This window comes from Cavia porcellus, unplaced genomic scaffold, assembly GCF_034190915.1.
Source record: "Cavia porcellus strain 051 isolate PalLab524CR breed Dunkin Hartley unplaced genomic scaffold, mCavPor4.1 scaffold_18, whole genome shotgun sequence".
NCBI classification, from domain to species: domain Eukaryota; kingdom Metazoa; phylum Chordata; class Mammalia; order Rodentia; family Caviidae; genus Cavia; species Cavia porcellus.
The window spans coordinates 23,040,141-23,184,319 of record NW_026947501.1 but is presented as its reverse complement, the minus strand read 5'-3'; the positions used below and the strand labels follow the sequence as shown (position 1 = coordinate 23,184,319).

The following is a 144,179-nucleotide window of genomic DNA, read 5'->3' as shown; positions in this document are numbered from 1 at the left end:
GATGTGCTGCAAGTTATTTTGGAGAGTAGCTTGTTTGCAAAGTAAGAGAAAAATTTATGATCAAAGCTCTTAGTACATATTTAGTAATATGTTTCTAGTTCTACGAGTGCTCCCACTATGAGTCAATTTTTGTAGCGTTGTGGGAAACAGTGGCAAGAGACTTGCATGTGACTCGAGGCACATGGATAAGAGCCCACTTTTGCAGAGAAGTGACTATTTGTAAATAAGGGGCCTATTTGGAGAAGGTGAGAGCTTGTTAACTTGGGTGGTTATAAATGGATTATGTGATTATCTTGGACTCACTCTCCCAAACTGTCAGCTTACAAGAACCAGTTCCTGCCTCCTCTCAACCTTTCTCAGACCATTCACAGGGCTTTAAAGAAGCTCATCCCAAAAGTCCCTGAAACGCAAGGACAACTCAAGCTGTTTTACTTTAAAATGTGACTCTGAGAATTTTAGGAAACATTCAGGATGCTTAATAGAAATTCAGATTTTTGAGGGAGGCATGGAAACCCCATTGTCAAACCAAGAGTCACTACAAAAATTTCATGCATGTGGGCCAATAATCTTGCACAGCATGAGAATGAAGTAGAAAATCTAGCTTTAAACCTTTATTAATTTTTCTGCCTGAAATGCGTAAGTTAATCTCATGGTCAGGATAACACAAATGAAGCCATTTGGAGAATGGTTTACAAAATGGGTGGCAGTCTTTAAATTAAAAAGTTGATAAAAGGCAAAGTCAGATTGGGTTACTGCTGGAGACTGAAAGAGACTAGTTTGGTGCTTGTGTGACTGAAATGGCATTCAAATAGGACCTGTGATCCTATAGTGGCTCCTAGATCTTCCAAAAGCTGCTAAAAAAGGGCATTATCTTTTTGCTGAGCTCAGTTGGTAGTATGTCCAACTTAATCAGTTGTAAACTCCCAGATCATATTCATTTTAAAAAGTCTTATTCATTTTTTTTTTTAAGTTGTGAGAATGTCTCTAGGAGGAGCCTCCAGACATTTGCTCAATGCATTGCCTAAGAAGCAAACAGGAAGCATTAAAAAAATCTTACCCCAGTTTGCAAACTTAACAAAAAGGATAGAGACAAGGGCAAAGTATCTTTCAGTGTGGCAAACTGATGCTACACCACGTTTTCTTGAAATAACCAAGTTCGACCCTCCATTCCCTGAAAGGAAGCCTGCTTTTCAGGCAATAAACCATCTGCTTCAAGTGTTTAGAAAAGGGATCTCCAATCGCTGGTAATTTAAACTTCCTTATACCCCAGTTCAATGTTTGATAAGGGAAGAGTGCTAACAGGATGGGAACTGAGTTACTATATTAAGAAACCCAGCCAGAACAGAAACCAGCCTCCTGCAGTTATTTTGTTTATTCTCTAGATCTATGTTTTAATTAACATAATATTTACAGGAGACCAGCTTCTCTTACGTCTTTTGCTGCAGCTGTCACATGTTTTGTTCTTTGTTGTCCTCTTTTTAAAAGTTCTTATAAAAATATATTTGTAAAATAAGTGTATGCAGTGAGCCACACCATCGCATTTTAGCTCCTGTCTTTTTGGTGCATTGTGAGGCCACATATTAGGTTCCTAAATAAATGCAGATGATTTGTTAGATTTGTATGTAAGATAAACAGTGAATAATTTGTTTAGTATAGGTAGGTCTCAGATATTGCGTACGACACATTTATATTGAAAACGTGGTCATTGTCTATCTGAAATTTAAATATAATTGGATGTTTCTGTTTGTTACCTATAGAAGGTGTTTCGCAGAAGGTTACTCTATGAAAGATCCAGAGAAAGATGAAGAAGTTTTCATCTCCATTTCTCCATGTGCTTTTCAGACGACCCCAAATCTGGCCCAGAAAGATTCATTGTCGAAGAGCAGCTTTGAGATTTGAGGCTGAAACTCCACTTGATTATAGTATTGGTTAATACTGCAAATAGCAGTAATTCCTGACACATCAGGCTTATCATTTCATATGTGAAGAGCTGAGTCACAGTGGGAGTAGGCCCATATCAGAAGTCACACAGTCAAGCAAGCCACCAACTAGGATTTGAACAGTGCGTCATGCTGCCCTCTGCTAAAAATACTCATTAGGTTTCCAAATCCCAATGGGTCATCTATTCTGTTTCTTCCTAGGATTATTATGGCCAATCTCACACCGTTTGGGTCTGGAAGAAGTTTAAAGATTCACTTTCCTGTGTGAGCTCTTTGACAACCTGCAGATCCTGTGACCTTAGGGTTTGTCACTTACTCCAGTATCCAGGGAACAGAGATCTAGCTTTTGTGCTTTTGTGCCATTGTGACTCTAGAGATCTTATTGGATAATATCTCATTACTGCCACATATGACTGTGCAACACGCATGCCCAAACTGTGCTTTGAACAATAACTATTCTGTCTTTTACACATGAGTCTCAGGTTGATTTGGCTCAGGAACAAGCTTTATCTCTGGAGTTGACATGAATCGGGTCATGCTGGGGCATCCTCTTGTGAAAGCACCTGGGTTGGGTCCTTTGGTCTCTCCACATGGCCACCTCAAAATAAGCGGGCATCTCATATGGCGGCAGAAAAATCCCAAGGTGTGTTTTGAGAGACAGAAGCAGAAACTATCACACTTCACCTCGAAGGCCACACAGCATCACTTCTTTCACAGTGAGTCTGCAGAAGCCAACTTGGAAACAGGGAGGGAAATTGAACACTCTCCTGCTAGGAGAGAGGTTGATGAATTTTCAGATGCCTTTAAACAGTTCCACAGATGGGATCTGAGAAACCTCTCAGTGGGTTGTCTGTTACCTGTATACTGTATCGTGATTAACCTTGAAGATGTGATCCAGTCCCTACTTAGCCCTAATGTCTCTTTTCCCTCTGCTAGACCAGGTCATCCACCTCTCTTTCGACCTCAAATTTCCCAGATGGGGCTCAGATTCAAATTCTTCACATCTCCCTTGCTTGAAAACATAAGAAATACAAATGAAGTTTTCTAATTAGAAACAACTCTCACTACATTTAAAATGAAAGGCAGCTACTCTTTCTTTCCCTTAATTACAACAATCAGAACTTACCTAAGTAAATTAAGATACATTAAAAATTGAGTAAATTATCACTGAGGTCAAGTTATGGAGAATACTTTTAGGTGTGACAAATATTTCCTGATGGAGTGACAATTTTTCTTAAGTCGAATCATGATAGCTTTTTTTTTGAAACCTGGCAACGTAAGATGGCTAAATAATGTAGCTAGAACTATAGATTATTTTCAGTTCTTTTTATTAGAATATTAAAAGTTATATTTAGCATTCTGCAGTTTAGAAAAAGAATCAGTCTGTGGAAGGCTGCATCATAAGATGTAAATTGCCCATCTTTCAATGTCAGGATTCAATGTCAATCAACCAAGATATTTTTAGTGAAGTTTTACCAAAGGTATGCCTCAATACTTTCTATTTTTATAAGATATAAAATCAGTAAGTAAATCTAGATTTTCTGATACCATATTCTTCATTTCCCAAACTTTCATGAGTGTACTTGAATAAAAAAGCCAGATTTTAACAAATAAATCCTGGCAGGCAGAGTTATTTAATAAGTAGGGATCCACATGGTGTGGTCGGCTGGCATAAGCTTGAAGAGTTGCAAAGTGAGAAGCAAAGTGCTTTTGAGACAACCCAGGACATGGTGTTGAAAAGCTGCGTGTGGAATAAAAAAGGTTGGAGGGCGGTGTGGATCCACACAGCAAGTACAGTAACCCAGTCCCATGATCTCTCACCTTCGGGTTTGTTGTGTGTTGCCATGACAACTGCTTATCTTTGGTAGATGTTTGCGGATCCACAGCTGACACTTGAGGAAGTGACTTTCCTTAACTGGCTTGACAAATGAAGACCAAATATGAAAGTTTAGCAACAGATCAGGTGATTTCTGTGTGGAAGATATTATGGAGCTTATTGTAACTGCTCTTCTTTATAATCACATAAGGGATATAAAAAAGACCCTGAATGGAAAATACTGGTTACTCCAACTCCTGATACTGCCAGTAAGAGATAATTGATCAACCACTTAGTGCTAATTAAAATGCTTTAAAGTTATTGTTATTATTACTCATACAATAACTTAAAATCAGTGCTGAGAAAGTGGAACCATTTGCCCCTAACCGTCACACCCTTAGTGAAATAGACCAACCTGATGTTTCCATGCCTAATCACAGACTCTTCTGAATCACTCTGAGCCTACAAGGTCATTTTTGTGTCCACTGATGTAGCCCGAGTCCCTTCTTGTTGGACTATTAAACCATCTCAGTGTTTTTTGAGCTCCCTAAATGAGGGACGGCGATCTGAGGGCTAGGTCAGTGCACAGAGAGTGAGATGGCCTGGGATGTGGACCGCTGAAGTGCAGGTCCCAGTTGTTGACAGCAGGGACTGCACAATTCTGGATAAATCTTGCCAGAGTGAACCTCAGAACATGTGCCCCGCATCTCTCAACCTTAACAATAAACTATGGAATTTGAAAGTGTTTTAAATTTTTCTGTGAGTCCAGAAAAAATTTCCACTCTGCAAAGTATAAATAATACATATCGCTGAGCTAAATATGGTCCGGAAGCTACCTCTTTGCCATGACCAGCTGGAAATTAATATGACTACCGGGAGAATTACATTACTCCTGATTGAGACCATGACTGTTCCCACTAAGCCCATCATTCTGATCAAACTCCTTCCTCCATCACACTCTTAGTTGCCAAGCAGTAGCTGGCTCAGGTACTTCCTTGCCCTATAGTTTGGGGGCAGTTAGTCTCTGTTCTTTGTTAATGCAGAGCCAATATCAGCCTTTGAATTCCCAATAAGCCTTTGAAGAGTTACCCTAGATCCTAGCATCACCCCTACAATTTAACATTAGGATGGGATTTCCTAAAGCCAAGAGCATTCTGCTTCATTGGTTTTCAAGCTATTCTATGCAATCTGCTGTTTTGATTGAGGTATACAAGAAAAAAAATTTGGCCTTGTAAAATTTGAAAAGAGGAAGCATATTTTAATAGCTTGTTCAGATAATTGTGGATCTTTTTCGATGCTACACTAAAATTCAATGAATGATAGTCTCGTTAGTTGCAAGTAATCTTAATGCATATCAGTGAATCAATGAATTACCGAGATACTTTAAAATCCATTCATCTTCTTGTATTCTTGATTGCAAAACATTATATATCTGTCATTTGCAAAATGGTCTGCTCATTCTTTCTAAACGCTGACACATTTTATTACACGGTATCATTACATATCACCTATGGAAAGCACCATTCTATACTCTATAGTGAGTAAGGCAAATAACACCTTGCATTATCATGTAAGTAATTTTTGACCTCTGTGGACCTTCTGCTGCAGCCAAGATCCCTTTCACAGAAATTACGTGGATCTGGATGCAGCATCAGGCTGTGTTACTAACTAGCTAAGGGACCTTGAGAAAGATTTTCCATTTTTCTGTAATTCAATTTCCAACCATAAAATGGAAAATTTGAACTTCAATTAGCATTGATTTAATTCATAGGATTAGCATTTGAGGTGGAAACAGTTGTTGTGAGGACTGTTTGTCATCTTGCATTATATCTCATCTCCCTGGCCGCCTTCTCTAAATAAAAATAGCACCCCATCCCAGCTATTGTAAAAGCCTAGAGCCCTAGAAAGAACCCTCTAAGGGTGCCATTGGCACCAGGAAAGATTTTACACAAAACGAATTCTATATTTTTTTCAATTCTGCAGCTAATTCTATTTAAAAAGTGTGAAAATAACCACATTTGAAAACTTTAAATGTATTTTGACTTTTTGCTCCCCTTTTTTTAGTCTATTTAAGTATTGTGAACATTCTTAAATATGTTTTATTTCAATAGATGTTTATGAATACATGAAGAGCTAGAGATAGCTAAAAGAAGGAGAAAATAAGATTTCCTCCTGGTCACGTATTTACAAACTAAGGATTTGTGACACCTTTAGGAACTGGCATTATTTTGTCCACACTCTTGTTCAGCTGACCAAAGTAGTAGACAGGAAGAGTTAAGTTCCCCCTAGACCACTGTGCCTCAGAGAACCTGTAGACATCACTAATCACCCTTTACTCAGCCCTCCACAGAAACCCTGGGTCGTCTTTGATATCATGATTACCTTTCCATGCTACATTTTTTCATGCTTTTCATGTGAGGCCAAGCACAAAGCTGCTTGTCTCATGTTTTTGTATGTATCTTATACCTGGCTAAGGTAGGGGGAAGCACCATTGTATAACCCTGGATGATTTTAGCAAAGAGCTGCCAGGGAATCCTCCTGCTATCCATTCTCAGTGAAGGCAAAGGCATTTCTCAAGGTGTGTGCAGCTGCACACCAGAAATTTGGGGGATTGGTTTGAGTCTTTCTCCTTTGACCATGAAAGTCCCTCAGCCAAAATGAAGCACCCAGTATTCTCAATTTCCAGTGATCACTGGGAAGAAAATTCTAGTATCCTTTTTGCAAAACAAGACATCTTAGCATTTGAAAAGCTTTGGAGGTGGCTCTTGAGAGTGCTGCTCCTTCTGATATTGGCAGTTCACCCAAAGGGCGTCTCTTTTTTCTTGTATTCCTCCATAAAAAAAGTTTGGTTCACATTTGTATCCTGTTAATTATAGAATCTCTTCCTGGGCTCCAAAGAAATTTCAGGCTACACACACAGCCTGACAAATGAGGGTGGTTGAAAGATAAGAAGACAAAGCCAGCTGCTTCCAGGCTTCAGTGTGGACTTTCTCGTGGCCGGGCTTCCAGCGGATTCACAGATGCTGAGGGCGGGGTCCTGACACGTGTGGATTCCATCAGCACTGCACAGATAGGGGAAGGGACCCCACAGCAGAGCTTCTGCATGCTTGTGTTGTGAACATTCTTAAATATGTTTTATTTCTTAAATTTATTTTATTTATTTGCCCAGAGAGAGCATCTCTGCTCGGATGCTCTCCAGAGGGGCTTCTTGGTTTGTATTTCTCAGTTTTCCTCCTAAGTGGTTCGACGCTTGCTACTCTTTGCACTAATGACCAACTTAAGTGTTTCTGAGTAATTGGCAAGATGATTTTAAGGTCTTTTCTGACCTTAGAAGTGTACGCATTTACAGAGTTGAGAGGTAAAAATGATTTCACCATTCATCTTGTTCAACCCTCTTACTTTCCACATGAAAGGCAGAGCTAGAGATGCTAAATGAATGTCCAAACTCAGAAAGTGTTTTGATAGCAAGACTAGGCAAGAATTCCAATCATAAATCAACCTCCTACTTGCTCCAGGGTTGGTAAAATTGAGGTCCATATGTTGCCTGGAATTGGCTGTGTATATAGCCTGAACAATTTACAGGATGCAACTCAGACATCTTTCCAGAGCTTTGGGGCCAGTACTTAGAATCATTTTCATATCTCATGTATCACTGTATCCTCAGCTTCCAGAAAAATACCCAGAAGAACAGAAATGAAAAAGTATCTAGTGAGTGAATGAAAAAATGAATGTTAAAATTACAATATAATACTTCACCAAAAACCTTGTGTACAATGGACTCTTCTGTCATAAAAATATGCCAGTGAAAACACTAGGGAAAAATATAGCGGTGTTGAAACCGGTGATCTCAAAAACCTGTTCAGCTGTGTCCATTTGAAAATCTTTTTATTCATTTATAAATTTTGTGTTTCAGAATTGGATGAACAAAGAAATTGTATCTTTTGTTCTTCTGTCTGAAACACCATTCCTGCCCTTTCCATCTAGTGGAGGTATTTCCAGTCTGTATAATCTTTTCTTATTATTTTGCCAGGGACAATTCCCCTGAACAGCTAGACTACATTAAATCCTCAAGGAGGTGCTCTACCACAGGGCACTCTGCTTTTCTAGCACTTTCTAGCTTTTTCTAGCACTTTCTAGCTTTTTCTAACACTCTAGCGCTTTATTAATGTCTACTTTTCCCAGACAGAGTATAAGTTTCCTTCATGAGACATGACCCATGTTGACTCTTGCCTTGCCCAAACACTACACCATGCTAGGAACTTAATAACTAGTGTTTAACGGAAGAATTCAATTTCCTGAGCTAATCATAGAGTGATTGGAGGTGCCTGACTGATCCTGCTCCAGTGGAGAAGCTCAGCCTACCTGAGTATCAGCAGCTCACTTCATACCAGATACCGGACAGTGTTGTTTGCTGCCCGACTTCCCAGAGCTGAACCAGCTGCAGACCCTCAGTCTTCACAGCCAGGGGCCATTCACCATGACTGAGGTTTTTGTCTGTCTCTTTCCATCAGAATCGCTATTTCCCAGAGTCATCTTATTTCCTTGTTGAGAGCTACAGCAGATGAGAAGTCCATCAATGATATTGAAAATAAGATCTGTCCAGCAGCGGTGTTAATTTCTTGAGCTAAGGGGAGAGTGGATGCAAGAGCTAGTTTCAGAAACTAAATTGCCTGAGCTTCGGGAGGGAATGGATGATGGGGAGTGAGGACAGGGTGTAGTGCAGTTCAGAGGATTCTGTGCTTTCTAGCATGGGTGACTGCTTACATGATGACCCTGTTAATTAAGAACGGGAACGGTGATGTATTAACTAAGAGTGATGAAAGAGAAGGGCTGTCTGAATGGGAAAACCAAGAGTTCCAGATTGAAAACACTGAGTGTGAGGCATTCACCCTATAATGGATGTGTCCAGTGAATAGAAATGGATATGGAGAAGGAAGAAATGTCAGAGATGGAGACCCATGCGGGGAAACTGGTGGCTTTGAACTACCAGTCACAGCCAGAAGGATGTCCTGTTCACAATCAACAACGTATCTCTCTACCCAAGACCCTACTGTATTCACACTTTCTCAACAAATGACCACATGCCCATGGCCTTGGGTCACCCAGACAAAGTGTCAGTGGCCGTGGCAGCCTCAGTGAAGACCTAGGTCAAGGCACTAGAATTGTCCAGTGCCATGCTTTTTCAGGAAGAGGCGGGAGTCCCAGCACTCTGAATCATGGGCCTGCTATGGATGCTTCCAAACGTAGAAAGCATCAGTAAAAATGTAATAGAAATGCGTGGTGTCATGATTCATATCCAAGTTTCCCCCCAAAACCTCATGCTGTCATCGGTGTGGCTTTGAAAGTGACTGTATCATGAGTGAGTGATGCTTGTCAGTAGATTATCCACTGATGAGCTTACAGCTAAAGTGACTGTGGGAGGTAAAGCCTGGTTGGAGCACTGGGAACATGGATGCTGAGAAGCGTCTATCTCCTTTCCTCTTCTGTTGATCTCTCTCTCTACTTTCTGCTTCCTGCCATGAACTGTTTCTCCTCCGCCATGTCCCTTGCAGCCATGATGCACTGAAACCTCTACAAACTGTTAGCCAAAATAAACCTCTCTTTTAACTTGGAGGTGGCGGGCATTTTGTCTTAGCAATGAGAAACTAGCTAATACATGTGGAAATTAGTAAATATTGATTGAAGAACAGAAACCTGTGAACAGTTTTATAGAAATGCAAATGCAAATAAGGTAGACCTGCAGTATGTGGCACAGAAAGAGAGAAACAGACTTCAGTCCTCATTTTGTGAGGGATGCGGCTCCCAGGAGCCTCTCTCTGGACATCTGGCCAGGTGACTACAATCTTGGCTCTTTCTCATCGTCACTGACTGTATAGGTCCTTGGACTTAATGTACCCCAGTTCCCTTAAACCCCTCTTCATTTTATTCTGACTTATCAGCTCCATGCCTGTCAAGTAATTGGTGTCATGCTCCAGAATTCATGTGAATTCACCACTCATCAATCCATCCAGTTCTTGAACTTAGGTCCCTCACGTGAGCTTGTCTTCTTGTTCGTTCAGCTCATCTACAAGCCAAAGCTCCCGAGATCAGACGAGATCGAGCGTATTCAGAGTGGTAAGGCTATAGACAACAAGCCAAAGCTCAACCCTGGATTTAAATTCCTTCCTTCCTCCAGCATTCCTGTTCTTGGGCTGCTAAGGAGGAAGCCAGGCTCTCAGCAGGTGGATACAGACTATCTGTAGTTTCATAGTCTGCAGACCATGAGTCTGTCCAAAGGTCCTGAGGTTACCAGCGGTCTCCATGTTCCATTTGGTTACAGTATTCCAAACCCTTAGCTCTTCCACACTCTGGAAGCTTCGTCCTTCCTCCAGATCTCATGTACCACTGCAGCTTTGCCCATAAAACCAGGTCTCTTCGCCTGTGCCTCACAGAGTACAGATAGGCACACTTGAGAATGAACATGAAATGAAACTCCAGGCTGTTATAGCAAGAGGCAATGAGGCAGGATCGAAAGTGGTTAAGGTTAAAATTTTAAAATGAGAATTAACTCTTTTAAGCTACTGCTAAGCACAGGGGTCCATGGCAAGGTAAAGACTCCAGGATTAAACACACAGATTGACAGAACATCTACGGTGAGGGTAGGGAAAGTGATTTTTGAGTCTCCAGGGAGGGTGGAATATACAGGATTGGGATAAAGAAACTGTCAACTGAGGATGTTTCCAAAGATAGAAGACACAGGAATTCCTTTAAAGAAAGGAATTCTTTTCTTTAACAACAACCACAGAAAGGCAACCTGTGCATACTCTTTTGAATACTGTATGGACCTCAGCTCATATGAACACAGAGATTTGGATTATTATGTGACAGTAAAGATCCCCAGTGCTTCAGTTCAGCTGATGAAACTTTTTAATGTAGTAACCTATTCGCTAGATTCCTCAGTCTGACTATGTAATTACTTCCGGCTGGAGTGAAATGAGGTGGAGCAGCAATGGAATCACAGAAAGAAATAGATGAGACATGGCTCGCACCAAGCGAGTCTGCAGAATATTTATTAAAATAAAGGTTTTAAAGTCCAGAGGTGCGCCAGTCTCTCCAGCAGATTTTTGTCTCAATGGGAATTAAGAAGGTAACTGTTAAAGACATTATTCAGAGATGTGATCTTGGAATAATTAGTATAAAAACCTGCTGCCTTGATTTCAATCCAGTTTTTCTAGCTGCTTCTGGGATCTGCAAACACATTGGGGTTTCTGGAGTGATTGGTGGCCCTGCTTTGCAGATCCCATCTCTTTTCTCTGAACCCCCTCTGCACTACAAGTCGTTCCTTAACTACTTTCTACTCTGGTACTGTGTGGGTGCCAACATTTCCAAGTAGCTCCCCACAGCCGGCACTGGGGTCCCTAACGGTGCACGTTCCACCAGCAACACGCATGCGCCTCACTGCCATCGCTGCTTCTGTTACTCTGTAAATATCTGCACACTGGGACTGTGCTTTAATATGATACAATCTTTAGCCTTACTGAAGCATTGTTTCTGCCATTCCCGCTGCTACAATGCTCTTCCCAGGCCTCTCTCTCTATCTGCGTTTCTCTTTCTCCCTCTCTCTGCCTTTATCCTTTTCCCTCTCCCTCCATCCTCTCTTATTCTCTAGCAGAGCACCTTATTAATATCACTGATCGCAATCTGCAGGTCTTTGCTTTCTTGCATCTTTTCTCTCACCCTTTTTAGAATTGTGTGAAATCAAGGGCCTACCAGGCTTCTTGTCTCTAACACAGAGCCTAGCGTTTATTAGGTACTCTAAAATATTAGGTAGAATAAGCAAAATATAGCTGTCAGATACCAGTAAAAGCTAGAATCTAAAATTCAATTTTACATTTTTCAAAATTCAATTTTATATTTTTGAAAAAATAATTGTTTGTATTTGTTTTATTTTTATTTCATTGTTCATTTCATTTTGTTAATTTTTATCTCATTGATGGTGTAACACTCATGAAACTCAGAATGTATGGGTAGAATCACGCAGAAGGTTTTTGGTTTTTGTTTTGTGTTTTTGTTTTTCGGGAGGAGATGATGCCTACTTGTAGCCAGGACTACACACTTCTCTGGAGGGTTTTGGTTCTTCAAGGGCTTTGAGTCAAAGCATATTCTCTTTCAAAACTCTTTTTAAAACTCTTGGTTGTACCAGTAGGCGTTTCCTGGTGGCTCTCAACAGCCCGTCCTATGTGAGTGCTGGATGTATGCTGTACCAATGCCAGTCTAACCCTACGGTGTCTGTGAATTAATGGTTCCAGCTCAACTTACCTATGCAGGTAAGGCGAACACTCAGAAACTATTGCTTTCTCAATAATGTTGTTACTGTTTTTCACAAGAAAAGACCGAAAGTTTCACAATGTTTTTCTTGGCTTCCCTGGCCTGCAGCACACACGGCTAGAAGAGGGTAGAAGAGAAGGCGAGATGGGGGAGGCGTGAAGGGTGCCCAGCTCCCTGTCACCCTAACACAAGCTGCCCCAAATTACATCTGTACTTAGAATAAGCAGCCTAGCTCCGAAAGGGCCTCCCGCTCCTGGAGGGTTACACGACTTCTTTAAAAAGAGACACCATGGAGGGGGGAGAATTCATATTTCTTGAAATTTTCAGCTTACTCAGAACTGTAACACAGAGCTACACAAAAACATACTGGAACTTAGGGAACCTCACTTCTCTCCCCCGAGCTGTGGTACACAGTAGCTATAATTGTCTGTCATTTCCCTGTCCAGTAACAAAGTTTGTCTCAACATTTCCTCCTATTCTGCCAGTATCATTAGCATGCAACACAGTCAGTCTGAATCCAAAATCTGGGAAGCTTTGGGTTGGTCAAACATCTCACCGCACCCCCTTTATTTATTTGATGAAGTGGAAATCATTTTCCTTATAAAACCTACCTCTTAAGTTATATTATTATTCAATGGAATAATCTATGTAAAATGCTTCCATAATATCTGGTATCTTGTTAAAGCTTAAAAATTTAAAAATAGAAAAGCATAGCTAGTTAAAAGTTTACCTGCTCATGATAAATTATCAAAACTTATCATTGTTATCATGAAGAGAACAAGTGTCCACACGGAGCCAAGCTGCCTTGTGTACTGTGTCTCACTGCCTCATCCTACCCTCCGATAGAAACATGAACAGCTATCTGCTTCAGAATGTTGTCAGGAGGGTTAAGTGAGGCTGTGTTACAGATAAATAAGTAAAATCTTAGAGCCCAGCTAATGTAAGTGTTTAAAACATAGTAAGTGCGTAGAAAGAGACATCAATGCAGAGGTCTCTGTAAGGAAAAACAACTTCTAGTAATGCTTTTTCTCTAAAGATTTCTCTCTGCTCCTTTGAGTTATTTTGTGAGAACAGCGATCAGGCACACACTTAAAGCATCTGGTCCTGAGTCTACAAGTCAACTAATAAATATTGAATGTCAGAGATTTCCAAACTTTCTCAGTTTCCTCAGTTTCTTAGCATTTCATGGTGCCTCTAGCGCTCCCAAAATAGTTACCTGTGTTGTTTGTTAGATACAGTTCAACAATTTAATAAGCATTTATATCTTAACAACTTAGTAGCTACTTTAAAAATACACACACAAATTAAAAGACAAACAGTGCTTTAGAAGTCATATTTGTAAATACTATAACCATAGTACAGTGTGGGATACGGACCCTGGCTAGGTACCACATGGTTTCCTAGACCTTGGAATCAGACTGGACACTACCTCCTTATCTTGTTCAATGTTGATTTGTGTGGGGTGCTTGCTTTTTATCACCTTGCCAACAAAAACCCCAGTTTCAGAAGATTTGATGTGTTGAAAGGAGTGCAGAAAATCTAGGGGTGTTATGGTTTGGATCTGAAGTGTCCCTCAGAAGTCTCACATGTTGGAAGCGGTGCCTCACTAGGAGTGTTTCCTTCCTGGATCCTCCCTTCTTTCTCTCCCTCCACCAGTTGAGCTACTTTCCTGTTATGCTATTTTGTTATGGTGTTTCTGTCTTGGAGCCAGCCAACCACGGACTGAGTCCACTGAAACTGACCCAGAATAATCCTCTTCTCCTTTAAATCCTGGGTGTCAAGTATTTTGTCCCAGCAATGGAAAAAGCACCTGATACAAGTGTTGAAGTTGGAGACTACCCCAGGCTGTTAGTCAGCTCGAGGTTCCCATAGGTACCACAGGTCACCGTGCTCCTCCCAGAAATGGAACCATCTGGGTGCCATTGCAAGTTTGCTGCCGCTGCTGCTGTGGGGTGCATCGGCACACAGTTTGGGAACTGCTAGTGTAGTCAGTCTTCTGTGTACCAAGAACTCTGGTGCAGTGACGCAGACAGACAGTCTGTGCTCCAAGAGCCTTACAGGTTCATAAATGTGACCGACATTCATAAAACAATCTTGCCAGTAAATTCATTATAAAAAATGATGGTAGATGCCGTGAAGTAAGAACAGTGTGCTATCAACTGGATCGTATTTTCTCAGGTCCAAGAGAAGAAGCTATTCTCGTTTGGTTTTCAACAGGTGTTTCCTTTGGCAGAAGCAACCCTACAATTATACTCAGCACCACCATCCTTTATAAAACAATAACTTGGATGCAGAAGTCAACTCCTAGGTCCCAACTTGTGGAATTAAAAATAACAATGTCCACCTTAACGGGAGGCATCTCTCTGGGGCACAGGAGGTCTATACAAGCTTGGTTTCTTCAAGAAAGATCACTTCATTGTTTGGATAAAAATTTTGCTATAAAATTTAAGAGTGGGTCACAGCTGGATATATGGGACTAAAATGCATGGATACCTTTTGTCCAGGTCCCAAAGAGACCGAAACTTCTCAGTTGGAAACAGAATGCCTGGCTTTTTGGGTATCTGTACCCGAGGCTACCTTCTTCACATCCAGATCCCTGTTCTTCAAACCTTGCGATAGTTAAGATATTGAGCAAGTAGGCACAGGCCCCGGGCCTCTCTTGTCAAACTGAAGAATGGGGCCACAGGTCCAAAAGGTAATTTTGTAGGGGAGAGTTTAAGCAGCATCCTCTCAGCTTCCAGGTCCAAGTCCCATGAAATACTCTCTCCACTGGCCTTCTTGTAGTCATCCTTGGGTTGAGCAGGCATGAACCTAGAGCTCCCACTAGTGGTCAGAGTGAAACACCAGCATCGCTCTGGCATCTATTTCTTCTTGCCTCGCGGTAAAGCTAGACCTGTAGTCTTCAGGAAGCACCACAAATGCCATCTTTACTACTTGGGGGACATTTCTCCTTATGCTGGAAGCTTTTCATAGACCTCAGTGACCGATGGATACCTCCAAGTTTTGTGAAAGTCTCCTTGTTGTTGACCCCAAAGCCTCAGACAGCTAGGAGGGACTCCTGAAGTCAGTTCATTTCTACCACCACCTTCTCCAATTCACCCATTTTTTTTTCAGAGAGTTGTTCAGAAGTAAGAGGATTGAATTTTTCATGCATATATACATTCCTTGTGCACCCACAAACTCGCACATATACACATGGATTTATTTTCCCCTTCCTTTGCTGTCCTGGCGTCAGGAAGGGTGGTGGGGTTAGATCAGGAGTGAGTAGCCCAGCTCTGTAGCAGGGATTAAGAAAAAACCCTCCTCCCTGCCTTTCCTCCGTGATGCTTCTCTCCAGATCTCCTTCCCTGGGCATTTGAATGGAAAGTTGGGAGAGCCTGGCAGGAAGGGACAAAGGAGGTGTTTCGGCCTTCCTGGAGTGTAGGATACAGATCCTCCTAGAGCCCAGAGCACTGCCTCAAGGTCTAGTCCAGATTCTTGGGGGAGCAAACTCTTGTTCAGGGAAAACTCCTGTGATTAACAAGAATGCGCCTCAATGGCCAAGCTGTGGCAACAGCCTGAATGTACATCAGCACATGAATGGATAAAGAAAATGTGGAATCTATGCACAACAGAATATAAAGAAGCCAGAAAGAAGAATGGAAACATGTCACCTGCAGAAAAATGAATGAAACTGTGAGACTCTCATGTTAAGAGAAATAAGGCAAAAAGCCAGATATCACATGATCTTTTTATTAGAAGCCATATAAACTAATTAATTAATTGATTAAAGTAGCAATGACAGGAAACTAGAGGGGTAGACTTTTGGAGAGGAGAAGAGGGTCAATGGAAGGAGAGTAATAGGAGAGAGTAATGAGCTTGAAATGATCAAGACATGTTAAGAGCATGTATAGATTTCCTCAATGAATCTCACACTGTGGTACTAACATGCTGTAAACGAACACTCCATCACAGCAAAAGCTGGATGAGTATAGGGCCACACATTCTGTGTTCCTGGGTCAAGTTAAATACTGCCTCATCACACCAAATGGACGGAAACATTATTAATCATATTTTAAAAAGAATGTCCCAATAAAAAATGCTGGACATGATACTTAAAAGCTTTCTGACCCTGACCCAGGGTCCGTCTCGCCCCATGTATGAGCCAACAAGGCTTCAGAGTTCTGATCTTATTCATCACCTGTGATAGAAAATGAAAACTAAAATGTAGCAACCATTTATGGTTTCTAATAATACAGAAATGGAGGCTATTACTGATTTGCAGAGGAGATTCTGAAACATGAAGAGCCTTTTCCACCAAAGAACCAAGCAACAGTACTGAAACGGTTCCTGAGGGCAGTGGGCTAGGTGTGACCCCTAACATTCAACATTCAGTGATGAAGTCCTCCCAAGGAACTCAGAAGAATGTGACTGTATTTTCAGATGGCCTCTCTCTCTCTCTCTCTCTCTCTCTCTCTCTCTCTCTCTCTCTCTCTCTCTCTGGAAAGTCAGCTCTCTGTGAGCAGAGAGAGGCCTCAGAAGAAACCCACCTCTCAGGCACCTGGTTTTCAGCTTTTAACCTTGAGAAATTGAGAGACTAAACCTGTTCTTCCAGCCCCTCAGCCTGTAAGGCTTTACTCTGGCAGTGCTAAAAAATGTTCAAAGTTGGGAGTTTTTCAGACAGTTTTAATGAAGGTGATGCAGAATTCAAATTGATACTAGTGACCATAGTAAAAATGGGATTTCAGCTTAGGTGATTCTTACTCTGGAATCTTCATGTAAGAGGGAAATATTAATTATTCATAGCTTGCAAAAGGCTTTAAAAGAACATTTTGGGAAAAAAGTATTGTAGGGAAGACTGCTTTCTACACATAATTCAGGTCATTCCTGCTGCAGCCTGGCTTCACATCTCCCAGGTGTTTCCTCCAGCTCAAGAGCTCTGGTGTGAACCCAGGTCCTGGGAGGGAAATGGAGGCTCTGGGTCTCCTGGGCGCCAGGCGCTGGGGTAGTGTATTGTTTTACCAGAAGATTGTCATGCGTGCACGGAGCCAAAGACATGAAGCCTCCTGCAGGAGGTTTTTGTGCCAAAAATCCCATTTTCTCAAGCTTCCTCAGACATCCAGATGCTTTCACTGTGGGGCAGAGCCTCATCTTGAATTCCAGGTCTCAGAGCAGCTGGGAAGAATTTCTGCCCTACAGGGAGATATCTTTGCATGTTTGGCAGGGCTCACTGTGTGCACAGTGTGACAGAAGAGCAATGTGACATGCAGTCTGCTCTAAAGACCATTCCTTACCCCTGAGGCCTTGAAATGTAATATAACTGACTCCTGCAAATAGCTCAACTCCTACAGCCTATTTGTCATAAAAACTGTTTTGTGTGGTGAACAGACCAGATATTGCCAATATTTCAGTTTTACTGGTATCTGTGTGTGGTGGCACACACCTGCAATCTCAGTGCTTGGGAGGTACAGGTGTGAGGATTGTTGCGAGTTCGAGACCAGCCTGAGCTATAAAGTGAGCTCAAGGCCAGCCTGAACTGCATAGCAAGACCCTGTCTCAAAAAGACAAACAGAAAGAAAAAGAAAGAAAGAAAGAAAGAAAGAAAGAAAGAAAACAAAAAGAAGAAGAAAAGAAAATGTCAGTTTTCCTGGTGAGGAATGTGATGTCCCACAAGGTGACTGTGACTAACGCCTACACTGTCATCAGCTAATGGTAGGAAATGTGCACCAAAGAGAGGCTCTTACAGCAGCCCAAGGATGATTCCTGCAACAGCAGTGTCTTAACATTTGTCCTAGGACCCCAAAGGAAGAAAACTAAATGGGCTAACGAACGCGTTGAGCTAAGCTGGCAGATACCCTGGTCTGGGGACAGAGGAAGCGTATATAAATGTACAGGTTCTACAAAAGGGCCCCTGGACTGAACATTCGGGAAATATCTGGAACAATGAAGGAAGGTATTCGAATTTGTGCAGCTGACAGGCAAAGGTTATGAGGCACAGCGGTGTGACTGCTCAATTCGATGGGCAGTGCATCCTGAAGGAGGCTAACTCATCAAAACACAACAATTTTCCTGAGGTAGCACCTGTGTTTACATCAGGTATCACCTGGGTGAGGATAAGGAAGTCATTTTCACATCAAAGTGTGTAATTCTAAACTTGCAGCCTAATGATTTCATTCCCAAATCTTTTGGATCAATATGTAAATAGATATTGTAATAATGAAAGGGAAAGAAAGTGCTCCAAAGGAGTGAACAATTTGTAAGTAGACAAACAGAACTGTGTGTAGGTTTGAGTGTGCAAGATAGTGAACCATACTACTAAGTTTTTGTTGGTTCACTGAAAAGGATGGTTTGTGCTGTCATTGTTTGATTGTCTGTTCATTTTTTATTCTTTGATTTTATAACTTGAATAACTACTTCTAAGATAACAATATGTAATATATTAACTAGTGATGCTCTCTTACTGTTTTTTTTTTAAATTCTGTATCATTTCTACATTTTTCTGTTTTGATTTTTAAAAAATCTTTTGGATCTTGGCTTCTTTGTCTACAGAAGTTTTTCCATCTACTATGAGTAATGATAGTAGCTTAAGAGCTGTCTTAAGATGGATTTCTTGGAAAAATCTCTTGAGATCTAAAAATCCAGAAACACCTTTGAGCCCGCGTGTTTCTCTAATTCCTATAGACGCTGTGACACTTGTGTTACTTGTACCCTTTGCCATTTCTGTTCCACTGAGACCACCTGTGGAGAGTCATTCAGGACCCCACAGAACTCCTCTGTGAACTGAAGACTGCCTGCTCCCAGCTGATGCAGCCCTACAAGCCCTGGGCGTGGTGAGCCCACACCCTTGGCATGGAGAAGACCACTTTCCTGAGTGAGCAGATGGCTCGGGGTGTGGACAGCACACTGCAGGATGCACTGACCTTACACTTTCCCTGGCCCTGTATTGCTGTACCTGTCCCTAAGGCACTTACCCCTCTCCACTCACCCCATTCCAAATGGCAGTGCCCTCTGCTTGCAGCCTCCCTCCCCTCTCTCCCTGGGTTTTTAACTGCCAGATTCCCCGTCTCACTGTGCTCTTTAGTTCAGCAGCTCAGGAAGTGGCTCTGTCCTGCCTATATACCTCTCTTCCTGTCAGGTGGGAACTTTAGTGATGCAGTTTCTTATGGTTTCCTGTCAATCTGGATTTCAAGTTGGCCAAAGTTGGTTATTCATATGTAAAAGAGGACTTATTTGTCAAAAAGCCAGTTTGTCAAACAAGAAATATACCCAATTACTGAGACTTTCTGAAGTATTAAATTTCCTCTATACCTCGCTTAGCTCCATCTCGTGCCAGAAATTGCCAGAAAACCATTTTCACCTGGATGCAGAGAGTGTGCAGAGTCACTGGATTGCCAAGGGAAGAGCAAAGTAGAAGCAAGTCACTTTGCTGTGAGGAAATACTTGTATTGAGGCCTTGGAGGTTTTGTTCAGATTAAAACAGCTACCATAAATAAAGTACTTAGAACTGTTTGGCAGGCAGAAGACAGCATCCAATAAATGTTAGTGACTATTACTGTTATTTCTATTATAATAGTTATCAACTTTAATTTTGCAAAGACATAGAAAGAAATGGAGATAGCAATCACTAAGGCCAGTTCAGTGACCCACATTCTTGGTTTCACCATTTACTTAGTTTATTATTATATCTTAGTGGACAGGACTTTGAACCTTGTAAGTGATGCTGGGGGATTTTCCAAAGTAATTTTGGCAACGGAAGATTGTTAGTGATAGGTTTAAGAATTGGACTTTGACTACAATGAAGCTGTCCTGCCTTGTGAGTCTTAGGGTCTTGGAAGGCCACAAGGTTTCACAAAACTATGTGGCAATGGAATCTATTCTTCAAAGAGATTTTCCTTACAGAGAGAAGATTTCCAAGAGCAAGCTTCAGGAAACACTTCTCTATGTAATTACCAGATCTTTGATGGATACAAACTTAATCAGAGCTAGAGACGTGGACTGAAAACATGAGTGTGTTCTCCCTAGGCAGAGGAGAGCTCTTAACTGGGCTGCTGCCCCCTTGCCAGAGCAGTAGAAGCTGTAGCCCTGCATGCTGACTCAAGCTCCAGCGAGCTCAGGCCTTCTGTGTGCAATGCACTGAGATCTGGACTCCTAATGACGAAATATGCCTTGAAAAAATTCTCTCTGAAGAAGGAGAAAGCCTGAGTCTTCCTCAACGGTATAAACACACACAACACAACAAGTCTGATCATTCTTCACAATGAATAAATATACAATTTAATTGAGTTGACCAAACTGGACATTTGTTCTAGAAATGAGTGCAAAGTACTCAAAAATTGTACCTTTTAAAAAAACAGCCCTCGTGTAGCTCTTCTAACTTGTCATTAACTCCAGGAGCAAGAATCATTGTTGTGACAGTTTACTATACCTTGGGTGCAATTTTTTTTTGCACAAAGGAAAAAAGAATAATTGGCACTACCCACATTATCTCTGCACAGAGAGCTACTATTTCAAGACTGGCATAGCAATAGCTGAACACTGTATGATTTCCACATATTTCATTTCTCCAGTTGCCCTCAAACATTTTGGGGAATGTATTCTGATTCCTTCAGAAAAGCAATGGAAATGTCAAAAGAGAGCCATGCCATGATATTCACAGAATCAGGTCCCATGATACGAAATCCTGCAAGAGATTTTAAAAGCAATAGCTCCAATCCTGAGGGTTGCTTTTGCATCATGACAGCATGGTGTAGCCATTTACTGGATACAGTTGCTTTTTCATTGAAGGTAATATAGTTTAGTCCTCTGTAGGCAGGTTCTGATTTCATAGGTCCAACCAGCCACAGATAGAAAATACTAGAAAAATATTGTGTCCATAACCGAATATGTGCACTTTTTCTTATTACCTCTTAACACAACGTAACAACTGCTTATTAGAGGTGATTTAAAGTATATTGAAGGATGTTTGCAGATTATGTACAAATACTAGGGCATTTTAAACAAGGGAGACATGGTATCCATGATGTTGGAAGCATGATGTTGGTATGTTGCAAACATACCAACCAGGGGAACACCAGGGGAAGACTGTTCAGCTCTAAAATAGAAATAGTACCTCACTCAGATCACTTGCTTCCTGTGATCAGGTTGAAGTTCCTACAGAATGTGTCTATTGTTCTGCCAGAGACCAGCTGGGCTGGGCCATGAGCTCACTGGGGTCGTTTCCTAAGAGTGGGGTGGCACGTAAACCAAGCTCTCTTCCACAGCTTGGGAAGGAGTGGCTGCTGAGAAAAGTAAGGTCTTTGTATCCTCTGCAGAAAGTCAGGAATGATACAAGCACGAGAAGCAGAGAGAGGGCAAGTCCACGTCAGGGCAACATCAGATGGGCTTGCAATAGATGGGCGTCATGTGGAAATGCTTCCTGGGATTGCTTATCCACCAGGAGTGTTTTGAAAACATCTAGATTGTGTGAAGTAGGCTGAAGACATCCCAGTGCACTACTCTGGAAACTTCACGCCTTCAATTGGGACAGATGCTGTAAACTTCTTCTTAAGGACAGAGCCTATATTGAACTCGACACATCTCCAAATGAAGAAGGGATGGACAAGTGTGATCCCACCACCTCCAACAGTGTAACACCAATCGCACCAGGAACATGAAGTGTTTCTTTCCCTTAAAGGTCTCCCTGGAAATGCATCTTTCAGGTACACTTCACTCCAGGGCCCTCTAGTCATACGGACACAGAGAACATTTCTAAGTGGAAAGGAGACTTGAGAATAACTGAGGGAGGTTGACATGGGGATCCTGGCCCACAGGAACCAGAGACTCCAATGAGACCCCATCCCAGAGCATCCCCAAGGGGCCTTCTACAGGTGGTGCTGATGCACGGGATGATGAATGCCCAGGAGACACGAGGGCCTGTAGCCACCCAGGGCAAGTAGTGTGACTGACTCAAGGCAGTGGAAAAGGCTTCTGCCTGTAGGTGCGTCTCCATCTTGGTGTTGAGTTAGAGAAGGCACAAGTAGTGGTTCTTTTCTGCACTCCTGTCAGGCTTCTGTATAAAAAGTGAGTGTCCTGATATCTTAGTTTTGTGTTACTATAACAAAATACCTGAGATCCTTAACTTAAAAAGAGAAATGTTTTATTATGGGTCACAGCTTTGAATGTCTCCATCAGTGGTTATTTGGTCATGTTGCTTTGGGCCTGTGGTAAGACTATTTATTATAATGGGGTGCATGGTAAAAGGAAGCTTCTCATCTCATGGTAGCTGAGAAGCAAAATCAGAGAAAGAAAGAGGAGGGGTCATGGTTCCAATATTCCCTGCAAAGGCATGCCTCCAATGACCTGAGTTCCTTCTATGCAGGTCCCCTTGTTAAATGTTCCATCGCTCTCCAGTAGTGAGTGCCATAGGCTAGAGATGAGGCCTTCAACACACGGGCTTTTGGGGGACATTCAAGATACAAGTAGTATGCGTTGGGAGTGGTGGCACATGCTTGTAACCTCACCACTCAGGAGCCCGAGGGAGGAGGATCTCTGTGAGTTCCAGGTCAGCCTAGGCTATATAGTGAGTTCAAGGGCAGCCTGGACTACACAGTGAGATCTTTTCTAAAAAATAAACCCCAGTAGCTGCATGCAGAAATTTCACCTCGCTTCTTCGTCCTTAACATACTTATGATGTTGTGCTTCTTCCCTACATGAAAGCATGACCAACATCACCTCACACGGATTGGACAGGCTCATTTCAGTTTTTGGCTCTGCTGCATTAAAACTTCAGCAAAATAAGGTTGGTGGCAGTAAAAAACAAAACAAAACAAAACAAAAAGTTGGGTTTGAGAGTTAAAATGGATAATGCTCAGCACAGATTTTAGTGGGAAGCAAAAGATACCCGCTGCTCTTTATGGTAGTTTTTGTTATGTTGGCCCTGGCATCAAAGGAATCCAGGATGCTTTAACACAGTGAATTTTGGCAAGATTGAGAAATCATCAGTCAGAGAAGAGAGGGCAGAAGGGAAGTCAAAGTGCCAACTTCAACCAAATACCAGGCATGCTTGGGAGCAAGCCAGCTTCTCTACCCTGCAGTCTGAATTCCGCTTTTAACTGTCACTGATTCTACACCCATCTGAGGAGGTCACGGCCCCCCATGGAGGTATTCCCTGTCATACCTATATCTTTGATCTATTCCTTTAGTCATAACACACCGTACTCAGCCAGACACACGTTTCTTCATTACTCAGCTCTCTGCTAGGAATGAGACAACCAATATAGAGATAATATTAATGATTGAGGGGGCCCCACCATTGTCTCCCAGTAAATTCATATTTGTGGTTAATATTCTAAAGGTCACTAGTAGGGATTTCTTGATCTAAGTCAGAAAGGGAGATGGTTTTAATCAGAGACATTCTCAAGAGTTTTAAAATCAAACCCTCAAGGTGCTTGGCTTCTTTGCCTAGGTAGAAAGTCAACCTTTCAAGTGAGTTGAGAGAATCTCAAAATCCTTGGATTTGTCCAGGATTAAGTTACTATTATAGAAAGATTCTTTTCAAATTTCTTTGGGATGAGTTTTCACCATCTGCAAAATGGGTACATAATAAATCTACTCTATCTCTTAGGCATGCTTTATCCTAAAAGAATGAGCCTGTGATAAACCATCATGAAGGAGAACCAGAGAATAAAATTGAAGGGAAGCAGGTAGATTAGTATAATTAGTATTAGATAAACTTGAGCCAAATAATTAGTATTAGTTAAACTTGAGCCAAATAATAGTTTTAGAACAGAGTGTAACAATTCTGGTTGCATATTAGTATCAATTGAAATTTTTTTTAAAAAAATCAGTTCTTAGGGCCCACCTGCAAAGATTCTGATTCAATTGATATGGGTAGAAACTAAACATCAGAATTCTTAAAAAATTCTTAAGATGATCATACCACATGGCCAAGACTGACAGCACTGTTTTAGAGCAGGGTTGGTAAGAGAAAGCCAGTGAACAATGGCATTTTCTTAGGTAGATCTAGGTTGTGAACATAAGCAGATGCCAGCTTTAAATCTGTCAGCAGTAAGCAACTGAGAGTTTTGCACTGTGATTGCAATTCTGGGGGGAAGGCCCTTGGAAAGAAGCTAAAAATCACAGACATCTCTGAAATGTGAGCTAGAGGACCCCTTGAAAATCATCTCCTTGAATCTTCTTTATGGCTGTGGAAAACACCAGCTACTCATTTTGTGTCTTTGGCCTCAATTTCTCTATCCATTAAATAACTGTTTTGCATTACATACACTTAAAGATGTCTTCTAGTTCTATCATTCTAACGATTCTCGGACAGACTTTCAGCATCGGGAAAGATAGAATAGTTACACGCTTCGTGAGTGTTCTGTTCATTCTTTATCTGAATTTACTCTGGAAAATCTGAGCCACAAGCCCTGCAGCTCCAGTTTGTCCTGCTGCTGGCCAAATGCGACCTGGGCTGATGCAGCTGCAGCTCTGTTCTGGAGGCCTCCTTCTGCCCAGCCTCCTGGGGCAGGATGCAGGATTCCATATGATTCTTGCAAAAGGAGCGTGCTTTAATTGCAGGAGCGTCCTCTCTGCTCCCCAGCAAGCACGTGACTGGCTCGCTGCTGGTATCTGCACAGGAAGTGGTGGAATGTGAAAGTTCACCCGATGTCAATGCACACGCGTTCCCAGCCTGTGGAGGCCAGCCAGCAGTTGTTGTGGCAGTCCTTGTCCTGTCCCTCTCAGGAGCCTGTGGCTGCTTCAGTTTCCTGTTTCTTGCTTTTTTGAACAGAGCATAAGGAAACTGGTTAAAGAAGAAAACACCAACAATGTTTATTACATCCTATGCAGCCGGCTCTGGGTGGCAGTGCCACACTTGGTCTCTTCAGGCCTCAAAAAATCTGTTGGGAGGGAATCACCCCAGACGATTCCCAAGCACGAAGTTACTGGACAGCACCAGGTCTGTCTCAAACCTCAGAGAGATGAGTCCTGATATGCGCCATTTCCAGACAGTGCGGGGAAAGAAAGACGTGCAGCAGGAAAATGGGCGTGCACGCTGGAGGCCTTGGCACCTGAGTGGGCAGAGCAGAAGACGAAAGGAGACGAGAGGCAGATTTAGTGCAGTCTTGTCCACGCAACGGTTTTGGAAATAAAGCTGAGAATTTCGGGGTCCAACAGAGCACCTGACGTCTTCAGTACCAACTTCCAGAAACTGGACCTCAGCTCAGGCAAGGCCTAGAGCTACCCTGTCATGTATCTTAAGCTTATGTTTTTGAGGCACTGAGTACGGTGGTATCCAATAAGCCAGAAGTGGTGATGCACCTCTGTAATCCCACCATCCAGGAGGCGGAAGCCGGAAGATCACCATGAGTGGTGAGTTTGGGCAAGTGAGTTCAAAGCCAGTCTGAACTACACAGTAAAATCTGTCTCAAAAAAAAAAAAAAAAGAGAGAGAGAGAGTGAAAGAAAAAAAAAAGAAAAAGAAAAGAAAAAATAGGTGTCTAATTAAAGAACAAGAAGATCTGAGGAAATCAAATATTTTATTTATATTCCTAATAATGTCCCAAATCGCCCCTTTACCCTGCCACCACATCTTCTGCACACTGACCATCTGCTGGAAAATTCATCTCCCAGATGTTGTCCAGTGCCCAGTGTAGCTTTACAAGGTAGAATCACTTGCACTTTGCAAGTGGAAAAAATATTATTCTCATAACTTTTACTAAATAAAATCACAAGTGTCTAAGGTCACATCGGAGCAGGAAGGCATTCGTCTTGGGCCTCCACACACAGTTGAGGCCATTTGAAAGGCAAAAGAGTGTTTGTTCTGATCAGCAAACCATGGGCCCCCAAGAGAGGTACATCTCCTCAGAGAAAAGGGTGTCATTTACTAATTCTTACAAAGGTGTTGTGTGCACTAGCAACAGCCTTGCTCTTTCTTTTTTGTTTTTAAAGTTACTTTATTTGAATACAATTTTGTCTTCAATTTTGCATTTATAAATATAGTTTATTGCTTGATTTGTTTTAATCTAACCTTGGGTCTGAGAACCCCTGGAGCAGAATGGGGTTCCCACCGCAGCAGGAGCAGCCTCCCAATCACACAGTCCTCCATGAGGAGCTCTGAAGAGCTGAATACCATTTTCTGCCCGTGCCCCAGAGATATTTTGAAGCCATCTGACTGGGTGAGCTATTTCACGCAGAAACAAACAACTAATGTCTCTTCCCAGTTTGAGATTAGGGCCAGCTTTCCATGTGGGTCCTGAGATATCACTGTCTCGTGCAGCTCTGTTGGAACTAGTTATCCACCATGGAAGGTTTCATTCACTCTTCCCGAGGCCACAAAGGAATAATACAATCCCTTCAAGTTCAACAACAAGTGGTCACAGGTGTCCACACGTGTCCCTCCTCATTCTCATCCATCTGCGAGCTCCACTGATTAACTTACTGGGCAAAGTAACATTTCCCTACAATGTCCTTTCCCTCTGAGGGAGTTAAATTACCTCTCCAGCTGTTATGCACCACTGAGAATAGGAGCAGAGTCAAACTTCTGTTGGGTCATCCTTGTGGTCCTTGCAGGACCCTCAAGGATCAGTCTTGGGCTCCTTCATGGATTTAACAAACTCCTTGACTTCTTCTTCCAAAACCCTGTTCCTCCTCTCCACGTCCTCCCGGGAGCGCTCCACATTGCGAAGGCTAATTTCCAGAGCTGCAAATTTCTTCTTTTCCTTCTCTAACTCTTCGTTGAGCTTTACCACTTTAGCCCAGACGTCATAATTTTCCTTCTCAAGACTGTGAGGAAGGAAAGAAAAGAATGAAAGAGTAGGGCATTAATGTTAAACTCTTTAAATCACATTCCCTCACTCAGAACACCACTATTCCTTCTCCTTTGCAAAACTCACCAGTGAAGTCCCTCCCACGCTTCTCATTTATGTTTTTCTCCTGTGCCTTCCAAGAAACTCCAGTACGGAGTATGACTGAGCCCTTTCTTTGTCATTCAACACCATCTTGTGATATCACTTGTGATACTGTCTCTCATATTTTTTATACGTTTTATATCCTCAACCAGATAGCAAAATCTTTGAAAGAAGAGTTTGCTCTAATATGCAGATGCCACTCTATGGCACCTAGTCTCTGGCTTCTGGCCCAGTGTGTATTCTGTGTGCCCAACATTCCTGGGCCTATGATGCCTCCTCACCCTGTTCCAAAGCATGAATCAGAACCTTTCTTTATTAAAATCTCCTTGGGATCAAGATTTGGAGGAGCAAAAGAGCAGTGTGGCCTCCAGGCCACTCTCCTGTCAGCTCCAAGCCAAAGATCTATAGGTTTTCTTGCGTCCCAGGATTTTTATTGCAACTCAACAAAATCTTAATATAGTCCCAAGTGCGTCTTCTCAGACTATCAAGCCTTAGGGATGGGTGTATTCATCCCATTTTTAACAGACCTTGGCCCATTCTGCACGTCACAGTCCTTCAGAATCTTGCCTACCTCTGCCTTTACTGTCTTACAGAGAAATTGGTCTCATTCATTTTGACCCTTTCCTTACAAATTTCATTTTCTTCTCAAAGTTCTCCGTAGCCTATAACTTAGAGAAAGTCCAAGTGAGACACTGTACTCCTGACCACTGATTCTAGTGGACAGGTAGAATCTGAGCAGGCTCAGGAGCCTGGCCTGCAATCCCACTCCACCAGTGATCAGTCATATGAGCTGCTGGCATATTTCCTGAGCTCCCATTTCTTCTCCTGTTTCACAGGCTTACTGTAGGGGTTCCATTAGATGTGTCCAAAGCACAAAGTTTAGCTCCTTCCAGCAGTTCATCATTCTCTCCCTGCTATGGATGGCAGTCCCTTGGTAGGTGGACTCACAGGACTCTGTTTTATTTAGAAGGATCAGCCACTGCTGTGGCAGCTGGGTCTCTACCAGTGACACCCATACTAAAGTGTGTGTAGTTAAACTGCATTGTCAACTTGATTGTCTTCAAAGCTGCTCAGGGGATTAGTGAAGCACACTTTGGTTGTGTCTGGATGGGTTATGGAGGTGTGAGTTGGGGTATTCCATACAGTCCCTGGCTCTTTCCTCTCTGGCATGTTCCTATGCCTTGCTTTCCAGCTGCCAAGAATTTAACAATTTTGCTCCACCACATCTTTCTGCCATGTTGTTTCTGTGCCATCCAAGCACAGACTAAAACTTCTGAACCTAAGAGCCAAATTAAACCTCTCCCCCTATAAACTGTAGATGTCAGGTAGTTTGTCCAACAAAGCTGACCGGTACACAGCACAATCAGCCTTCTCTGGGCTGCTTTGGTCACTGCCAAGATGTCAACTGGCAATGACCAATTGGTGGCTTATAATCCTACAAGGGATAAATTTCAGATTCTTAGCTAAAAGCATTACATTTTGCTTCTATATAGACAGCTCCATGCAGGGTACATGGATGAGGGCCCATAGCTTTCTTTCTTCCCGTATCCTAATGGATAAAGAAGTGACCATAAATATGAAAACCCATTAGTGCACATTTGCCAATCTTATGACTAATGTTCATGTGAGCTAACATAGAATGAGGTTATGGCTCATAAAAAAGAATTTCCAGGCCAATCAGCAGTATGAAAAGACTCCAAGAGAATTCTTCATCGACCCGAGAGAACACTTCCTATGCACTTGGCCTAGGCATTAGATTGTGCTGTCTGCCTGTAGCTTTGCTCAGGGAGAAGTCAGTGACTGGATGATGCACAAATCTGTTGGAAGCCTGCACCACTGTCAGGTTTCCCAGGGGCTGGCAAAACCTCCTGTATCTGTGTCTCCTACAACTTGCTCTCCCCCTGAGCCAGGCCCTTCCATTCCTCCTGAGCACCAGTGTACCGAGTCTGCACTTCTCACAGCCTCCACCATGGCTTCTCTGTTCCTGGCACACTTCTCTCCATCTGTACATCTGGCTCATCCCCTCATCTCCTCCAGGCATCTCCTTAGATGCCACTTTCTTGGTGAGGCTTTCCCCAAACACTCTATTTAATACTAACATTTCTAATAAATGTTTGTACTCTCCAACCTCTTGACCTATTTGTTTTCCCCAAAGCGTTTTCCAGCATTTGACATAATGTGTTTTATTCCATAGTTTTATTATTTGTTGCCCCCAGTAGAAGAGGGGACTGTAGGTATATAGTTTTTATGGTGCTGTCTTGCTCCGTGCTCTTCCCCAAAACCTCAAAGAGAGCCTGGCAGGAAGTGGGTACTCAAAAAGTATTTGCAGAAATTGAAGAATGCTGTTCATGTGAAATATTTTCTCTTAATTCAGTAAATATGATGATCTATAAAGAACCACTACTAGGAAATTGTTAGGTTAGCTACTTAAACTAGGTATTTAAGTTTTCCTAATTCTATTAAAGCATTAGGTTTTCATTAACTTCATCAGCCCATCACCACATTTACCCTTTTCCTTAGAAAAACTCAGCACATATATTACTACTTCTGCTATGTAGAAAATCTATAATGTGACCTCTTCAGCAGATGAGAACAATCCAGATGGCTTCGAAGGATGGAAGCCTAGTGCTTCTCCATGGTTTTCTGTACGTAACTTACTTTTTAATCTGTTCCTCATAAGTTTTCTTCTGTGTTTCTATTTGCATCCGTAGGTCCTGGACCGTCTTCTGCAAAGAATCAAGTACCTCTTCTGCAGGCCCCGTTTCAGAGTCTGTGCTTGCAAAAGCATCTCTCTTGGAGTCAGAGGTAGGGGAAGAGAGGGTACCCCCTTCACACCCATGAGACCCTGGCTGGGTAGGGACATTATCATAGGTTGAAGTTCTCTGGGAGTCAGAAAGATGGTGCAAGTCTTGAGACATAGTTCTCCTGTGCCCTTCCCCGGCCTTAGCCTCTGATGAAGGTGACCAAAACTCATTTTTAAAGATCTCCACTCTGTTGCTGTTGGTATTTGGAAAAGCTGATGTCAAGAAACATTTCCGGTTAGGGAGTGTTTGAGTCCTTTTTCGAGACTGCAGCTTCCAATCGCCTGGCTTTTCTCGGGAGGCATTGCTGCTGTCATCCTGAGGCCTGTCACTTGGCTGTGATCCTGAGGGGCTGGTGGCATTGGAGTCACTTGTCTAGAAAAAAAAGTCATGGTTGTTACATGAGTTTTCTCACCTATGTGCCAGGCCCCCCAAAGAAGGATTAGAGACCTGGATGAAAATGTTCCCCTGATTGCACACCTGTGACACTGAATTAGAAGACTATCTCTTAGCTTATTAACTTGGCCGATTAGCTGCCTGGTAATTTTTCAAAAGAGTGTTGCAGTGAAGGACCTAATTCATGCTGTAGAGATAAAGTGATGACCAAAATAATTGCCTGTTTGTGGCTAAATAATCTTAAACTAAGATTCTTTTATAAGCTTAGGATGAATGATCTTTTAAACTATCCCTAAAAGTCCAGAAGCCATAAAGAAAAGTACAAAGAATTTAACTGATGTGGATTTCTGTGACCTTCAAAATTAAAATGAACAGAAGAAGCAAATTACTACATACTATACAAATACCAAAAGATAAACTGACAAATATTTACAATGTATATATAGGCAATTCTCCTTTATACACAAAGGGGACACTCCTGTTAGCTATGATTATGTAAAGTTTATAAAAATTGAGAAAAAATGACCAACAATCAATGTAAATATGGTCAATGGACAAAATTAAACAGTTCATACAGGTTAAAAAATTACAACTTGTCTGCACACATTAAAAATATGTTTAAAGGGGCTGGGGATTTAGCTCAGCGGCATAAGCACCTGCCTTGCAAGCAGGCAGTCATGAGTTCGATCCCCGGTACGGATAAAAGGAAAAAAAAAAAAAAAAAAAAAAAGAAAATAGGAGAAACTCAAGATTTAGATTACTAACCAGTACAGTAATCTCAGTTACCCCAGAGGCTGAAGTAAGGAGATCACAAGTTCAAAGTTGCCCTGCACAATTTAGTGGGACTGTGTCTCAAAATAAAATTTAATAAAGATTGCTGATGTACCTCGATAGTAGAGCATTTCCTCAGGGTTAACACTGGCAAAAAATTACAATTGCTACGATGTTACTTCTCGCCTATCAGATGGGCAGCTTTCAATAACACCACATTAGAAAACATATTCTATTGCTGAAACCCTGGGAGATAAGAGAGTTCTTAAGCATTGCTTGCATAAGTATAAAATAGCACAAATGCTAATATCTTTTGTCAAAATCATATATTTAAGTCTATTTACATTCTGACCCACCTATTCCACTTCTGGGAATGTATTCCAGAAATAAACTTGCCTGGGTACAAAAGGAGATATGGTCAAAGTTATTCAATATTGCCTTGCTTTTGTGCAAAAGACTGAAAATAACTGTCCTAAGTGTTCTGTTCAGTATATTATGATATGTGCACAGAATGGAACACTATACACCTGCTAAAAGCATAAGATTATGTGAGAGAACTGCTCAGGTATTGATGTGAAAAAGTTGCCAGGTTACGCTATTAGCTTAAAAAATTCAACACACAGAGTAGTGTGTGTGTGTGTGTGTGTGTAGAGAGAGAGAGAAATTAAATTATATTTTATGTAAACATGGAAGTAAGGTAATAATTTACATTCATGTATTATGCTGCAATTACATAAAGGAACAACCACCAGAGAAACTATTAAAGGCAGGGAGACATAAATTGCATGGGTCTAAGAGGGGAGGGAGCAGGACTTCTCCATGTATAACTTTTTTATCCTTTTAACTTTTCGAATCATGTGCATATATCATAAATTTTTAAATGAGAGAGGGGAAGAAGGAGATGGACTGGGAGAAGAAGGGGGAGAGGGGACTCAAAGCACAAAAAACAGGAACATGAGAGTTCAAGCTTTTTGTGCCTTCTAGATGTTCGCCTGCACCTCACTCTGGATTCAAAAGCACCCGAGAATGAAGCAGGAACTACACTGAGTCCAACCCTGAGACACACTGGAGCGTCTACCTTGGGCGAGCTGGTCAACCTCTGTGGCCTCAGTTTCTCACTTAAAGGACGCACATGATAACTTCCGCCCTGCAGAGTTATGGAGAAGACTCCAAAGGTGATATATTTAAATGTCTTGGCCCAGTGGCTGCCCATAGCAAATGGAGAATTCTGAAAACCTTGTAAATGAGCATAGTAATGGCTCTGCTCAGGGACTGCTGAGATGGTTTTATTACATAAAATAAGCATTTTGAATTTTAATTTATTTTTAAGATGGTCACAAGATGCTTATTTCCAGACAAACCTCATCTAAGAAAGAACACAATCACCAGAATTACTATTTTTATTTTTTAACTGCAGGGTTAATAGTATTATAGGTAATTTAAATTATGTGGCCAATCAGAAGTCTTAAATTCATTACTTGGCCACACATAAAGAAAGCTGCATATAAAGTTCATATGTTCTTTTTAAAAATATTTGTTTCTATAAACACATAAAAATATTTGACCTTTACAAATTAATGCCCCCAAATAGTCCACGTCGTGGAATCTGCAGAGTTTTGGGATGCTGAGAACGTGAGTTTCAACCGCTCAGTACAAATGAGGGGGGTGACACTGTGAGCAGGCTTATCAGGGAATGAGAAATATTACACGAAATAGCACACGCTCTGAGCGAGGAATCACGTTTCAGAGTTAGCAGGAAACCAGTTCTCTCTGGACTTTCACACAGACTTTTCAACAAATCTCACTAAAACATTTACAATATGGTGCCTATTTTTTTCCCTTTAATTGGCCTGGACATTCGGTATTTGAAAAGGTCTCTCTTTCAGAGAGGTTTCCTAGAGGATCCATTGCCCACCCATTGGGACACAGGTGCACAGTTACAACCCACCCCCAAGACACTGACAGAGAATGGGCCTCGAAAGAGGCAAGGATTTCAAGATGCTCACGTGGTCTGCACCAGCTGTAGACAGCCCCAAACTCACCCCAGAGCAGCTCTTACATGACATGCTTTGGCACAAAGGAAGAGTCAAAGGAGGCGGAAAGCAGACTGTGTCTTACCACATTACTGAAGTTGTCTGTCTTAGAAATGGAGGGGTCTTCAGTGGCATCCCAGCCCACAGAGCTTCGGGGCACTGGAGGTTTCTTGGGGTCATTTTTCTGGGCAGGAGGTGATAAGGGTATATCCTTGGACTTGGGGAAGAGGACTTCATGATCTCTGATCATCATGGTCATCACTCTTTGGATCTGAGGAGTCCCTGGGAAAATAAAGAGGGTCACAGCGCTGGACCGTGGGACAGAGGGCAGGAAGCCCTCAAAATTTCCTACCAACACTACATATCCAAATGTGGCTCAGAAGCTCATTTTGCTCCTCACAGGTCCTTTTTAAAGTCCTTTGAATGGGAGATTATGGTGAAAACGATGGAATAGAAGAAAATGTGAGAATACAGCCAAAGAGGAGACTTTTTAAAGATCTTTTCAGCCTACATTGCACAAGGTCACTTAATCAGAAAAGCAGGCCATATAACAGGAGGGAAAAGGAAAGCATCTTTCTTCTGGGCTGTGGCCCTCAGCATGGCATCTGATTTCTCACTGGACACATGGCAAACATGAGTCACGCATATTCTGCCTCCTCACACACAGTAGATGTCAGTACTCAATGCCAAGACTTTTGCTTATTGAGCGAACACCCTCAGAACTTTCTGACCCCAGCACTCCAGCAGCCTTTTAATGAGATAGATTATAAAATGAAACCTTGTTTTCTTTGTCTGGCTAAGGGTATAGAAAAGTAATAGAAAACTAGGAAACATTCTTTTCATGGTAGCCTATTGTACTGAATAACTATTGAGAATATTCCTGACCTCTTTTCCTCTCTCTTGTGATCTGGAAAATTGATCAAATTCTAGCTCTGCCTACCTCATAGCACTTTTAATATAATTCAGATATGATAATCAGTTGAACATGCTTTGTAAACTGCAGATCAGGACACAAACATTAGTAACAGTGTTACTGTCCCTTACTGCATGCATGCCTTTGTTGCAGGACCAGCCTTATGTACCTCTCATGATCACAGCGGGGTCCTCCACCTTTGACTTGATGAGATTCACACCAATGACTGTAGCCAGGTTGTCCACACTCATCTTGTTCACAGCACAGTTCAGCTGGATTTCATGCAGAAACCTGCAGGCAGCCAAGAAATCCCATAGTAGAAATCAGCAAGTTGCCAAGAAAGGTACTTCAAGGTACCAGTGAGGCCCTGGTAGGATGCCAACTCTTTCCTCTTATGTCAGGAATAAAACTGCTTTGTTCTTCTCACAAGAGTTGAGCTTTGACCTGAAGGATCTAGGATCCTTACGGAAGGAGAAACCATGAGGGACAATGTGCCCAAGCTGCCAGGGAAAGGGTGGGACCTGGGGAGGAGAATCGCACAAGTGGGTGACAGGCTCCAGCTTTTTAATTCTTAGTTTTTTGTCTTTTTTTGAGACAGGGTCTCCCTATTTGGTTCAGGCGGGCCTTGGGCTTCCTTCCTAGCCCAGTCTGGTCTTGAACTTGGAACGATCTGCCTTCCTCTAACTCCTTTACAACATAAGAGAAGCACATTATAATTGCAAGCCAAAAAAAGTGAGATAAAACCATATGTGTATCTGGGTAAATATAATATGTATAGTAAAATTTCAATTAGCTATAAAAATATCAAGAAACACTTGGAAAGATATAAGCCCAGGTATTGTTTGACAAGGAGTTGTGAGTAATTTTTATTTCTTATTTACAGGTCACTGTATCTTATTTTGTTCTAAAGCAAGAAACTATCGCTCGTATAATATGGAAGCTACATTGTGAAAATATAAAAGTCAAAATTAAGGTCGGTGTGTAACAGAGATTCAAGTTTCTGACCCAGCAGATCTGGATCTATCCACAAACTAGAAACAGCAGCTGGCGGGTCCCTAGAAAGGACTGAAGGACAGCAGAGGGGTGCCCCAGAATGAATGTCTCTGGGTCATTAAACTGTGGTCCAGAGTCAGGAAGCTAGAGACAATGCTAGAAACGTAAGGGTTCAGGGCTCTGCTCCACGGCCAGGACTCTGGGCAGTGGCCCAGCAGATGTAGGACCATGCTTATTTTGTAGTTTTAGGGGTCTTGGACATTATCTTGTGGGAACATGCATCTCTCTCTTCTCTGTGTCTCTCTCTGTCTCTCTGCCTCTGTCTGTCTGTCTCTCTCTCTCTCTCTCTCTGTCTCATTCTTTCTCTTTGTCTCTCCCCACCCTTCTGCTGTGTGAACACAGCTGACTCCCCCGAGTTCCTCCTCTTCTAAGCAGGAGCTGCTTTCTGATGTGGCTCAAAAGTGTAGAGCTGATATCAGGAGCTCACCGGCAGATGTAGCTCAGGAGGCTGTAGTTGTTCCGAGGAAGGAGGGAGAGCTGTTTCATCAACTCCTGCTGAGCCTAGGAAAAACATTTTAACACGTCAGCCAGGCTTCCCACTGACCAGCAGGGCGCTGGCAACATCACTGATGTACCTGCACCGAAACACCACTTGAGCAATCACTCCCGATCTTAGATCTTAGGGTTTTGCAAGTAGTTTAAAGGATTACTTGGAACTTGTAGGGAGCCGAGTGACAGGCATTGCTGCCTAGATGTCTCTCTCTCTCTCTCCTATGGGCACTGCGTCTGACTACATTAACCATAATCCTCTTCTGCTTACGTCACTTATCCGGATGTGATGGTAACCCTGTTGTATTCATCTGTTTAACCTCTTCCTGTCCCAGCTCCCGCCCTTAGCCTATAAAAGGTGTGATTATTTTCTCAATAAACCGGAGGCTTGATTGGGTTAACATCAACTTGCCTTCGTCTCTTTTTGTCTCCCCCATGTCTTTTATTTAATCCCCGTTTCCCCTCCAGGAGCTCTGAACTTGTTGATCTGCAGGCCGGATCAAGTGGCGCCCAACGTGGGGCCCCTGGCACGGAGAAGTTAACGAGGGAGCCGTTCGAGAGACAGCCGGCTTAAACCGAAAGTGAAAGCAAATTGAACCAGAGACCTCGGCCGAGGAATGAGTAAACTGAATCAAGGATTAAAGCTTAAAGCAACAGGACATTAAATCAAGTGCCGAGACCTGCGCAGACGACTACCCGACGTCCTGCCCGAGTCACGGTGAGTGAACGACAACCCCATTTCCCTTTCCCGACATGGGTCAAGTATTGAGCGAACACAAAGTGTTCGTCGGAGGCCTTATAAAGGCATTAAAGACAAGAGAGATAAGGGTTGAAAAAAAAAAAGAATTATTACAGTATTTTCAGTTTATTCATAAGGTTTGCCCTTGGTTCCCCCTAGAGGGTTCTATAGATACCAAGAGGTGGAATACAGTAAGAGATGTTTTAAAAGATTATTATAGAGTTTTCGGTCCAAAAAAGGTTCCTGTGACCACCTTTACATATTGGAATTTAATTTCTGAGCTGCTTGCCCAGAGGCATGCAGACCCTCAGGTTGAGGAGACAGTTACACTAGGTGAGGCTGCCTTGCGCAACTCCTTGTGCCTCCATGGCCAACTGGGGATTCATATAAGCCTTTAAAAACAACCTTAACTCTGAAAAGCTTGCAACCGCACAACAGCTGGTGCAGGACCAGTTAGATGCAGGCCACATTGTTCCTAGTAATTCCCCTTGAAACACACCTATCTTTGTTATCCGGAAAAGGTCAGAAAAGTGGAGGCTGCTACAAGACCTTAGGGCGATAAATAAGACAATGGTCTTAATGGGGCCCCTACAGCCAGGCCTCCCCTCACCCAGTGCCATTCCTTTAGGATTTTTTAAAATTGTCATAGATCTTAAAGATTGCTTTTTCTCTATTCCTTTACATCCAAAGGACCAAAAGCGTTTTGCCTTCAGTCTCCCATCAATTAATTTTAAAGCCCCTATGCAGAGATTTCAATGGAGGGTTTTGCCACAAGGTATGGCCAACTCCCCAACACTATGCCAGTCTTTTGTAGCCACTGCAATACAGTCAGTCAGAGATCATTGGCCACATATCTATATTATTCATTACATGGACGATATCTTCTTGACAGGAGATGATCAAAACCAAACCCTAAGGTGCTACCAGGACTTACAGGTTGCCTTACAAGAGGCTGGACTTCAAATAGCCCCTGATAAAGTACAGCTTACTGATCCATATACTTACTTGGGTTTTCAATTATGTGGCACTCAAATACTCTCTGTAAGGCCCCAACTGAGGCTTGATGGCCTCAGAACACTTCATGACTTCCAAAAACTATTGGGAGATATTAATTGGCTCATACCATTTTTAAAACTAACTAAACATGATTTACAGCCCCTTTATGCACTGCTTCGGGGAGACATAGATCCAACTTCCCCCCGAGAGCTTACACCTGATGCCAGGAGAGCGCTCAGTAAAGTAGAAGAGGCTATTGCTCAACAAACTGTTTCCTTTATGGACTACAATGAGCCTTTACAGTTTCTCATTTTTAATACAAAGCTTTGCCCTACAGCAGTGTTCTGGCAACAAGCTCCCCTCATGTGGGTCCATTTACCAGTCTCTCCAAAAAGAACACTTTTGCCTTATTTCCAAGCTGTCTCAGACCTAATAATCCAGGGTAGAAAACAGGAAAAATGTTACTTTGACAAAGAACCAGACATTATCATTCAACCTTTTACAAAAGACCAAATAGATTGGCTACTTCAGAGTACTGAAGTGTGGCCTATTGCCTTAGCTTCCTATTCAGGGACTATTGACAATCATTACCCTCCAAATAAGCTAGTTGACTTTGCTAATCGTCACTCATTTATATTCCCTAAAGTCACAGCTTCACAACCCCTTCCGGGTGCCCTGGTTTTATTCACTGATGGCTCATCCTCTGGAAGAGCTGCTTATGTATCTCAAGACAATGTTTCTACCCTCCAGGCAGATACTTCCTCTACACAATTAGCAGAGTTAGAAGCTATTCTTGCAGCTTTTGCTGCTTACTCTGACCAACCATTTAATTTGTATACTGACAGTGCTTACCTTGCTCAGTCTGTTCCATTATTAGAGACTGTTGCTATTATATGTCATGCTTCCCCAGCTACAAATCTGTTCAAACAATTACAATGCTTCATACGGCTTTGCCGTCATAAGTTCTTTATCGGTCATCTGCGAGCTCATTCCAACCTCCCAGGGCCTCTTGCCCAAGAAAATCATTTGGCTGATGTTGCTGTACGAACACAGGTTTTTATGGCTCAGGACTCCAAGGTGTCTGAGGCCCAACAAGCCCACCAGCTACATCACCTCAATGCTCACACCCTCCGCCTTCTCTACAAAATTACCCGTGAACAAGCCAGACAAATTGTAAAAAATTGCCCATCTTGTGCTATCCACTCACCTGTTCAACACCTAGGAGTCAACCCTAGAGGTTTAATTCCTAATGCCTTATGGCAAATGGATGTTACCCATTTCAATAAGTTTGGCAATCTAAAATATGTACATGTCATTATTGACACTTATAGTGGCTTCATTTTTGTCACTCTCCAGACTGGAGAAGCTGCTAAACACATTATAGCCCATATGCTGTCAGCCTTCTCAGTTCTGGGATGTCCTCAACAGCTCAAGACCGATAATGGCCCTGGCTATACCAGCACCTCCTTTGCTCAATTTTGTAAAAGCCTTAATATCCTCCACACTACAGGTATACCTTATAATCCTCAGGGACAAGGCATTGTTGAACGTGCGCATCGTTCTCTTAAATTCACCATAGATAAAATAAAAAGGGAGACATGGTACCCCACCCAGGGGTCCCCTAGAAATGTCCTTTCACATGCTCTTTTTATTTTAAATTTTCTGACCCTGGATGCTTCAGGCTGCTCCGCAGCATCTCGGTTTTAACATACTCCGACTCAAACACGGTTTACATCTGTTTTATGGAGAGACCCACTAACCAATGTGTGAAATGGCCCTGATCCAGTCCTTATCTGGGGACGAGGTTCAGTGTGTGTTTACTCTCAACAAGATAGAGAAGCTAGATGGCTACCTGAACGCCTCGTAAAACAAGTAGACAGTTCTTCAAAAACCCCATGTAACGCCCAGAAATAATGTTATTTCCTGAGGCACAATCCCCTGTGTTCTCTTACAGGTGACACATCTCCCTGGAGCCTTATGCTGCTTAACCAGCCTTCTTGAGCCACACCACACCCATGGTGGATTTTGACCCCTGCCAAACAGACTACAACTGCTGACAGCCATACACAAAACCCCATGACTGTGGAAGAGGCTCTTCTCGGTCTGGAGGACCATACGCCAGCCAAATAGACTGCATCCAGTGTTATACAAGACATGCTCTAAAACACAAGAAAATGACTTCATACAGAGACACCAACAAATGGCTGTCAACCCCTTCTCCTTGATTTTGGGGGGGGGAGTTTTTCCCTTACCTAGTCCCACTTTTGGGTCCCCTAGCTGACCTATTGTTTCTCATTTCTGTGAGTCTTGTATTTTTCAGAGGATTATGATGTTCATTAATAACCGGATAGACACATTTATGGCAAAGCCCATTCAGGTACACTACCATCAGCTAGAGATGACAGATCAACAAACCTACAGGGAAGAAATTCCCACGAGTGGCCCATATGATGATGCGGCCTGACTGCCCTGGGGCAATGGACAGGCAGTCAGAGACGGGCAACTAGGACATACATGTTAATTCCAACGGCCACCTAAGACAGGCACAGGACCAACTGCTGTTCTGCAAGCCCATGACGGGTAAGGCCTGGTTGGGTTCATACAATGAGGTCCTTGACCTAAGACAGACGCTGTCCTCACAGGGCCTGCCATACTCTTAATTAAATAATATAAAAAGGGAGGAGATGTAGGGAGCCGAGTGACAGGCATTGCTGCCTAGATGTCTCTCTCTCTCTCTCCTATGGGCACTGCGTCTGACTACATTAACCATAATCCTCTTCTGCTTACGTCACTTATCCGGATGTGATGGTAACCCTGTTGTATTCATCTGTTTAACCTCTTCCTGTCCCAGCTCCCGCCCTTAGCCTATAAAAGGTGTGATTATTTTCTCAATAAACCGGAGGCTTGATTGGGTTAACATCAACTTGCCTTCGTCTCTTTTTGTCTCCCCCATGTCTTTTATTTAATCCCCGTTTCCCCTCCAGGAGCTCTGAACTTGTTGATCTGCAGGCCGGATCAGGAACTCTACAAATCCTCAGAAAGTTTCAAGCAATAATGTAGAAGAAGGCCATAGTTTGAGTGTAATTTTTATATTTGGCTGTAATTATGTCACCCCATCTCACCCTGATCATCTTCATTACTACAGGCATTGACTATTTGACAACTCACACTCACACTAGTTATTTGCTTAATGGATGCCTGAGATGTAATGATCCACCAAAGAAAGAACTGGGCCACAATCAGATTCTCAGAATCACTTCTAAAGCTGTGAAGCAGGGGAGACACTTGTGTGAAGACTTTCAAATGTCTTGTTCTGTACTGTTGTGATCAATTCTATTGTACCTCATGATATAGGCAACTCAATTTAAAAATAGCAAGAGGCACAATGGTAACCACTTTTGATCACCTGGTATTCTATTTTTGCATCATGTACTATGCCCATCCTTTTGTTCTAACTGACTCTGTTTTGCTTAGTCATGTTTGGTTTTATTCTCTTCAAAAAAAGTAATAAGAACTGTGTGAGTAATAAAACCCAAAAAGTGTAATTGTCATTGTAAAAAAGAGAGGAAAGGAAGGTGGTCTAAGGGATATAACTGCATGTATGTTTGAGCGTGTAGGATGGAAAACCATATTACTGAGCTTTTGCTGGATCATTGAACGGAACTGTCTGCAATCTCACTGAATGAATGTCTACTTTATATGCTTTAATTTTATAATTTGGACAACTGTTTCTAAGAAGACAATATGTGACCTATTAACTAGTGATTTCTTATTGTATATATTTTTTTCTTGATATTCTATATTACTTGTACCCTTTTACTGCTTAGTTTTTTTAATGTCCTTTCTTTTTTCTCTTTAAATTAAAAAAAACAACAACATTGTGGTCCTGCTGATACCTGATTAAGTCACAAGACTGCCGGGAAGGTGTGAGGTTGGGTTTTTCCAGCTCTGTGGTGGTGATGGATGTCGGGCGTGTCACTCAAAGAACGTGTTTGCTAGCAAGAGGGGAGAGAGGGAGTGCTTTGCTGTTTTCATTCACAGTTATGACTCTTCTTGTGGTGGTGCACAGTTCATGTAAGGGCCTTGGTCCTTCTCAGGCCTGGGAACCCTTCATTACCGACTTGGAGAAAGCACCCTGAACGGCCCTCATACAGTGCCATGGTACAAGCCCTTCAGTCCGGAGTGCCTGCTCCTCATGAGATCACTCTTCTTTAGCTGAGCTGAGTGATTGCTTTGCTATCTACTCACCTCTCTCAGCGATCACCTCTGCTATATTTTCATCAGTGAGAAAGATCATGGTCCCTTTCTCCTGCCAGGTTTGTTCTAGACATAGAAACTCTCAAGCATGCCAAGATTGCAAGCATTTGGGAGAAAAGGTTCTAATGTGGGGAAACTTAGGGGTGAGTCATGTCAGGACTAAGTGACCCCTTCACTCTCCCCAGGACTGAGAGGCAACTCAGATGCCACTTAAATGGCTGTCTTGTCAGCCAAAATTCAAAGTTTATTTCGTAACATTTTATTACTTTCATAAAGCTGAACTGATATCCCAACGTAAGTTAATTGTTTTTCCATCCTCTTCTCTGTCTCTCCCCCAAATTCATAAATTATGATTGAAAAACTTACATCTGATCATACGATCTAATACTTTTCCATTTTTGTTTGGAAAACTGCTATCATAAACACAGGACGATGGCTATGTCATTATCGTTTTTTTCTTGCCTGATTTTGAAAAAGTAAAACAGTCCTTTTTTTGCACAGAATTTACTAAAATTATGGTTTCCCACTTCAGTCAAGATGGAAACGCTCACATTTGTGTTTTCACAGGGTTAAGGCAGTCATCCTTTATTCATGTTAAGAGATATATTCTGTTAAGCAGACTGCATAACAAATTCTGAAGTAGAGCAGAGTTTAACCCTCACCCTAAACCAACATTAAAAAAAAAATCACTCGCTTGTATTACTTCCCTTGATCCTCAAACAATCTTGGGTATAGTTATTATCAAAATTGCCTAAATTTGTGATGTTCACAGGAACTTCTTGCTAATTGTAGGCATTTAAATTTAAATAAACTAAAATTAAGAATTTGATTCCCCATGTACACTAGCCATATTTTGAGTGCCTAATAGATACATGTAGCTAATGGTTAGTATATTGGACAGTGCAGATACATAACAGTTCCATCATCTAGAAAGTTCTAATGGGTCAAAGGGAATAAACTGAATCTCATAAAAGCTATGTAATTTGCTTAATGAAAAAAATCTAAGTTAAATCCCGGTCATCGTAGTGTTTTTATGAGCTGCTTTGCCAGAGAGAATTTTTACTGTAAGTCTCCTAAAAGGGAGAGCTAGACTCCCCATATTAATAGTACAGCACAAATATATTCAAGAGCCATTTGGTATTAAATATGTTGGCTAAAAACAATGACAGTTTTATTGCTGTTAGTTGGCTTTTATCAGATTCTTTGGTTGGTTCTTTTGGCCCAGTGGTTTATTAATATGAATCTAGTGTATGATGTTGTCTGTCTGGCATCTCTGGAAATAATTTATGTAGGGTCAGCAATCCTGCGGGTGGGCTTGTACACCCTCACAGGCATGCTACAGTAGATGATGGTTACAGAGCCGACGGGCAGCTGTGGCTGAAAAGATCAAAAGAAGCCTCCTTGTCCTTCTTCACACTAGCAAACGTACTCTTTGAATGATCCACTTGTCATCTCCTAGCTGTCACAGAGCTCGAACAGCTCCACCCCACATCTGCCTTCCAGCTTGCTTGGTTAGCTGTCCTAGTGTTCCATCCACCACGTCTCGGGATGTTCACAGGATACTCCTTAGAAGTATCCTGAAATTCTCATTGTAAGTGATTCTGAGACATCTGATTGGGATCCATTTGCTTATTAGATTACAAGATCCCATGAAATCACTATGATGGGTATTATCTTCCCTCTATGGCTGAGAAAGTCCCAGCTTGACAAAGTACTTCACAAAGAGTGTGGAGGACCCTGCCCCGCTGTCCCTTACCACAAGACTGTTTAGGAAACCCATCATTGTATTGTAAAGTGAGACAACTAACCAAGGAGACACCAACCTTTGCCTCATCTGCATTCATGAGCTGCCCACAAAGCAGGAACCCTTCGTACTGGCTCCAGGGAACCACAGGCTCTGGGAGGTCTCGGAGGTAGAGCTTTAACAGGGAGGCCACGGTGTGCACATCTGTGTCTCTGGAAGAAAATAAGCAATGCCTTTTGATGGGCAAACCCCAGATCTCCTCTCACCCCTCCATCACTCGGTAAACCCATGAGCCCCAGAGGTAGAACTGCACAGGAGCAGAGGGTGGGAGAGAAGATCAGACCTAAACACTCTGGCTAAATCCTTCACTCTAGAATAACCACCCTGAACACCTTTTCCTTTACTTATTTCATCCCTCTGCCTCCACGGGAAGTTCAAAGCCCATTTTTTTCATTAAACCTTCTTTATTTTATCTTCACTGTTTTCTTCTTTCTTCGGGTCATTTAGTACCCCACAGTATCACCTAACTAGTTTCTGAGTTTTCATGTGCCAACTTCTTTATATTCTTGGTCCACTGATCTACTTAATCTCCCACGGTGCTGCAAATACTTTGAGGATTCATTCATATATTTCCTCAATAATTCATTCAATCAATAAGCCCTAAAATAGCTTCAGTTTTGTTTTGTTGTTTTAAACTTATCAAGCACTGGGATTCACTAATAAATCCAGAGGACCCTGGCCTCCTCGGGCCACAAAGCTGGAGGGGAAGGAGGGATCCCAGTGTCACCAGTCCTTATAACAGTGTGTGGATAGTACCATGATACAGAAAGTGTGAGGGTCAGAAAATATCTGGACTCAGGAAGGACATGATGAATGAGAGTGTAAAGGGTCAGGGGAGCCGGAGTTCAGCCTTGGTGGCTCCTCAGATGAGGTAGCACCTCAGTCGTGATCCAGAAAGTGAGAGGAACAGCAGCCCTAGGCAGGGAACACATCTGTCAGACTAGAGAGTGGGGAGGGTGATTCGAGACAGTGTTCAGAGGATTCTCTCCGCTGTACCAAGGCTTGGCAGACCACGGCCAGGGGCAAATCTGGCCCCGCAGCTGCATTTGTATAACCTACACTCTGAAAATGATTTTTACATTTTTAGGTGTTGGGGGAAGACTCAGGAGGAAACGATCTCATGATATATGAAAATAATATGAAATTCAAATTTCAGTATCCATAAGTAGAGTTTCAGAAGAATGCAGCAAAACCCATTCATCTATGGGTGCCTTTGCTTTCAAACTCTAAGAGAACAGTATAAAAGAACTGGCAATGACCCTCTGTCCTGGAAAGCCCCAGTATTGCATAGGTGACCCACTAAGACAAGTTCGCTCATGCCTGACTTGTCAGGGCTATTTTATCTATCTGCAGTATTGCAAGAGAAAATAAACAGATTTTACCATAAGCAGTCATACATTGCTTAACAAGTATCATTTTATCCCTGGGATATCGCGGACAGCCGTGAGGTGGCCAGAGGCACAGACGGTCTGAGCATGCCCTTGGCTTCAGAAATGGGGAATCACAGAACAGGACGGGTGGATGTGGCCTTAGAGCAGGGATGGAGGGATGGGTTTGGAGAGGAGAGGGGAAGGCAGGTGTGTGGGACGATGGAAACAAGACCTGGAAAGCTCTCTTGGAACTTTGTGTACGTTTTTTCCACTTCTGTTTTTGTGTTTGATAGCCAGTTCTTGGTACTATCTTCCAAAATCTTCCGCTTTGCAAAGTGTGTGTGAACTTCCTACCTCCAAAGAACACAGAGCTGGCACACAAGGCTGTCTGTGCTGTGCTGCCCTGCAGGAAATCTGGGGCTGGGATTATTTTCTTTACATGGGGATTCTGAAAAATTCTACCCTGCTGAGTCACTGTCTAAAAAATACTCCTGGGCAAAGCCAGACTTGGAAAAGTGCTTTTGTCAAAACATGGTGAGAAGTTCTGAAAAGAGAGGAGACAGCCGCTGGCAATCTGCGGAGCTGCGTTTTGCAAGGCCCTGAAGTCCCATTCTCCTGAGGTCCCTAAGTTGCAGCCTGCCTGGGTCTTCATCACGCCTAGGGCCCCTGACTGGGGCTGTCCTTCACCCCACAGCCAGCAGAGCTCTCACACCTGCTTCTGCTACCCTGTGAATCCTCTAACCCCCTCTGCTCCCTGTCACCTCCCTATTTCAGAAGGCTACTGTCCTTCCCCAGGATTCTGCCCTGTATGCTGGCTGGGGCTCTGCCTCCAACATCCTAGTCATGGAGGTGCCCTTCACTGTCGGGCGTAGTTTTGAGTACGTAAAACATGCCCACAGAATGAGTGAAGAAAACGAAGAATTGGAAATGAGAAAAACAGTATTTATTTGTTTACTAGCGTGTGAGGTATTTAGATATGACTATGAGCCAATCTGAGAGCCAGGTGGAATAGCCATGGGGAAAATCTAGGAGACAGACTTGAGCAGAGCTTAGATAAAGTTTCCAGAAAAGGGTTGAGGCCCTGAGGATTGCAGCACTGCGGGGATTACCATCAAGAATGATGCAGCTCTTTCTTCTACTAAAAGAGGAAGAAATGCGTGGATTGGATGTAGGGAATCACTATGTGAGGGATGTTGGGTCATTTTAGAAGCCATTAAAGTTATTACTTCTACTAACTGCTATTAGTTCATCTAAAGGAAAGGTTTGATCAGGTTTGATCGGTGTTTCATGCCTATATCCTGTAATGTGAGCAGTGGTTTTGAAGATAACAATATGCAATATACTACTAACCATTGTTACTCTCCTACAATCTTGTTTTGAAATTTTGTACCATTGTTTTTTCTCTTTAAAGTAGACAAAGTTAGTGCTTTAAAATTGTGAAAAAAAAATGGAACCTGTTGAAGATTCAACAATAAAAAGACAATTTGATCAGGAGAAACTAAAGAGAACAAAAATATTCAGATTAAAGATAAAAGATTACAGCCAGATATAATATGGAGAGCTGAAAGTTATGACTGAGGATACAGCCACCTGTATTTATCATCTTAGGACTCCGAAACCTTCAGAAAACCCAATTCACTGTGCCACACAAAGATGATGCTGATAAATCATGTCCACTGCTTGGCCTGGCTAATTCCTCATTTTACTTTATAAGGTTTCAGCATAAATGTAATTTTCTTGGGACCTCACTAAATCCATCACACTGTTCAGAAATCCCCCATTCTATGTTTTCATGGTAATCACTAATTTTCACATTTTATCACTTAAAGCAATGGAACTTACACAGCTATTTCTAAACTTTTTTGCTTTAATGCCTGTCTCATCATATTATTCTTATACGGCCTAAGTTTCCAACATCATGTTTCCTGCCTTGACTCTTCCTCCAATCCAGTGCCACAACCTTGATTCTGTTTTTCTTAATCAAGGACTAGAATCCAGTAGGAGCCTGGGGCCTTCTGAGTTCAACAGGTGATGCACCAGAGATTCCCAGGAGCCCTTGATGGCTCTGCCAGCCCTTGCCTTGGCTCACTGTGTTTATAATGTGGCAGGACTGCTCATCCACTGTGCATGGGATGGAAACGATATTAACCTCCCCATCAGGCAATGTTTAACCTGGTGGGAAGAAAATTTACAGTTTACATTTCAGTGTTTAACGACACCCAACCACACCTGTGCTGCAGCCTCACCGACAAGCACTCCTGATTGCTTTCGTTGTAGTGAGGTGAGAGGGAGTAGGGTGGCTCTTACAATGGAAATGAGCTAAGACCAGTACGGAGGATGTAGTCATGTGGTGGATGCTATGAAGGAGCTCCCTGCCCTCCCAATCCCCTGCTGCCATTCACACATATCCGAGAAAAAGGAGGCTGCAGGGAGGAAGAAGCTGCCACCACGGTAAAGTCTCACAAAGTCAACTGAAGAGAGAACAAGAAAATTGGCAAGGGACCTTGAAAGTGCAAGTGACCAGTCTAGGATGATCTCCTGAGAGAGAGTCTGCCATAGCGTGGGAGAGGAAGAGATCATCCCTGGGACTGCGTTACCTGAACTCTACACGTGCAGTGAGGGTGGAGACAGGTGTGGGGGTCGGGGCTGGAACAGAGGAGCAGAAAGGGGAAGGGAATGTGGGAGGATCCTGGGTGGCCCAGGGTTAGTAGACCCTCATAGTCTAGGAACAACAAGCTGCCTGACCCTCGGATTCTATGCCTACTCCCCACTTGTAGAGTTTTAGTAGCCTTGTTTGTCCCTGGGTTTATCTTGAGGATTGTCATGGTTTATGTCAGTGGCTCCCAGGCCGCATGCATTTGCACTGTGCATTTGTGATTAGCTCATTGTCTAGCACTGGCTTGGGGGTATGAATGTTACACTGGCCTAGAGGTGGAGCCAGGAAGTAATGTAATGGCAGGAAGAAGGTGTGTCTTGCTCTTTTGCTGGTTTCTGCCTTGCTGTTTGCAGCCGCCATGAACCGCGGCCCCACCATGCCACCCCGCTTTGGAGCCAACTGAGTATGGACTGAAACCTCCAAAAGCTGTAAGAAATAAACCTTTCCTTTCTCAACTTTGGGCTTCAGGTATTTTGTCTCAGTAATGAATAAAAAGTAATTAAGGCAGAATTTGGTACCAAGGATTGGGGTCGTTTGCTGTGACTGTACCTGACCATGATTTTCCAGAGGCTTTGGAAATGGCTTGTGGGCAGAGTTTGGAAAGGTTTGGACATGTCACCTGGATGCATAGAGCTGGAGCAGCCTAGGCTGCTCTGTAGAGGAGATTCTGGTCAGAGCTCAGGAGACCACAATGCTGATGGAAAGTCTGATGGTAAAAACCAGGCTTGGGAGGTTTCTGCTGAAAAGGAATGCACTGGTTGTTGGACTCCCCATGATGTATGTTATGGCTTGGCAGAAAGTTTGTCTGCATTTTGCTTATGCCCAGAGACTTTGCCTGAGACTGAGACAAAGGGCAATGGACTGATTGATCTGGAAAAGGAGATTACAAGGCAGTTGAATGTTGAGGCTGTGGCATGGCTATTTTAGCCAGCTTTATGTTGCAAATCAAGAGCAAAGAGCCCAGCAGGATAATTTACAACTCTGTGAATTTGGCCAGAAGGAAAATTCCAGGAAGGCTGTGGATTGTAAAGAGGGGTTGAGACTTTGCTGAGGAGAAACAGAGATAAGAGAGATGGCCCTGGGGCATCCCAGGAAGCATTGGGTGCCAACCCTTCCCAGCCTGAAAACTGCAAAAGTGAAAGAATTTGCTCAGAGGAGAAAGCTGCAGAGCACCATGCACCAGAATGGGACAGAGGCCACATGAGTTTCCAGAATGGCTGCAACATAGAGAAGCTTTTGTTCACATCAGGTTCACAGAGCCCAACGATCCAGGCAAGTGATGCCTACAGCCAAGAGAGAAAAAAGCCTGGCTACTGCTCCAGATGGCAGCAAACCATGGCAGCATCTGTATGGTGCTGATTTTAGGTGCAAGGAAAATACACAAATTCTGAGGGTAAGATGGCTTCCACCTCGATTGCAAAAGGTCTGGGAGGCCAAGTAGTGTGCCCCTGAGAGGACAATTTGTAAAGATGTAAAGATGAAACCGAAGGTGCAGTGGAGACCCCAGAAGTTTGGAAAGGCCAGGAACATGGATGATCCAAGGAAAGCTGCAAAAAGCGAGCAGAGAGGATTTAAGAGAAAAGCTGCAGGAGCTGATATCCCTGGAAGTGCCCTGGGGGTAGAATCAATCAAGCCTTTTGGAGCTTGCAACCAGATTGCTTCAAACGTTGAGCATGGAACTCTAGGGCTCAATGTTCACCCTGCTGGATGTTGGACTTGCTTTGTTTCCAATGCTTTATATTCCCCTGCTTGTAACTTTTGGAATGGTAATGTTTATCTTGTGCCTCTGCATTTCAGAAATGTTTAACCTTGTTTCATTTGTACAGGGGGTTACAGGTAAGTTTGCCATAGACCTTGGAGGAGAGGGGACTTGGACTTTTCAGCAATGTTGAAACTGTTAGGACTTTGGCAACTCTTGGAGATGGACTAAATGTCTTTTGTATAAAGAATGTACATGAGTCCTGGGAGCCAGGGGTGGAATGTCATAGTTTTTGTTGGTGGCCCCAAGCCTTATGCATTTGCATTATGATTTGTGATTGGTTCATTGTCTAGGGCTTAGATTGGGGGTGTGAGTGCTACACTGGCCTAGGGGTGGAGCCAGGATGTGATGTAATGGCAGGAAGTAGGTGTGTCTTGCTCTTTTGCTGGTTTCTGCCTTGCTGTTTGCAGCTGCCATGAACTGCGGCCCAGCCATGTCCATCTGCCTTGGAGCCAACTGAGTATGGACTGAAACCTCCAAAAACTGTAAGAAATAAACCTTTCCCTTCTCAACTTTGGGCTTCAGGTATTTTGTCTCAGTAATGAGTAAAAAGTAACTAAGACAGGGGTCTAATCTGAAAATGTGTATAAAAGTGATCTTAAAACTCTTGCAGTTCAATGTGATATTAGGCATTCATGGCACATCCCAGAGGGCAACGAAATGGAAAGATGGGCTTGAGATGAATTCTGCTGACTCCACAGCCATGCGCATGGACCAAGGTATTCTACACCCTGAATCTATAGCTGGAAAAGAAATTCTCTTAATCTAGGACATGCTCTTAGGTATGTTGGAATGTAGTTAAATGACAATAGTAAAAAAAAGAACCAATCACTCCTTCCCAAGTTTGACTTGCTTTTTTGTCACAGGACACACAAGGTAGCCAGGGAAGACCTGAAGAGCCCAGGTGATCCTTCCTCCTTGTGGCTGTGTTAACTTTCCTCTCAGTTCTAAGAGCAGAACTGTCATGATGAAGAGTGGCAGCTTTCCCCCAAGAATCTTTGGAGAATCTACCACCCATGTTGACTTGATGGAGTTCATGCTAATGCCAAAGGCAAATATCAGCAACCACCTCTTACCTTTTGGCTTACCATTTGGATTGTTCTAGAAACAATCCACCTGTATCTTTTTGATCAACTCAAAGTTCCTTAAAAACTTGAAAAGAAAATTGAATGTAAAGGTGGTGGACCCGTGGAATGGGTGGCTGCACATGAAATCCAATTTATTGTGCTGAATGGTCTCCAAACTTGATGCCCACACCCGCGGTGGTTCCAATAACTACTGCACCTATTGCTTCCCAAGCAGATCCCAGTGCAGTGATGGTGAGCCTTTTAGAGCTTTCAGTGATACTCACAGTCCACTGTGGCACGTGTGCCATAGGTTCGCCACCACTGCCCCACATGTTAATATACAACAGCCCCTTGGTAAATTAAGCTTTTCCATGTTAAAGACAGGAAAGATAGATGTATGCTGGTTCAATCACAGATTGAGGCTGTGAGGTTGGACAGAAACAGATGGACCTCAGAGACGCTTCGGAGGGTGGACAGGCAGATTGGAGGCCAGGGTGTGGAATGAAGAGAAGCAATGAGACTGTCCACATGAGCCTGATCCCCGAGTCTTCACAACCTTCCCAGGATCAGCCCCATCCTTCTGTCCTAAATAAGCTCTAGGGAAAACCACATAGAGTTCAGGAGCCTCTTAGTAAGTCTTAGTTTATGGGCTAATGGTTTAGAAAGAATGATCAACCTTATACCAGCAGGACAAGTATGTGGAGGTAACTTGGGTGAACTCTGCACAATAGACCTGGGATGTGCAGTGTTGGGGCGGGAGCGTGGCAGGGAAGCCTGCTAGCTGGCTGGAGGGGGTCAGAGGAGAGAGATGACAGGAAGAAATATCACTGTATCTGATATGTCCCGAACAGGGAAGAGCAATCTCCGCACAGGAGACCTGACAGAGCACCAGGCTCCTGTCACACAACGTACTCTCTCTGAAAAGCTCAGGATCGTGCAGTGCTGTGGCCTTGGAAACACATAAGGAATCCTGTTCCTGCGCACTTCTGGGGATCTGGGAAGGACCACCAGCGCCCTGGACACAGACATGGCCAGTCTGCCTCACGCCATGCGTTTGTGCAGCTAGCTCAGCTCTTCCTAGTCTCTCCCCTGCACAGAAGGTAGTCCTGGAGCTGGGTTCCAGCTTTCTCCCCACTCTGCACGTATCCTTCTGCTACATCCTAAGCAGCACCAAAGCCCAGTAACACTTTGCTTTTGGCTCACATCGTCTTTCTCATACACATCAGCCTACTCTCCTAACTGAGCTCCGGGTCTCAAATTGTGCCAATCCCACTGGCTCGACAGGAACAGAGCGGTCCTCTCCAGTGAGCCAGGTGGAGGCAAAGGCAGGCCAGGACTCTGTGGTGAGAACAGCATACCTGTCAAAAGAGGGCCTTTCCCCCGCATCAAAGGCATCTCTCAGCTGCTTCACAAGGTTGTCCTGCCCTGGCAGGCGGAAGATGCCCTCTTCATTCATGCCATGCTCCAGGATGAACTCCGCACACTTCTCCACCAGGATGGGTACCAAGTGGGGGCCGAACTTCTGTTCATAGGCCACAGTCTCATCTAAGCGCTGGCCAAACACGGCTGGGAAGAGATAATACAGGGGCTCATCAGTCTGCCTCTCCTTGAATTAACCGGTGGAGTAATGTGCTTTACCTATTTCTTGGTTTTTCAGTTTCACTTATGATGCTAAACATTTTAGCACAATGATACAAACAGAACATGAAACACTAATCACTCACCCTGTTTCCTGGGCTACAAATGTGGGGCTATAAATTTAAGGCACTCCCTGTCAATCATTTTGTTGTTGTCCATCTTGTAATATACAATATTTAAAATAACAGTTGACTTCTGCTGAGTCCTTGTGTGCTAGGAGCCCTGTCACATTCTTTGCACACCTGCTGTCATTTCATCTGGACAGCAAGCCCGTGGGTTGGTGGCACCGCCATGCCCGCATCACGGTGAAAGATTCTGAGTTGTACAGGTGCCAGAGAACTTGTCACATCAGGCAGCGCAGGGCCAGGCGCAGTCAGAATTCAAGCCCAGACGGTACACTCATAAGAACATGTGCTAACCCACAGCAGCAAGCAGGCTGTTCTGAGCTCTGAGTGTGTCCAGAGAATTAAAGCATAACAGCCTATTGCATGATTGTCTCAAGACTGTATTAAGCCATTGTGGGGCTTAAAATAATTCAGGTTATTTACTATGTCTGACTATTGTAAACATGGCCACGCTAGACACGTACTCACAAAGTTCCTGGAATGTATGTAGGACAAATGCATAATGTCTAATTAATTGCTTAATATATTAACATTTGGATGGGTAAACACAAACATCTCATCCTTTTGAACTATTTCCCTGGGGCAAATTCCCACGTGTGGAATTACAAGGTCAAATGGTTTGAACATTTCTGTGACCTGATGGTATGCAAATTGCTTTCCAAAAATATTTTTCCAAATTGCACAGCCTCCAACAAAGCAAGCTTGGGTCAGCTCCACTCTGGCCCTGTCAGCACTTAGCTCCATGATTTCCCCACCCCTGCAAGGAGCAAGATTAGTTTCCAACCAAGGACAATCAATCATCGCCTCATTATCCCACGATGCCTCCAGGCTCTGCGTTGTGCTGGGGTTCAGAAGGCAGGTCCTGGCTGCCCTTCTGTCCTGCCTCATCCTCTGTCTGTCATAACTGGGGTGCTGCCACTACCAGCACTAGGATTCCTAAGACATCAGTCTGCAGAGTCCCTTGGTTCTCCCCATTACGTGCTCTCTCTGGCTGGCACCTTTTCTCCAGGCCCTGATTATTAGGGACTTCACCTGTTCCAGCAGTGCCAGGCTCTTGAATCCTTTGGTCCTCCCAGCCTTCTCTCCAGCCTATCTGGAGACTGTCTCTCCTTCCTACCATTTAAAAAAACCCTCCCACCACTTACCTTCTAAGCACTGGTCTCCTTGAGCACTAAGCTCTGGTTTTGAACACTATCCCTTGCCTCTGTGTCCTTGGGCAGTCTCTTCTCCCTGCACAGTCTGTCCACCCCCTTCCTGGTTGCTGGAATCCTATGTGTCTTCCCTGACCTCTCTCACGTACCCTTCTCTGTGCCAGGGCTACCCCGAGTCCCACATGGAGACACTGCTTCCTGCCCTGTGCACCCCTAGCCCATCTTGCACATCCCCACCCCTTGCCACACTGTTTTCCTGTAGTGTAGGCACCAGTGTGTTCAGCAGGGCCTCAGTTCCCCTGAGGCCAGGAGCATCAGTGGCTGGGGCTGTCTTTTCATCCCAAGTGTTTAGTGGCACAAGACAGACATTTTGCTGAATGAGTTAATAAATTCTTTTGTCTTAGGCAAGTATTTTCCATGGCTGATGATGATTTTAGTATTTCTCTACTTGAAACACTAGTGAGTGTCTCCTCAGAAAATGGCTCCAGTTCACACTAGCAGTTGCCAAGGATCCTACGATATGCTCTGCTTTGTTCCAGGATCATAGAAGGATCTACACGTACAGGAGACATGGAAGACCTGGGTCTTTGGCTTTGCTTATCACCCGGTATGGAAGGGAAAGGACCACACATTAAGTGGTGAGAAACAATTAGGGACTGCCAGTAACTAAATAGGGTTAGGTTACTATTTGCCTGTGAGAGGAACTGGATGCATATTTCCACCAAATGATTGATTTATAAGCGAGGTGTGGTGGCACACAGCTCTAATCTCAGAACTCTAGAAGGCCAAGGAAGATCCCAAGTTTGAGCCCAGTCTGGGAAATTTAGCAATTTAGTAAGACTCTGTCTTCAAATAAGAAATTAAAGCCAGGCATGGTGGTGCCCACCTGTAACCCAGCACTTGGGAGGCTGAGGCAGGAGAATTGTTGAGAGTTCAAAACCAGCCTGAGCTACAAAGTGAGCTCAAGGTCAGCCTGAACTACAGAGTGAGACCCTGTCTCAAAAAGACAAAAAAAAAAAAAAAAAAAGAGAAAAGAAATTAATAATGATAGCAGATATGGCGTAGGATGAAGGTGGTGGTTTTAATTACCAGTATGGAAAAACAAACAAACAAACAACTGAAGTAAACAAGCAAACAAAAAAACCTATGTGACATCTGAGAAATTGTTTTGAGGAGGCCCTCAGAGAAACGGACAGTCAGCGTTGGGAGTGGCTGCAGCTTGAGCTCCAGGGGCCCACTGGCTTTGGGGAAACAGAGCCCAAATGCCAAGTAAGGTGAGCACAGAGAAACGGGGTTCTTCTCACTCCTGTCCCTCAGCCCTGTCCTGTGTTTGGCCGCAGTCACTCCCGCGTCACGGTCATGAATACGTTCATTTTGCTACATCCCTTCCCAACACGTCGCTGGTCTCCTACGCCAGGCCACTGAGAGCTATGAGGGATCAAGGCGCTGTCACCAATGGACATTTGTCGTTCCAATCTTTGTAAGACCTTGCTTTCGAATCCTCACACCCCCGGGCTCCCCAGCCCTGTCTGTCTCAGCGGGGACCTTGGCTTGCCTCCTCTTGCCTCCCAAGGACTCGCTCACGCCAGCTCCCCCTCTCTGTCCTTCCTCCTCTGACTGGGTCCCTGCCTGTCTCAGGGAGGGCAGAGGCTCTGCCTCTCCTCTAGGTGTTGAGTTCTTAAAGTGTCAGCGCCACCCCTTCCGGGTTTCAGGGTGCGCTCTCTCTTAGCACAATAATTTTTTCTTTCCATCGATAGAGCCCACGGGGGCCTAGGCCTCTGCCAATTTAGGAACGAGCAATTGCCATCCCAGCTTTCAGGCTTTGCTTCCCTGCACCAATTACTCATCAACAAACACGTTTCCTTCCAGAGGACTGGTCTCCCTGCCCGCCTCGCCTGACTTCAGATTTGCCTCTCAGCTCAGCAGTACAATCTGGTTTCATGGACCCGCATCTCTCCATCAATGACCTTCTAAGATTTCTGGTGCCTTCTAATGGCTGCATCCAGCCTCAGTGATTCCCCCCTTACTGGCCTTCTCTGGGTCTGATGACGTTGGCTCTCTCTCTCTCTCTAACAACCTTTCTCTGAGTGCTGTGACACTGCCCATCTCTTTCCCATCCCCTTGACGGCTCTGTCGGGTCTCCTTTACTGCACTCTGTCTTTTTACTGCCTACTTCTTTATCGAGCCATTACTTGGGATCCCAGCTCAGTTTTCCTTTATTCTCATGGAGGACACTTCCCTTGGGGAAGTATGAATATCAATCGTAAACTGAAAACTTACACATCTGTGTGTCTGGTCCAGGAATACCCATCTACCTGTATCTGTCTGTCTGTCTCTCTCTCCTGCAAGTCCAGGGGGACGTGGCTTCTGCTGTCTGCTTCAGCCTCCCTCCCCCCAGCGCTGAACACTTGCTTCTCCTGTAGCCCTGCCCGATTGTCCACGGCATGCAGGGGGTGCACTCCCCCCGGCACGGGGAGGACAGTGACAGTGACGGAAGGTGTGGGCGGCACCCGGCCACCCAGTGAGCACAACTGCGAGCTTTAGAACAGCCTGTAATACTCTCAGTCCACGTGTATCAGCGGATTCTAAGTAAACTTTAAGTGTCTCTCTTTCCTGCTGCTGCTGCTTGGATTACTGCAGAGTGTGTGTGTGTGTGTGTGTGTGCACATGTGTGCATGCACGTTTGTTTCATGTAACTCAGTCTCTCACAAAGTTCTACCAGAAATCACAAAATCACTGTGTAACTGTGACCTGTGCCTCTGCTGTGAGCTAAGCTCTTTGGTAGCTGAGCATTAAGATGAAAAGGATGAAAAGCGGTTTTTACTCTTAAAAACCTGCATGAGGCTCGACGCCCCGCCGGAACCCACCTTTCCGAGCTTAGCTGTCGTCTTAGAGGGAACTGGTCACTCCCTCCTTTGGCGCGTGGGGCTCTCTATGTGCTCCCCATCTATCACCTCTCGTGGAGTTTCACGGTGACTTATTAAACATCTCTCTCTTCCGCTGGACTGTGGGCTCCTCGAAGGCAGACAGCCTGTCTGGCTTCCCATCTATTTTTGTCTGCTGGCACAGAGATGGCACATGATGGCCCGGTCCTCCAGGAGCCACTGCTACCTACGGTTGGCTCCCAGGCTTCCTGAACTCCACCTCTGTGCTCCGCTCAGCACTTTTTCCAGCCCGGGCCGTCAAGGAGGCAATGGCCTTTACATTTTTAAATCGGGGCTTAAGTTCTTGTTCACCCCAGCTGTGCGGTCAGCATCATGTGGCCCAGAAAGTGCCGGCCTGCTCTGGAGACACCGGCTGCCGTGGTGTTTGGTACACTGCCCTCTCAGTTCCTCATCTGTCCCCTGGCTGCCTCCACTCAATCCCCTTAAATAATGCTCCTTTTTTCTCTCCCTCCTCTAAATGCAAATGTCCCAGACTTGTCTCCCCATCTTCACACACTTCTTCATACTCCATGATGAAACCTGGAATTCTGGGAGAGCTGGTCCCTCGCACAAGAACTCATCGCCCCAAGCTCTGGAGGACCGACAGTGACCCCCGTTACATGACCGGAAGAGCACCCTTGTTCTCTGTGGCTCGTCTGAGTCACGTTTGGTTATTTTTCCTCGCAGATCTACAAGTGCAGACATCCCTGGAGCTCCAGACACCCAATCCGAAGTGCATTCATCTCTGATCTCTGGATCCTGGTCTCTACCTTTGGTTCTCCACAGACACACGCCTGAGGTGGGGGGAAATAGATGACCACAGGAAACCCACAGGAAGAGGCCGTGGCAGAGGCCAGCGGGGCGGGAGAGTTTTAAACAGCATTCTCCACCAAAGGGACAGCAGGGGACAGAAGCCAGGCTCCTCTGCGGGGCTGCCCAGGGTGTGTCCACTCCTGCATGGCGGTTTCTGCCCTCTGGCAGCAGCACACTCACTCTGAACTCACCATCTCTTTGAATCAGCCGCCAAAAGCAGAGGCACTTGCATCTTAACAGTTATACTGTGTAATTAATCAGTTATAATTATGATATATTATATAATTATTATAACTTGAAAGTGCAACGTAATAACTGGCCAATTTAATCAAGTTACTTTTATGCTGGGAACTACCTTAGGTGCTTTCAAGAATGCTGTCTTGTTCAGTCATCACAAAAGCCCTATGAAGTAGATGTTCCATTTTACAGGTCATAAAACTGAGGCTCCCATACAGAATTTGCTGGAAGGCATATTGCCCTGTGATTCTGTATTCAGTATTTTAGTGCCTTTTGTGCAAAGTCAGTGGAATAAAAGTTCAGACACCATCAAATTTCAAGGGGAGAGACTCTGGTTGAGACTGCTGGCACTTTCTGTGCAGTTCACTACAGTAGCAGCCAGTGCATCTGCCCCATCTCAGGTCGCGCATACCTTGCTCCTCCCTAGCGCCCAGACCCAAAACTTTAGACAGACATTCTAAGCAAACACAAAAGAGGAGCAGCCCTTCACACCCCTTTCTCCCCACCCAGCCTCAGAGACCCTGCTTAGATGGGCTAGAAACCCCAGGACACTGCCTTGCTTTGGGGAAGCAAAAGTGGACAGATACCTGTCACCCCCAACTCGGTCCTGTTTTCCCTCTGTGGTCACTCAAATACCCTCGAGTTGAAGAGCGAGCCCCCTGGCACCGCCCTGGCTCCCAGGGGCCCAGTTCCAGGCCGCCCCCCACCCGGCCAGGCGCATGCATGCAGGGCACCCCAGAAGAGAGTCTTCTGCAAAGAGGCAGAGCTGAACCCCGAGACGAGGCGGGGAAGAAATACCTTTCTTCCGGAGCTTGGGAGTTTTCTTCCTGAAATCCCAGCAGAAGAGCAGCGCCAGGGCAGGAAGGGCACAGCCCAGGCCCCAGCGCGGCGTCCTGGGGACCCGAGGCATGGCAGCGCCCCAAGGGCCGCCTGCGAGAGCCGTCCTGGCCTCCGGGTCAGCACATGCCGACTGCACCGGGATCTGTCCGCACCTGCTCGGCGCTCCTGGCCTCCCACGCACCCACGCACAGCTTTTACAGGGTGAACATAAAGCTGTCAAGGCCACCAGAAAAATACTGGCTCCTTTTACCGGGCAGCTAATTGTCAAATGCCATTCAGGGGCTCTCTCGGTGGGTTAAAATAAATAAAGGAATCAAGGATCCGTGCACGCAAGCCTGGCAGCCCTGCCCCATACATCAACGTGTCTGGCAGGAACACAGAATTTCACTTAGCGTTTATGAAGCCGGCCCACCTTTCCCGGGAAATGCTTTCAGAGCTGCGCTGGGCTGGGCCAGGCCCGCATGGATAATGGTGCTGGGGGCGGGCTGCTGGGCAGACAGGGTCCTCCTCCTCCGCCTCCCCCTGGAAGACTGAGCCCAGGACCGCAACCAGCGCCCAGGCACCCAGGGACTGGGACTGCTCCCTTGGCACTGCAGAGGGACGGTTAGCAGGAGGCAGCCGGGGCAGGGTCTGGCTGCAGGACCGGATTGGAGACTGCATCTGAGAATCACCTTCTCCGCGGTGTGGATTCACTCCCACGTCCTGGCAATGCTGCCTGTGCACGGCTGTGCAAACCTGCTCCTCTGTCTTCACGTCCACTGCCACCACCTGTGTTTAAGCCACCATCTGTGTGCCCGCTTGCCTGGATGACAGTTTGAGCTTCACACTTAGTCTTCAGTCTGATCTGCCTCCAGTCCAAACCATTCACTACGGGGTAACTAGAATGATCCTATATAAGCTAATTTTGTAGGCATCTTGCTTGAGCACCTCCAGCCACTACCTGAGGATGAAGATGAGCATCCTCTGTAAATCTCTACTGTTACCACTTTCTCCTACCACCACAGCCTGTTCTCTTTTCTGCCACAGGACCTTTGCACTTGCTGTGCCCTCTGCTTCGGACACCATTCCTTTCCCCCCTTTTCTGTCTGACAAACCTACACTGACCCTTCAGAGTTAAGCTTAATTGTCATTAAGTCAGCAAATCTTTCCTTGACAAAGATTTGGTTTTTTCCCTACATGGCACCATGTGATTTTCCTTCCTGTCACTTGTCAAAGTGGTAACATGGTATTTCTTGGCTTTTCAAACACTAATGTCTTGTGAGCTCATTAAGAGAAGGAGCTCTGCCTTTGTTTTTGTCTCCTCCTGGCTCTCTTTCTCACTGTTGTACCCGCAGTGCTGACATGGCACATGTGATATACTCAGGTAATTACTATCAATCTAGTGGACAGACAAGAATCTGTCTTGTCATAAGAGTTGAGGGACAAGGAGATGAAGAAATGAATAAAGTAAGTTAAAATGCAGCCCTGTTAGCCGGGCAAGAAGGTGCGCATTTGTAATCGCAGCACTCTGAGAGGCCGAAGCAGGAGAATCTTAAGTTTGAGCCCCGTATGGACAACTTAGCAAATTAGGGAGGTCCTGACTCAAAATTTAAAAGTGGGCTGAGGGTGTAGCTGAGTACAAAGACCCTGAGTTCAACCCCAACACTACAAAAAATTATATATACATATATATCATTGAGCATTCACTATTCAATCTAGTTAGAGAGAAAGGGCCTGATCATAAAGACAACAATGAATCACCGACATGGCAGCCTCTACAGGCTAACCTTTGCTGTGATTGTAAATCACAGTCTGAAGGATGCGGAGAACTTAAAAGAATTAGAGGAAGCCAAGGCACTCCAGGTTTACGGCAGCGCAGTATTTACACGCTAGTTTCCTTCTGATGGCAAATGCACGAAGGCATTGGAAACACAGACCCGCCCCGGGCCTTCTAACTGGACGAGACAGAAGAAAACATGAACAGCTTAATGCACTGCTATTGTTCCCAGCAGTGCTCTGAGCCAACAATCAGATGCCGAGGCTCGGGAAGGGGCGACAAACGGCTGGGCTGAGTCACAGCGTGCAACCTGGACCTGCTGCTCCCGGGGAGACAGAAACCGGGCTCCCATGTGGACTCGAGGGCCTGGCGGTCTTACTAAGAGGGAGTGTCATCCGGAGAAGAGGTGCGGCAGTGAGCTGGGAAGGAGTCATCAGGAGCCCAGCCCTGGTGGCCTCTGCTGCCTTCCTCCTGCCTGAATCAGGAAAATCTAGAATTGCACCGGGACTCCTCAGGCAGAGTGGGTCTAAATTTCCAGCCAGGCCCTAGCAGGCTGCGAGAGCTCAGTGCCCAGGAGTTGCGCTCCGAAGTGTGCAGAGCTGCAGGCCAGGCGGGAGCTGAGGGAGCTGAGCAGGCAGGAAGCAGCACCCTGGAGACCAGCGGCGTCTCTCAAAATCGAAATCGAGGCAGAAAGGAGTGGATGGGCCATCGGGGCAGGAGGAGGCCTTAACTCTGCAGCACTGTCACAGCCTGGGCTGCACTGATGGGCTACAGGCGTCTGAAAATATCCTGCTGCTAAAAGCAAAATTGTGAATGACACTGGGGAAATTCCCAGAGCTTTTCTAGATTCTCTAAGGAAATCTTAGAGCCTTAAAGAGCTTTGTCACCGTTGACAAGCGTGGAGGCAGATAATTCTGGAGAGAGCAGCTCTTGTACTGAGCCACTTCTCAGACGAGCGTGCAGCGGAGAGGAGAAGCTGGAGGAGTGGGACGGGACACTGCTGTGGGATGAGGTGCCTGTCCTTCACCCTGTCACCTCACACACATTTACTGAGCATCTACTATGTCAGGCACTGTTTAGAATCTGGGATGCAATGTGAGGGAAAACCAGAGAACAGTCAATTTCTGACAAGTAGATTGAAGTTTTCATCACAGTCAAGGGAGATTATGACCAAAATCGGGAGTAAAATTTTTAGTATGTTACAGAAGTGTACATGTTAAGTGTTCAATAACCAATCAGGAGAAGGTGATAATCTTACTGAGATGATTTTTGAGCCACATGATAAAGAACAAGAGGATTCTGGGACAGAAGAAAGTGCAAAGGCCCTGAGGCAGGAGCAGGCCTTTGAGTTTTGAAGGGGCTGGTGAAACTAGCATTAGAAAGAGGTTCTAGAAAACAAGGATAGATAGGTAAATGGGTTAGACTGCCTCGTATAAGTCCATAGAAGGCTTTTGATTTTTACACTAAGACAGAAAGCTATCAGGTATTGAAGATTGTTCTGGGTGACGGCTTAACAGACTCATCTTGATTGACTGAAAAACTGTAAGCAGAGGTGAAAATGTTGGGGGGGGGAGCTTGGGGGCCATGGCTATGATTTGAACAAGAAAGGATTTCTTCTCAACTGCGGTTGTAGTTGTGAAGTTAGTGAGAATTTGGCAGATTCAAAGTAGAAGTGTGATAGGAAATTGCACGGAAGGCCAAAAAGACACAGCTGCAGGATCTCTGTGACTTTATAGTATCCGGGGGCATTCCCTACTGATCTAGGGGTGCTTTACAGGCGCTGTGACGCAGAAATGTCTCTAGTCCCCTTAGATGGGTCCTCTGGTCTTTTAAGACAGAAGCTCCCTGACTTACAAACAGGAAGAACAAATATCTGATTTGCCCAGTGACCATCGATGGCACACTGCTGTGTTAAAATGTCTTCTGATTCTGGGACCTGTGACGCTGGTTCAAAGAGTAACTTTAAAAACACTCAAGAGGCCACATCAGAGCCAAGGCTGCTCTTTGCATAAGTAAGTAGCACCATGTTCTAATTTCCCTGTCACGGACTTTCCACCACCTACAGGACTTATGCTTGATTTACTTCTGGGGTGGTGGCCTTGGGGCAGCGTGCGAGAGAAATCCCCTGCGCAGCGGGACAGGGTAAAGCAGTTCACCGCGGCAGACTCAGCCGAGCATTGCAGAAGGCCCAGCTCCTACTGAAAGCACACGGAAACATTTTGACTCAGAACAGGTGCATAATAGGTGACATCTGCTACTCCTGTCATGCAGACTACCAGTCTAATGCCCATCACGGGGAAGTAACAGAGCCACAATCTCATAATCCGGGATGATAGAGAAGGTCACAGCCAACTTTATCCAGGCTGTAATAACATACAGTCAAGCTTTAACACATAAAGCCACAATAGCAGTATTTTTTTTTTAAGTGAGGAGTGTAGTTAGGGTTTGGGAAATGGTTACTAAAACTGTATTTGTCTGCTTGTAATGGAACTGTCTTAGTTACTTTTCTCCTTGCTGAGACAAAACACCCGACACCCAAAGTTAGAGGAGGAAAAGTTCATTTAGCTCAGTTTGTAGAGTTAATTTCACGGTCAGCTGGCTCCAAAGCACAGCAGAAGGGATTGCAGCGGAGAAACAGTCCATGGCAGGCAGAAGGCGACAAGGCAGGACAGCAGGGAAGTGGAGAGGAAGCCAGCGGCCAGCAACAGCAGCCCCGTTTCTGTCCCTTGTATTCCACACGCACTCACACCGGGGGGACCCTCCCATCATCCACACCCAGAACTATGCCAAGCCAATCAGCAGACTGAGTTAGTAATCACACACCCTTAACCCCATGCTCTAGATCCAGCCACCTCTAAAAACAAACAAGAAGCCCCATCTATGACCACATGAGGCTTTGGGGGACATTTAGACACAAGCTGTAGCACAGACACAGGTTTTAGGGGTGGCCTGGCAAGCACTCCTGAGTGTGGAGGGCCCAGTCAAATCATTTCTTTTCTCAAAACTTTCCGCGGTGGGTCACAGGCCGCAGCTGCCTGCTGCTCCGTGTCCTGGTCTGCTGCTGGACTCCTGACTTAAACTGAGCCGGGGAGAATTGCTTCCTCAGAGGTTATAATGGGGCTGCAGGGACTGAGCTGGTGGCTGGGGGAAGGCATAGGCAGGCTGGGGCTCGCACAGCAGCATTCGGGACGGGGATACTGAGGGGGCTGCTGGCTGGACAAAAGCAGCCAGGATAGAGGAAAAGAAATAGAATGAGAAAAGGCGTGGTCCCAGAGACACTGGCTGGGTAAACTCAGTGTCGACGATCAGTGCCCTGGCCCTGTTCCTTGTGAGGCCTCCTGGCACTGCTTCCCTGTAGTTTCTTTGAGTAGCTCCTGGATCCACCCCGTAAAGCCTTCTTTGTGGCTTTACATCAATTATGTTACATCCCTGGGTGACATCAATTATGGTTCTATAGCAACGTGGAGAAATTCTGAAGTTATAAAATAAAAAGGCATTAAGTGGCATATAGTCTATGTTTATGATCCCAGAAAATGTATAAGCGTATGAACACTGGCTGGGAAAATAACCATAAAAATGTTTCTCATAGTTTAAAGCTTTTTATATTTTTCTATCAAAGCCTTGTGTATACTTATAATGTTTGAAAGAAATTGTTGGGAAATCAAATCAACTCGGTATTTAATCCACAAAAGCAGCCATAAACGGTTTCTAAAATAAGAGACAACAAAGTCGGTAAGTGATTATGTGTTTAGACTGTTACCCTGAAACTGACACAAGGAGGTGTGCTCCTAAAAAGCTGAAGGAAAGCGGGGTCTTGTGCATGCGTGCACCGCAGTCTTTTATGTTTATGGAAAACGAGGAAAGCATAAAATATGTTTATGCATTTCAAAGTTGTTCTGCGTTAGTTCATTGTTATTGTGTTTTGAGGATTTGTGTGCAGTCAGGATGCTTCTCTGCCATGGAAATATCACTAATGTTCCTAGAGAACTCACACGCTTCAGTCATGCAACCCAGAAATGTGTTCAAGCAGAATTCCCTGCACAATGTAACACTTTCCTAGTCCAACCGTCCAACTTCAGGACAGCAGCTTTTTTTTTCCTGTGCAGATCAGCCTAAGTTACAGATCTTACTGTCAGCCTCTCAGGTCCCTCAGGTCCCCCAACTGAACAAATCCCCAGAGTGGCATCAATCAGTGTGCTGGGAACCTGGGGAATCCAACCTATGCATTTCACAGGTGAGAGTGCTCTGGCCCACAAAGGAGAAATGATGGCTCTGGGTTTCACACGCATTTGCTGATCACTGTGGATAACTTGCCACTTGTAGTTGATCTGAAGTTTTTAGTTGACTTTTTCGATAACCCAGTAGAAAAGCTAGACTCGTTGAACCCTCTTTTGTTCCCACTCAACAGAGGACCTGACCATGATCATGACCATGACCGTGGCCATGACCATGACTATGGCCATGGTTTAGAGCTGTTCTCTGGTCTTCCTTGAGATCTTTCAAGGAGTGATCACGCCAATCATTCCTGATATGCCACAGACACCTGCGCAGGAAAGCCTGCAAGGTCCTTACCTCCGGATGGTGTGCCAGCGACTCTCCTGAGGAATTTAACCCATTCTTCCATCTCTGCCTGGGAGCTGGCCATGAGGACATAGGAGTCTTGTGCTGTGCGACTCAGGTCCCATGAGGCTGGAGGAAAAAGTGGCACATACGAAAGCCTTATACTGATGGAGTTGGGGGCAGAGAAGAGGAAGAGAAGGGAGGCTGAATCGGAACTGATACCTTGGTTTGATGAAGCACTGCCAGTCAAATATCACAAAGCCATCATGCAGTGATTCTCGGGGGAACTAGGTATCCACGTTTAGGTATAACAGTTTTTGCAAAAGCTCTAATTCTACCAATAAAGCATTTAACACAATGGTTTAAACTGAGATAACTTTCATCAAGAGTTGCTTCTGTGGACACAAGCCATTTCCTACCCAAAGGAGCAGGAAGTTCAGGCCTGCAGTAGAGGTGACAGGATCAGCCCATAGAATTCTAAAGACGCCCGGCAGCAGACCAATCACAGATACTATGCTAAACCAGCCCTGAGCTCAGTTGCAGGTATTCAGAAAGAGTCAGTTATAATTAGGAAGATTATCAAGCTTAGGTCTTAGATAACATAGTTAGTAGCAGATCAGGGACTAGAACCTTAGCATCTTCCATGAGCATCTTTGCAAGTATAAACCTGCAAGTTTAGAATTTTCTTTAGCTGGCTAAAAAAAGTCTTAGGAAGGGTAAAAAAATAGTATGGTCCTTTTTGATTATAGGATTGTGTTGCATCTCAAAATGCCTTTGAAAACCTCAAGCCATCCTTCTCAGGACATCAGGCTTCCTCAGAGCACCTGTACGAACTTCTATATTTGCCCAAACCTGTGTTTTCCTCAAGACAGCAAAAGACATGGAAATTGCTCTTAGTTCTGATCTCTTGAACTTGACTCAATATCAGTGAGTTTCCCTTTATTTTGCTCCTTGGGAAAAGCTAATTATAAATCCACCTTGCCATTCAGTAATCAGCTCTTGTGACAGGAGGTTTAGTCCACAGCAGCCCGGGCCATTCAGCACAATCCTGAGAGCTGTGTTTCCAGACATAAAATGGGAAGTAAAAAAATGCTTGGAGGAGAGATAAAAGATGCCCTAGAAAACATACTACCACTTTGAAATATACTGGGGAGGGGCATTATTTCCATTTGTCAGGTTTTAGAGCCGAAGTCCGTGATGTGATTATCTTGTCACGTGATCTGCAGCAGCCCTGGAAGTCCTTTCACGAGGATCTTTTCATGGCCGTCTGGATGTGCTGAATCAGCTCAAAACATTCACAGCAACTTGTGTCAAATGACACGTTATGGTGCACCCTCCTCCCCCTGTTCACCAGGCCTGGCACTGTGAGACTTCTGCCTTCATCCCCAAATAACAATGACCATGAAAGTATGTTGAAAGGGTATCAACATAGCCATCACGGAGCAATTAAATACATGAAAGAGGATTTTCAGAGCTGCTTCAAAGCATGCAAGGATGATGGGAGAGGTGCATTTGAGGGTAATAAGTGGTGATGCGTCTTTTACAGTAATAATTTTTAATTTAAACATTTGCTGTATTTCTTTTATCACACCTCATACATGACAAATAGTACCCAGAACATGCCCAGGGCATAGAAAGAGGAAACTATCATTTTTTATTAAATTCTGTTGAGCCATATATGACTGCTGACTTTCCACCATTTTCAACTCATCCAAATGACAGTTTTACATGGTTAAATATATATTTTAATGCTCCACTCACCATCTAGACTGAGCTCGCTTGGATTAATCAGAGATGATAAACTTTTCACACAGTGTCTCAGTCCTGGTACAGAGCCTGGCTCCAAGCTCACACTCCTGAAATGCCTTTAGATTTGAAGTGAATGTGCACCTGCTCAGTTCCTGGACATTACTGAGGTCCTTGGTACTAGTTAATCAACTAGGATGGGTCCATTAACTATATTTGAACCAACACTTGATCCTAACAATTGGTTAGTTGGTTGAAAAACTCACTGAAACTTTGACTTCCAAGATCCAGAAATAACATGTGAATGCAATACACCTGTTTCCCACCTCTCAGAATTAATCTGGAATCCACCTACCTGGAATGACTTCAAAGACAAACTTTCCAGCCTCTTCTGGGTTTGTAGCAATCTCTTTTATGGTACTTCCTGGTAGATACATGGAGCCCTGGAAAATTTGAAGGCAGGCTTTTAAGAGAAGCAGCACTGTATCACCTACGGACTCAAATTTAGAGAACAGGTGAGTAGTAAGGATGTGATGAAGAGGAGGATAGGTGGAGAGGGACATGGAAACCTGGCCGCTCAGCTTGAATGGGACTCTTCTGCTGATGTTCAGGCATTAGTTAAATTAAGTGGCAGCCATTCATGAGCAAGCTAGGAACCCAGCGAGGACAAGGTCCTGACAGGAGGATGACTGAGGGTGTCTTCACCAGCGCTTGCCCCATCCCATCATTCCAAGACCCAACTTCATGGCCAAACTAGACTCTTGATCTCCTTGAAGACAATGTTGAGAGCATCCTACATCCCAGGGGGCACTTTAGACTGCATCCCGGGTACCCATTAAAGAGGACAGAATAACTTAGCAGCAGCAAGAGCCACTGAGAAGCACTGTCCAGGTGCTTGCATTTTCTCACACACTCTTTTTGTGGTTCTAGACACTGAATCTACAGCCTCCGAATTGAGCTACGTACCCAGCCCCTTTCTTCTTACTTTGAGATGGTGTCTCACTAAGTTGTTACATTGCCCACCGAGGGCTAGAACTTGCAATCTTCCTGCCTCAGCCTCCCAGAATGCTGAGGTTACAGACCTGTATCACTATGCCCAGCTTTAAGTGTCTGTCTTTCTATAAAGCACCTTGAATGTGTTAATCATTTAATTCTTCTAGCAATACTTTGAGCAGCGTTATCGTTATGCACATTTTGTAAGTGAAAAAAGCTGAGCCCCAGAAAGTTTCTGTCATTTGCCCATCAGAGCTAGTAGGTTGTAGAACAGTTATTTGTCCCAGGAGTGGGTTCAGAGCTCCTCACCATCACAGATGAGGTGATAGGGAAGACTCAGCCTAAGCCTTCTCCCCTACCTCTGGATGCAAGCCTGGAGGGAGGGCTCAGTAAGACACGTGGTGTTGTATAACCCCACATGTTATCAGAAAAACACATGCCTTCCACCATGTGTGTGCACGCTGCTTGGTCATTTGCAGTGGACTGGAACACACAGTACCCTTTAGACCTCCACGACAGCTCCATATCAGGGAACATGGGAGGGTTTATTGCTTCTACTTTGTAGGCAAGGAGTTGGTACTTGAAAATTATCAAGTTTATTGCAGTTAGTCATTCATAATTTACATCTCACTGGATGGGGAAGCTACTGAAGAGACCCATGTGTCTTTACTCTGAACTAAATATGAATGAAGAAGGTTGGTAACAGAGAAAGCCTTCAGGGCAGAGGAGTCTTAAAATCTCCCATAAAAGACTGATTCACGATGCTGAAGAATAAACGTTCTTTAAGATTTTAGAAATAAAGAAGTCCAAAATCAAGTGAGAAAGAGGGGAAGAGAAGGAGGAAGAGTAGACTAAGTGGAAAAGAAACGAGAGAAAGAAAAAAGAAAAATCCATCTATAAACTGGAATTCTGCAGTTCCTCAGCATCCCCTAATTTTATTACATAAAAATTATCTCAGCAAGATGTGGCGGTACACACCTGTAACCTCAATACTCAGGAAACCGAGGCAGGCGTATCATGACTTCAAGATCACCATGGGCTACATAGTGAGTTCAGCATCAGCCTCAAATATACAGTGAAACCCAGTCTCAACAAAACAAAACAAAAAAATCAAAACACAAAAACTCTCCCCATACGAAACCCTCACTGGTTCCCTAAATGATCAGTGCTTTCCAATTGTGTTGATGCTGGTCTACTTTGCATGAGTTACTTAGGATGAATTGCAGCACCGGAATTAAAGGTCATGTTACTTCTAGATAGGAAGGGATATTGCTAGGAACCAAAGCAAGGCAAATTCAGAAGTCCTGCCTTCCCTGTGTCATTTGGTACACGAAATCATTTCATCCTGTATATATATATACATATATATATATATATATATATATGCAGTTAGATAGATAGATATAGATAGATAGATAGATAAATGGATAGATAGATAGATAGATAGATAGATACATAGTTACAAGGTCCGCTGATTGCTCTGAATATATATGTATTGGGACATCTGATCTTCATAGAAAATCTGGGAGGGAAGATGATTATTTTCCCCCACTGGAGACATGAGGAAATAAGGTTTACAAAAGTTAATTAGCCAACCCAAGATCGGAATTAATTAACAGGAAAGACATGTTTCAAGCCTTGGTCTGTATGATTCAGAAGTAAAAAGGATACAAACAAGGTGTTCCTTACAAGTCTCACTTGCTTGAATAAATAACAGCTGGAGCTAAACTCACTCACACCAAGATACAGCAGTGCAGGCCCTTCCCTCCGGCTATGCATGCGACCCCGGAACATCATCGACAGAGAGAGGAAGATGGGCGAGAGGAAGGACACTGAGGAGGGAGGAACTGTCACAGACAGGGAAGGACCCAAGTGGCCTTTCAGTGTTTTTACTGACTTTGCAAGTTGACAAGGTTGGACCCCGTGTAGAGCCTGGGGAGGGTTACGCTGAAGGCCACATGTCCTGCAGACGTGGCAATGATGTGCTACAGCCAGCTCACACGGGCTCATGAAGACAGACTGTCTCATTTTCAGGAACTCTGTGAGCTGGCTGCTAACTAAGCACCGCCATTCTCCAGCTGTGTAAACCCATGACATGATATTTTACAGCAAAAAAAGAAAATAGTCCTTAAAATTTATCACCTCTTTGTTGTTTTCTATATTTATTTCTGTTGTGTGGTTGATTACATTTATTTCCTTGATGTGGTGGAAATTTCCATTTAGTGTGTATCTCAGTTCTGAATGCAGTAATATCACATTGATACATTGAGTTTGTCCTGTTGAGAATATCTGTACAAGACACAGATGTTTCTGTACCACAAAAATTGGCAAATACTGTACTCAAATCAGTTTCCCAGCAGGGAGTCTGTTTTTAGAAGCATTTACCACCACACCACTGACAGAAAACCTGCTCAACTAACAGAAAAACTATAGGCTAAATCCCACAATTAGAAATGTAGGTCAAAGGTCTGTATTTTTTAAAAATATAATAGCTTCCAGAAAGTTTATACAGTTTTTCATTTCTATGAACTTTGCATAACAATTTCTGTTTCTTAGTTCCCCTTTACTAAAATTTCTAGAAAACTTTCCCCAGTTTGCTAAGAGGGCACTGGGGTCCCGTTAGTTCACATCGTGTGTTATTGTTCATTACTGAGCTTGAACTTTTGATATGTTTACTGGGTATTACATTTCTTGAACTGCACATGTGTGCCATTGTTCACTTTTCTATTGAGCAAGTTTTTCTGATGACTCTTGAAAAATACTTTAAATGTTAAGGACATTTGTTTACCATACATAGTACACATTTTTTTCGCGTTAGCCACTTGAACTGACTTTATCATGCTGATTTTTAAGATACATTTTTATTTGTGAAATTAGTCTTTTCCTGGTGAAGCCTTCATTGTGCTTTTGAGAATCAGTTTCCCATCTCTAAGAGATGCAAAGGGTATCTGAGGATGAGGGGAAACAGGAGATGAGGAAGAGAAAGAGGACCAATGTGTGGACAGTTTCCTACAACAAATGCAATCAATTATCATGCATTGAAGCTATATACTAATACCGAAGAAACTAAAAAATAAGTTACATAGGCAACTATATCTTCTTCTGGCATTTTTATGAATTCACTCTTTCCTTTTAATTTTCTAACTTTTCAGAATCACGAATGGTGTGAAATCCAATGTGGAAAGTACCTTTGCCTTTTTTCAAAACTGTAGCTCAATTCTGTAGCTTTCATTTCATTTGTATGTATTTTCAGTGTCTTGGAAACAAATGTTAAATGATAGTATAGTTAACATTATTTTAAATAGACTTAGAGTTTTTTCTTTACCTTAATGAGATAATAATGAATTCTATAACTCTATAGAGTTACTCTATAATGAAACTGTTCTATAATGAAATAATAACTATGAATTCTATAAGGATAGCCTCTTAATTCTGATTTGTGATAATAATACATGAATATCAAGCCATGTTTCCAATGATAAGAAATACGTGGTTTTTGTTCCTACTGTTAATTACATTGTAGAATAATATTTAATATTAAGGGACAGGACAGGACATGTTGCTTTATTTTACTTAAGTAATATTAAACTAATTTTGCATATATAATAGATGATCTTATAAATGTGTATAAGAAAGGCTGGATTCATGTGGCTATTTCTTGCTGAGGGGATTGTGAATAATTTTTATTTTACTTTGTGCATTTCTGCATTCTCCAAATTTACTACCGTGTTCATGTATATCCTTTGCAATTAAAGTATGCCCACCAGCACACAGTAAAATACACTTATGCTTTCTCAGGAAATATTGTATTCTTAACAGTTGATTTTGTGTACCTGAAAAGATTTTATTTTTTGCCTTTTTCCAACTACTTTTTGAGAGCTCATGTGGTTTTTCCTCACTTGGACTACTGATCTGATGTATTATATTGATAGATTTCTTAAATCATCCTTGCCATCTTAGAAAAAGCTTCCTCTAATCATCCCAGGCTACTTTAATCGTTAGAAGGCTTGGGGGTTCCTCTTCCTAGAAGTGGAACAAGAAGCAAGACCCTTCAAATACTTATTTTACCATCTGGCATTAATTAATGTGTTTATAAATTGACTTTTTACACAGGCTTCCTTTCATTGAATCATGCAACAAACGCAGAGGAGGTGGGATTGTCTCATTTGATCAAAGAAGAAAAAAGGATACAGAAAAATTATACAGCCAGACAGGGGTGGAGCTAGGAAGCATTAAAGCCCTGTCATCCTCTACATTGTGAGAACCAACACCAGCGACGGCCTTGTCATTTGATTTGTGATGGCCAAAGCGTTGCTCTCAGCAAGTGGAAAGCTTCCTACGTCATCCTCCCGCAGCCTCCACCACTGTCTCAGTTGGGAATTGCTCGGCCCTAATAAGGTCTGTGTTGTTCATAAAGGGAAGGAAGTTTGGTTACCACACAGGGCATTAACAAGAGTCCGGCCTGTGGCAGGGTCTCTCAGGCCTTCTCTGGTCTCTGCAGGGACAGCGACAGTGAGCCCAGGGCCTCCAGGGGGACGCATGGCTGTGCTAGGTGTCTGCAAGCCTGCCCTGAAGAGACCTGCGCTCTGCAGACAGACGACTGCTCCATTTGTATTCCATCGCCTGCTCACCCACCCCTAAGACCCACATATTTCTTAGCCTCACCATTCTTGAGTTTTTTTTCCAGAAGGTTCTAGAGTCTGTCTGCCCTAATACATTTTTTCTGGCCGGTCCTATCCTTCTGAAGCCCCACAGACAGAGTCCCTGGGTGCTGTTCAGTCATCCTGGCTCTCCACAACATCCAGCTTATACTTAGGACTCCAGGGCTATTGCCAACAACACCCTCTCTCACTCCCGCAGCCCACAGTGGGCACGAAGAACCCACGAGGCCGAGAGAAGAGTCGTAGGCCCAAGATTAAATCAGGGCCCACTCTCCCAGCCTCATGACTCTCTCAGGAAGTCCTATTTGCTCTGTTTTCAAGTTTATCTAGAATCTATTTGCCACTAGCTCACAACTCTACTGAGGTCCTAAACGTGGTAACCTCTTACCTAAATTATCTCTGTGTCCCTGCCCAGTTCCTTGTTTATTTTAGAGCACAGTAATGAGGGTTATTTTTTTTTAGAACTTAAGCTAAAGAATGCCACCACTCTACTTGAAACTCTGTAACGCCTCCCGGGTTGCTGTAGATGTTTAAGTCAGAGTTTCCTACAGTGCCCGTCACAATCTGTGCCCCTGCCCCTGCTCTCACTTCTCTGAGCTGGGCCTCTCTGCTTCTGGTTCTCCAGCTCTGGGCTGCACACTGACCTGCCATCCTCCACCACGCTCCCTCTCGGGCCTTTGCTCCAGCTGCTCCCTCTCCTTGGAAAGCTCTTTCCCAGAAACCCACCTAGATAACTCCCCCTCCTCCTTAGTATTTGCATAAATATCTGCTTAGGAGGTCACGCTAACCATCCTATTTAAAAATTACCAATACTTTCTCCAAAGTCTTGGCCTCCCCTACACCATTCTGCTTATTTCCTTAGAGAGCTAATCTGTTTTCTAAAAAGCGACATATTTTCTGCCTTTATTATATCTATTTTCTATCTCTCGTCCATATTCTACATTTTATATGGCAGAGATGGTTCACCTGTTTTTCCCACTGATTTATTTTAAGTACCTAGAACAGACTCTATCATCGGAACATTTATGCATGAGCTCATCATGGGCAGCCAACAACTGAATGCTTCACATGCATTTATTGAGAAAAAAATCAAAAGCACCAAGTCCTTTTTCTGGAACCCACATGCACTCTCTCTGACTCTGAGTCCCCACCACTTGTAAGCCTGAACTTAGCGACACCCCTAGGAAACTCCACAGCACTTACGCTGAGGTCTCTCTGTCTGTCATCTTTGCAACTCAGTTTGTGAGTCTAGACAACTGTGAAAAGATGAAAGCATCCCTTTTACAAATGAATGTGCCTAGTTCTCTTGAACTACAGCCCGCCTGCTCCAAGAAGGAGAGCCATGTTAGTGGAGATAAACATCCAGCCGGTACCTGTGGCTTGGAGTCCTCTTCATCCTTGTAATAGTAGAGCTGCCGTGTCTTCAACACAAAGTACCTCTGCTGCCAGTTTTTCACGATGGATCGCTGCTTCTTCAGCCAGCCCATCTTGATGGGCCTTTCCAGAGGGTTGGGGGTGGACGAAGAGTGAAGGTTCGCCATCTGCTCTCCGGTCATCACGCTCCTGGACCGAGCTATGGAGAGGAACAGACCGGCCGACCGACTGAGAGACATAAAGCAGTGAGCAAAAAGTGGGCAGGAGATGAGAGAGGAAGCCCCAAGGGGGCCTGGGCAGCAAGGAGGGCCACAGGCAAGTCCAGTTTAGGGGTCCACATCTGCATCACAGAAAATCCCCGCAGACTCAGACAGGAGCTGAGGGGCCTTCCAGCTCCTGAGCAGTGACAGACTCAGACGGCCAATGTAGAGGCCAGCAGCTGCTGCCAGCCCCCGCTCTGCAAAGTGAGAGATTGGCTGGAGCCCTCTGAAGAGGAAGTGGCCACGGCATCTGACAAAAGGTGCTTCCTTTTCCTGCGTGGGAGTTAGTATCTGACAAGAGAGAGAAGAAAATAATGCCTCATTTTCTAAGAGTGAGTCCCACACAGCTGCAGAGGCCACCGGAAGCCGCCTGGGCGTCTGTCCACAGCAGCCCATTCGGAGGAGGCGCCAGCGTGCTTGCTTGGACTCCCTGTCCAATGGAAGCCTTCTCCAACAGACCCCTTCTCCACGAGGCCAGGCTGCAGGGAGCTGGCACCTCCTGAGCTTTCCTGCCACGCATCGAGCGCCCTTTTGCCCTCTTGCCAGTGAGAGTTGACACTGAACCGAGAGCCTCTGGATAATGCCTCCGACCTTTCCAGTCAGGGTGTCAAGGCACTAGACCTTTGCAGCAGGACTTAAAGCCAGACCCTTCCACCCACTATGTGACACAACTGGCTTTGTTTTCCCACAGTTTCACCCGTCACTTGAATTCTGACCTGTGCCCCCACATTCTGTCTCCATAGTGACCCCTACCTAGAATAACTCCCTCTTACCCATGAACCCACCCTAGTTCCCACTCAACATTTCCTCCAGATACCCATCTTCTTTCTTTCCCAGTTAGTTCACTAAGGACTCCAAAACTACATTAGAGGTCTCTGGCTCCTTGATTTTGAGCTGATCACCACGCTTGCTAATGCTCAGAGCTGACATCTCTCCCCTTCTGCTAGAAATCCCTCTATTGGACTTTCATTGATCTTAAGGACATTCATAACATAGCTGAACTAAACATTAACTCCACTCTGAATCCATCCATTTTTCCCATCTGATTATGCCAGTTCCTCTCGTTTTTTTCTCCTTTACCATGAATAAAGTATATTCTTTGGTTTCTTTACTAGTTAAACTAGGATAATCGTAGTCCCTACTATATGGGATTGTGGCGATTAAATAAACACGAATCATTTACCACAGTCTCTGCTCAAAGGTGAGCGTACTCTACTTTCAATTTTACCAACAAGTAATTTTACTTCATACTACAAGGAAGAAATTGTCTTCAAGGGCTTCTTCAACTTCTACTTCTAAGTATCCTTCATCAACTTTCCTTTCCTCATTTCTGTCTTTAATTTATTGAATTCCTGACTCTTCCCCACTGCTTTTAATTCTTCTCTTTTTATTTCCTTGTAGGCTTGTGGCTTTCAGTCTTTATTCATGTCAGGGCATACCTTGAATGCTAGAATTTTATATAAAATGATAGCTTTTCTCGTACTGACTCCAGCTGAATGCAGAATTAGATTTAATGTTCCACTTTTCTACAGCGCTGTCTGAAGAAAACTCTGCCCTACTGGGCTCCCTTGACCTTATAAAGTCCCTGTAATAGTCTTACACCTGGGTTCCAGCTGCTAGTCACTCTTTCCTTCTCATCAGGGACCTTGGAGAGCTTGCAAAATATACTTGGTGCAATGCTTTGTTGAGTGAACATTGTCACAAAAGCACATCTGCTTGATTATCGTTTTAAAAGATTTTGATATTTTAATGACAAATTGGTAGCACAATTAAAAAGGATTTGCTTTATATCCGTATATCTGGCCCTCCAATTGAGAACTTTATTTTAGGTCTTGCTCCTTGGTTAGAAACCATCTTCAAGGCCTTTCCCTGGGTTGATCACTTACTCCAAGACTATACAAATGATCCAAAGGCACCACAGAAGGGTTAGGGCAGGGGTAAAGTGGGAAGGGAGGGTATGTGAAGGACCATATGACCTCCGTATCCCCATAGGTCACAGAACGGTTAGTGCAAGCATTCTTATCTCTTCTAGATAAACAGCTGATGTGAACAGCATTGAGAAATGTGGTTCACATGCAGAACCTTTGGGGGCTGTGGAAGAGTAAGGCAGTGGATATTTCTGCCCCCCACTATAGTAGCCTCAGTGTGGCCCATCCAAGTAAGATTTTGTGACCATCCACCCAAAGCAACGTGAGACATGGGGCTGCGTGAGACATAGGGCCAGGGCTCCTTGCAAGAGTGTAAAAAGGAACCTTCATGTGGCTCTGGGTTAATGCCACCAAATGATGACAACACTGGAGAAGTGCACATATAGCCACAGGGTGGCTGTGAGAACCCAGGCCCCCTGGTTACTCCCAGAATCCCAAAGAGCTTGCTAGGACAACGATGGGAGGCCAGAGAAATGGAGTCTTCAGAGCGTGGAAGAAGGGCAGAGGTTAGGAGGAGCCAGTAAGACATAACAGACTAAAGATAATTCACTCAAAACAGAACTCAGTTGCTGGGGTATTGTTTTGTGCTTATTTCTGGGAAATTTTTCATGCTTTGTCATGACGAAAACAAAAATAACAACAAAAAAATCTCCCCTAGAAGTACCTCCTCATTGCAGAATGCCTTGTCAGAAGCAGACAAGAAGACTCTGTGTTCTTAGACCTGAAGAAGAGGGGGCTGGATGGCTTTGAGACAGGAATCAAGCACCTGTCTGTCTACATGTGACTAGCTTTATTGCATAGTCAGAAGTGATGTCACTCAGCATACATCCACCAGTGTTTCTTGAGTGGTTGTTGCCTTCTCAATAGCTGGTGTGACCATCGGTCCTGGGCTATGCTTCAAGTTCGAAGATGTGAATGTGTCAGTACAAACCTCTACAGGGCTGGAATTTAACCCACGCATGGGGCATATGGGTTGACAACGGGGAGCTCACTGAGCCAGTGAGTAAGCAGGGGAGTTTTCTGTCTCATGTTCAGAGTGATGTCCCGTCCTAAAGCTCAGCATGGCTTAACAGCCAGGCCTTTCAGAGAAGAAAGCTTGGTCGTTCTTGGTTTTGACTAACTTTGTTAGCTTCTTAGAACAATTGCTCTTCTTTTTGGGTGTGACCTGTTCTCAGATGAAATAAACAAAGAGACCTGTTACTATTAATGGAGGAGTTTCTCATAAAGGAAATAAGAGCCGTGATAAGTTTTGCCTGTGAGCCAGTATCTGTGCTCATAGTGCACGCTCTCAGCACCCCCAGGAGGGTCTGAGCTAGACGTGGGCTGCAGAGAGGGATGCAGGGGGACCAGGGAGGCAATTTGAGAAAACGATTGCTCAGTGTTTACGAAACACTCTAAAACTAGTGGGAAATGAAAGTTCCAAGAGGCCAGAAACCCATTATTATGCTAGCAAAGAGAAAGCACAAGCCCCTAGCTAGCACTGTGCTGTCTAGGACACCAGCCACCATAAATGGTTACATACAGCGAAATGAATTAAAAGAAATTTGGTTAAATTCATTTCCTCAGTCACACCAGCCACCTTTCAAGTGTCATGGTTGGCTTCTGTCTTGAATATCAGAGAGGACATTTCCATCATCCCAGAAGGTTCTGTTGGTCAGCACATGAAATAAGCCATGCAGGCAGGACAGCATTTGGCCAAATACACTGGAAGGCACAGAAATCAAGCGGCCTTAGGTGAGGCCTCAATCTTGATCTGAGAGACTGCAGAGAACCAGTTCATGTTTTTGAGCAAGAGAGGACCACAGTACAACACAGCTGTGTTCTGTAGTTGCACTGTTGATGCTGACAATGAGGAAGGGTACCGGAAAGGAGACAAGTTGAGAAAGCATCACATTCTCAGGGACAGTATTTTTGCAATAGAAGTTAGCTGTTTTGCACCCCAAGTTAGAGCAAGAGAAAATTAAAGAGGGAAGTGTGAACGGAGAAGTCAGCTGGAAACGCCATCACTTCCTTTCATCATCTTCTACCCTCCGACACTCTGGCGCCAAAAATAGTTGCAAAGCCTCATAATCTCTGCCTCGGAGGCACGTCGCCTATCTGCTCCCAACCCTACCTGAGTCTGTCTTCTATGGTACTTGAGAGAGCTGTGACTCTGTGGCTGAGGTGTGAGCGGCTCCTTCACAGCTAGGGGTGGAGGTCTAGTGAAGGTTTCTCTCAGTGTGCCGACAGGAGCTGTGTGTGTTTGGCAGCCACATCTGAACGAATTTGAAAGGGAGTAAAATTCAAGTGGCTTCAACCCAGACCTCTCTCCAGAGCTGTGCACCCCCCTATCTGGCTGCTCTCATGGACCCCAGGGAGCTTCTCAGGCTCGCCACATTCTTCACCAAGCTGACCACAGTGCTGCCTCTCATCTCCTACCATCCCCTCGCCTGTGTTGACAAACACCCCACCCTGCTTCTCACTCGGTGTGCCCCAGTCTCTGTGATGTGCTACGAGCCACATCTTCCCTGCTGAACCCCGCCCCTCCTGTCAGCACCGAAGTCGTTTACAGTGCAATTCCTTTGGAGTACAAACTCAAGTTCCTCTCCTGCCTGCGAGCCTCTGATGACTCCACCACGGCCCTCATAAAAAGCAAAGTCTAACCTCCCTGCTGTAGAGTCTGGATTCTTATGAATTTCCCATAGTTATTCATTTATTTATTGAATGATTGCAAATGCCAGCCACATTGCCAGCAATTTTATATGTAGTTTCACTGAATGCTCTAATTTATATGATACCATATTGTCGACTCTCTTTTAAAGTTGAGAAACTGTAGTTCAGATAAGTAAAATGATTTGTTCTGGTTAACGGCTAGAATTCTGATTTCAAAGCCAGATACTTGAGCCACACAACCCAGAGAAGAGCATGTACGCTGGTGGTAAAGAGACAGTGAAGCCTCTGTGTTGCAAAGGAAAGTACTTACAGAATAAAATTGTGCAGAAAACAGAACCACGATTCCTAACCTACCACATGAAGCATCTTATCCTAGTCTGTTTTCTGCTGCTATAACGGAATGCTTGAGACTGGGTCACCTGTATAGAACAGAGATCTACTGGCTCACAGTTCTGGAGGCTGAGACGTCAAGAGCATGACACCAGCATCTGGTGAGGGCCTTTGTGCTGCATCATGCCATAGTGAGAAGGCAAGAGAGAGTGAGAGGGAGGAGCAAGAAAGTAAGGTGGGCCCAACTCGCTTTTATAATTACCCACTGTAATGATAACGGGCTCACTCTCCACTTAGGAAGGCAGAGCCCTTGAGACCTGTCTGGTCAGGTCCTACTTCTGTTGCATAGGTGATTACATTTCCATGATCTTTGGAGATGCATTAGCTATAGCATGTGTGCCTCGGCCCAGTCTTACTGCTTTAATACTAAGTATAAACAAGTTGACACCACTGTTTCATCCTGTGTATCTTCTGCAAGGTTCAGCTTGAAATAAACAATGACAGAGAAACTGTACTGAAACCTCAGGCCCACTACCAGGGCTGCACTGACACCAACAGGAAAATGAGCATATTAGGTAATCAGCCAGGTCTTAAGCAGCTCTCTGCTCAAGCTCCTTGGAAGATTCTGGACAAAGCCCAGGGTGACCAAGACATGGGAAGGAGGAAGACTAACTCCATTGGACCAAGTATCAGGGCACCAGAGCAGCAGCCTGTCCGATGAGGACGCTGCTGGGAGCCATTGCCTCTGCCTCCTGAAAATGATCAACATAGATTCATCCATCCCTGCCCATATCTTCCACGCTGCTTGTACATATGTGTGCTGCCCTCTTGCACACACGCCCTCCACTGCCCTGTGATCAGACTGTGCAATGAAGGGGGCTCCTTTCCCACTCAGGAGAAAATGACAACAGGATTATTTTTTAAAAATCCCTTTTCTGTCCCCAAAGCAAACTGTTCTTCATTTAAAAATACCCACCCTTTAGGAGGGCCCTTTAAATTTCTCCAATTTAAAACTTATCCTTTGGACTTTGTGATAAATTTGTCCTCTGACTATTTCTCTGTGCTTTTTATTTTTAATTTCAAATTTCATTTTTTGATATGAAAACTGTCACCCTTTATAAAATGCAACAAGCTGTGAAACTGATGACAATGAAAGTGCTTTCTCCACCCATTTCAAAATTAAACACAGTGCTCCCCAGGGTATCCACCCTTGAGACAAATTAAATTCAAATTCTTTGAAATATATAACCATTGTTCCCTGAATGCCTACCTCAGTGTCCCAGATCAGAGAGGATTTAATTTTCCCATGGACTATAACTTATTGAAATGGTCTTCATTGTTTGACAAGTGAGCATTGCAAACTAAAAAAGGAAATTCTACTTTGGAAAGAACTTTAGCACATACAGCCATGTCCTCTTGCCAGAAAAGATAAAAATGCTCTCTGGGTAACAATATGAAGTATGTAACAAAGAGAGACAACTCTGTGCATGTGTGTGTGTGTGTGTGTGTGCGTGTGTGTGTGTGTGTGTGTGTGTGTGTGTGTGTGTGTGTGTTGGAGATTGAGGGAGAAGGAGGATGGACTGTATCTTTTTTCTAGCAACTCTAAAAATCCAAGATAGGAACCGAAGGTTGAAGGTTTCATGCCCTGACGCCAAGTTCCTGGGTCCAAATTACCCCTTTGGACATTCCTGCCATGTGCCACTTGGGTCCTTGTAAGTCGTCTCATTTTGACATTCTGGGCCTTTGGTGTCTCTTAACTGGTTAGAGTACAGTTGCCTCGTGTGGGTCTGTGTGTCTCCATCAGTTGCAACACCTCAGCCGGCTTTCTCTGCCTATCTCTGCATAACAGGAAGTCAAATGTAATAACAAGAAACTTGCAGAATTGTGAACACTTCCTACTAACCACTGCCCTAGAGCTGCCTCTTCCTCGGCACAAAGCAGAGCGAAGATCTGGCAATTGGTTGGTAAAATTAGTCTTGGCTGACAACGTTGCTGAGTAACTGCACACATGGAAACTGTACGGTTTCCCAGGCTGCAATTCAAGGAAGAATAATTCACATCATGGACAACTAATTACCACTGTAAGCTCCAGTCCGTGGTTTCATAAGATCATTCAAAGAAATATGGAGGCCTCCATTGTCAAAGGTAGCCATTCACATTGGTCACTGACATCCACCAATAGAACATTCGGATGCTTTGTGTATGTGTATTTTATAAACATAATTGAAGACTCTGTATTTCTATTTTTTTTTTTTTTTTTTTGGTCTTTTTCGTTTTTTATCGGTACCAGGGATCGAACTCACTACTGCCTGCTTGCAAGGCAGGCATTTATACCGCTGAGCTAAACCCCCAGCCCCAAAGACCCTGTATTTCACAGTAAGAATCCTGCCAGGGCAGCCATAGCCTACGACTGGCAACCACAAAAAAGCCCTGTGCCCTGGGAGACTGCATGTCTGGCCCTTGATAGGAGGCCACTCCGGTCTTCACTGTGCTTTGGGAATAGTGAGTCTAGGGTTGAACTCTACTGACACTGTAAACAGTGAACAAGGCTTGCAGTAAGATGGACCTGTGATACAATCTGATAAACAGAATCCATCAAAAACTGAGGCCATTTCCTATGGAGAGAGGAAAGAAAATACCAAAAAAACCTTACTGATGACTTTTGTTAAGCATCATCAGGGCAGTGTGGTGAGGAACAAAATATCCATGCTTTCAAAGCTGTGTACGTAAGCTTTACGGGAAAAATTACATTATGTCTGGGACTCACTTGGAGGTATCTCAGGAAAGAGAAAGGAAGGGGGAAAAAAAGAAAAACAGATGCAAATATGATTAAAACTTAGTAAGTTTTGAATTTCAGTCCTGGGTGTATTCAAAGGAGTCTGCTTTCCCAATATTAGTATTGTGATAAAATACGACTTTCTATGTTGATATTTTAAATGTTTGCACAATAAAGTTCTTTTTCTAAGATCCTCTGAGTCTTGTATTTTTCCCACACATCAGCTATTGCCCTGAACTTCAACTTGCCCCTTTTCCCAAGCCTGAGTTTCCAGACCTGCTGTCCCTCCAACGCACAGCAAATGATACTACCCAGATGCTCCACCGCACACACACATGCACCCCCCCAGGCCCTCCATTTCCCCCTCTCTGTCATTTTATCAGTTAATGAATGGGGTTCCTGGTGTGTTCTGTATGCACTGTGTCTCCTGGAAAGTCAGCTTCGCTCAAACACTTCGTGGTGGAGGGGAGAAAGCAGCAGAATTCCAGCCCGAGGGGAATCTGTAAGGGACCCTAGGAAGAAATGACCACCAGGAGTTCTAAGGGTTTGACCTCTGGAATAGGTATGCACTATCTATCCCACAGAGAGAGAAAGAGAGAGAAACTATACTTACAGAGTGCAGAATTTCTAGTATGATTCTGCCCCTGATATTTGGCAGTTTGGTTTCCACTTTGAAGCTGTCAAATTTATCAGCTGTGTGAAAAAGGCTTTAGGGGATTTCCCTTTTATCACCCAAGGTCTTCACAGTATGTTAGGGCCGACTCTGTATGCGTATGCGTCTTCAAGCAACTGTGATGCTTCTGTCTGACAGGCGCTCCTGGAGCTCACACATGGCCTTTGCTCCAATGCATCATTTTGTGGCTGGCCACTCCTTCACAGTTCCCCCAGAGACTGTGCTTTCTTTCTGTAAGCCAATCATCTCTGGATGACAAACTAAGCTTCGAAGGAGCTTTCAGTGCAGAAATTATGCATGGGCCAGCAAAAAATGGAAGAAGAGAAGCATTACTCAGCAGGCTGACAACAGGACAGCTAAGACTAATTCTGAGTAATCTTGCCTGGCCCATCGCATAGAGACATTTTCGATGTAGAAAAATAACATAATGTTTGACTTGGGTTGTTTTTGCCAATATTACTTTTGTGACAAAATATACATAACATGAAATTTACATTTTAATCTAAGCGTAGAAGTTCATTTACACTGTTGTGTAACTGTCATCAACATCCATCTCTAGAACTCCTTGCATCTTGTAAAACGGAAACTCTATGCCCACTAAACAGTACCACCCCATTCTCCTGCCCTAGCCCACCTTAACTACCATTGTACTTTCTGTCTGCATGAACACGTCTTTTCTGGGTAACTCACATAAAGGGAACCATACAATATTCATCTTTCTTGTGTTCATTTTTGTCCCTCCGAATAATGTCCTCAAAGTTCATCCAGGATATAACATACTACAGAAATTCCTTCCTTTTAAAGACTGAGTAAATATTCCTTTGTATGTATTTAACATATTTTGTTTAGCCATTCTATCAATGGACTCCTGGATTATTCCTCACTTTAGCTATCAGGAATAATACTTCTGTGAACATGGTATATAAATATTTCTTCAAGACACTGCTTCCAGTGTGTTTAGTATATAACTGGCAGTGAAACTGCTAAAATATATAGTAATTTTGTTCTAATTTTTTGAGGAAACTCCATACTGTGTTTCACAGTGGCTTCACAATTTTATACTTAAGGAGCCGTCTCATTGCAGTTTTGATTTGTATTTCCTTAATGATTAGTGATACTGTGCATCTTTTTGAACCTATTGGTCATTTTCATATCTTCTTTGAAGAAATGTCTATTTGAGTATTTTGCTCAATTTTGAAATGAGGTGTTTGGTTTTGTAAGTATTTTGCTGTTGTTTGGGTTTTTGGAGGGGGATTATAGTTTTAGGAGTTATCTCTAAATTCTGCATATTAGTCCTTTATCAGATGTATGACTTATAGGTATTTTATTCTGTTGATAGTACATTTTAATGCACAATTAACATTTTTTATGAAGTCTAATTTTCTTATTTTTATCTTTGGAGTTGTATTTATGAAATCATTGTAAAAGTGTTAGTGAAGATTTTTATCTATGTCTGTTCAAAGACTTTGGTAGTTTAATATCTATATTTTGGTAATGAAAAGTTTGACTTGATTTTTGTGTATGATGTTAAATAAGGGTACAACTTGTTTCTTTTGCACATAGCTTTGTAGTAAGTTGAAACCAGGAAATGTGAGTCTTCCAGCCATGCTTTTCAGGACTGTTTTGGATCTTTAAGGTCCGCTGAGATTCTATATGAATTCAATTTCTATAAAAAGTCATTGGGATCTTTATAGGCTTTGAAAAAATCTGTATATTCCTTTGAATATTGCTGACATCTTAATGTAAGTTTTCCAGTCTATGAACTCATTTATTTATTGCTATTTCTGTCATTTTTTATAACTGTTTTTAATACTTTCTATAGTTAGTTCACTTTCTTGTTTAATTCCTAAATATTTTATTTTTGATGTTAATATAAATGGAATTGCTTTCTTAATTTCTTTTTTTTTTTTTGGATTATTTACTGACTGGATCCTACTAGATTTGCTAGATTTATTTATTGGCTCTAATAGTTTTTGGTGGGAATTGTTAGGACCTTCAACATATAAGATCATATTCTTTCTGAACAGAGCACTTTTTCCTTTCCAAGTTAACTAACTCTTATTTCTTGTTCTTGTCAATTGATCTGACTAGGACTTGCAGCATATTTTGAATAGAAGCACAAAAGGTGCATATCTTTGTCTTGTTCTGATCTCAGGATTTCACATTTCTCTGCTTTCAGTGATTTACACTGAAAATGACGCTTGCTGTGGGCTTTTCTTATATAGATTTTATTATGTTGAGGTAGTTTCCTTCTTTTCTCTCTTTCTTAAGTGTATCATGAAAGGATATTAAATTTTATGCTTTTTCTATGTCAGTTAAAATGAGCATTTATTTATTTATTTATTTTTCACTCTGCTAATGTAGTGCCTCATACTGACTGATTTTTCCATGTGAAATCAATTTGCCAGGAATGTCATGTATAATCTTGTGATGTGTTATTAAATCTGGTTTGCTAGTATATTTTTTTTTTTTGCTCAGTGTTATAAGGAATATTGGTGCTGCTGTTCTCTTGAGGTATCTGTGTGTGTGTGTGTGTGTGTGTGTGTGTGTTTCTTTTTGGTTGTTGTTTTGTTTCTGGTGTTAGAGTTTAGACTCAGGGGTGCTCTATAACTGAGTCACACCCCCAGTCCTATTATGTTTTTAGGTTGAGATAGAATCTCACTAAGTTTCCAAGGCTGGTCTTAAACTTGGAAGTTTCTGGTCACAACCTCCTGAGAAGGTGAGATTATAGACGTGCGCTGACATACCTAGCTGGTGGTATTTTTGACTGATTTTGATATCAGGACAATTCTGATTTTTGTAGACTGAGTTAGAGTTTTCTCTCTAAATGTTTTGGAAAAGAGCAGACAATTGGCATTACTTCTTTATTTGACTGGTGAAGATCACTGGTGAAGATAAGATCTTTTGTTCGTTAGAATGATTTTGAAGTATCATTTCAATCTCATTACTGTGATAGGTGTATTCAGATTTTATTTCTTCATAGTTCAGTCTTGGTTGTGTTTCTAGTAATTTTCCATCTAGGTTGTCAAATTTATTAGTGTACAGTTGCTCATAAGACTATCTTACAATCCTTTTTATGGCTGCAAAGTAGGTAGTCCTAGCCATATTCTTGTTTCTGGTTTTAGTAATTTGAGTCTGTTTTTTAATAGTCCAGTTAGCTTAAGGTGTGTTAATTTCGTTAACCTTACTATATTGATCCTTTTGTTAATATATACTGTGATTCTTTGTCTCTTGTACAATTTTCTATTTTTCATATTAATGTAATCACTCACTGTCTTCTTTACTAGCTTCATAAAATATCCTTTTGATCTTCTTTCTTTCAATCTATTTGTGTCTTTGGATCTAATATAGTTGGATCATGTTTTCTTACCCATTTGGTAAATTCTTTAAAAAGAGTACTTAATCTCAATTACATTTAATAATTACCCATATGGAGCAATTTCTGTGATTTTGCTATTTGTTTTCTGCATATCTTAGAGTCCTTTTGTCACACATCTCCTGAGTTCTGTGTTTAGCAGAAATTTTTCAGTGAAAGACTTAAAATCCTTTCATATATATGTAATGTATATACATATATACATATATATAAGCTATCTCTGTTTTTTTTACAATTAGGATTTAAAATCCTAAAGTTATAACACTCTAATTTGAATTAATATCAGCTTAACTTTAATATCATGCAGATCCTCTATTTTAACAGCTGTGTCCCTGTCTCCTTTTTTTGCTGTTAATGTCGCAGAATTGCATTTTTATTTATTGCATATCAAAAAATAATTTTTAAATCTCAAATTATATAGAAAACCAAATGTATCATTACAAATCAAAGTTATTATAATGTTAATATCTAGGTTGCTAGTTTTTAAAAAAACTTACTAGTCTTTTACATCATGCAGAAAACAGAAACCGAGTTTACACACCAGTGTTCCACTGGCTTTTATAATTGTACGTGTTTACTTCTGTGAAGTCTTTATTCCTGCACATGACTCTGAGTTATTAGCAATGTCCCTTCACTTCAATTTGCAGGACTCCTTTCATGTTTCTTACAGGGCAGACCTAATGGTGACAAATTCCATCAGCTTTTGGTCCTCTGGAAATGTCTTCATTTCTCGCTTACTTTTGAAGGATAGTTTTGTTGGGTACAGTATTTTTTAGTTGACAGTTTTTGAAGCTGTTTTTGTTTTAGCACTTTGAATATGTTAGACCTACTGCTTTCTGGCTTCCAAGTTTTCCCATGAGAAATCTGTCTATAATCCTATTGAGAGTTCTTTATAAATGACAAGTCACTTCTCTCTGCTTTCAAAGTTCTCTTTGTCCTTGGACAGTCTGATTATGTCGTGTCTCTGTGTAGGCCTCTCTGAGTTCATCCAGTTTCTTATGTTTATGCTTATGTTTTTCATCCAATTTAGGAAGATTTCAGTCATTATTTCTTCAAACATCTTTTCTTTCTCTTCTGGGACCTCCATAATGAGTACATAGGATTGCGATTGCTAGTTGGTGTTTGTTCCTTGGGTCTCTTAAACTCTGATTATTTTTTTATGTTCCATAGACTTGAAAACAACATTTGTCTTATCCTCATGTTAGCTAATTCTTTGTTCCATCTAATTAAATCTGATTTTATAAATCCTCTAGTGATTTTCTCAGTTCAGTTACAGCAATTTTTCAGCTCAGCATTTCTTCTGGTTTCCTTTGTTTTCTCTTTATTGATAATCCATTTTGTTCATATATCTAGGTAGAAAGTCTCTACCTAGACTTTCTTCACATCTTCCTTTGAATATCTTTAAAGGTATTATTTTAAAATCTTTTTATCTTTTTTTGGGAGGGTGAAGGTGGGGACTGAGATAGTTCAGGCGGACCTTGAACTTACTATTGTAGTCCAGGCTGACAACTCACAGAAATCCTCCTGCTTCAGCCTCACAAGTGCTGGGATTACAGGCATGCCCTACCACACCCCATTAAAATCTTTTTGAAAATAAAGTAGAAATCAGTTGTTTTTCAGAGACTGTTTCTATTGCTTATCGTTTTCCCCCTTTGGATAAGTTAAACTTCCCTGTTTCTTTTTATGCCTTGCCATGTTTTGTTGTTAAAAACTGAACATTTGAAATGTGACCCTGGAAATTAGATTATTCCCCTTCTCAGGTTTGCTAGGCATTTCATTTTGTTGTGACTATCATATGCTGTCTCTGATCTAGATCAGCCTGAAGAATAACTATAAGGCCTTCTCAAATATTTTGTACTTTCCTCTAGGCATACTCAGTGACTTTCTAATTTCCTAGTATATATAATTATTTTTGAAATTTCTATTCTTCAATATCTGGTTTCCAAAAGAAGATACAGAGAAATATGAAGCAAAGGAGAAAAAAGATCAAGGCCCCTTAAATCTTCTGAGTCATTTTAATCACGAGGTGAGGAGCTTAAAATCATGGGAAGAGATACACCAAAAATGACTAGTACTTTGTTTTTATTGCCATTTCTTTGTCTGCCCACAGTGAATAGATGTCCCAGTCATCAAAGCACAAATCCCCATGACTTGGCGGTCTGGTTCAGTGTACCGATCTTGACTCCTACAAGCTGAGTGTAAACCTCTGCTGGACATAGCTGCCTGCCACAGGCCTAGTGATGCAAAAAGGGGAGATATTAGTGTTCTAAGAGCTGAGACTGACCAAAATGAAGCATAATCTAATGTCTAAGCCTTTCCCTAGGAGACTGAAGTTTACACTAGACACCAGAGATCCACAAAGTTACATCAAATGGATTCTGCAAGGATAATTATTGTCTGAGGGGAGAGAGACAGACAGACAGACAGAAAGAAAGAGCGAGGGGGGGAGAGAGAGAGAGAGAGAGAGAGAGAGAGAGGGAGAGAGAGAGAGAGAGAAATTGATTCTGGTGCTTTCTATTCTGCCATCTTACCAGCATCCCTTTATGGGTATGTTTTAAGGGAATAATTTTATTACATTTAATGCATGTACCTATTAGAGATTCATCATACATACAATAGCCTATATACTTTGCAAGCAACCATGGATACATTTAAAAGGAAATAGTAAATATTTACATGTGGTATTTAAATGAAAGAGAAAGGATTTGGTTCATATGCTATGGAAACATCATTTTTTCCCACTCTAATTTTTTAACTCAACCATTCTCTTCCTTTCATCTCTTTCTTGGTATTCCTTTCTTGTACCGACTGTGGATGAACTGACAAAACAAAACTCAAGAGAAACAGGAATTTTACTTAGACTGAATAAAAGCCTCTTGTCATGGTTCATGTCTGTGTCCCCAGGCCTCATGAGTTTGCATTGTTCATTTGTGATGGTTCATTGTCTAGTGCTTGGATTGATGGTGTCAGTGCTCCACCCACAAAGGGGTGGAGCCAGGATGTGATGTAATGGCAGGAAGAAGGTGTGTCTTTCTCTTTGCCGGTTTGAGTTTGCTGTGGGCAGCCGCCATGAACTGCAGCCCAGCCATGCCTGCCTGTCTGGGAGCCAACTGAGTGTGGATTGAAACCTCCAAAAACTGTAAGAAATAAACCTTTCCTTTCTCAACTTTGGACTTCAGGTATTTTGTCTCAGTGATGAGTAAAAAGTAACTAAGACACCTCTGAAAACATCTTTTCCTTTTCATATATGGGAAGATATTCCAAAATACACATAAATAAAAATAGCTTATTAATTGACTTGAAAATAGAAGTTCATTGATATTTGAATTTTGTTACACCAAGAATATATGTACTTTGGTGGATGAGTTTCCAGAAAGTTATTTCATATTAACTTCCATAATTTTGAAAAAATTCAAAAATTATATTCCAGAAGGTTCTGCTATACAAATAGCTCAGCCAATCCAGGCTTCCAGCACTTTCCTCTCAGTGATAAAATCTATTTTGTAAAATATGATTTTTATGACTCCCTGAGGCCAGAAAAGGAGAGCTCAGGGTATATATAGGGTGACACAGGAAATCTGTGTTTGTAAGGTCTAAGTGTGTGGGTGTGTTCATGTGGGCAGTACTAGAGATAAAAACATTGAAAGAAAATGTTTTAAACCATCATAGAAAAGAGTTGAGAGAATAAGTCTCTAATGTTTATGACATGTATTTAGTATTCTAAGAATATCCACATTATTAAAAATACCACTTGAGGCCAAGAGCACAATTCCTAAAAGAAATATTTCATATTAGATTTCATTAAAATTTAGAGTTTTGGTTTAGAAATATACTAAGAGAATGAAAATCAAAGAACAGATTGAATGAAAATATTTGAAAATCACATACCTGACAAAATACGTGTATTCAGAATAAAGATTCAAAACTTGACAGTAAGAAAACAAATAATTTCTTAAATGGATAAAATATTTGAACAGATACTTCACCACATGAAAAGATGTCAATCACCACTATCTATCAGGAAAATATGAAGGAAAGTCACAATGAAGTACCACTACACACATATTAGAATGAATTAAATCCATTTAAAGGCTAACTATCAAGAACTGACAAAGACAAGAAGCAACGAGAGCTTTCATATTATGACTGACAGGAACACACAATGGTACATCTGATTTAGAAGATATCTTGGCAATTTCTCATAAAGTTAAACATACACTCACCATATAACCCACCCATCCCTCTCCGCATTTACTCAAAAGAAATTAAATATATTGTAAACAGATATTAATAGTAATTTAGACATATAACTACAATATCAACAGATTAATGGATATATCCATATTATGGAATAATATTCAGTAATAAAAACTATTGATATGAGCAATAACATGGATGAATCTCAATTGAGTCATTTTGAACAAAGATTCCAAAACTATATACTATATAATTCCATTTGTATAACACTTTGGAAAAGGAAAAAATTAAATGAACAGAGAATTTATTTCCCAGATTAGAGTTTAAGAAAAATAATTGCATGGAAGTAGACAATGGGAAGAAATTTTTTACAGTGATAGAACTGTTGACTGTGGTAGTTGTTATATGACTCTAAATTTGTCAAAACTCGTATAACTGGGTGCCAAAATTTAAAAAAAAATTACTGGGTATCAATGTAAAAATAAATGTCTTTTTCATCTGCTCACATTTGCTACACAGAACTGGCATTCCCACCCATTTTTGTCTTCCAATATCTCCATAGCTAATCCAAGTTTGAGATAAATTCTGGATTATCCATTCCAATGTGACTCGTATGACGATACCTCAAAAAAATCATGAGAATGTGAGAAGACCAACATATCAAGCTAAATCTACCCCAGTGATCTGACAGTAATATCTCAGAATTGGCCAAAGTGTCCCTTCATCTGGCTGGTCCCTTTAACAGGCTCTGGGAGAGCAAAGCAGTGCCACTCTTAGCAACAAGTCCACATTATTTCTGCTTCCTGTGAAGATATTCTAGCTGTGGGCCTCGTTCACCTCATTGTTGGTATCTCAAATAAATAAAGGAATATAGTCACCAGTATTTCCTTCCATAGACAAGACCTCTTAATTCAAAAAGTCCTGGGTTTTAGCATAAGGGCCCACCCAGGGTAGGTGAGTTGGGGTGTTTAAAGACTATGCAAAGGGCTTCTCTTGTGGAAAGTGGTAGAAAGCCTACTAGTGTTCAGAAAAGCTGGTATCTGGCTTTCTGTTCTCATCCACTTACTGTGTTCATATTTGGGCTTTTCAGACAACCTCTCCATGCTTTTGTTTTCTCATTGTCCTAATAAGATTTTGTCTGCAAGAAATAGATAATGGGCAAGTTTGTTTCAAATAGGTAGAGAGAAACAGACAGGAATATACATACACAATGATTGTCAACTGGAGGTGACTTTATTAATAAGTGGACATTTGGTAACATCTGGAGATATTTTATTTTTGGTTGCCACAACAGAAAGGGCACAGGGTGTATAAAGTCCAAGGGCACTGCCAAGACCTTGAAATGCATAGACTGGACTTGGTAACAAAGAATTATCTGACCCAACTCGTCAACAGGTTGGAAGGAAATGCCAATATATGGATAGTACATATGTGTAATTTTTCAGGTATAGCAAAATCTTGAGAAAAAACATGGCTGAAGTAGAATAGAAAGTCAAGGCATAATTTTTGCAGGTTTTCAGTTCTTAGCAGAGCTTAAGGGCTCTTTGTAACATTCCCTGACCCACAAGATTTAAATGCCCATTCTCTGTGAGCCTCAGACCAAGAGAAAATGAGACAGGTACAGCCCTAGTCAGCCGTTTGTCCTTTCCAGTTAGTTGTATCCAAGCAATGAAAGTTGCAAAGTTCATAGCCTTCCACGGAGACCAGAATGGAAGTCTTCAGAGAGACAGAGCCAGGCAAACAGCACTACCTCTAAACCGTATTATACTGACCAGTAAAGGTGTAAGACGCCACCGACGCTCTAGACGTCTACAGCTATTAAATAAATAGCTGTGAACCAGAAAATGAGTGACAGGTCTGTCCTTAAAATAGAATTCATCCTCTCTCTCTCTCTCTCTCTCTCTCTCTCTCTGTGTGTGTGTGTGTGTGTGTGTGTGTGTGTGTGTGTATGTATGTGTGTGTCTCTCTCTCCCTCTCCAAATAATTCACATTTGTAACATTGCTACAGAACAAGTGAAACCACAACTTATGTTCTGCAGTTTGCACAGCTGATTTTATATACTTTAGCAATTATTGCTTATTTCTGATGGGTCGTAGTTTTACTTCCTTAAAGCTATATGAAGAACGATTGAGCTGCCTGCCTTTTATGATGTAAGGTTAGAGTGAAGTGATTGAAGACAGTAAATCGCTGAGTCAGCTCAGTAAATGGGGTCCTAACAGATCCCAAGTGAAATCCGAACTCCAGTCTTCTGTCATACATGGTCCCAGTGCTTTGAAGCTAAGAGGATGGCCGCCATCATTGCCCTGCACGGCTGCCCCTGGGCAGCTCCAACTCGAATCTCCTCAGCCTGCCAAGGTTTGCTGCCATCCGGTGGTCAATGTCAGCTTCAATTCACACATCAATGTACAGAATGGAGTCCTGCGTGTGGCTGGGACAGAAAATTCAGCAACAAGAAGCTAGTCTAGGAATTCCCATTGGTGTCACTCTCCTGCTAGTCCAGACCAGGAAAATGGCTAGGAAAAGACAAGACTCTGGACTGGGGAACCCAAATTGTGCTTCCTCCCTGGCCTAATCTTTTCCTCCTCATTCCTCTGCACACGACACCAAGAATATACCCTGAGCAGGCCAGAGAGGGCAGGCCAGAGGAAGGGAGCCCTTGTGTTCTGTCTAGGCGAATTTTTACAATAGTCCTTATTGAAAAGGTTTTCTGTACTTGAAAACAGCAGTGGGCTTTTTTTGCTCTTTTTTATTGACTATACAGATTAATAATTTTCATTTTGGTAAACTCATACATGCACACAACACACTGGGCTGTGGTTATTTTTACTCTCCAATACTCCCTTCTGCCACCTTCTCCCTAGTTTTACACTTTTGAGGAATTTCAGTGTTACAGACTTCCACGAGCATGTACGTAATTCTTCGTTCAGTTTCAGGATTATGAGTTCACCGAAGCTAATATAGTCACACAAAGAGAAAGACAAAATATAAGCTTATTGTAGATTCAAGTTGGCGACAATTTTAAATCACTGCCATCATTTGGAATAGCAAAAGAAAGTGGCACAGGTGAGCACATGAAAGGAAGGGATTGCAAGCTCTTGGTTGTCCTCTAAAATGAGGTCAGATGCCCCTAGGGCTTGTTAGCCACATTTATTTATGCTTAGGTCTCCTACCTTTTCTCTTTCACCCCTAACACTGGTTCTTAGTTTTACAAGCCTGAGATTATTCTGATCTCTTTTATTTCACTCTGGTTTCCATCCAGAGTCCCTGGCATAGCAGTAGAGAAGTTTGGGGTGGGAGTGAGAAGCCTGGCTGCCATGAGGCCAGCAGCCCTGCCTCCCTGAGCCAGCAAGTCCGCCAGGCTATCTGGGTCTGACGGAGGATGAAAAGGTCTTCATCCTATGGGAGGGATAAGAAACATTGGAAGAGTTTTTGAAGTCTGAAATATTGGTCTAAAAAATCCTCCTGGGACACTCCACAACCAATTCACACTTAAAACAGGTGAGATAAGTATCAGGTGGTTTTGCTGAGAGACAAGGGATAGACCTCTTTTCCCTGGGCCTATTGATGAATGACATCAGTAACAATTATTTGTGCCTTCTGTTATCAATATCTTAAAATATGATTTTAAAATCTTGTTGGTTGCTTACTTAAAACTATAGAATATAAAGCTCTAGTATTCACTGTTAGAGAAGAAAAACTCAAAAGTCAAAGCCATTCCAAGAAAGTAACATAATTCCAAACTGGTCCAGGTCCCCCATCCAATCTGCTGTGGGTGTGGCCAGCGGGTATGGCTCTATGCTTTAGCAGGATTTTCAGCTGTGAATCCCAATCTTGTTTCATATCTCGCCATGTGGGATCTTATAAAAACTGAATACTGATATCATAAAATGAGATATGTGAATGTATCAATTTCTCAAGATGAATATAATTATTATGCACCACAAACATACACTAATAAAAATGATGTATAGCTTCCGGTAAAGATGGCAGATAGATCAGAGCAGAATACAGAGGCTCCCTGAGACAGACAACCCAGATGCCAAAATAACACAGCATAGGGAGTCCCAGACAGAGGGAGAGGGATCCTCTCGACCCAGGAAGAAACTGAAGTCAAAAGAACCAGTCAAATATGCAGTGCCGGGGCTACTATTGAGCAGCTAAGAGTCTGTGCTCTCGCACGCCCAAATTCCCACTGCTTCAACTCACTGGAACCACAGTCACACTGACGTGCAGTCGCACTGAAGTCAGACGTGGGGGAGCCCATCAGAGAACAGAGCCAGCAAGGGACCTGCCTTGACCTGCAGTGAGTGCTGGAAATAAAACCCTTCCATGAGAAAGGGGCACCAACAGGATGACATTTTGGAATAGGGCAGGACTGTCAAGAACAAGGAACAGCAGTGGCTTCAGTCAGTTATGCCCTTCCCAGATGAGATTGGTGGGGTGTGCTTGGCCTGGGTCACACCCCTGGCTGAGACCTAATAAGTTGTCCCAAACCAGTTCCCTATGCATGGAGCACACTAACACAGTGAAGGCTTCAGCAGGTTGACTGACCCAGAGGGGAGGAGCTAGCATACTCCGCCCTGTTTACAACTTAATAACACACTGGAGTGGGCAGGATCACTTAGCCAGTGTGCTTCAGAAGAATCACAACCAACAAGGAAAGGAACTGGGACCTCCTTATAAATCTGTATGGAAGAAACCAAAAACATGAGAAAAGGAAGCAACAAGAAAAAGTCCCCAGTCCCCAACCCTGAGAACATCGATCCAGGAGAGGCAAATACGAAAGAGATTGAGGACAGCAAACATGCAATATCAGACACGGCACCAGTGGACATAAAGAGATATCTTCGGGATCTCATAGACGAGTTCAAAAGTGAAATATTTAACCAAGTAAAGCAAGATATAAGTAGATTAATAAGAGAAATGCTAAGCACCTCTCAAGAAGACACAGATGGAAGAATGGAGGAGCACAAAAAAAGGAGAGAAACATTTTATGAAGAATATAAAGAAAACATAGAATACATGAAGCAGGTTCAAAGAGATTACTAGGAAATAAAAAAACTCCACTGAAAGCTAGCAAAACTGTTTGAAAGAAACTAAGGAGAGATTATCCAAACTGGGAGACAAGTTTGCAATGTGTCATCATGAAAGGAAAAATTTCTTAAAAATAATAAGGAAACAGGCAGCAAGAATACAAATTAACCCTAAGACTAGAAGACGACAAGAGGACCTATAACTTGAGAATAAAGAATGTGAATGAAGAAGCAGGCGTACAAACAAAGAAACTACAAAGGCTATTCACAGAAATTATTAAGGAAAACTTCCCAAGCATAGGAAAAGGAAATGAAATTCAGATGTATGAGGCATACAGAACTCCAGCCACCTACAACCAAAACAGCTATACCCAGGCATATAATAATCAAGATCCCAGAAATTCAGTATAAGAACAGAATATTAAAAGCTGTCAGAGAAAAGAAACAGATTACCTGTAAAAGAAAACTCATCAAAATTATAGCAGACTTCTCGACACAGACCATCAAATCAAGAAGAGCTTGAAGCAAAGTATTCCAAGCCCTGAAAGAAAATAACCTCCAGCCCAGATTGACTTGTACACTGCAAAACTGTCTCTAGAAGTTAATGGAGAGGGCTGGGGATTTAGCTCAGCGGCATAAGCGCCTGCCTTGCAAGCAGGCAGTCATGAGTTCAATCCCCGGTACTGATAAAAAAGAAAAAGACAAAAAAAAAAAAAAAAAAAAAAGAAAGAAAGAAAGAAATTAATGGAGAAACAAGATGCTTCCAAGACAAAGAGGAACTGGGGGAATTCATGACCACCAATCCAACTCTACGACAATACTGACAGATATTCTAGAGAGAGAGAAAAGTACCAGGATTCCAGGAACAGTGGCAGAGAGGCCTCAGTGAATGGAGCAGAAAGTGGAATGAAGAAGACAAACAGACAACTAATGGCAGAAAAAGAGCACAACAGAAATGAGGCGGCCTTGATACACTGAAAAAAAAAAAAAGAGAAACACAGGCAGAGTAGATCAGGAGGTAGGGTGCACTGAGATGCTTTTTATAGGAAATATAATTAACCTGGGAAAGGGTTTATGGACCAAAGTTCAAATATAAGAAAACAATGCTCTATGTGACAGGGAACCCGAGAGTAATATGGGCAACTCGACCAGTATTTGTGGATAGGTTGAAAAGACAGGCTTTAACAGGTAAAGGAATACAACTAGAGGTCAAGTCCAGGAGGGAGAAGGTTCAGAACCACTTAGGTAAATAGCAGGTTGCCCCCCCCAATCTAAAAACTGAGGGTGTTGGTGAGACCCAGAAATGCACAGTGCACCCTGGGGAATGAAAGGGGAGGAATAGTCTTTAAAAAAGACAGCAAGAGGATATTGTTAATAGTGTAGCAGGATTTAAAACCCACATTACTCGCACCACTCTGCTTAGATAGATTTAATCTGTCCCAGTTTGTCTACTTGCACTAGATCTGAGGGCACAGACAGCTATCCCAAAAATAACAGGACAGTAATCATCTTTAATTTCCTTAACTTAATCTGGAGCCCTGTATAACTTATACTGTCTTATCATGACTGATCTTAGTTAAATCTGGTTTGTTTGATTGCTGTTTGGTATTGACAGATTTTATTCAAAACTGTTATGATTGATAGTATCAAGCCTGAGGGTACAGGCAACTACACTGAAGATGACAAGATTCACTACGATACCCCTCCTGGTTTGATTATTACCTGATTTTGAAGTTTTATACTATCTACAAAGTTTTGTTTTTATTAATATTGTTATGTACTGCTATATTCAGTTATACTATATCTGATGATATAGACAATTCTATCGAAGATAACAAGAGACAACACAGGAACTATGGTAGAACTCCTTGTAAGTGGTTTTATATGTCTTTTTTGTTTCATATGTTTATAGGAATATGTTTTGTTTTGTCTTGCTTTGTTTTGTTTCTCCCTCTAAAATACAGAAAGGATAGAAATACATGTTAAGACTCATGCATGCGTAGAACTTATAAACAGTTTACGAGAACTGATCTTATAACACATGATGAAATGAACAAATACTTTGAAGAAAAGAAGACACTACAGTACTCAGTGCTGATTCCAGAGTGTCATGATGTAAAATCCAGCAATACTATTATTCTTTGTTCAGGGTGATTTTGGCCTGCTATGGTTTGTTTAATGTTAACATACATGAAGATATGGATAATGATAACTACATGTATGTTTAAGTATACAGGACTGATAACCATATTACTAAGTTTTTGTTGGATAGTTGAATGAAACTGTTTGCAGTCTCGCTGTTTGAATCCCCTCTTTATATGTTTCACTTCTGTATCTTGAACAACTATTTATATGAGGACAATATACAATTATCAACTAGTGATTTCTTACTGTTTATTTTTTCTTTGAAAGTATGTATCATTTCTACCCATTTTCTGTTTTGTTTAGTCTTTCTTTAAAACTAAACAAATAAAAATGATGTATAATTGGAAAAGGATATTAAAGTATTAATTTTTAAAATTAATTTTTTATCTATTAATTTTTGGGGGGTATCAAGAATTGAACTCAGGACCTCATGCTTGCCAGGTAGGTACTGGAAGTGTTAAATTTTTAAAAATAACACAGACTTCATATCCCTGGTCACTTAAGTTACCATCTGTGGAGCTGAATTTAAGCAGAGGATTTTAAAAGAATCTTCCCAAGAGAGCCAAAGTTTAGAATTAATTGATTAGAGGAAGGTAAAGATTGTTCATCTCCAGCTCCTTACGCTGTCTTTGCGGGATTCCCTTGAGCCCTGGGTGACTGTCCACAGCCACGAAAACATGGAGTCTGGGAAACAGGAAGCTAGCAGTGTAATCTAACTCTGCAGCAGAGATAAAAGAAGAGGAGATTTGTGATTCAGATAGAAGACAGAATTAATAGGACTGCTGAAGTGCTGGATTGGGTAGGAAGAGGTCCTGAGGTCAAGGATGGGCCCAGAGAAAACAATTGCTTGGCTCTAAAGACACAGAATATCAAGAGTAGCCACTTAATTTGCAAAGCTTGGTGCAAAATGGAAATGTGTAGTCCCTTGCTCAACATCACTGAGACTCAGTAGACAGTAAGAACGGAACATTAAGCCCAGCACAGGAAGCTGTGTGACTGAGCACAGGTTGTGAACCCCGCAGCCATTCCTGAGAATGAGACTTTAATTATTATACAGAGCAAGAACCCACGAGGCGTTCCACCAGCAAAAGCTCCAGAATCCAGCTCACCAGCAGCAGCAGCAGCTAAGGAATCACACGAAGACATCTGTTGTGGCTTGTAGATAGATGTCTCCCAAAGCCTCATGCAGTCAGAGGTGGGGCTTTTCAGAGGTGGCTGGGTCTAGGGCGTGTGCTGCTGGGACCACGGATGATGCTGGATTGACTCACGGTTCCATACTAGGATTAACTCTGCCCTACCCTGGGCATGAGTGCTGCCTGCCCTAAGGGTTGGTAGCCTGGATAAGATATAGGGCACGGCAAGAGGGTGGCTCTGTGGTGCTCACAGTTTGCTGCTTGATACTGCTTTCTATTTTCTGCCTGCCATGAACTGTTTCTCCTCTGTGATTGTTCCCTGCCATACCATCCTGCATTGGAGCCAACCAACTGCAAATGAAACCTCTACAAACTCTGAGCCAAATCAGCGTTTCACCCTTCAGCTTTGGGTGTTGGGCATTTTGTCTCAGCAACAAGAAAAGTAACTAAGCCAGCACCTTCTCTTTACTGACACCTTCCAGACAGCATCTAGCAAATCTAATTGGCACAACACAATCCAGTCCAGGATCCTAGATGCCTGAGAGGATGCTGGTTAGTTTTCTAGGTTCCATTCTCACACTCACTCCCAAATGTGAACTGAATTTTTCTCCAAAGAAGAAAATAAAAACTAAAAATATTCATTTTAACCAGTAACTCTCAATGTGGAAAGACTTTATGAGTCTGAGTTAGGCATTTCTGTTTCCTAGATGTTTAAAAAGAGAATCAATGTCCAGTTTGAGAGAAGAGATAGACAGAAGATAGATAAAAAAAAGAACACACAGCTCCCTGACACAGAATGGGAATTCTTTGGGCACATTTTAATCTCAGTCCTCATGAAGACTTTAAATAAAGGAGCTAGCGAGCCCTGTGACTAAGGTCCTGCCCTCCCTCAGGAATAGCTAAGTAATCAGTCAACCACATGCTGCTCCAAATTAGCTTCAGAAACTGAAAGTCCTACTTCCCTCTCAGAAACCAAGTCAACATTTCTCTCTAAATCCTTATACAGACCCCAGTTATTCCACAGATAATCTCCTTGATACCTCCAAGTGCCAGATGCGTCCTAGTCTTTGGATGATCTAAAAATGAAAGAAACTGAGACCCTGCTTCAAGGAGCTTATGGTCCAGTGCACAAATATGCGAGAGAGAGAGAGAGAGAGAGAGAGAGAGAGAGAGAGAGAGAGAGAGAGAGAGAGAGAGAGAGCGCATTTCTGGCTCAAATAGTGTTGTGAAGAAAAATTAAGATCATGAGACAAGAGGCTGGAGCTGGTTACACTGCATTGCACACTGCGGAAGACCACTTGGGAGGGGCAGCTCTCCAACTAAATCTGAACGGAGCGGAGGAAATCCACGGTACAGCCCAGAGAAGGGCAGCTAGGGGAGAACAGCCTACAAACGGACCTTGAGACTGCTGCAAGTGCTGGCTGTTTCCGGAACCGGAGGCTGGGTGTGGCGAGCACTGTGTGAGAGAAGCCAAGGAACAGTACAGAGCCTGGGAGAGGAGGGAGCAGAGGCCGGACAGCAGATAGGGATCCTGAGTTTGAACTTTTAAAGGCGCTGATGATTTTAAGGAAGAAATGATATCATTGGATTGCTGCTTTTAAAAACTGTAGTCTGGCCAAGAGTGAGGGTGGGAAGCCGAGAGAGCAAACTACTGCAAGAGACAAGGCAAGAAATCCTGGGGCTCAGGATAATGGAAATAACTGAATTAGAGGCGCATGGTGAGGAGCCAAAGGTTTTCCCAGTGGATTAGATGTGGGAAGGGATGAGAAGTGGATTTTTTTGGTTTTTAGCCTGAGCCACTTGAGGCGCTCCAAGATCAAGTCAAATGGATGGGAAGAAAGATTTCAGTACTGAGTTGGTCGGGCTGGGAGAGAGGAGTTCAAGGGGCCTCCAAGTACAAGTGCCTTGCTTGGCAGCGGGGAGGCTGAGGATACAAGTGCTGGTGGATTAAAGCTTTACCATGTACTAAAGTTAGACAAAGAGAAGCCCGGGGAGCTAGCTGAGCCCCGAGACCAGGCTAGTTTTGCGGACCTGCAACCTGGGCAGGAGCGCCCTCCTGCGCAAAGTCTCTGCGCTTGGTTCACTGCTCAGCAGCCACAATCTAGAAATTTTTACAGCTTTTTGAACAAAGAATCTTACTGTTTCATCTTGCAGAAGATCCCAGAAATGAAATACTAGCTGCGTGGGCACCTCCGTGGTAAGAGGTCTAGCAGAGAAGGACACTCCATCAAGGCAGCCTCAGAAAGCAGGGCCAGTAAGCTCAGGGAGAGTCAGGAGTGTGGCATCAAGCAAACCCGGAAGGGTAGCTGTTTCAAGGAGAAAATGGAAACTACATCAAAAGCTTCAGGACCGCTGAAGATGCCGAGCACAGAGGATTCCCCTTGACTTGCCAAGAGACGGCCCATGAGTGACTCTGACTGGAACCTCCCTGATGAAGGGGTGTGTAACAAGGATTAATTGGCTGACTGATACAAAAGAAGCAACTGGGTCTCTCACTGATATTTGACAGCCTGTGGCAAGCATACCAGTGCAAGTTCCTGTGTTCAGGCCCATATACATATCTCTCCCCTTCTGATCCTCTGCTCTATTTCTCACAGTGAAGACCCTCACACAGGTGAATGTGGACACTGCAGCCTACATGTTCAAACTCTGTCCGCACTTCTTTATAATCAATTATCTTAGGAACCACTACTGCACAGACAGGAAAGCGCTCTCATAACACTTGGCCATTTGAGCAGGGAATTTCACAGTCCCCGATGATCTAAAGGCAGCAAGGGCACAGAGTTTAGTTAAGGCTGTTCCCCCAGACAGAATTCTCACCGTTTAGTCAGGGGTTGGGAGGAGAACAATTAAAGTAGGACATGGAGTTTATAATATTGTTTTATGATGGTCACCCAGAGTTAACACAAGAAAGTGCAGGAAATCTGTTCACAGCACCAAAGACAGAATATTCAGCCAAGGGCCTGAATCTCACAGCAATGTCCCACATGAGTCCAGATGAAAACCCAGAGCCATGACAATGCCTCCCACAAGTCCAACTGGAGGTCCAGAGCCCACGAGAAGGGCTCACGCCAGTTTCTTTTATGGATGTGTGCTGGGAAGGCCCAAAGGTCAGCAGTGGAAGCTAGAAAATCTATGCCAGCGGGGTGAAGGAGCTGTGCTGGTGGGTTGAGGGTTCTACCCTGGAGCCGAGAAGTCACACTCACAACAAAGACCAGGGCTGTCCTGAAAAGCACCACAGCCATCCTCAGTGACACAGAGGCCCCGAGCTCCTCCAGTGACAAGCACAGTCGGGAACATGCCAGGAAGCCAGCGTGAAGAGTTCATCTTAGAGATTAAGCGGCACATGTCTTCCCCTCCGAAGCCAGGAAGCAATGCTCGATGTGAGAACCAGAGCTTCTCCAGGAGAGCCTAATGGCTCAAACAGCAACACAGGAGAACCCATAATGCCTCAACGCCTCAATTCCTAGCTTCTCCTCCACGTCTCTCTTTATGCTGGCAACTTTCTTCAGGTGGAGCATCTACGCTCAGCACCATGCTGATTTAACTCTGCTGGCATTGAGTACCAGTTTTTAACCTACAGCCCTCACCCAATGAGGAGGAGAACAGCTAGAACCATACCACAGGAAGATTTTCTAAACTACAGGGATCCAGACAGGAGCTCTGTTGTTTTGTCTAAAGGTGGGACTAGAGATAAGGGAGCAGACAGGTGAAGCCTGTGATGATAAGACAGTGCAGTAACTCTCATTCAGTAACACATACTTTTCTCCATGATATATAAAAATGAGAGCGACACCAGGAGGGGGAAGTGTTAGGATCTCAAGAAGCAAACATACTGGGCCTAACGGCTTAGGAGAAAAGGAAAGCAAATTTATTAGGTGCTAGTTTTTGAGTGATAGTATTGCTTTCAAAGTTCATCTTGAAGCTTGGTCTTTGAGAAGTGACTGAGTCAGGAGGCTTCACCTCATGAGCCCTCCGGAGTCTCCTGCCCTGATAGACGGATTAGGGCCTTACGAAGAGGTGAGGGAGCCCGATCGCTTTTGTTCTTCCCTGGTGAGTTCACAGCATTCAGCTCCTTGCACCCTTCTATCCCTTCTCTCACGACAGTGCCATCTGTAAGGATAGGGTTCCGCCAGACACCAACTGCTAACACCTTGAATTTGGAATTTCCAGTCTCCAGAACAGTGAGAAGTCAGCCTCTGCATTTATACATTACCCAGTCTTGGTGTCCCCCGTCACAGCAGCATGAAGCAGTCTGTGTGCAGTGGTTTGACTTTGTTGGATGCCACTTAAAACAACAGATCATAAATTTAAAGCCAATCTAGGCAAATCAGTGAATTGCTTTTCTCCAGTAGCATTCAACTTCCCAGATACACTAGGAGGTAGATTTTTAGGTTTCAACAAGGTTAGGGGTTTTCCAGGTAGTCATGATGAAGAAAGGGGGCCCATAGATATAAAGGAGTTTGTTCTGCAGTGGATTTAACGCTAGAGCTAGGAATCTATGCTAAGGAGGATGCAATTGGAAATGAGCCCGTCGTGGAAAAATGGTACAACAACTGACACAGTGGCTCATGGAGATGATGTCAGAAAGTTGTCAGAGTGGGTGAGCTATGTGTGTGTGATGTGACGGTCACAGAGTGGGAAGCTTGAAAGTGAGATTTCAGAGATTGTATAATGATAGAGGATGACACAATTTACTTATGACTGTGCACCACTGAACTTGTTGGAAGAAGTATTATATAACAACTCTATTAATAGGCAGAACTACTGCCCCCATTTTGCAGATGAGAATACTGAGGCCAGACATTAAAATGCTGACTCAAAGTCAAAGAGGTGATAAAAGGCAGTGCTGGAAATGAAAGCCAGGTTTATCGGGCTTCAAAGGACTTTGTTCTTGATGACATTCTCATCTGTTCTCCCTATAGTCAGGTCTGGGTTATTTAAGTCAGGAATTTTTTCTCTCTCAAGAAGTCTTACCTAGAAATTAACTTTTTATTTGTGAAGAGAATTATGAATTTCTTTCATTGTAATGCTGGACATTTCAAGTGTCAGAAGGATGAGGTATAGGGATAATTTTGCAGTGACCAGAGAACTGGTTAAATCCAGGACTTTCTGGGGGAGAAATAATGTAAACAGAGCAAGTTTACTGGCAGAAATGCAACTACATTAGCACACTGTCTGAGCGCGCCCTCTACTGGCGCTAAGTGAGAACGACAATCTGAAATTAAAACATGTCGTGTCGTGGTTTTAAAGGAGCGTCTGGATTTGATTTAACACCTAAAAATGTATTTCTTTGTAGATATTGACATCAAAGGGAGGTAACAGGTCTAGTCACAGAACAGACCTGGGCCAGCTCTTCCGCTGTCATGATTATGATCATGTCAGAATCTTAATCTCTTTTTCTTTTTTGATCTTGGGCCTGGCACAATGTCCAATAAACAATAGGTGCCCAATAAATGTATTTCAGTTGGAGTAAAGGGAAAATCAGTGAAGTGTGCAGCTTCACAGAAGTGGGGCTGATCCACCTGGGGCAGTTCAGTGAGGCTTCCTGGAGGGGACGGAGGTCTCCCACAGTGAGAAGGAGAAGAGACAGAGTTGCAAAAGAAAATAAATAAGTAGATACAGAAAGTATCATGACAAGCAAAGGAAGGCCCATCAAGGCAAAAATGTTTATGTGATTCTGAAAGAAGAACTCTGAAATACACTAACAGTCTTGGCTCTCCATGTGGGAACAGAAGATGCAATTCTTAAGAACAGATGGAGGAAGCCAGCATGACATTTTCACATAGGTTGAAAAAGGAACCTGAAGGATTTCCGAATATGGGTCCTAATAAGACAATAATTCCTGGCTGAGAGATGTCTCCCCTAAATCCATTTTTATACAATTATGCGGCCTTGTGGGAGATTCAACTCAGGAAACACACATTGCACTCGGGAAAATAGTGGCACTTGTTTTCTGTAAGTACCAAGCTTTGGTAAACCTAGCTGATTTGTAGGTGACTTTTCTGGCTTTTTTATTGAGATCCCGTGTCCTTGAACTCCCTCAATCCAGGAGAATTGAGACACCTGGTCACCCTGTCTGGAACAGAGAATTTAGAATGCTCAGAGGGAGAAGATCAGCACCAAAATGAAGACAAAGCATATGGATCTCAGGACAAAACAGGACTTTGGCTGAGAATGGGCTGAGTAATAGTTATGCATCCATTATGAGCCTAACTTAACTCTGGGTTTTATGCATGATAAGATGCCTTATCCACTAAGATAGTGGATTTCTGGGTTCTAAATGATCGGTTGTATGGAATAAAATCTAGAGCTAGTTACACAGAAAAACACACTCATAAGAACCTTTTGAGTAGGAATAGCAAAATTTGGGGCACAAAAGGTGGGGGTCTCATTTCAAAGTTTCTACTGTTCCCTCACAATTCTATATAACAACAGAGCTCTGAAAATCCATAGAGTCGGCCAGGTGCAGCATTGCTAAAGCAAATGGGGAAAGACCGCTCTGCCACTGCTATAACCTACGTGAAAGAGGTCCCACAGTTAAAGATGGCGCCCAGTGAGGCCCAAACTAACACCTTTCACCCTCACTTCGGTGGCCAGAGGCAGCCATGACAGTGGGAGACGGCAAGCCACTCTGGAGGAAATGGCCCAGCCATGGAGAAGGCTCTTCTGGGCAGAGCACAGCCCAGTCTCTCTTTCCTATTCAAGGTAAATTTGAGAACCTGATCCAGTCACAACAGCAGGGAGACAGCAAAGGAATTTGTGTAGCAGGCATTCTGCAGAAAATTACCAAATTCCTGCCCTTTCTGGAAAGTCCCACCTCAGCCATTTTAGCAGCTTTATTTGCAAAAAAACAAGCAAAACAAAATGAAAATAAAAACAAAGATAGATATGCAAGCACAACTGTAAAACGCACTTAAACATAAGAAAAACCGAACAAAAAGGTAAGAAAAAAATATGACCAGTCGACTCTAAACCATTGCGGTTGGGCGGGAAAATAGATCAACGGATTTCATAATGACCATGTGTCTAAAGAAAAGAAAGAAGAACTCAATGTGACCAAGACAAACAAAACCCTAGCAGAGCTAGCTTCTGGCTTTCATCAATGACTTGACTGCAAGGGGTTGGTATTAGAGCTACATTTTAGTAATGCCCATGGTGGTGGTGATAATGTGTTTATGAAGCACTCAACATAGGCCAGCTTTTATGCTGAGGGTTTTATATACGTCAGTTCCTTTGATTCTCACAATAACTGCACCAGTTACCACTGTGACACTGTATATCTTACAGTCAAATGATGTGAAAACCAGGGTCACATAGCTAGAAATTAGTGATACTGAGATCCCAGTGTAGGCTGTCAGACTCCAGAGTCAGCTTCCTCAGATTACACTAACTGACTTATTTCAATGTAGTTAGTTTGGGCTTTATCAGAAAATTCTTTTGTGGATACTCTAAAGTGATTTTAAAATACTAAAAAGTACTCTATGTGAAACTCAGGAACTCTACAATCATGCTTCCGCTTTCACTCTGAGTCTCCAAACCAGCTAGGAAGCACACAAATGATTCAGCTGCCAGAGGCCAAATCCCAGCCTCATGGAGAGCCGAGAGAGGCTGTGCACATTTGGAGATGGATGATGAGTAAGGGGAGGAGGAAAGATTATGGTGCTTCCGGCACCCCAACCAGTCACAGCTCTGGCTGCAGAGACCTCGCAGCGGAGGGAGAAAACGCGACATAATGAAGTTTAGAAAGGTGACCCCAGGGACTGAGGCCAGGGACTGACCCCAACAGGAGGGACACAGCTGGGCGAATGCTTCTCGAGAGGTGCCTGTCACACAGAGATGAGCAATAAATACTTTATGAATAATGGCACGAATATACCAAAGAGACCATAATTTTAATGTAACTCCAGAAGAAAAAAAAATGAATGCTTATAGAATTGTTTTAATTTTTGAACTAAAAGAAATAATCCTCAGATGTTGATGTCTTTTGAACTCTTCTTAGGAAAATTCTAACGCTAGGTTGCTACTAAGAAGCATGAAATTTATGCACAGGATATCTAAGGACTTGGGTGTTGGCAAATTGCATGCACTCTCTTTTTAAAAGAAAAGACTTATTGGGCTTTTATATTCACAAAGCAAAACCATTTCCTAGGATCACATAAAATTTTATCAAAAGCAAAGAATAGAAGAATACTAATCAAACAGTTGCATTTGCTAAGACCAAACTTCCAACTTAACTCAAATAACCTGGAAGCCAAGACCAAGAAGAAAACAGTAACGTGCAGCCTCTTATCAGGAAGAGGATTCAAAACACTCCTTCAAGGAAGCAAATTTATTTTGGGGCGCTGAATTCTCGAATAACTTTCTCACATGCGGTTGTACGTGTGCGCTCCTGGCACAGTTCAGTCTTCATTTTTCTTTTTCTAACACATAGGAAAGATTTCATGAGATCATTACTTACAGAAAAGATAAAAGCCTGAGGAGTAACATTAAAGCATAACTCAGTGAGCCCTGTCCTCGGAGGCCACCAAGAGAATACAATCCAAGCACGGCCACCAGTCTGGTGGAAGGCTGGCAATAAAACTGTTTGTAAAGAATAAAAACAGGTGTCCATAGAGCACCTGATCTATGTCATCATGCCAAGGATTTTCTTCCCTTTAGCGTCCATGTTATTAATCTTCTTTATAGAAGCTAATCAACTTGCCCCAGATTAACTGTTGACTAGCAGCAGGGGCCAAGTGTATGCATGTTTTTCTATATCACATGCCTCCTGGCTTTCTCCATTCTTATCAAGGATGGTCAAAGGATGATTCAGCCCTTAGACAATCTTCTGTTGATATCACTTTTTTTTCCCAGAAAATTTCATAGTGTTTTTCCCATGAGAGTCTAGATTGTTGATGTTACATAATTTGGTAAGAACAAATCCTTTTGATAAAAAAAAAGGTAAAGGAGTAGGATTGACTCAGATCATGAGAATTCAGAAGCATTCAGGGTTTGCACATTTAAAGAAGACCGTGGTCTTCAGAGCCGCGAACTTCCCTGTTTGAGTGTGTGGAGTAACAGTCATTGTACTCTCAATGGTTAGCAGAGGCAGGAACTCGCAGTGGCGTGATGTCTACACTGTGACCAGTGCCCAGGGAAGAACTGGGGAAATGAGTGTGTGAGTGAGGAGGGCCAGAGCAGAGGGACTTCTCAGTTTAATTCCTTCTCATGGTGAAGGTATGCGAAATACATGGTTTTTGCTTCTCCCATGAAGTAATCAGTGAGGAAACCACGGCCAGTCTGAGACTCACTGAAGGGTGTACACACTGACATCTTAAAGGAAGGCAATAGCAGAGTTGGGGGCGCGGGACACCAGACTTTTTGCTCCATGCATCCCTCGGGCCTGCTGTACCTTTCTCATCACAAGACTTCTCTCCTACTTTGGAATTTTTTCTCTGTGTAACTTTCATATCTCTATTTTGGGGATTCTGCAAAATTCCCATGTTATCTTCTGCAATGGAACCCTCCAAATGGCCTGTGCCGTGCTGCGGCTCTCCACCACCCTTCCCCCAGCTCTCCCCGGTCCTGTTTAGGCTCCATTACTGAGCCCACATCTGGAGCTTCACTTCAGCGTTTCACAGTTTTCTATGTCTTGATTTTGACTTATTTAATTAGTCAGCCACAGAACTACCTCGTGTGAGGCTCTTTTCTTTTAAACTGTCTCGTGTGTGACCTGTCCATCATCATCATCATAGATTTAGTCTTTGAAATGGGCCCTAAAATTTCTCCACCACCCCTATCGTGAACATTCCCTACTCACTGTAGAATCTCCACCGTGCTTTCCCATTGGCCATTCTGTGAAGCTGCTTTATAAACTGTGACATATGAGTAACATAAATACAAAATGACCACTCCTGACTACGGATTAGACCCATTTTCAGAGATACGGGCACCAAACAGCCCTGCAGTGACCTCTGTCATTCCCAGTGAGCTTGGTTCTCAAACTAACACAAGGTACAGATTCTACATCCACCTCACTTAGGGACTTGTGGATGAGTGCACAGAAAACATGTTGTGTCTTCACTCACCCACGAGGTAGCTCCTCACCCTACTGCTGCTGTGGGAGACCAGAAATGACATCAGCTCCTGTTCTTCAAGGGCCCAGGAAGCTGTCATCCTGGGCAGCTGCAGGCATGTCTCTCATGGGAAGAATTTAATTTATTCCTAAGGACAAGCCAGTGATAACATAGGGACACATGTGTTTTCTTGAACAAGGAAGAATGATGGAATCTCTGCAAGGATACAGGTGTGGACCTCAAAAGGAGCACCTCATTTGTGTTTGCTTGTTTTTTGTTTTTGGTCCCCAGGAATCAAAGTCATGACCTTGCATTTGCCAGGCAGGTGCATCCCACTGAGCTGTATCCCCGGCCCAGGCAACCTATTTGAATCCATGTTCCTTATCTAAAGAAGGCATGTTCTTCTCCTTGATTCTGTCAGGATATGTGACACCTTTATTCATCAGGGGCTGAGAGCTGCTCAGAGAATATAATTGTCACTACATCAACATCTGCCACCCAGAAGGATCCTTTCAGCTCTCTGAGATGCAGTACAATGCAGAGCCCATTTGCCTGCTCACAGAGACTTATTTTTATCCAGCCCAGGCTGGATTAAATGAAAGCACAGCTTACCAAGAAAAACCAGAGCCCCATAGCAAGTCAGTGTCTGGTTAGCTCCTCAGCAAGTGCCTATCTTGGTATTTTTCTAGGCTACTAGTATATTTTGAAGTCATATATTAACAAAATCCTCCTGAAATTTGAGCTAGGGAGTGAATCTAAGGTGATATCGAGGTTTCAATCCCATATAATTCAATCCCTTATAATTTCATCTGTGTCGCGATCATCTATTGAAGTGGTTCTCCACTGGAGAAGATATTAACCCCGCCTCACATCCAAGGGGCACGTAGCAACATCTGGAGACATTTTTGGTTGCTATAATGGGTAATGGTAGAGAGATGCTACCATCATCCAGTAGAGTAGGGGTCAACAATGATGCTAAATAATTTATAATGCACAGGACAACCTTAGTCCTGAAAAAAAAATGACCTACCCTTTAGTGTGAAGGCTAAGAACCCTTGCTCTAGTCTTCACTACCCAGGCTGGGGAAAACGTAGGTCACTGACATACCATTAAGCCAATCCCTATGGTTGTACCTGAACACAATTCTAGGGACCTAAGGTCCTGTGTCTGTGTTGAGAACTCTCTTTCCACAGAGGACTCAGCTCAGGATCTAGATTCTCATTCATAGGACACTCATGAAACACATTTGACCACATTTTAATCCCTCAGGCCAACAAACTAGTAGCTGGCATGAATAGTGAGCACTGTTTCTAATAAATTTCATCATGTCACCATTGTTATATATTCATTAAGCAATGCTAAGTAATATCTTCTGGTAGTCAAACTTTATTCTGTCAACACACAACAGTTGCGTTCCCAGCCAGCTAAGGCACCGGGTCCCATGCTAGTTGGATGCTAATTCTCAGATACCACAGCAGCTCTTCATTGGGTGGGAGCCTGTCATAGTGCAGACCTCCCTCAAGGCACTCTAATTTCACAAGTCAGGGTGGCGTCAGGAATTGATATTGTTGGCCATCACCTGAGGTAACTCTTAGACAGGTAGCCAAGGCTTCATGCTTGAAGAAACACTAGCAGAAATCATGAAGTCTACCCACTCTAATTCCAAGCTTCAGAATCTAATGTGGTAATTTTTGGAGCCTTAGAAAAAATCATCTATTAATTTTCTCGAGCGTCCCATTGTCACACGGAAGAAGAGTAAGCTCCTGATACCTGCGGCAGCACAGGTGGCGAGAGAGCAGAGTGACTGCATGTAAAGGGAAGCAGAGCACTTGCCACGGAACACAGCGGTAGAGGCTTACATTAAAGATGAATTTTTATGACAAGCATGAGCCGTAGCCAAGTGCATTTGTATCAACGATCAGGAGAAAAAGGGTTTTCTTATAAGAACATTGCCTTTTGTTGGAACTGACCTCAGCATACAATGGCTCCGGCCTGATTGGAGGATGCCAGGCCTCATAGTACACAAGGGAAGCGGCTTCTCTGATTACTCTTGGTTTTCTATAAAACCATTCCTTAGACCTACATCATCAGCACTCGCCATGTGTGACTTTTCAATAGACCCCTTTAGTATATACCAGCCCACAACTAGAGGTCCAAACTTAAACCACACTCCAAGCAGAACTCTTCCAAACTGTGACAAACACAGTTGTTTTTGAACACAGTGTGTGAACACTTACCGATAGCTAACATCAAGGCGGCTTATATAAGTATATTTTGTTCTAATTTCTCTGCTTTAATTGCTGTGAACAGTATAATAACAGAAGAAATCTACAAGAATATTACGGTAGTACTTAAATAATAAATTAAAATGAATGAATTGCCATCTTTATTACAGGGAAAGGGGATGAACTAGAGGCCAGAATATATCTCTGAATTATCCTTTACAGTAACTAACTAAAGATAGATCTTGTTTTCAACCCTTCTAAGTTCCTTCTTATTCTGTTCCTTTAAAATTATCTTTACATCCAGTTCCTGTCCTGTCCACTTTATCTGTTTTTGGCTCCCAGCCCGCCTTGACCCCCTGGGCTCAGAACACTGAACACCATTGAGTTTACTCAGGCTTCCAAAGACTCCAGTCTTTGTGCTCCTACTGAAATCCATTCAAAATACAGATGAGTTTTTCAAACCACCGAAAAATGACTAGAGTCTACAAGACAGAGAAAAACTCAGTTTTTTTTATGCTATAAGCATTGAACACCATCCAAAGTGTCTCCTATCTGTATAACAAGGAACACCATTCCACTGCAATCTCTTGATGAAAAAGAACCCCCACCAACATTTCAGAAACATGAGTCGACATATCAGTTTGAATGCAAATTTTCTCCTAAACTCAGATTTGTTGCAAGATCCATTTTTAGGCATCTGTGCTCCCAGCAGACCCACATGCAAATGGTGGGTGCTCAAGTATAAGAACCAAAGAGGCCATAAGAAGACAGAGACCCGGACTGTACCTATTTTCGCAGCCTCTGCCTTCAGGTTGAAATCCCAGTTCCTGGGCAGCTTTAGAGACATTTTGCTTCTGACTTGGGTGAGTCGCAGGAGAAGCGGCGTGCCTGTCACAAGCCGTGCCTTTCTTGCAATCTTGATCTTCCCCTTTGGCTTCTGTCTGCCTTTCCTGTCCTGAGCTCGCTTCACACGCAGTCATAGGTTTGAGGTGTCCCCTCCTTGCAGATGAAAAGCCCACCGTCTACGACTTGCCGAGGGCACCCAGACTCTCCTTGCACCGCACTCAGGGTCCCTCACGGATGGCACCCACGTCTCTTACTTTCAGTTTTACAAGAAATGTCCCAGTTGACGCTTCGCTGTGCGTCATGGGAAGCAGAGCTCCTGTTCAAAAGAATCTCAGGCCTCACTGAGGCAAAGTTGTGATAAACAACTGCTGGCTCTCGACTTTTTTTTTTTTAACTGTCTGTTTCCTTGCAGTTGAGGAAGTGGGTGGCTGTTCGGTGCAGATGATACATTATGAGCACACTTTGTTGAGAAAATTAGTTTCTTAATTACTTGTACAATTCGAGTGAGTGCTTTGTGATCCAAGGCTGTGGGAAATTAAAAGAAAATTCCAAAACTCTCACTGTAGACTTTGATTCTGTTCTCCTCTCCGCATCCAAAGGTTCAAGTGTTTAATATTAACCTGCTTTAAACTTCTGCCTCATAAAGGCCACACAGTCAACTCTCCTCCTGCTCTGGATAAAGGTTCCAAGAAAACCCAAGCTGAGGTAGGAAGGGTTTCGATATATTTAGCTAATAGGTCAATTTCTGTCATTTGAGACTCAAATGACATCAGTGTTCTTCGGCATTGGGTACAAGGCATGGGCCGTAGAATCCCATAACATGAATTCCAAATCGGAGTTTTCCACATCCTACCTCTACGACCTTGAGCAAGCAACTGAATCTTTCTGGACTTCAATGTCTTCATCAGAAAAGTGGGATCGGTGATTACCAACGCTGCAAGAAGTCACCGGGAAAGTGGTTAATACAGAGCTTGACACATCAGTAGCTGTATGTAAGCATTAAGTCAACTTTGACTCGGTTCAGTTCAGCTTTGTGCCAGGCCTTTATATGTTTCCTTGAGTCAACCTCAACAGTTTCTTGCTGTGTCACCTTGGACAGATTTCTTGTATCTCGATTTCCTCTTCTGTAGGTGGAGCCGATAACAGAAGCTACTTTATAGGGCTGCTGTGGGGCTTTATTAGACAGTAGATGTGAAGGGCTAAGAGCAATCTGCTTACCTACAGCTAAGCCATTCATTTTTGACCCGTTCATTCCTCAGTTCTTGAGGATGACTCTGCTGTTCTTTCTTCTTCACTTCCCACTGGCTCACACTCTTGATAACTCGGCTTCCTGTTTCATTAAGAAAACTTATTCAGCTGGAGAACATGTCTGCACCTCCTGCCCACCAGCCAGCAAGCAAACCCATGTGCCGCCTCAGTGTGTAAGCAAGCTTTCATCACTCTCCCACTGCGGCTCTCTTCTGCCTGCTGTAACTTCCCCGGCCGTATTCAACTTGTTTTTTATCCCATCTGTTTCAAAATTTCTTGAGGCTGCTTCTCTCTGTGGCCTCATTTCTCTCCTTAGTTCCTGAAGAAAACAGTGGTAAGAATTATCTATACTTGAAATGTCTTCCGTTTATTCTCCCCTGAATCCCTTCTATGGGAGTTTTTATCCCTAGGACACTACAGAATATCCTCTTATCAAGGGCATCGAGGACTTTTCTGTCCTTAGACCTGCAAGTCAGCTCTCCTCCTATCGCTGAGTATCAGTGTTGGGCACATTTGGTCACTTCTTCAGGCCCTGAGCCCTCTCTCCGTCCGGTCTCCGGGGACTGTGATTAGCCAGATGTCCAGCTGTCTTTTTGGCTGCTCTGTTTCTAGTTCCTTGCTAAGCCCTTCTCACTGCCATGTTCTAAATATTGGAGGAAACTGAGCCTCAGTCAGTGGCACCTCTTTCTCACCCCTGCTTACACCTTGTGAAATTAACTGTCTCAAGATCTTAACTGTCATGAGTCTACAATGACTCCAATGTATATGTCTAATTCAAACCACTCTCTGAACCTCAGATCACAAGCATCCTTGCATAGATCTCCAATAGCCATCTCAAACTAAACCTGTCTGAGGCTTACTCAGGTACTGGGCTAAAGCATCAGAGAGGACCTGCAGCATATTCTCTTTGGAAATGGAAGGTGCATAAGCAGAGCCTCTATTCTTATCATGTCTGCTTAAATTCCCTTGGCCAGTGCAGGTTACATGGCCAAGCCCAACAACCCAGAGGCAGGAGGTGTCCACAGTTAAGGAAGCAGAGGAAGAAGGAGGACAGGAATGTTATTGGTCAAAAATTCAACCCATCCCTCCTCCAGCCTGATTCAACTCCATGCACAGCCACGGACGGGACTCCATACACAACCGTCTGACCTCGGGTTCCCAAGCGGTGCTGGATTCCTCTAATGTTGACTCAGCTCCTTGGGGACTTTGGAGCCTGCAATCCTGCACTACTGTCTTCCTGATCCAACAATACTGTTCTTTATCCTGTCCTAAAGGAGGGAAGCAGCTTCCTGAACCCCAGACTAGTGACATCTCCATAGGGAACTTGATACCACTTACAGTTTCAATCCTAGGAACTAGGAACTCTGAAAATACTCTAAAGATGGTATTTAACAATACACAGGGAACTTCCTTTACTCTAGAGGATGGGTTCTTGTGAGTCTTGGAAAAACTCGTGACCCATAGGGGAAGTGGGTTACATACACACACAGACAGGCAAACAGAAAAGCAGTTGTGGAAAGGCCTAGCACAGGAGCCTTCTTTTCAGGGCTTTCTCTGAGTGTCAGTTCCCCAGACAAGGGTAAAAGTGCTGTATGCTCTACTGCTGCTCCCCCTCTCTGACCTTCATAAAACCAAGAATGAAATAGTTTACCGTTTGTAATAACAAAAATTAAAATTCATCTACTTGCTTATTAATGTTAACCATTTTTTAAGGGCTAAATATGTGCTGGACATGGAGGAAAATCTCATTAATAAACTTGGTTTCTGCCTCCTTTCTTTGCTCTCCCCACATGTAACTAACAGGCTGTTGAAGGACATTTAAATGAGCAGCTAATACAGCATGAAATGGATTGCACTGGGGGGAGCTCTCTATGGGAGGGGCCTAGCTGGGGCCTGGAGAAGGACAAAGGCTTCCAGGAGGAATGATCTTTTATATATTTATTTTAGGAAAGATCTTTTAAACTAAGATTTGATGGATGAATTAAAGAGTTTGCAAAAAAAGGGGGGGGGGCTCCAGACAAATTAAATAACCTGCAAGAAGCAAGAAAGAATTCCTAAGAAGGATGAATGAGTGAGCAAGTGGAGGAGAGAGAAACTGGATAGGCAGGTTGGGCTGGATAGGCAGCATCATGTAGATCACGGTGGCCTTGAGGAAAACTCTGAAATTCCCTGGGGGAACTGAGAGCTAGGTCCCTGGGGGGCGGGTAGCCGAGCAGAAGGAGGCGGTGAAGATGTCCAAGTGGAAGGGGAGGGCGGAACTTGGGACAACACAGTGTTCAGGAAAGGACACACAGGAGCCGTCTGAGGGCACAGTGACAGCCCCTGGGACATCAGGATGAGATTAAAAAAGAGACACCATCCTCCTGACTGCAGACACCTTAGGGGTAGAGATGCCAGGCCCAGAGAGAGGAGGGTTGAGAATGAGGGCCTGGGGATTGAGGTGCCCCTTCAGGGAGCGGGCAGGCTCAGTTTGGGGAATGCTGACCTGTGGGACTCAGGCAGCCGCGAGGGCAGGTTTTCTGCAGGCATCTGAGCACAGCGCCCATGCATCCCTCATGCCCTTCCTCCATACGGAGAATCAGGGCAAGCTGGCTGCGGAGTGAGCTGAATGCTTAGGAGCCTGCCCTCCTCCTCAAGTGTGAAGGAAACTGTATGACGTGCTCAAGGCAGGATAGGAGCAGAAAGTGTTTAGCTCTGCCTGGGTGGCCAGAGGCCAGGAAATCGGACCCAAGAGAGAGCAGTCCGGATGCAAGATTGTGGACTGAGAAGAGGACAATAGAGGCAAATGAAATAGAGGTTAGTCTTTCAAACAGGGCACCCTTTCAAGGAAATGTCAGGAAAGGTGAGTGACTGGAGGACAAGGGGACCAGAGGCTGTAGGAGCTACAGGGACCTGAGTCACCTGCTGAGGAACTGGGCTCTACTCTGAGATGACAGGACATTATTTTTATATATGTGGGATGGATGGTAATTGCATTCCTTTTGGGGAACTGATACATATACATATTCTTTTTTTTTTTGTTTGGTCTTTTTCCTTTTATCGGTACCGGGGATCGAACTCATGACTGCCTGCTTGCAAGGCAGGCGCTTATGCTGCTGAGCTAAATCCCCAGCCCACATATACATATTCTACATGGGGCATTTTTACCACTCCGCCCCTTCCCTCTCTTCCATTCTCCCCAGACCCACGAAGCCTGCCTCTCTGTTTCCTATCATCTCTATTTTATTTTACTCTTTAAATCATTTATAGCTTGGAGTTCTCATATAAGAGAAACTATGTGATATTTAACCCTCTGTTAGATTTCTTTTACTTAGCATTGTGGTCTCAAGATCATTTCAAACTTCTCAAGTACTGCTTTCATTGCTACCTTTATCCTTATAGAATTCTGTGTCAAGGTTTTAAAGAGGTATAAAGAAATTTTGAATTGCTGTTGTCATGCAGTGTATACAATGGTGTCTCCTTATCCGTGGACATATGTTCCAAGATCTCCAGTGATCACTCAAGATTTGGATAGTGCTAAACTATGAATTATGTATGAACTATATTTATTCCTATACATACATACCTGTTATAAAGTTTAATTTATAGGTCAGGCATGGTAAGACAACACAACAACAATAGAATAGGACTATTATAAAAATACACTGTAGCAAGTTTCAGCATTGTTATTCTTGTGCGTTGGGGACTGTTTTAACAAGGGTTATTTGAACACATGGATGTAAATACCCCAACAGTCCACCTGATAATCCAGACAGCAGAGGCCGAGCCTCTCAGACAAGAGTCAAATGCACTACGTTGGCCAAAACCGTCACACTCTCGGGAGGCAGAGCTCGTGTCTTTGTAGTCTCATATGTATCACTGTTTTCCTTACAACAGATGTAAGAAGAAGAGATTAGTACTTTGCAACCACATCTCATTTCAAAGCACAGGGGAAAGCAACCTAATGTCAAGCATGCTGGGATGAAGCACAGTTGTTTATGGATGTGAGCCTGCTGTGGCACTGGCCTATATTTCCCACCTGACTCTGATGGGTATTCGAACGTGGTTCCACATTACAGGGACACTCAGCCAGCAGCCCCACCTGGCATCTGGCATTTGGATGCACCGTAAGTAAAGATCTCTTTCATTTGGATTTTAATAGTCTGGATCTTTATATGAATTTAGAAAGTACACATTATAGGTTTTGTTCTTCCCTTGCCTATTGGAGAAAAAAAAAACAGAAAAAAGTATAATCTAGAAGAGGAAGAAATTTCTGTCCTCCAAACACAGTGTGAGCTCAGTGGACCAGGTGCTGACTCCTTGCTTCAGACCTGGCCTTGCCCCTCTCAGCCCTGAGCAGTTATGAATGAGAGATGTTATGAGTGAATGAGAGAATCTCATCGATGACCTCACCTCTGCCAAAGTTCCCAGCACTGGATCTGATGTTGGTCATGGTCAGCCATAAACTTTTATTTTATCTAATTATTCCATAACCAAGAAAAACTATACTGGAGATCTGAAGGCTGAGATGGGTGTTGTTGCTTCAGAAAGTGTGTCATGAAGACGACTGATCTATAGATCCTGGGGTTCAGCAGAGAAATGTCTGTTTACATGAGATATGTAGTTATGAGGAATCATAAGGAGAACTTGATGTTTTCAAATGGAGCAGGACCATACATTGGGGATCCCTCACATAACATCTCCTTTTGGTCATTAATATGCATTACCTTATCATAGGTTGTCTTATAAATTATTAATATTAAGTAGCTTTTGACCTGCAAATACATTCAAATTTTCCAGTTGTTCATTCTGCCTCCTGCTCATTTGTGTAACAAATGTCTGTCTAGTGGATTGTTCATTTATGATGGAAGAGGCCCTGCTCTGAAGCCAACAGTAAGACACAAAAATTCTCCCTTCACAAAGCTTATTCTAGTGAAAAGAGATGGACAACAAATTAAATAAGGATAGTCTGTTAGATGGTGCTAAGTACTGTGGGAAGTGGGGAAGAAATGTCAGGTCAATAGGGACCAGGTTAGCAGTTTTAATAGCTGGACAATGAAGGCTTTATATCATAGGTGGTATCTGAGTGAGAAACCAAAGAAACTGAAAATGAGCCAGGCAGACCTGTAGAAGAATTTTCCAGCAGAGGGAAGAGCAAGTGCAAGAGTCCTAAACGCCACCACAGTGGGATGATTAAGGAGCATGTTCAAGCAACATCCAGAAAGCTGTGTGTCTGAGCAGAACTGAGAACAGGAGGATTTTTTGGAGACATACTCATGAAGGTAACAGGACACCAATTGTATAGGGTTTTATAGAATCTGGCCGGGACTTGAGCTTTTACTTGGAGTGAAGTTTATAGCAGAGGAGGGATTTGATTTGACTCATGCTTTTAAAACTCTCCATGGCTTCTACGGGAGAACAGAATGGATGGTGGAGAGGGCAAGGATGGATGGAGAGAGCCATCAGAGGCTGAGCTCACATCTGGGTGAATGAGAATGGCAAATATGGACCAGGCAGTGCACTGCACATGGTTTTGTTGCTGATACGTTGCACAAATCACAACCCTTGAGATTTGTTGGGGCTGGAATCCAGGAGTGTACTAGGCATGAGCCCAGAGCCTAAGAGAAGAGACACATCCATCCAAAAGGACATTCTCTGCACAGACTGTCCACCTGTGAAGTCATGGGGTGATCGTCTTCTAAATTTTAAAAAGAAAATACCTTATGGACCAGCAAAGGCTGAGGTGGTAGCCAAGGAGGTTACAAGAAGTACTTAGATTCTAGGTATATTTTAAATCAGTTCTGTCAGCTCTACTGATGGACTGGATAATGGTGTGAAAGCAAGAAAGGAATAAAAGGAAATTACAGATCATTACCTGAGAACGTGGAACATTGCTGAGTTAGAGAAGACAGGGAAAGAGCAGGCTGGTGAGAAGGGTAGAGACTGACAAACATTAATCTAAAGATGTCCAGTAAATATCCAAACGGGGAAGGGCCAGTAGCAGCTAAATATGATTACTGTGTTAATAGCTGGGATTCACTGCATAGTTTAGATCATGTAAAATGACTTATTTCCTTGACTTTGCATTCTTTTGCTCATCTGTAGTGGTTCAAGGAAAACATCTACAAGTTCAGGTAGGAACAGCCTGAGGGGCAAGCGGGTACCCAAGCCGTGTTCTCTCGGTGTCCTGCAGAAATGAGGCACTGTGGGGTTTGACCCACTTGAATCTGCTCCCCACCCTTGGGCTCCTTTTTATAGAAAGGGGCCGGTAAGATAAGAGGTTTGCAGAAGAGAAGTAAGCATGATAGGTTCAAGCTGGCTGTGGCGACATGTATCTACAGTTCTAGCTACTCAGGAGGCTGAGGTGGGCAAATCACTTGAGCCACGCAATCAAGACCAAGCTGGGCAACATAGAGAAATCACAGTCTCTGTGCCCCAAGGCTCCAGGATCAAACAGTGTAAGCTTAATTAAAGACTAGGCATTTAGGAGACTAGGAACAGGGGCGTGTCGGCTTCCTAACACACTGGGAAGTTAAGTCTCGCAGGGAGCTCGGTTTTCCCACTGGACAAAGGGCAGCTGCTCTTCCAGGCTACTCACAGAGTTCCTGAGGTCACCCGCCTCATGATCTTCCTCAGCTGCACAGTTCAGCTGTCTGGACCCAGCAGCTCAACGGTTAAGGCTTGGCCTTGTTATATCTAGATTAAGAAAAGGGAAATTATTTACCCCCCCCATCCCACCCACTTCCCAGTATCAGATGTGTCCATATCCACATGATCAGAGTCTCCTCCTCCCTCAGACATGAACCAAATTGCTGGGTCTTTTCTTTGGAACAAGTTCTATGGGTGATCTGGAAGCCTCCATTGCTTACCTCCAAGGGTCAGGCAGTTATGAAACCACCCAGAACGCGTCCATATGTCTAACGTGCGTCCGTCCCAGACCGACTGGCTATAGCAGTGACAGTGCCTATTTTTTCTTCCAGCCCCCCAAGCCTAGAGTTCCAGTGCCCCAAAGCAGAGAGTGCAGTTTCAGGCACTAAGAGCAGATTTGTCGGAATAAGTTTCAAGATGACCTCAAGCAAGGCACATGAGCAAGGAAGAAGAGGAATAGTTTCTCCCATTCCTGTGCCTCCATCCTCAAGGGTGCATGACTCTCCTGCAGGAGAGGGGTCCTTCAGGAGCCCCTCCTTGTCAGCATTTCCCAAGCACTCAGCTCCCACGATCCTCCAAAGGTACACGTAAGTGACCAGATGCCAAGATTGAGTGACCTTTTCATTCCCTTCCAAGTCCTCTGAACCCAGTCACAAGTCCCTAAGGGAAACCCTATGGCAAGGAGTCCTTTTTGTCATTCCCTCTCCTAGATCATGCTCTGGGTGGCCACTGTCCTTCAGATACCTGCTCTAGATGTTTATGTGACTCTTCATACACTGGCTCAACTATTACAAAAACCAGCAAGGAGGCTCTCAACAAATGTAGCCCACTCCTGTCATTTTCAAAGGTCCCTCCAAGCTTCAGGTAGCCCACTGGCCTTCTGTTTTGCACTGTGTCCCCGACTAGGGTTAATATTAACCAGCAGCTGCAGTGTGCACAGTGGGCTGTTGTCCTAGACCATAACCCGGCTGCCCTGCGCAGGTCAGCTAAGCCAAGTGCCAGGATGGGCAGCACTTGTATCCGTGCTCTCTGCTTCTCCCAGGAATTCACTAAGCCTGGTTTCCCTTGTCAGACTGGGTAGACTCCCCATAGTTTAAGGATTAGGAACTCCTTTATTTCTCTTACAAAACCCTCTCAGTTGTCTTACTTTAATCAACGGGCCCTCACAATAGATTTGTCCACCCACTTTTCAGTTCCTGGGTTTCCACTGTTCCTCCTCTAATTTCTCCAGGGTGAGGACCAGGAACTGTGCCCACTCTGTTTACAATATTTCAGTTCATGCTGACAGAGAAGGCTGTGTCCTTATGCCTGTGGTCTTGGAAAAAGATGTTCAACTTTGCATATAAAGTCGCTAGGAAGTGATATATATCCCATTCAGGGATTTCAACTTGTTCACTGTGAGTCCAGTTCAAGACTGAGACAAATATGGCTTCTCCCTCCTGATCACCTCATTCTGTGAAAGGAGCCCTGTATTAACCTCTACTGCCTGTCATGTGGCCTTACTTCAGCACAAAGAGACTCCACCTAGCGATTGTTATGGCATGGGCCTTAGGGAGGGTATTAGTCACTTTTCTGACACTGGGGCAAAATACTTGACATATGCAATTTAGAGGAAGAGAGGTTTACATTGGCTTGTGATGGCAGAGATTTCAGTCCCTGATTGGATGACTCTAAGGCAGAAGCATCATTTGGGAAGCGTAAGGCAGAAAAAAGCTGCCTACTTTAGGGCAGTAGGAGGCAGATCAGGGAAAGAGCCAGAAAGACAGGAAGAGACTGGGAACATGACGCTCCTTTCAAAGGCGAGACTTCCACAGCATACTTCCTCTAACTGGGGCCCATTTTCTAATAGTCAATTCAGCTATGAACTCACCAATGGATTAATCCATTGATAAGGTCAGTGACTTCACGATCCAGCCAACTCTCTAAGTCCTACCTCTGAACATTATATCACCAGGCATCAAACCTTCAACAAACCAGTCTTTGAGGGACATTTCGTATCAAACCATATCAGTGAGCCCAGTTCCTTTTTCCACAGGGCCCCATGGTGTATCGACATAGTAACAGCTCCATACAGGGGTCTCACATTTGGTATCAATTTTCCTTTAGTCTTTTATGCTACAGAGAGGAGCCAAATGATTGACCATTACATCCCCATAATTCTGGTCTTCCCTTTATCCCTTTATGGGTAACACACCATGCCAAGGCTTTTGAGAGGCCTATTTTTTCAGGGTTTTCTTGCCTTACAGATGATAATATGGCCCTGAGACTACTAACTTCCCTAGGTATAATAATTCTCTCATTCACAGATTTTTGTCTGTTTTTATTTTTTGTTTTATTCCATAGACATTGTAGTCCCCCCAGTTACTCATAACCTGGTGTCACCCTTGGGACCAGGGTAAATATTTTCCATGCTGGAGGACCCCATAATCTCCTTAGGTGTGTCTAACTGGGCATTCATCCCACATTGGTACACTTTGCCATAGAAACATCAATGCCATCATCCATATAGGCTGGGACCACAGGTAGAGTGGTCAGTGGATATCCATTGTCCCCACCCTCTGAGCTGTGAGTGTGGGACTATGCTTTACAGTGGAGATCACTTTGAGAAAAGCATTCAGAGAAAAAATGCCCAAGGAGCCCTGGGTACAACAGCCACTGTATCATTCCCACACAGATCACAGAGACCTGCAGAATCCCGGCTAAGATCCAACAAAGTAACCAAGCAGATACAAAGGACTGTGGAATCCAGAAAGGAATCTGAACCAGGAATATATTGCTTGCTAGCACGTGGTCAGTGCTTAGCCCAACCCATAATGAGCAGAATAACTTCATAGGCCTGAATAAGGGCTTCACCTTTTTGAGGACGTTCCCAGGACATGAGGTTCTCTGCCTCTCTGCACAGATGACCAGAGACTGTCAACTTTACAGGTACCCTCTTTTGTCATGAGCTGGATTCTCAGACAATTTGACAACAGGAGCTCCTCTCTGAACCGCTATTTCCCACTGGGCCCAGCATCATGGAATTTTCTGGCTCTTCCTCTTGCTCATTTCCAAGAAGAAAAGGAAGAAGAACAGCAAGAAGAAGAAGAAGAAGAAGAAGAAGAAGAAGAAGAAGAAGAAGAAGAAGAAGAAGAAGAAAAAGGAGAAAGGAGAGGAGAGGAAAGAGAAGGATGAGGAGGAGAACAGAGGCGCTGAGGTATCCCTCAGCTAAAGCACAGGCCCATGTGTCTGCAGCTAAATGCAGACAAAGCAAGCATCTCCCCAGGTTTCAATACAGGGGACCAGCATGCCAGGTGACTGACTTGCGGCCAAGTTGCACTTAACCATTTTTCACAGTGCTTTTCAAAGCTGTCCTCAAGTGCTCACGTGGTCTTAGGTGATATAAAAAGGCCAGAGATTTCATGAGCCTGAATCAGGATGACAATGTGTTGTAGGAACCAGCAGCCTCAAGCCAGACTTTCTGAGTTCAGGTCCCACTTGCTCAGCTTCCTACCTGTGTGACAACTATGGGCATGTGTTCACTTTTTCTAAGCTTTACTTTTCCCATATGCAAAAGGAAGATAATTGTCCATTTCCTAGAAAGTAAGCTGGAATCAGTTGGTGGTGTGTGCTTGCAATCTCAGCCCTTGCCAGGCTGAGACATGAGGATTGCTGCTAGTTTGAGGTCAGCCGGAACCACAGGTTAAGAAGCTGCCTCAAATATTAAAGAAAAAATTAACTAACAAGTTAAAATGTTCTATCTGTTCTGATTTAAAGAAAATGAGAAAGCTCTTCTTTCCCTGTCCTCCTTTGTTTAAAAGGCCCTCAGGCTGCACCAGGACCACCTGGACCAGACACAGAAGGTCATGCAAAGGAGAAAGACAAAGCACTGTCTGTGCACAAAGCTCAAAGCAGTGACTAATTCTGGACCATACATTATGGAGAGGTTTAAGGTTGATTTCCTTGCCTGCTCAAAGGCCGAGCACTGGGCAAACAACAACACGCCCAGCTCGATCAGCTTGGCTGTATTGGGTGAGAGGAAGTGGTGTGTCAGGGTGGGGCAGATAGGATGTGGGAGAATTGTAACCCTGACACCCAGGAAAGGGAGAGAGATCCCCATTGCAGAAAGGAAAGCATATAATTGATTCTGTCTCCCTGGGGTTTCAAAGAAAGGAAATCCAATACCATACTTGGAAAACTGTATTTTGCAGACAGACCGAACTGCTTGGCACCAGCTACATTTACTGTCCTGAGATCACAAGGTACTCAGTAGGGCGTTGCCAGAACAGGAAGTGTCAGAGGCAGCTGATTCCATAGCTGATATGAAATTCACATTCACATCGAGTAACTACATGTAAAAAAACCCAGGCTTGCTGCGGGGAGGGAAACGCTAGCAGGCACACACAAGTTCACTTTAAACCACTGGCAAAGAACACATAGATTTTCACAGCCATTTCAAATCTGTTTCCTTCTCATAATTCTGATCTTGTTTATGAATAGAATATGCATTAGTCATTCAACTTTACAGAAAGCAATGGAACGTACATATAACTTGCCAACAGATCAGGTAAAAAATCTATATATTGTCCAAGAGTTGTTGCAAACCCTAAAAAAGTGAGAATCCTTAAAATATAAAATGTACAGTGTTTTTCTTAAAAGAAAGTACAAAATTCAAAGTAAAACAAACAATTAAAGTCTGACTGTCCTGATGGTAAAGCAGGAAATGAGTTTTGGGTTACACAGTCACCACACTTTAGCAAAAGTTAGCAAAAAGCATTTATGAAATCTGAAGTAACCAATGCAATTAAGACTTTTGTACTTTCTATTTAAAATGTAACCCTTTTAAATGTTATTCTAGAATTTATATTAATTGAAGTTGCTTCCACGGAGTTTCCTGAATAGATCTGGATGCATGCACACCAGGCAAGAAAAAATCCAGGAGAAGGTTAATTCACAAAAAAAAGGCTTTAAATTCTTAGAAGTCACCATATGTATGAAGCACGCAGTCATCTCTGTGAGTATTGCCGTTTCGACAATTTTGAAAGATAAATTGGTCTGACAGTGGCATCTATCGGGGTCACCTTCAAATATCTCAGAACATCTGGGGTGTGTAAGTGTAACAGAAAATAACCAACAACATTTAAAGTAACAATAGGTTTTGCTTACCTTGCTACAGAAATTTTGAGTCTGGGACACCAAAGAAAGCACTTTTTGATATTTATGGGCCAAGAATTTTGCCTTTATGAATGATACTAATAACAAGTGATTAAAGTCACATGATTGAGAGGAATTTGATCATTTCACAGAGTGAGTACAGGAGCTTTTATTTATTGCAATGTCCCCACATATGCAGTGTCTGTTCTGCCCCAACTGTATTGTTCTGCTCCCCAAACCTTTGAGCCAAAGGTTTTGCATGGAAGTTAGACATCTCTAGAACCTGAAAATGTGCTCCTTTTTTTGTATAGAAAAAGAAAGTTTTTTTCCTGTATCTTCTCAACACTTCACTTCTGATCAATGTGTAGAGTTTTATTTGTACACCAACCAAATCTCTAACACCAGCTGGGTGTTCTACAGTTCAGTCAAATTCTGTCACTTACTGGCATCAGCAACAAGTATCACAGGTTAGGAACCCAGTCCTACAAGACTGCCTCTACCTCAGACATCAATCACAAATTCAGGATTAATGCCTATACTTCTGATTAACCAGCTATGATTAGGGTTCACACGAGCCCTCCATAGGCTCCATAGTTTGTAAGAGGGAACACTTGGACTCACTACTCTTTGTATAATAATGGATACAGACGGGGCAGCCAAATGAACACGTATGAAGCTGCAAAAGTTGTCTCTTTGAAACAAAATACAGTTATCACTTAGAAAATTCCAAGAAATCTAGGCATTCTGCATCAGAAATGAGGATCAAATATAAAATAATGGAACAAAAGTTGCTCCTGACCTCCTGTCATTTTAAGAAATAACAAGGGTATTAAGAGCTCTACTCCAAGAACTAACTCCAGACCAAATTTAGTGAGATGAGTTGTTCTAATATTACAACAAGGAAGGCACTAGCACTGATACCACTTAAGAAATTTCAAGACTTTCGGAGTTCTGTGCCAGGAACTAGAAACAGAAACCAGTGTATATATGTCTTATTATTTCACAACATGGGAAGAGGAATTTGCAGATGTAATTAAGTCAAGGATCTTGAGATGAGGGCATTATCCTGAATTATCCAGATGGGCTCTAACCACAGTCAAAATGTCCTCATAAGAAGAAAGCAGGAGGAAATTTGACTGCAGAAGTAGCATATGTGCATACAGAATCAGGGATGAGAGGGGTGTAAGGAAGGCCACAAGAAATGCAGGAAAAAGCTAAAAGAGAAAAGAAAAGAGATTATTTTTTTCAGATTCTCTAGCAGGAACTACCTCTGCTAATACCTTTATTTTAGCCCAGTGAAGTCAATTTTGGACATGATAATCAGAGCATAAATCTATATTCTAAGTCACTGAGTTTCTAATTTGTTAGAACAGCAAAGAAAAACGCAAACAAAGATTACAAAACCTTGAATGGTTGGGTGGCTGCTAAGCTGGCTACAGAGGCTTTCTCAGAAATACTGCCTTCTCCATTTTCTCAGAACAAGATTATCATATATTTATGACCTGCTTGTTTTGTACCAAGTTCAGAAGTAGGTGAGTTAAGGAACATGAATGAGAAGTGGGGCCCTAAAGCAAATCCTAGAGTGGTGATTTTCAGATTTCCTTGTGCATGTGAACCATCCAGCTTCTTGTTAAAATGAAGACTCTGACTCTGGAAGCCTGAGAGATGGCCAAAGATTCAGCATCTCCAGCACAGTTCCAAGGGGTGTAACATTGCCAGTCCACAGACCACACACACTTTCAGTGGTCAGCCTGTAGAGGATCGCTCTGAGAAACACGGTGCACTGGCACGGAGAGACTCCTTTTTAAATGATGCTCTTAACTGAGCTCCAATTCTCTCCTTGTAAACTCCCTGATGGTATGCAGCAGCACTCACCGCGGGTAGGATGGCATGTGTTTCTAGTCCCATCAGGAGAATTTGGGGGCTGGGAATTTAGCTCAGTGGCCTAAGTGCCTGCCTGGCAAGCCTGGGGTCATGAGTTCAATCTCCAGTACCACTGAGAGAGAGAGAGAGAGAGAGAGAGAGAGAGAGAGAGAGAGAGAATTTTATAGATTGTGTATATTAACTTGATTATTTCAGTTCTTCAACAAAGGCACCCCAAGCTGAAATTCGTACTTATTATTCTGATTATATGATGACATAGATGACTTAAACCAATGAAATACATAAATGCAAAGAAGAAAACTGAGTTCTTTGCATGAAAACTAATCTAGGGGCTTAGGAAAGACAGAATGAGTGTATATGTCATTATAAAATCTATGAATTTGTATGTGGGTAAGTGGAAAGAGGAATCATAAAAACCTCTATGTCTAGAATGCCTTAAAAGTACATCTTAGTTTCATTCCCATTTTAAGGAAACCAAAACTTTCCCACCCGTCCCTAATGGGTAAAAATTTTACAAGGAAATTCATAGGAATGTGTATCTTTTTTTAAAGTTAATGTACAAAGTCATGGGTTGTTGTTAGTCTCAGTGATGGAAATGGAGTGCTTGTTCACATTTCAGAACTCTGGCTTTATGCATTCAACACTTCCATTTGTATCTAACACCCTCATCAAGACTTATTACCTAAATCTGTCTGCCAGTGATTAATCTCCAGTCTTTTGGAGAGGAAGGATCCGAGGTTCAAAGCTAAAGAAGTAAACTGACTTGGTTCTGGCCAGTAAATGTCTCAGTATTCTGGCTTTCAACAGAGCATGATTTTTCTTCCTTTCAAAAAGTGCCCCTCCTTATACAGGACCTGTGGTTTAACGTATATTAACTATATCAGCAGCATTAAGGAATAGACATAAAGTAAATAGTACTAAACGTCACATCTCATGTTTAAAAAGAGAGACAAGAGAAAATCTATGCATATTAAATAGGGACCAAAGAGTAAAGGAAAGATTGACTGTTTATAGCAAAATTATATCTGCCTGAAAGGAATTGGGTCAGAAAGTGATAGCCAAATCAGAATGCCATTGGGTGACCTTAGAGATCCCATAGTGGTTTCACACTAGTGTAGGTGCTATCTATCTAAAGATAACACATACGGTTGACGATTTGAATAAAAATACACATTTTAAAATCTGTGTTGGGCAACTGAAACTTCAGTGCCACAGAATTATGAAAGCAAAAGGGTCCAAATTTTTTATCTTCTGAGTCATCTTCTGAGAGAGAAGGATATTCACCCATACTCCAAGGGAAGATGCAGGTCAAACAGACAAGACTTGAGAGCCTGAAATTTATCCCTTTCCAAGCTGACACACTACAGTATTCCTGTTTATCTTGAAGGATCTTGCATAGCATGGAGGAATCATTCCCACAGTCTCAGAGTATGTCCCTTGAGGGTTACACTGATCTTCTTCTTTTCAAATGAGTTACAAGGGGCAGTGAATATCAATTTCTCAATAAAAGCAAATGTCTCAGTATTTTGTTTCAAAACAGCAAGCCAAACATACTCCTTTTTCTCTGAGCTATCCCTAAATCCCACCCAAATGACAATAAACAATAAGGAAAAGTAGAGGTCCCAAGGAAGAAACAGCATGTGAACGAGTTTCAGGAACTTTTAGGAGCCAAGCAGTGGGTAGAATTACACTAATGGACAAATGTTAGCAAAAGGGACAAAAAAGAGAAAGCTACAGTCCAGCAGAGCTAGAAAGGGGCTTGGATTCAGAAATAGCAGGTTTGAAATGATTTGACAAGTATCTAAAGAGTAAATTGGCTGACCCTCCCACCCACTTCACCTTATCCATTTATGTAATAGTGACTTTTCTGCCGCAATCTAGAGTCACAGAGCTGGCCTTTGCAGCCACTTATCCACATGCCTGAGCAGGGATAAGGCTCCAAAGTAGTCCTCTATCAGTGTACTTTGCTACTAAATTGAGCTCAACTGGTTTTTAGCTTCAAAGTAGGATGCCTCTGGCATGGTCAGTGGGGGCCCTGGGTTTCACTGCCCGTACCAGATGTTTGCTACCCTCATCTCTCCCTGGCTCAGTATGTCAGCTCACCCCATGGCCACAACAGGATGGCAGTAAGTTCCACACCTCTCTAAGTGGAACTGTCACAGAGGAAGGACTGATCAGAGTTCCTGTTCTTCCCACCATCTGTTTCAAGAGCAAGAACTCTTTCCCCAGAAACCCCTAAAACAAGCCTCATTTGCCAAAGCAGGGCCACACATCCACCCTTAACCAATCCCTGGTGAAAGATACGGGATTGGGGAGGAGGCTGTTTTAAAGCAGCGCTTCTCAACATCGAGCACACAACAAGATTTACAGAGGACTTGTTCAAACATCTCATGGATTTCTCGACTCCCCCTGTAGAGGTTCTGATCTTGTAAATTTGGGGTAGGACCGGTGTATTCATGATTCTACTGATTTTCAAGTAGTTGAGAATTGGGCCGGAGGAGGCAGCCTACAGCAGAAGCACCATCCTCTGCGGGCAGGTCCAGAGTACTGACTTCCTGCCAGGTCTCAGGTTAAGCCTCCTCGGGCACGTGTCTGCTCTCGTGTTCAGAGCTTACTCATCTCTCTCAGTCAGGGAAGTTATGATTGTGGTCATCAGAAGAGCTGCAAGCAGAAATGTTTAGAAGTGGACACCTTTGGGGAATGGAGGGGCATGGAGGAAAACAGTGAGACATTTTATTATTGTTTATATGCTAATCTGAAAGGACGGAATTTTTCTTGCCATCAATACTAATGCTTTAGTAAAAATATTGTTTGTGCTGCTTGTTTTCCTACTAGACATTTTTCTCTGCTTTATTTCTGTCTTAAAACGGGCATTTTTACATGTCAAGATCCAGGTTGTGAATGAAGCTTGATGCTGGTGGAATTAGCTATTCTTTCAAGATACGAATAATTGAGTTAAAATCATCATAATATGGTTGACGAAATAGTAACCTACTGCTGAGGGTCTCAAAGGCTTGAATCTGTGTCCCAGCAACAGAACAAAACCCAGAAGATACACACATGTAGATGTAAATAGGCTTGAGTCCAGAGGAGCTCAGGAAATGTTGGATTCTCTTTGGTGGCAAGACTGTGAATGGTGGTTTTTGCTCTCAGCATAAGAAAGATGGAGAAGCAGCTTATCAGAAAAAAAAAAAAAAAAAAAAAAAGGACAGAAAGAAAGTAAAAGAAAAAATAAATCCCGAATTTTAAACATTCATTTTAACCTCTCAGTTAAAACCTGTGACTTTTACAAAATTTATTTTAGAAGACACTCTTCTTCACTGGAAAAGTATTTTGCAAAGGAGCTGAGAAAGTTCACCTCCATTACTCTCCAACCCATCACCCTTAGCACCAACACCCAAAAGAAACAAGTTTAATTTTTAGCAAATGAGGGGAGAAGCCAGTGGACCTCCTAGAAAAATCCTGCAGAGAGCAGAAATGGGAAGGAGACAGAAATGGGTGCCTTTGTAGTGGGGAGGAGCTGCATTTCTGTGTGAATAACTTTGTTGCAAAAGAAGCTGAACAGCACAGTTTCAAGTGTGACATGAGATAACCTGGACAATGCAGGAAGAATCAGGCAGCCGTGATGGCCGAGAAACTCGGAGAACTACCTAAGGCTGGAGAGCTCTAGGGAGATGCAGTGGAGATCTTCATATTAACTTTGCAAGTCCCAGTTTTTAGACAGTCGAAGGTATTTTCACTTACATCCCAGGGGGGCAAGTCAGCCCTAAGGTGCCTCCCGGTTATATGACCAAGAGATAGAAGGAAAGGAACGGGGAAGGCTATTGAAAAAGGAGTTACAACGTGCTATGTACATATACAAACTTCCCATGAGGAATGTAATCACTACGTACTGCAAACGTACACCAATATGAAAATTAGCGGTGGAAAACAAGAACTTCAAAAAGACACCATACTTGTATAAGGAAGCAAATATTTCAGCCCAGTGAAACTGCCAGATAGATGGCTGAAGACTCTGACCTGAGAATCAGCTCTCACCTCGCTGCTGCAAATGCATCTTCCCGGAAGCATGCAGGGGTCAGCGATGTTCACCAGTGTCCACAATCATTTGAACTGAAAGTCTTGTCGACCAATAGCCGACTGCTTTCTTCAGATAAGGTTTCTTAGCCTGGGGTTCATCTGTGAAAGACACCAGACAAGTCAAACTTGGCCACTGAAAAGGACTTTCTTTGTAAATAAATAAAAAGCTATAGTTACTTTTAGCCTGATTCACTCCATAATCATCATTTCATTCAGTATGGGAAGAATAGAGATGCTGATTCAACTGATACTTATGTTACATTAGGTTTTGGCCATCATTTCTACTTAATACTGAGGAAATAGTCTGAAGTTCTACCATTAGTACAGAATTACTGTGGTTATTCCATTTATTTGAGAGCTTAATGGATTCTGTTCATCAATTCCTTTTACAATTATTGTGAATTCAACTTTGTGTCTTATATTTCAGAAAAAAACATTTCCATTTCTCTTCACAATTGTGATTCTAGGCTGCGTTATTATTTTTCCTTGCTTTATATAGCCAATTCTTCCTTTCATTTCTAAATCATCTATTTGACCCATTTGCTGACCTAATGTTAAGTTAACTTCGTGCTACCTATTCTACATAATTGGCTGCTTTCTTTAGGGATCAAATGGATGAGCATGTCATAAGATTCTTCAATACAGCATTTCTCAGAAAGGATAACACTATTACCTTAAGGAAAGTCGTTCTTTAACTTATTAGAAAAAAAAACTTGAAGAAAAATTTATGGGCCAGTTAATCTCATGATCCAAAGTTCAATTGGATTCTGTTCTTTTTGCCTCCACTCCAAGAAAGATCATCAGGCAATATAGATGTCCTCTGTATTACATTTGTCCTTCTAGCTCTAAGGGACAATGACCATATGGTTGACCCAGAACAAAAATCTGGGCTTGAAAAATCTGGCACACTCATTTGCCAAATTTTGGAATATTCATCTTTGTTTAATTTGATCCAATTTATTACCTGGCAGAATAATGCACGCTGTTTTTCCTCATCTATAAATGCTGAGAATATTTAAGAGTAAAAGACTTTCATTTCTTAGCTCCCTCTGCTGGACTTTCAGAAAACCTTTTTCCCACTTCCCTGCCAGGTCCTGGACTTTATCCACATTCAGGGAGAACCCATCTTCCTGTCAGATATGAGCTTGTAGGAGCGTCAGCTTCACATCAGCTAGGAAACACAAGCCTCAGAGTCTCAAGATACCCAGTGCTCCAAAAGACAAAAATGGAAGGCAGGCTTCTCTAATGGGGAATCCACACTGAAATGCAGATTTTCATCCCACCAAGACATAAGGCTGACATGAGATCCAACCATATTTACTCTGCAAGAATCCCAGGCAGCTCTGCTGCCTGAAGTTGTGTTTTATGTGTAATGCAAATTCCGGTAACCATAGTTTAACTGCTATCAGTTTTTTTTCAGGTTTAGTAGGGGAAAAAATAGAGATTAGCTAATTCACTGCCCTGAATCAGTATGTTTTGTTATTTATATGTCATCTGCAGTCTTGCTTCCTAGGGCTAAAAGTTCAATTTTATTAATTCTATTATCATTTCTTCATAACTCCTATCTTGAATGATTTACAGGTTCTAGTAATAGGAATTCAGAAAGGCTTTGATCACTGCATCTGAGTTTCCAAAGGCCTCGCAGCTTTCTCATGTCAAACTTTTTCATTTCTTCTCCTTAAGAGTTTTGCTAGTGTCACTGATCTCTCTGTGGTACTGGTGAACAGCCAACCATTCAGACACCCAACGACAGAAAACTCCTAATTCCCAACTTATTCATGGCTCTGCATTGTGCATGAGGCAGAAAAGACAGATTATGGTGCTATCTCATGCAGCATGTAATGCCACAGCCATCAGGTCTACAGCTCAGACACAACCCTCTCCTGGGGGAAAAGAGCTCCCAGCTCAGCAACTGAGAGACTGGTTCTCATGGCCAAGGCACAATTTACACTCAAATTCTACTGTTAGAGCTGATCCAAGAAAAATAATCTCAAGGCTTTAGGCAATATCCATGATCTTGGCCAGACCAAAGTCATGTAGTTACTAGATCCTAAAATTCTGTAAGGAACTGAGTCAAGTTGACCTACTACTTACAAATAAAGCTCAGTAACAAATATTCTAAACTTCACACTTCTCACATCACACGTACTTCATATTTTTGCTTTGAAATAATATATAAGGTTAATTTCAGTTAAATGATCTACAGAGACCAAACAGCCTAATTTTATCCTGCCCACACCGTGACTCCTTCCTAAGTATTTTCAGTGGTTTCCCTGGATTGGGTACACAGGGAAGTCTAGTTCACATCTGCCTTGTTCTAAGAGTACTACAACCAGCTGTGCACCAAGAGCCTCTCTTCAAATTTCCACTCACCTAATAGTTTTCTGACTTCTTGTCACCAACATTTTGCCAACCAGATCCTGCCCCTGTTCCACTGCACTTCATCCTGATGATCCTGGCTGCGGCGTGGGCTTCTCTGCTGTAAACAGTAAAACACGCAGGGCCCCAGAGCTGTGCAGTGCTCCAGAGGAATGCAAGAGTGGTTTCCTCTACACTGTGTTATGCATTGGATGAGGAAACCCAAAGCAGGATTGCTGGAGCCTACAGGGTTTCTAGGCTTTTTCTTCAATCCTTTTCCCTCAGTTATGTTAGCATCTAAACTAAGAGTAGATTTCAGTAACAACCAATATGTCTTTGGGTCCCTACCTCCTCTTGGGGAAACATCATTTTATTGTTTCAAATTCCTTATAGATGGCTGCTTTTCCCCTCAGGCTTCATCAGAAATACCCTAGGAGGATATGTGGCTCAATTCCCACAGAGACACACAATGCTAATCTGAAGACTCCTTTTCCCCCCAACTGAAAATAGTCATTTGTCAAAGCTGTTCACCAGTTAACCAAATAAATCTGAACTGTTCACAGCAGGCTGCACCTCCAGTTGCAATCTCCATATTGAAAATATGTTTTCATTAGCATAGGTGGCTTTTCTGCAAAAGACCTTAGAAAAATGCAAATCAGCTTCAGATGTTCACGATGCTTTTGGAACGGCTGCATCTTAACTGATGTTTGTAATGTTTTGTGTTCAGGAGCCGTGAGGTGGTGGAAAAGCTTGTGTGTCCAACATGAGGAACACAAAAGGTCAAATAATGTAACCAAGAAATCATTCTGGGGAGTGATTTAGTGAAACTAAAGAGAAAACAGAAATCATTTTTACAAGAAAAACGTCTGTTCAGTTTTTGTGCATATGACATTAACAATGAAGAAAGCACTTAAAAGCGAAAATGGATATTAATGTCAAAATGCACCTACTGTAACGGATCACAAATCTGCAAGTTCTTGTATCTGATTTTTTTAAAGGTCTTTTAGAAAAAGAGATAAGAATATATACATTATCTCATGCCATAAGGATAAGAGATGATATTTGAGACTTTGTTTTGTAAATTCACAGTTTTTACACAGCAGTACAGAAAAATTAGTATTTGTTACTCATTTACTTTACCACTTCTTCCCACACATTTGGCTCATTTTAATTAGCTCGGGTGCAGGTGAACCCTCCTTACACCTTCCTCCCCACATCAACAGACCTGTCTTCTACTTCAGGTTCCTACTTCCACACATACACTGAAGAAGTCTTTTGAACGACATCAGGTCATTATACTGTAGTGCATACTGTGTGGCATACTGTGTATGCCAATGAATCATTTCCTTCGGGGACACTTGGATCGTAAAGTTTTATCTCTAATTATGCACTGAAAAAATCTTTTTAATGAAAATCCAGTAACAGCTGTACTGGGAAATAAAAGCAAAATTAATTTAAAGCCACAGTCTGCAGACTTGAAGTCCAAATGGGTTGTGAAATCCTTATGGGTTTTGTGGATTCCCAATGGTTATCCTCTTAGGATTCTCTCCCAGTGGCTCCTCGTGACTGCGCACACTCTCTGTGGTTTATCAGCTTGTACTCGGAAGTCAGCGCCATTTTTTTTTTTTTCAGTTTGGCAGGAATCAGTGGAGATTTGGATTTGTAATACTTTGCACACATCCTTCCACAATCTCAGATGCTTCTTTCTACCTTTTTCCTCCATTGTCTGAACAGGAGTTGAGAAGGCTGCTGTCAGAAAACCAGTTTCAATGGCTGAGTGAGAACTACACTTTGCAGCGACCTTTGCAACACCACAAGGAGAGGGTTTTGGGACAGAGGACAACAGAGACAGTGGCATGGGAGACCAATGGCAAGGAAGGCCAGGCCGCAGCAAGGCACATTTAACAAAGTGCTGTCGGCAGCAATTAAAGATGGTGCTCCTGCAGAAGGCAGGACCAACGAAGCGGACCATTTGCCCAGATCCCAAGAAAAAAGATTTAGGGGCAGGACGGAAGCTGGCACACACAGGCAGTGACCAGGCTTCAGGCTGGTCGCTTCTCCTCTCTGAAGGCAGAGTTCCTGCACATGGAGCACAGTTGGCTTCAACCATTTCATTCCCAGACTTGCCTTTCATTTAGAGCACAAATTGTGAGGATGACACTTTTGTTGTTTAATGAACTGGACTCCATTATAATAAAAATTCCCCTTATAGAGAGGAATATTGTAAAGGAAAGAAATTAAGAGTCGGGAGGAATAGAGTGATCAAAGAGAAAGTTTCAGATCAACAACGGTAAAAATTGGCAGAATGTTCCTTACAGATAAGAAAAGAGCTGGGAGAGGATCAGAGATTAAGAGTGTTTCTGCTTATTTCATTTGTCTGTGTCATACAAGGAAAATAAGATAGTTTGGGAAGAATTGAGATATTTTTGGTTGTTTGGTTCATTTTTGATAGAAAGAAAACATTTCTCCACTATTTTCATAATTGAATATGGGTTTGATCAAAGAAACTAAACAAAGCAAGGAAGTAAAGTAAAAATTAAAACCTTAGAGAGTTTTCTGAGATTGACACAAACAGATACCTGTGGCCTTTATCCACTAGAGCTATTTGGGCAAATTCTTTCTGCCAAAAAAGACCACCATGAGAGCCTTAACCAACAGGAAGAAAATTCTTGGAATTATGAGGACTAATATAAAATCACAGAGCAAAGTATCTAGGTCCGTGAGTGACCTGACTTATTCGTGTTATAAGCTCGGAATGGTCTGGGCTCCTCAATCATTTGCTTTTGCCCCTCAAATTAAGTAGCATACTTAGGTAACTGTCTAGAATGACCATACTCATCTGGATAGAAATTTTCCAGGGCAGAGCTCTACAAAAACTCAGCACAGGGCCCTCCTGCCCCAGCTTTTGGCAAGGGGTCAAGCTCATTGTTTAATTCTGACACAGTCTGGCTAACAGCTCCCAGGCCTCTGCAGAGAGAACATCCCCTCAGTAGCACATTTTCTGGAGAGCTGTCTTCCCAGACCAGCATCCAAATCCATTAGAGGTCTTCCCAAACCTTATGACACGGAGAATTGGTTTCTCTTCCCAAATACTACACCCAGATCTTGGTATGATGAACGATATTTTCCTGTACTGTAGAGGCAGGCCAGGTATGATATAAGCACCCACCAAATACCTGAGTACACTTCCATCTGTAGGCAAAAGGCACGTTTAGCTGACCTTCACTCTGTCCTGGGATATATGCTTTCATTTTATACATGCAGAGGTCAGATGCAGGCAGGTTCTATTCCCATAATACTCCTAAAAATGATCAAACATCTGTTTAGAATTCACATGCAATATTCAGATTTTAAAGCAAAAGTACAAACTGAAACATTAATCCATGAGATTGGCTAGTAGTTACAAGATTTTATAAAACTTTTGAAACAAAAGATATGCTGCGTTCTGCATCCTAAGATTACTGCAATAATACTAGAAGCTGACAAACACTGAATGCTGCCTCAGGGTGGGGTGGGGGTGCTTATGACATTACTGCATCTGCTCCATGGTCCACTTCTTGATTGTCAGTACTGAAGATGGGTTCAGGCCCCAAACAATGGAGACAGAGAAGAAAATGCAAAATAATCACGCGTTTTGTCCCAGCCAGTCGGGAATATACTTCTTATTCTGAGAGTTAAGGCAAGTGTGCACAATTTAAATGAAGCCCTGCTGAGTTACTCAGAATGGGAAGGCAATGCAAATAGATTTCAAAGGAGCTTTGCAGGGAGAAACAAAAGAGCCACGGGGTGATAACAGCCATCTCACTTCCTGCCAGCACTTTCTTGTCACACCACACCACTTCTGTTTTTCTGCTTTATCAATCAGCAAATAAGAGCCTCATGACAGTAAGTCCCACAGCCCAGAGATCATAATTAGATGCAATATTCAAAATCAGCTGCTACACAAGCAAGGTCTCCATGGATTTCTAAAGAATATTTGCATCTTTCACTAACAGAAAGATGAAGATTGCTTAACCTCTCTCTGCTTTTAGTTCTGCTGTGAAATGAGTTACCAGACTGCGCTGTCTCTAGACACCACAATACCCAGCTGCCCTTCCATCTACTTGACCAATGGGAGGCTATGATTGGAGGAAGTGGGAAGAAGAGGCATGGTATGGTTTGGTTTCTGAAGAACAGGGCTTCTGAGCATCTGAGGTTAATTTCCTCTCCCCAGAGCTGACACTCTGCCCCTCACCCCCAGGACCTTGACAGTAAGCCATACCCGTGGCTTATTGCCATGTCTACATGTAGTAGAGAACAAAACGGTGACCAAGATTTGCAAGACCAGATTCTGATCCCAAAGCTAAACAAGCTATGTAGTCTTTACCTAAAGAGCTCATCTCCCTAGAGAGTTCTTTAAGTGAAAAATGGAGGAAATAGTCCAGGTGGTCTCTAAAATTCCTTCCTGCTCTCAACGAAGGCTGTGCAAGTCATGTGGAATAAAGGAATTTTCGTAATCTAATGTCCCCAAGCTCTGAACTCAGTAGTGACCTAGCATGCAAGGCAAATACTCCTGGGGATGGAAGTCATTTCCTAGAAGTATGATTGATAAACAATCTTTATACCAGACTTCCTGCAAGCCACCATTTTCATTGGAGTGAGATGCTAGTCTCAGCTAGAGTTACAATATTGATCTGAGTCTAAACTATCACATAAAACACATTTCTTGTAATTATTAATTTCTGTTCTTCCCAGTAGCTAAGAGACAAATGAATATGCGATATTTCTTCAGACAACCTGAGGTTTTATTAAATTAATAAGTACAAAATTAGAAGCTCAAAAACACTTGGGAGTACATGATTAATATGAACAATTAACGTTTTCTGATGTATTTATTTCCTGTCCTTTATATGTCTTTCTCATGAAAGTGACCAAACCTATAGTTACCATGCCTCATTGTAGTACAGGAACGATAACACCAAGTAGATTTTGTAGATGCAGGATGAGGAGATTAAAATCTAGGTTGAAAAGAGAAAATAGTAAATAGTAAAAGGTATTATAGTCATATTCAGATTCACTATCAAGTTGCTGCCATAAAATTGGTTGTTAAAGGAAATTTTACATTACTTTTAGCCAATATAAAGTAAGATTTTCTTGTGTGTGTGGGAGGAGGTGCAGAATACACACACACAGAGATGTGAGCATGTTTTTTTAATCAAACAGGACATTGGATATATTTAGGATGATCATTTCTATGCAAACTATAAAGAAGGATCACAGAAGTCAGCATATTGTGGAAGAAGTTATTTCATTTTGGGTTTTTACAGTAATATGCAGAATTGCAGTCTTGTCCACATTCTTACTGCAAACTTTTTTTAATTATTAAATTTTAACCATTCCAGTTATAGGAATCTCACTGAAGTCTTACATTTTTGTAGTAGCTAATGGTGTTGAAAATGTTTTCATGTGTTTATTAGCTATTCCCTGTATTTTCTTTCATGAGATATCCAAATCTTTTGCCATTTTGATTTGGTTGTTTTTCAACTTTTTTAATTTTTAGAAATTCTTTAAGTAGTCTGGACTAAAATCTTTATCAGATATGTATCATGCCAGATACATATCTTTCTCCTGGTTGTGATTTGCCTATTTGTTTTTTAATGACTTTTTCAAACACATAGAAATTATTTATTTCAGTAAATTCTGAAGTATTGATTTTTTCATGCTTTTTATGCCCTATCTAATAAATCTGGTTCTGCCTCCAATATTACGAAGATACTCTCTTGTATTTTCTTCTAGAAGCCCTGTAAAATTACTGGAAGTAATTTCAGTGCATCTGTAGACAAATCTAAAGTTCATCTCTCATCACTCAGGTACTCGCTTATTTCAGCACTATTTATCAAAAATTAAATAAACAAAAATTCCTTTTCCACATTTAATTGTTCTAATATCATTTCAAAAATCAATTGTCCATGTATGTATGGGTCTGACTATGGTCCTTCTTGTCTCCTTCCTTGATCAAATTCTCTGCCCTTATGCTAATACTGTATCATGTAGATCACTGTAGCTATATAAGTTTGAAGTCAAGATTGGTATCATATATCCTACACCTTTGTTCTCTTTTTCAAAACATTTAAAGTTTTTTTGCAGTTCATATGATTACTAGAAGAATTAGCAAGAAAATTTGTACAGAGAAACAGCTTCTTGGCATTTTAATTGGATCTTCATGGAATCTATACATTTGAGAAGAATGGTACAATAACAAAACTAAGTCTTCCAATCTTTGTTAAATTTCTCCTTAATTTGAATTTATTCTTTAATAACAAAAGAAGCAAGAAGATGGTATATTTTCTTTGTAAACTTATTTTTTTAACTACTCAAACATTTTGAAGTACTGGGGTTAAACCTAGGCCTCAAACATGGTAGACCATCACTCTACCACTGACTGCATCTTCAATCCATTGTTTTTATTTTTATTTTTATTTTTATTTTATATTGAGACATGATTTGTTGAATTGCCTAGGTCAGCCTTAAACTTATGATCCTCCTCCCTCAGCCTCCCAAGTAGTCAGGATTTTAGTTGTGTTCTACAATGTCAAACTAAGACTTCATACATCCAAGTATAGAGGTCTCACACATCTTTCCTTCTAAGTATTTGGTATATTTTGACGCACTTAAGAACAGCAGTGTTTTAAAGCAGGCCAAGCTTTTATAAAGGGAGGTTCAGCCACTCTCTACTAAACTGAGTTTTGAGGATTTTAAAATTTAAATAACCAGTTTTTCTCCAAAACCCCTGTTTCTTTTAAACCCTACATGATAAAGAACTGTGTTAAAGACACTGAGTTCGGATCGGTAATTGAAATTCAGGGAGCCACTTGTGATACACGACCACTATGCAATCGAGCAATTCCTGTGCTCTGTTTATCCACAATTAGCTCTGTATTTAGAAGCCATGCGGCCACCCAGCTGAGACCACTCCTGGAAATCCAGGATTTAGTCTCCTCCTCCTTTTTTCAAATAAAATCTCTACTAACTTCAAAAACAGTAAAAGAAAAAGAAAGACTATTGCTTTAAATTTTTATTTTATTTTCCAGTTGTTTGTTGCTGCTATGTAAATATGCAGTTGATTTTTACTTATGTACTGACATGTCTTGCAGGTAATTTAATTTTTAATTCAATACCTTCTTATAGGTTACTTGGGCTTCTTTGAAACAAAACCCATGTAATCATATAAAGTCTATAGTTTAATCTCTATGTCTGTAATTTCTATGTCTAATGTAAAAAAAACTCTGTACTTTCTATGTTTCATGTAAAAATTATTCTACTTCAAACTATCAGGGCTTCTTGAACAATTCTGAATAGAATTAGTAAGGCAGTCATGTCACGATCCAAAAGATTTTAAAGAAAAACTATTTCAGTTTACATATCCATTGTTTTTGTAAGCATCCTTTATCAGATTGAGAATGGTTCCTTCCACTCCAACTTTGTTGAACATTTTTACCAGAAAAATTGATGTCTTGTCATGAGAGAAATGTAAATGAAAACAATGATGAGATTCCATCTTACAACAGAAAGAATAGCAATCATCAAAAATTCAAAAAATAGCCAACGCTGGCGTGGCTGTGGTCAAAGGGGAAGCCTCCTACATTGTTGATGGGAATATAAACTAGTACAACCATTACGGAAATCAGTGTGGAGATTTCTCAAAGAACTAAAATTAGAAATTCCATGTGACCCAGCTGTCTCCTTGTATGTATCTTCCCCAAAGAGTTTAAGACATCATACTGGAAGGAAATATATATACATATACATATATATAATAACATATATATGTGTTATATATATGCTATTATATATACATTATAGTTAAGATACTTATACAGTTAGTTTCTCTTAGATCATTGAAAAGAAAGGTTTGTGTTAATATTGTTTGGACATATTTCATGCCTATATCTTGTCCTTTGAGTAATTACTATGAAGATAGCAATATGCAATTTATTAATTATTGTTACTCTCCTATTAGCTTATTTTTAAACTCTGTTGTACTGTTATTTTTATTTTTTCTCTTTACAAAAAGACATCATACAATAGCAATACACACATATCTATGTTCATAGTAACACAAGTCATACTAGCTAAATCTTGGAAGCAGCTTGTATACTTATTAACAGACAATTAGATCAAGAAAATATGATATCTATGCTTAATGGAATAGTACCTGGTTGTAAAGAAGGACAAATTCAAGACATTTGTAGGCAAATGGATGATAAGTGAAATAAGACACAAAGGTTTAAATACTGTACAGAATCTCTCATTTGAGTAGGGAATGGACAAAGAAAGAAGTATAATAAAGAATGGATGGAAGACACACGGGCATGGCTGTCTTGCAGATGGGAAGGGATCCAGGAGACAAAGGGTGAGGCGAATGGAGGAGGGCAAGAGGAAATAAGTAGACTAAAGAAATCCCATGTAACAGGAGCTTATTAATTTCAATGAATGTAAGCATTGTATGTCATAAACATGAGCTAAGGTTAATATTAATAAGAATAAAAATTGAGAAACAGGATTTGGAGGAGCAGGGAGAGAGGTAGGAGGGAAGAGGATTGAAAAAAGAAACAAACTGTATTATGTATACGTACCCACTCCCGAAGATGAATGTACTACAACCATGTACTAATAAAATAATAACTTAAAAATAAATAACTTATGTGAGATTTTGTTAAATGTTTTTATTGAGATGAGTATGAAGTTTGCATTATTTATTTTGTTAATGTAATGAATAGAGTTGATTTTTCTGCCATAATGATTATAATTTGTCAATGTCATTGGTTTTAAGAAATGCCAAATAGATTACTAAAGCACACTCAGGTGTCTGGGCAGACCTTGGAGATGTGACTTTGGGTACTGTACATGCGATCCCTGGCTCATTCCTCTGCAGCATGGTCACCCTGCTCTGCTTCCTGGTAACCATGAATTATTCAGCTTTGCTCTGTCTCACTCTTCCAGTATGGAGTTTCTGCTTGTGAACCTGCTGACCACGTAATGATTCTCCAGAAACTGTGAGCTAAATTAACTCTTTTTTAAAATTGTGGGTGCTGGGTATTGTGACAGGAAAGCTGACTAATGCAGAAGGTTGGTACCAAGAGAGGAGTCATTTCCATGACTCTACCTGATGATGTGGTTTAGAAGCCTTTGGATTTGCTTTGTGGGAGGACTTTGGAAAAGCCTGGAGATGTCGTATAGAGAAGTCCTACAATGCTATAAAGCGAGATTGACTGGGTGATTCTAGTTGGAACTTATCAAATCAAAATACTGACAGGATTCAGGTATAAAGACTGGGTTCAGAGGTTTCAGTTGGGAACAAGGGCCTATTAATAGTTGACGAGAGGTGTGTTATACTCTGGCAGAAAAATCTCGCTAAGTTTTGTCCAAGTCCTGAGACTTCATAGGAGATTGTAATTAAGGGCAATGGACTAATTAATCTGATGGATGAAATTTCAAGACAACCTCACATTTAGGCTGTGACAGGGGTGCTAATCACTGCTTTTTATCAGGTTTATAGTAAGAATAGGAGGCAAAAGATACAGCAGAAAAATTTGAGAAACAAATTTTGGCCAGAAGGAGCCACATGTTAGGGCCAAAAAGTTGTGAGTGCTGCAGATATTAGAGCCATCAAAAAGAAACCAATTTTTACATAGGGATAAGAAGACAGGTGCCTTGAGGTCTCTTTGGAAATCAGCAGAACCCATCCACACAGGCTCAAGGGTGCAAAAAAATAAATCTTTCATTTGAGGAAAGAATCCCTGGGACTTCTACTCAAGAAGGGCCTTTTAGGGAACTGGTTCCTCAAGATTCATTTTACTCAGTCATTCAGGCATTCAGAGGTTTCTACAGGCATAGTCTAAAAGGGTTCAACCTCTGCTCAAGCTGGCAACCATCTTTAGCATTGTCCCTGTGATGCTGATTTTGCCATATGCAGAATCCAAGAGTTGTGGAGTCAGGAAGACTTCCACCCAGGTTGCAGCGGAACGTCTGGGAGGTCAGGCAGTGTACTCTAAGAGGGTAGTATGTGAAGCTGTGGAAACAAAGCCAAAGTTGCAGAAGCCAAAAATGGAAATTCTAGGAGGTTGGAGATGCCAGCAGCATCTATGCAGGAAAACTGTAACCTGAAAATAAGACCATCAGAGACAGGCCATAGGAGTGGGCTTGCCAAGACCCTGTGTTACCCACATCTCCACACCATGTGTCACAGATGCCAGACATGGAGCTAATGGACTTGATATATACCCTACTGCATTTTAGTTTTACTTTTGTTTGATTAATTTCTACTCCTCTGTTCTTCCCTTTTGGAATAGGAAAGTTTAGCCCATGCCATTTTACCTTGGAATCATGTGAGACACATGAGGAGGGCCTGGCTGTCTCATTTGTCCCTGCAATAGCTGTGGGGGGTATGACTTGGCCAGTGGTCAGTACGCCCCTCTCCCTTATTCCCTTTTGTTCTTTCTTGTACCCCAAAAGACTGGCGGAATTTGTTTCCATGTCCTCTCTGGTGATTCAACACTTTCCTCTTTGACTATCAAACTGCCATTTTTCTACCCCAACATGAGTGCTCTCAGGCATTTCATTCACTACGGTTACATTATTGAGGATAAGCAAGGGACAACTAGCTCCCCTCTGCTGCAGCACAGGCCCTATTAAAAAAAGACTTGCTTTGGTGTTTCTATAAGCCATTCATGGTTTATTTAACAGGTAGGTGGGCTCCAAACGTCCTGTAAATCAGAATGAACAAACACAGCTGTTAACATTGAAGTGCTCCAGAGACAGCAGCCAGTGAAGAGCAGCAGCCAATGAAGAAGAGCTGCAGAGACCCAGTGTCCAGAAAAGTCAACCTCTGGCATCCAGCTCAAGCTGGCATCAGATGGTGATGGCTGTCAATGACCAGCAGCTGGCTGTGTCAAATGTCATCTTGCTATGTCAACTGTCATCACCGGGTGATATCACGACTGTTAGCAACACTGCATTTGGCTGATTCATGACTTCCATTTGAACCAAGAAAAATAACCGTAAGTTAATTGGAAAAATAACCTATTTTTTATTTTTACAAGATGTTTTGCCAACCTTGCAATCTTGTGATAAATTTCATTGTTGTGATTTCATGTATTATTATTATATATCATTATTATATATAAAACAGTATATTATTAAATGCAATTTCTTAGGTCTTATTAATTTTTTTCATTTAGATTGCTGAGGGACATCAGTCTACTTTTCTTTTCGTGTGCTATCTTTGTCAGGTATCAAAATTACAGTAGCCTGAAATGAGAGATTTTTTATTTTGTTTTTGTTCAGGCTGCCCTTGAATTTACTTTGTAGCCCAGGCTGGCCTCAAACTTGCAGCCACCTTCCTGCCTCAGTCTCTCTAGCGCAGGGATTACAGGAGTACACCACTATGTTTGGCCTAACTAGAGATTTTAGTACTGTTATTATTGCCATGGAGTTTTTAAAAATTTCTTTGGAAGAAGGGTTGGTAAAGGAAGATGGGGTTTTTCACTGACAATTCAAATTTTAAAATAGATATAAAATTATTAAGTTATTTTTGGTTTTGGGGCCTGCTTTATTAAATTTTATTTATCCAAAAATTTGTCTGTTTTATCTGAATTTCAAATTTAATTTGTATAAAATTGTTCATATCTTTTATAATCTCTTTGAGCCTATTTCATCTTATAATTAGTTGTTTGTGTTTTTCTTCTCCCTATTTTTCTTAATTTGCATGCTAAAGATATATAAATTTATAAATCTTTTCAAGAAACAAATTTAAGTTTAAAATTTTTTCTGTCTGCTTTCTATTTCATTTATTTGTATCTCTATATTTCCTTGCTTTTATGTCCTTTGGATTTCATTTTCTTTGATTTCTATTGTTTTCTGGAAGCTTCAATCACTAATTTTTATATTTTTTCTTCATGAGGACATATATTTAAAAGTATGTTTCTCTTTAAGAACTGCTTCAGCAGTTCAAAATATTTTTAAATTCTCTCATAATGGTTTAGTTGAATCACTGGATCATTTCTAAGTATCTTGCTTAATCTCCAAACTCTGGAAAATTCTTTAATTCTAATGTTGATACTGATTTTATAATTCATTTACATTTGCCAGAGAACATACTCGGGATTATATCAATTCCTTGAAATTTGTTAAAACTTGTGCTGTGACCCAGCATATAGCATATTTTGGGAATATATAATTTCTAGTTGGCTAGACACTTTAATTTTTAAATATATTGGTTTTAAATATATTGGTTATCTATAATAGTGTCATATTATTTTAAAAATATGCATTCATAGTTATATACTCCTTTCTCTTATTTTCTTTACCAATTTTGTCAGATATTT

At 42.5% G+C, this 144,179-nt stretch overlaps 1 protein-coding gene and 2 long non-coding RNA genes across 6 annotated transcripts; 2 read left to right on the top strand and 1 right to left on the bottom strand.

Moving 5' to 3' along the window:
• Positions 1 to 25,539: 25,539 nt before the first annotated feature.
• On the bottom strand, positions 25,540 to 110,823 carry Arhgap25 (Rho GTPase activating protein 25). The gene is made up of 11 exons (XM_063229542.1): positions 110,425 to 110,823; positions 72,851 to 73,050; positions 66,179 to 66,266; positions 64,090 to 64,206; positions 51,392 to 51,599; positions 43,201 to 43,333; positions 35,324 to 35,397; positions 34,013 to 34,134; positions 33,016 to 33,212; positions 29,588 to 30,105; positions 25,540 to 26,804 (listed from the first exon to the last, which is right to left on the bottom strand). Exons 1-11 carry the CDS (start codon positions 110,483 to 110,485, stop codon positions 26,597 to 26,599), a joined length of 1,926 nt encoding a protein of 641 aa, XP_063085612.1. The 5' UTR covers positions 110,486 to 110,823; the 3' UTR covers positions 25,540 to 26,596.
• LOC134471291 (uncharacterized) lies at positions 35,485 to 40,043 on the top strand. The gene is made up of 2 exons (XR_010040592.1): positions 35,485 to 36,103; positions 39,075 to 40,043. It is a non-coding gene; the product is annotated as an uncharacterized LOC134471291 (long non-coding RNA).
• Positions 110,366 to 129,184, top strand: LOC134471292 (uncharacterized). Of its 4 annotated transcripts, none has more exons than XR_010040595.1 (5): positions 110,366 to 110,501; positions 115,609 to 115,838; positions 116,787 to 116,993; positions 118,692 to 118,940; positions 123,197 to 129,184. It is a non-coding gene; the product is annotated as an uncharacterized LOC134471292 (long non-coding RNA). The 4 variants fall into 4 exon arrangements; XR_010040594.1 differs by having other exon boundaries at positions 121,034 to 129,184; XR_010040596.1 differs by having other exon boundaries at positions 118,692 to 123,352; positions 128,265 to 129,184.
• The last annotated feature ends 14,995 nt before the right edge of the window (positions 129,185 to 144,179 follow it).

What these genes read in the sequence shown, in the direction of transcription:
- Arhgap25 (XM_063229542.1), bottom strand. Translation starts at nt 110,485, where the DNA reads ATGTCTCTAAAGCTGCCCAGGAACTGGGATTTCAACCTGAAGGCAGAG. An exon ending in GGCAGAGGCTGCGAAAATAG is followed by an intron (nt 73,051 to 110,424) that starts GTACAGTCCGGG and finishes TCCTCTCCATAG; the next exon opens with CTCGGTCCAGGAGCGTGATG. An exon ending in GAAAGGCCCTCTTTTGACAG is followed by an intron (nt 43,334 to 51,391) that starts GTATGCTGTTCT and finishes ATTTTCTTCCAG; the next exon opens with AGACACAGATGTGCACACCG.